The sequence below is a fragment of the Somniosus microcephalus genome, chromosome 14 (assembly GCF_052327205.1).
Source record: "Somniosus microcephalus isolate GS21.2 chromosome 14, FLI_Smic_1.0, whole genome shotgun sequence".
NCBI lineage: Eukaryota > Metazoa > Chordata > Chondrichthyes > Squaliformes > Somniosidae > Somniosus > Somniosus microcephalus.
This window is the reverse complement of record NC_141000.1, coordinates 72,919,023-73,063,201: the sequence shown is the minus strand read 5'-3', so window position 1 is coordinate 73,063,201 and position 144,179 is coordinate 72,919,023.

The window sequence follows — 144,179 nt, the reverse complement described above, 5'->3', positions numbered from 1 at the left end:
GTGTGGAGGCGGGAGACGTCAGTAGGGTTCTTAATGAATACTTTGCATCTGTTTTCACAAAGGAGGGGCGAAGCAGACATTGCTATCGGGGAGGAGGAGTGTGAAATATTAGATGAAATAAACATAGTGAGAGGAAGTATTAAGGGGTTTAGCAGCTTTAAAAGTGGAAAAATCCCCAGGCCCGAATGAAATGTATCCCAGGCTGTTAAGCGAAGCAAAAGAAGAAATAGCAGAGGCCCTGACCATAATTTTTCAATCCTCTCTGGCTTCAGGTGTGGTACTGGAGGACTGCTAATGTGGTACCCTTGTTTAAAAAGGGAGAAAAGGATAGACCGAGTAATTACAGGCCAGTCAGCCAAATCTCAGTGGTGGGAAAATTATTGGAAAGAATTCTGAAGGACAGGATAAATCTTCATTTAGAAAGACATGGATTAATCAAGGATAGCACGGATTTGTTAAGGGAAGGTCGTGTCTGACAAACTTGATTGAATTTTTTGAGGAGGTAACAAGGAGGGTAGATGAGGGTAGTGCGTTTGATGTAATGTATATGGACTTTAGCAAGGCTTTTGATAAGGTTCCACATGGCAGACTGGTCACGAAGTTAAAAGCCCATGGGACCCAGGGCAAAGTGTCAAGTTGGATTTAAAACTGGCTTGGAGACAGGAAGCAGAGGGTAATGGTTGATGGATGTTTTTGTGACTGGAAGGCTGTTTCCAGTGGGGTTCCGCAGGGCTCAGTACTAGGTCCCTTGCTTTTTGTGGTATATATCAACGATCTTGACTTGAATATAGGGGGTATGATTAAGAAGTTTGCAGATGGTACTAAAATTGGCTGTGTGGTTGATACTGAAGAAGGAAGCTGTAGACTGCAGGAAGATATCAATAAATTGGTCAGGTGGGCAGAACAGTGGCAAATGGAATTTGTTAAGTATGTGTATTGTATTGAACAATTAACACAAAGACTTAAACGTATAACTCAAACAGGTCTTTACTGGTTGGAGGTAGGGACTATACATAGGTCTTTACTTCATGCCCACAGGCGGGAACTGAGGGGAGATCAGTACCCACAGTACTATTTATACCCCTATGGCCAGGAGTGGTACTGCGTATCACTACGCCCAACAAGTAGTGCAGTCCTGTCCATAGGTTCAAAGTAGCACACATATTACATACACAACATTCCTCCCTTCCTAGCTTTACAGTCATCTCCCCATTTAACATAACGTAATAACATATATACATATATAACTTCAGGTTTACATAACAGAATAACATAGATACATAGATAACTTCATGTCAAAACAGATCACAGATTCAGTCTCTGCGGAAAACAGTTCACAGATTCAATCTCTGTGGTGGAGTTGGTTCACGTTGCTGGAGTGACTCATTCAATAGTCCTTCCATGGATTTAACAGTTTGAACTTCCGAACTGAATTGGCTCCGTTCGGAGGGACCACGTGTGTGATCTGGTAGAGGTAATAATGGTTCAGATGGGTCATCTTCTGTTTTGACTTTTCCTTTTCTGCTTCTTGGAGACTCTCTGGGCTCCACTGTCAGCTGCCAGCTGCATGCGCAGTTCCTCCTTCTCTCCCTCCTTTTTCCGTAGTAGAGCCACCTTCTCCCGATGTTCCGTAGACTTTCGGTGCTCCTCCATGATTTCTGTATGGTGGGAGTCGAAGTTACAAGTTGGGCAGGACAGGACATAGTAATATTCGGTGTCGTCCTGATCTAGGCCAGCGAGAGGGTCTTCTATTTCCTCCATACCCAGCTGGGCGTTAGCCAGCTTTTGTTCCAAGTCCAGACATCTTTCCTGAAGAGACTTCTTCATGCGTACCTCTTCATCCAGCTTTTTCTGGGCTTTCAGCAAGTCGTTTACTAATGACCTCATTTGAGATTTTACTACTTCAACTTCTTTTGGAGATTGATTGATCGGACTATTCAATCCCTCTACCGGAGCAGCTGTTTCAGCGGTCTGTTGTTCTACGTTGACGTGAGTCAGCGTACTTTTGGCATCCAAGGGCTGCTCTGTTGCAGTCATCTCAGTCTGTGTTGCCACCTCAGCTCTTCCAATAACCTTTGAGAGCTCCGAACCCCTTTCGTTTGAATATTGAAGTTCGTGTTCAAGTTTTTCCCATTTCAGAGTCCTGTCCTTCAGCATATGCAGGAGTTGGCTGACCGTTAACTCCTCTGACATCAGACGTTTTGTGTGCTCCTGCTCCATTTTCTCCATCAGCTGCTTCTGTTGTCTTTCCAGATTCTCCAACTCTATATCAAAGAACTCTTTCGTTGCATTCAACTCTTGCTCAAAACGGCGAAGCATTTGTTCTAATTGCTGTTGTAGTTTGAAATGGAGTTGAGTTCGAGCCCGGTGTCCCTCAGAAATGGGCACATCAGTAGACTTGCCAGACTCAGAATCCACAGTTAAACTATGTTGTTGTTGCTCAGTGGAATTCTGTGCTGAAACTTTGTCTTTTGCACCCGAGTTGGGCTTACCATCATCCGTTCCAGAGTCTGGGCCGACTATCTTCACCGAGTTCTCACTCGTTATTGTTTGTAGGAAATGCCAGTCCATATTCATTTTCCTAATCCACTCCCGTCCTAGTAGTGGAGAACCTCCTTCAGATATCACATATAAGTCCATTATTTGACTGTCTTCGCCCTTGTGGACCACTGCAACCTCTATTTTCCCGATGGGGTACACTCTTTGCCCCGTGTATGTTTTCAATATAATCCCCGTATCCTGTAGGGGAATATGTTGGAATAACTTTCCGTAATCTTTCTTATTTATGACCGTCAATGCCGATCCAGTGTCCAATTCCAGTTTTACTTGGACTCCTTCTATCTGAAGAGTGACCCAAATTGTCTGGAGGTCTGCACCCTTACCAGCGTTGAGTACTCTTAAGCTAGCCAGTTCATTACTGCTAGCGTCTGAATCGGACTCCTGTTCGGTCACCTTGTGTACCTTTGTGTATTTTCCTTGCGGTGACTTCTTGTTGCTGGTCTTCTTCCCTGACCTGCATACTCTAGCTATATGTCCAAGCCTACCACAAGTTCTACATTCTTGGTTTTTAAACCAACACTGGTTCTGATCATGCGTTGTCTTTCCACAACGATAACATTTGCCAGAACTCACACCCAATTTGTGTGCACTGAGCTCCGGTGACCGTAGCTGCATTACTGCCGTGCCTCTCGCTGCGGCTTCGTGTGCTGCTGCCATAGTGACCGCCTTCTCAAGCGTCAGCTCATTCTCCTCGAGCAGTCGCTTTTGTGTATCCTGTTTAAATAAACCACACACAAATTTGTCTCGAAGTGCCTCTGTCAGTCCCGTTCCAAACTGGCAATATTTCGCTAATTTACGCAATTCCAGCAAATAATCAGCATTGCTTTCATGCTGTAGCTGCCTTCTGTCGTAAAATTTAAATCGTTCCGCTAGCATCAGCGGCGTGGGGTTTAGATGATCTTTCAGGACAGTAACAATCTCATCGAACGTCTTATCCGCCGGTTCATCTGGTGATAACAGGTGTTTCAATTGCCCGTATGTCTTCGCACCCATTAAATTTAATAATGTTAGAGCTTTATCTTGGTCATGAATTTTATTGGCCTTACAATAATTTTTTACTCTTTCAACATAGTGACCTCGAAGATTGGGCCATATATCAAAGGTGCTAATATTCCCGTGTTTAGGCATTGTAGATTTGCAATTTCTCAGATTTTATTTTGTTTACTTGTTATCAAAGATGGCGGCTTCCCGCTCTTGCCGTCGTCCTCCGCCCACAAAATGGCGGTTTTCCCGCGCTTGGCGGTCTTCACCCGTTCCCCGACGCCGTCTCCCTTCAGCCCCCGAGTGCGGCCCTTATCTTTGGTCCCGATCGCTGGCCCGCGCTGCGCCTCGCACTTGAAGCGGCTCCCGGCCTCTGGCTCACCCGCTCGCGCGGCTCTTATCAGGGATTGCGATCGCCCTTATCTTCTCCAACTTCCCCAGCCCTGTCTTTGCAGCCAACACTGCACGGCTTACCCCACCACCTAGGTTGAACAAGGAAACTGCAGAAAGACTTCTGTCAGTCGCTGGAAGCTGTCAGGATGTTTGCTGCACTCCAGTGCTCAGTCGCTGATGGAGGCTTCAGAGTCCTAAAGCCTGTCGCTTCTAGTGGGGTGGTGATGTTTGAAACCTCTCTTCAACTGCCGCAGGGTAAGAACCTGACTCGTCGCCAGTGTTAAGTATGTGTATTGTATTGAACAATTAACACAAAGACTTAAACGTATAACTCAAACAGGTCTTTACTGGTTGGAGGTAGGGACTATACATAGGTCTTTACTTCATGCCCACAGGCGGGAACTGAGGGGAGATCAGTACCCACAGTACTATTTATACCCCTATGGCCAGGAGTGGTACTGCGTATCACTACGCCCAACAAGTAGTGCAGTCCTGTCCATAGGTTCAAAGTAGCACACATATTACATACACAACAGAATTCAATCCGGAGAAGTGTGAGGTAATGCACTTGGGGAGGGCTAACAAGGAAAGGGAATACACATTAAATGGTAGGACACTGAATAGCGTAGAGGAAGAAAGGGACCTTGGAGTGCATGTCCACAGATCCCTGAAGGTAGCAGGCCAAGTAGATAAGGTGGTTAAGAAGGCATACGGAATGCTTGCCTTTATTAGCCGTGGCATAGAGTATAAGAGCAGGGGAGTTATGCTTCAACTGTATAAAACACTAGTTAGGCCTCAGCTAGAGTACTGCGTGCAGTTCTGGTCACCACATTACAGGAAAGATGTGATTGCACTAGAGAGGGTACAGAGGAGATTTACAAGGATGTTGCCGGGAGTAGAGAATCTTAGCTATGAGAAAAGACTGGTCAGTCTGGGTCTGTTTTCCTTGGAACAGAGGAAGCTGAGGGGAGACCTTATTGAGGTGTATAAAATTATGAGGGGGCAGAGATAAAGTGGATAGAAAGGACCTATTTCCCTTAGCAGAAGGGTCAAAAACCAGGGGGCACAGATTTAAAGTAATTAGTGGAAGGTTTAGAGGGGTTTTGAGGGGAAATTTCTTCACCCAGAGGGTTGTGGGGGTCTGGAACTCACTGCCTGAAAGGATGGTAGAGGCAGGAACCCTAACCACATTTAAAAAGTACTTGGATGTGCACGTGGGATGCTCTAACCTGCAGGGCTATGGACCAAGAGCTGGGAAGTGGGATTAGGCTGGATAGCTCTTTGTTGGCCGGCGCGGACATGATGGGCCGAAATGGCCTCCTTCCGTGCTGTAACTTTCTATGATTCTATACATGTGCATGCTTCAAAGCTGGTTATCATTTTTTAATCTTTCCTGTTGATCAGATTTACAGTTACTGAACAGTACGATTGATTCTATGTTTCCTGTAGCGTGTGAAAGGAAAAATCAACAGTTATTAGAAAAAGGTATCCTTCCCTCTTGAACTCACCTGGATCTCTCCGCAGAGCAAAACTCCATTCAGGTTTCAACTTGCATTCAGAAACCCGCGGAAGGAGGTGCAAGAAAGATGTTTTAAGTTTTTGCAACCTTGTCTCCAGTACATGCCGCTTAAGGTTTGGTCCTTGACCACTCTTTACTGTTGGCAGTCACACAGTTTCTATCTTTCTTTCTCTCGCTGTACACAAGAGGTTAAAAACCAGTTTCACACAAAACATGCCCTAATTTATTTCGATTCAAATGTTACTAATTCCCATCCATAGAGGAAAATATGCCCAGTTACGTGCATATTTTCCTCAGTTCATGAGAATTCGTGAAAAAAATGATGAGTGAGTATAAAGCTTTATACAGGTTTCACCGCTTTCTACTTGCACCAGATTTTTCCACTAACATTAGAGAACTGAGAAAAATATTGTTATTTTATGCCCATTTAAGGCTCATCCTACCTTTGCTTAGTGTTTACAATGACTGCTAGCGTGCTAGAGTTCTGGCAGATCTCGTAACAAATGTTCTAATTATTTCTCTGGAACAAGCTATGCTTGGCACAATCAAAGCAACTGTCCTGGTTACAGGGAAGCTCAGAAAAATGAAAATCTGGGCTTCTGCAATCATTAACAAACGCAGCCAATTCAAGCAAAACTAGTACACCAAAAGGTTCAAATACAAAAACCCTCATTTGCATGACAATGAATATTCCATTTCTACACCACTGTGGATTTACAGAAAGTCGGTGAAAGCTTTATGAATGTTAAAGACCGTTTCAACAACATGAGGTTATGTAAAGAGAGACTATGGGGTACATATTTCATGGGAATTCCCTGATCGGCCACTATAACTTTGGCAGAAATCCCAGAAAATTTGTATAAATGGCATTTATACTGATCCTCTGGGGTTCCCTCCAAGCTCTGCCGAAGTTAAGGTTGCAGATCGGGAGAATCCCCACAGAAAGTACTGGCGTATATATGGACAGGTAAATTCTAGGGGCAGTTTTTCAATTTTGTGCTTCCAAAAGAGGGCCTCTGCTAGGAGCACATATTGGAAATTTGGCACACACTGTACAATTTTAAAACCATTAATTTAATCATGGGAAAATCATGCACAGCACATGCCTGACTTTCCAATATATGGTCCTAGTGGGCAAGGCTCACTGCTGTGAGCACAGTCAGAAAATTATCCCTGATATTTACTCCCTTGGCATTGTCCATGGTGAGTTGGAGACTACATGATTTTATAACGAGAGCAATGTTATGTCATATAACGCACAATGTATTATCTTGACAGCTGATTTACAGTGACTGAATAAGTGAAATTCTGTTTTTAGCAATTGGCATTCTGGGATTTTTCCTGATGCTTTGGGATCAAAATTCTGCAATACCACCTGTTTTTCATTGTAAACCATGACTGGCCTTGATTATTGTTATCAGTGGATCTCCCATCTCGTTCCTCATGAGAAGCAGTGAATATGCTGTTTAACCCACATTCATGGCCATCCCTTTAATCTTATCACACAAGGTCTTGATATCTTTCAATGAGTAGGCTCTGTCCAACCACAACCACATCTCCATTCTCCTACACATTCCCCTGTATTTCCCTAGCATTTCTACCATCACTTTCCATCCCTGGAAAAAAACTACCCCAAGCTAACTCTCTAGTCTCATCCCTAATTCTAACCTTACTCATTGCTGGCCTGCCATCTGCATTGACATTGACAACTGTTCATTTCCTTCACAACTGTCTTACTTTCACCTTCAAAGTCTTCATAACCCTTAGATCCTGTACAATCTCCCGCTCCCCTGGTATAAATGTCACCTCCACAGCCTCAAATAAGATGGTTGTAAGCTCAAATGTACTTGGCATTTATCTAGCCTGGATGTCTATTGGCTTTGGCTGGACTACCCCAAGTTATACCATCACCGCCTCCATTTAGCTAAAACTGTTCACTATTCCAAGATCATCCTGGAGGGAAGAGACAATTCCAAACAATTTTTCTCTACTACTAACCACTTTCTCAGACCTCCCCACCTTCTATTCTCACCTCTGAGTGGCTTGATTTACCGGTGACTCTTGGGTGTGGTGGGGCTGTAGCAGTACTGAGGGGTGCTATGGTATGACAGCACTGTGAGGAGGAGATACCAGGGTCTGTGGAAATTGGGGTACAGAAGGAGGGGCAGGTTCTATTACAATTGGTGGTGGCTTGCAGTTACAGAGCTGGCAGTACTGAGAACGGTATGGATTGTGGGAGCATTCTTGGGGGGTGTTGCATGCTAGGGTGTGTCAGAACTGGAAGTGGGAGGTTCCTGGGGTGTGCAAGGAACAGGTGGGGCAGTGTCCCAGGGTCTAATAGCACTAGGGAAGGAGTCCCAGGTCCAGGCTAATGGCCCTGGAATTTGTGACTATTGGGAAGGCAACATCAGGTCCTTGAGCACTCAAAGGGGTGTCTTGGCATCTGGGAGCATAGAGAATAATGTCCTAGGGTCTGGAAGCGCTGGGAATGGGTTCCCTTCATGTAGGACATTGGAAAGATGGTCCCAGGGTATAGCAGCATTCATGGGGACCAGATTCTGGCAACAGTGATGGAAACAGGAGTCTGGGAGCACTGGAAAGTGATAGGTGGCAAGATCTAGCACCGTCAAAGGTGCATGATATGACAGTATTGGGGGGTGGGGTGGTGTGGGAGCACCTAGAGATTCTGACCGATCCAGCCCCCGCACCCGCCCCCGCCCATTACCAATTTTTAAAATTTGTTCCTGGGACGTAGACGTCGCTGGTAAGGAACGGAGATATACTTCTAAGTCAGGATGGTGTGTGACTTGGAGGGGAACTTGCAGATGGTGGTGTTCCCATGCGCCTGCTGTCCTTGTCCTTCTAGGTGGTAGAGGTCGCGGGTTTGGGAGGTGCTGTCGAAGAAGTCTTGGCGAGTTGCTGCAGTGCATCTTGTAGATGGTACACACTGCAGCCACGGTACGCCGGTGGTGGAGGGAGTGAATGTTTAAGGTGGTGGATGGGGTGCCAATCAAGTGGGCTGCTTTATCCTGGATGGTGTCGAACTTCTGGAGTGTTGTTGGAGCTGTTGTGTCCTCGCATTGCATTCCCAGGTAGTCAGCCTGATTCCCAACCCAAAGCTGATTTTAAGCATGAATTGCAGTTTACAGTAGACTGTACACTTACAGTAGCATGGGTATAATTAATCAGAATGTTTACAATTGGATAACACAGGCAATGTAATTAACTTCTCAAAAGAAAGGTTAAAGCACTGATGATGTAATTACCTTAATCTGTTTAAGTGAAACAAATTACAAAATTCAATTTATTTGTCTTTTAAGGAAAAAAATCTCAGAAGTAGAATTTCTTGAAAAAATGCATATTTTGCAATTACATGATTAAATCTATGCCTCGTCTGCTACACCTGTCTCCTAGCTTGGACAACAGTTCGTCGATGCTCCATGCCGACTCCATCCTACCTATGTCAACATTTTCCTTCCACGGGACCTCTGACTTTAAATCTGGACTCCCTACTATTGTCACCAACCTATTCCCTGCTACTACCAGGAAATATGCATCCCAATAATTGCTACATAACCAGGCCTATGTAACTTGAGTTTTTCCCCTGTGTCCTTTCCCTCTGTGCCTCTCTTGGCATCCTCCGAAGGGCCCACCGTGGCACTCGTCACTGCCTCCTCACGAGTAGCAACCCCAACTGTCCCATCCTACTCTCTCACCGACCTTCCGGTCCAGCACGCCTGCGGGAAGCTAATCTTGCCAATCTCCTCCCCATCCAACTCACCCCTCCAAGCACTGACCCTGTGAATGCTGGCAGAGGGTCAGCCATCACCGACCCGCTCCGCATCTCCCTGCAGAATGTCCGTTCACTTGCGAACAAGGCTCTTGCCATCCATGAGCTTATTGTGTATGACTGCATCGACATCATGGCTCTGACAGAAACTTGGCTGAGGGGTGATGACCCCTTACCCTTAAATGAAGCCTCCCCGCCTGGCTATACCTTCCACCGCTTGCCCCGCTCAGACCGCCATGGTGGCGGTGTGGCTCCCATCACCAAATCATACCTGGGTCTGTTCCCCTACTCCTCCGGCACTTTCTCCTCTGAGCAGCTCAACTTGTTCCACCCCCTCACCTCTCATTTAAAATTGTCGTTTTCTACCGCCCACCCAAGTACAATAAAAATGTTATCACCAAGATATCCTCACTGATTTCCTCCTTCAGCCTCTGCACCAAGCGACTTCTCATCCTCGGAGATTTCAACCTCCATCTCAATTCATTATGCTCTCTCCCCTCTGAGTTCACTACCCTCCTATCCTTCCTTAATCTCTCCATACATGTAAACTCCCCAACCCATATTCACGGCCACCCCTTTGACCTTGCCATCTCTCGTGGCCTCGCTACTCCTACCGTGTCAATGGAAGATAAAGCCATCTCTCACCAGCTCCTTGTATCGCTTTCCACCCACATCCCCCTTCCCCCACCCAACCCTACTTCCTTCTGTGTCCACCCCTGGAAAAAACTCTCTCCGAACTCCCTTTTTTTTAATTCATTGATGGGATGTGGGCGTCGCTGGCTAGGCCTGCATTTAGTGCCCATCCCTAATTGCCCTTGAGAAGATGGTGGTGAGCCGCCGCCTTGAACCGCTGCAGTCCATATGGTGTAGGTATACCCACAATGCTGTTAGGAAGGGAGTTCCAGGATTTTGGCCCAGCGACAGTGAAGGAACGGCGATACAGGTCCAAGTCAGGATGGTTTGTGGCTTGGAGGGGAACTTGTAGGTGGTGTTATTCCCATGCGTCTGCTGCCCTTGTCCTTCTAAGTGGTAGAGGTCGCGGGTTTGGAAGGTGCTGTTGAAGGAGCTTTGGTGAGTTGCTGCAGTGCATCTTGTAGATGGTACACACTGCAGCCACAGTGCGCCGGTGGTGGAGGGAGTGAATGTTGAAGGTGGTGGATGGAGTGCCAATCAAGCGGGCTGCTTTATCCTGAATGGTGTCGAGCTTCTTGAGTGTTGTTGGAGCTGCACTCATCCAGGCAAGTGGAGAGTATTCCATCACACTCCTGACTTGTGCCTTGTAGATGGTGGAAAGGCTTTGGGGAGTCAGGAGGTGAGACACTCGCCGCAGAATTCCCAGCCTCTGGCCTGCTCTTGTAGCCACAGTATTTATATGGCTGGTCCAGTTCAGTTTCTGATCAATGGTAACCCCCAGGACAGCGATGGTAATGCCATTGAATGTCATGGGGAGATGGTTAGAGTCTCGCTTGTTGGAGATGGTCATTACCTGGCACTTGTGTGGTGCGAATGTTACTTGTCAGCCCAAGTCTGAATGTTGTCCAGGTCTTGCTGCATATGGACACGGACTGCGTCAGTATCTGACGAGTCTTGAATGGTGCTGAACAGTGTGCAATCATCAGCGAACATCCCCACTTATGACCTTATGATGGAGGGAAGGTCATTGATGAAACAGCTGAAGATGGTTGGGCCTAGGACACTGCTCTGAGGAGCTCCTGCAGTGATGTCATGTGATTGAGATGAATGACCTCCAACAACCACAGCCAACTTCCTTTTGTGCTAGGTATGATTCCAACCAATGGAGAGTTTTCCCCTTGATTCCCATTGACTTCAGTTTTGCTAGGGCTCCTTGATGCCACACTCGATCAAATGCTGCCTTGATGTCAAGGGCAGTCACTCTCGCCTCACCTCTTGAGTTCAGCTCTTTTGTCCATGTTTGGACCAAGGCTGTAATGAGGTCAGGAGCTGAGTGGCCCTGGCGGAACCCAAACTGGGCGTCAGTTAGCAGGTTATTGCTGAGTAAGTGCCGCTTGATAGCACTGTTGATGACACCTTCCATCACTTTGCTGATGATTGAGAGTAGACTGATGGGACGGTAATTGGCCGGGTTGGATTTGTCCTGCTTTTTGTAAACGGGACATACTTGGGCAATTTTCCACATTGCCGGGTAGATGCCAGTGTTGTAGCTGTACTGGAACAGCTTGGCTAGGGGTGCAGCTAGTTCTGGAGCACAAGTCTTCAGTACTATTGCCGGAATGTTGTCAGGGCCCATAGCCTTTGCAGTATCCAGTGTCTTCAGCCGTTTCTTGACATCACGTGGAGTGAATTGAATGGGCTGAAGACTGGCATCTGTGATGCTGGGGACCTCAGGAGGAGGCCGAGATGGATCATCCACTCGGCACTTCTGGCTGAAGATAGTTGCAAATGCTTCAGCCTTGTCTTTTGCACTCACGTGCTGGGCTCCACCATCATTAAGGATGGGGATATTTTTGGAGCCTCCTCTTCCTGTTAACTGTTTAATTGTCCACCACCACTCACGACTGGATGTGGCAGGACTGCAGAGCTTTGATTTGATCCGATGGTTGTGAGATCGCTTAGCTCTGTCTATCGCATGTTGCTTCCGTTGTTTGGCATGCAAGTAGTCCTGTGTTGTAGCCTCACCAGGTTGACACCTCATTTTTCGGTATGCCTGGTGCTGTTCCCGGCATGCTCTCCTGCACTCTTTGTTAAACCAGGGTTGATCTCCCGGCTTGATGGTAATGGTAGAGTGAGGGATATGCCGGGCCATGAGGTTACAGATTGTGGTTGAATACAATTCTGCTGCTGCTGTTGGCTCACAGCGCCTCATGGATGCCCAGTTTTGAGTTGCCAGATCCCTTACAACTGCACTTACGAAATCCCAACTTTCCAGCCTTTGGCCCTCCATTCACCATGACATTTCTGCAGCTACCAATCTGCTCAACCACACCCTCACCACCACCTTTGATGCCCTAGTAAAACCATTACTCTCTCCCATCCTGGCCGTTCCCCCTGGTACAGCCCACATCTTCGCTCCCTCAAGTCCAAGGGTCGCAGACTTGAACGGATATAGCGGACAACTGATTTAGCCATTCACCGCCAGATCTGGCTGGACCACATAAAGCATTATCGGGTCCTACTCTTGTCTGCCAAAACTGCTCACTATTCCAGGATCATTCTGGAATGCAAAGATAATCCCCGGCTACTATTTTCTACTGCTAACCGTCTTCTTAAACCTCTCTCCCCTGTCTCCTCCACACTCACTTCCAACAACAAGTGCGAGGAGCTCATGGACTTCTTTGTCTCTAAGATTGAGACCATCCGATCAGCTGCCTCTGCCACTTCCCTTCCTTCCCCTAGCCCACCGGGCCAAACTTCCTCTAAGGTTCACCCCTACCCTAGCCCTGAACTCACATCTTTCTCCAGTTTCTCTCCGATCTCCCACTTCTTGCTCCCTCGACCCTATTCACACCAAACTTCCTTTTCTGGCTCCCATGTAAGCTGACATTGTTAACAGTTCTCGCTCCTCAGGTACTGTCCCCCTCTTCTTCAAATCTGCCATCATCACCCCTCTCCTGTAAAAACCAACCCTTGACATCTCTGTCCTTGTAAACTACCGCCCCATCTCCAACCTCCCTTTCCTCTGCAAAGTGCTTGAACGTGTTGTCACCTCCCAAATCCGTGCCCATCTTTCCCCGAACTCCATGTTTGAATCCCTCCAATCCGGTTTCCACCCCGCCATAGTATCGAAACAGCTCTCCTCAAAGTCACAAATTACATTCTTTGTGACTGTGACAGAGGTAAACTATCCCTCCTCGTCCTTCTCGACTTTGCAGGTTTTGACATGGTTGCCCACTCCATCCTCCTCCAATGCCTCTCCACTGTCGTCCAGCTGGGTGGGACTGCACTCGCCTGGTTCCAATCTTATCTATCTAATTGTAGCCAGAAAATCACCTGCAATGGCTTCTCTTCCCATTCCCACATCATTACCTCTGGGGTCCCCCAAGGATCTATCCTTGGCCCCCTCCTATTTCTCATCTACATGTTGCCCCTTGGTGACATCACCCAAAAACACGGCATCAGTTTCCACATGACGTCATGACGCTGCTCACGTGACCACCAGTGGCGCAAAGAACGTGATGACGTCATGACGTCAGCTTCCAGAATCTTCCAGTAGTCATCGAGTGCCCAGCAAGCTGTATAGACCTGTATACCGTTTCTCCTGTAGTTTCCCTGCTAACTTCGTTGTTCATTTAAAACCTGTTGATTTGATTCATCGAGTCGAATACTTTATTCAGCTAGGAACCTCCGTTCCTACACTATATAAATACAAGTTGTTGTTGTTGTTTTTCTTCTCATAGCTACCATGGCTGTTCCCCTTTCTTTATGACCAATCTCAAGTAAAGGTTAAGCATTTGGTAATTGTTTAATGGGAAAGATTATCTGAATTTGCTGTTTAGAAATTTTCCCAGGTAGGTTTTCAAGTGACTTTCAAACACAAAGAAATGTAGAAATAGTATCTAAGAATGGAGTGATCACTTGGAAAAAGCCCCAGAGAAACCTAGATATGCATGCTGGAAAGTTCTGCAAGCAACACATGCTCAGATTCAACAGGTATGGTTGGTAACTTCTTTCAGTTGTTCTGAGGAAACAGAAGTCCAGTTTTTGAGACAGACTGAGGGGTGAAATTCCCCTAGAGGTCCCGGTTGGGGCGCAAAGTAAAAAAATGGTTGGAAAGTTAGGCGCTAACCTTTTCAAACATTAGTTAACTTCCCATTATCCCATTCCCATTTTCATGCAGAGTTTCGGTCTGACCGATCGCAGCACGGACGCCGCGACCGGTGGCCGAAAATAAATACTTAAAAAAATCGGCAGAGTTTTTGGGCCGGCTGCCCACCGCGCCTTTAAGTTGCGCCCCATGAGCAACTGGCCTCCGTGTTCGCGACCCCCGCAGCAGTCGGTAATATCGCCCAGCGCTGCTGCGGGGCGCGATCGAGTTTTTCTTTCGTGGCGCTACCGGGGCGCTGCGCCCGGAGATGATGTCATGATCTCCGGGCACAGATGATTGGGGCGCTACCTGGCAGCGCAGCCGCTAACCTCCCGTGGAATTTCGCGGGAGGCGCAGTGATCGACTCGGGAGGGGTGGGGGGTGCGCAAAGCCATTCGCGCCCCATTAGCGCCTCCCTCCGGAGGCGCTAACGAGGGGAATTTTGCCCCCTAAGACTTTAAAGCAAAAGATATTGAAAGACACTAAAAAACAATTCCATGAGTAAAACCTTAAATCCTTATTTTGGACATTACAAATTTCAGTTACTGAGGAAAAATGTCAATTGAAAGGACCTGGAATTTTATTTTGAGCAATTTGATTGGCTCACCTTCTCTTTCCTTTTGATTCTAGGTTTTCCTGCCTGACTGCTCAATCTGATTCGTTGTTTTTATTAGTCCGCAGTATTTTCTCATTGTTTTCTAGCTGGTTTCCTCATTTTCATTCGTATGTTCTTCTGTTCTGATTTGCTGGTGTTTTACTTTGAAATAATCAACGTGACAGAAAGGTATAATGGAAAAAAACATGATTGACAAAGAGCTACAGGAAAGTATTGCAAGAGGTAAGTCTAATCCTTACAGAAAGTGTGTGCTATACATACACAAGAATTTAAATAGATTCGTTTTGTGGAATTCTTACCCCAACTTTTTTTTGACATTTATCTTCCAGCTTTTTATCAAACCATTTGGTAAAGTGAACAGATACGTACTAAAAGAAGCCAAGGATCAAGAACTCTATTAATGCTTCATGAGAAATTCTGCTCACTGCATATGCTCCAACTGCAGAATCCTTTGAACTGCAGCACAGGCATAGTTGATAACTCCCCTCAGATATCTCAGCAAAAATATGAGATCAAGTACAATTCCAGCAAATCTATTGGGAGCTAAATTTGGGTCTTAGAGAGAATATGCTGGTTTTATGGCCCTTTTAAATTCTGCCTTAAAATGCATAGGATATGGGGGAGGGTGTAAGATGTACCCAACCTAGCTAACACATAGCTGTGGCGGAACCACCAGAGGATTACGGACAATTGTATATAATTCCTTTTACAGCAATGTAGTACAGCTAGGGGCTGCACCTTTAATGTATCTGTTAACTGTACTAGGGCTTCTTTCCTGTACTCCGCGTGATGACGTCATGACGTCCGTCACGTGATCTCAACGGCTGGAAGAACATGATGACATCATGACGTCAGAGCTCGGAACCTTCTAGCAGTTGAGCTCTGAACCTGCTAGCAGTTGAGCTCGGAACCTGCTAGCAGTTTCCAGAGAGGCTTTCAAGCAGACCAGACCTATTTGCATTGTATCCTACAGTTTCCTGTACAGCTTCGTTTGTTCATTAAATTTTATTGTTTTTTGATTTTCTGAGTCCATCTCAATTCTTCGGCTAGGAACCCTAGTTCCTACATTGGTGACCCCGATTTCTTCGAACAATTTTCGTTGAAGTTACATCATGGACACGAACGCCGTCACCCTCAAACTGCCGCAATTTTGGGAGCAACAACCGGCCGCGTGGTTTTTCAAGGCGGAAGCCCAATTTGCAATCCGGGGAGTAGCAGTGGATTAGACACGTTATTATTACATGGTCTCCGCCCTCGACAGCGCCATGGCCTCGCGGGTCATCAGCCTCCTCGAGAGTCCACCGAACGATGGCAAGTACGAAGCTTTAAAAGCACGTTTACTGCAGATTTTCGGTCTGTCCAAGTCTGAGCGCGCTCGCAGACTTATCTCCATGCCCGGCCTAGGGGACTCAAAACCCTCAGAGCTCATGAGCCAATTGCTCACGCTTTTGGGCTCAGAATCGCAATGTTTTCTGTTCCGTGAGCTGTTTCTTTGTCAACTACCAGAGCCAGTACAGATGGCCTTGGACAATTCCGCGATCATGGATTGTGCTGAACTCGCCGCAGAAGCGGATAAAATATTCACCATCTCACAACAAACTTGTGCAGTCACGAGGCGCCCATCCCCCACAAGAGCAAATCCGACGACGACTCCTGCAGGCTGGTGTGCATACCACGCTCGTTTCGGCGCGAAGGCCAGAAATTGCTGTCCGCCCTGCAGTTTCTCACCAAAAAAAAAGCCTACCTCAAACCAGCAGTTTCTGAGAAGATCAATAAGGCCTAAGGGATGCGCCGGAGTTGCGATGGCCGTCGGGTCCGCAGGGAAACTCCTATACATTACAGACTCCCTGTCAGAGCGACGTTTTCTCTGTGATACTGGCTCCCAGTGCAGTATCCTACCAGCGTCGAAGCTAGATCTTCAATCCGGCAGTCAAGGTCCCCCCCCCCCCCCCCTTGAGGCAGCCAATGGTGCGGCCATTCGCACGTTCGGAAAGCGTAGGGTCCAGTTGAGTTTTGGCGGCCAACGTTTTGTTTGGGAGTTCATCATGGCAAAAGTCTCACAGGCCATCCTGGGGCCAGATTTCTTCTGCGCAAACGGGTTTCTCATTGACGTCCGACACTGCCGGCTAATCAGTGCCTCCACTTTTCACTCAGTCCCCTGCCACCGAAGCACCGCGATGTCTTGGTCAGTTGCCTGTGCTGTCCCATCTCCAAATGAGTTCTCTCGTCTTCTCAGTGAGTTCCCTGAGCTCACCAGGCCCACATTTTCTTCTTCAGTCGCGAGGCACAGTGTGGCGCACCACATTACGACAACAGGATCCCCCGTTTATGCGAGAGCTTGAAGGCTGGAACCCGGTAAACTCGCGGCCGCCAAGGTGTTATTTGACGTTCGAATAGTCCTTGGTCCTCGCCATTACACATTTGTTCCTAAGCCGGGCGGCGGATGGCGACCATGCGGCGATTACAGATGCCTGAATGAGGCTACCACACCGGATCGGTACCCAATTCCTCACATTCAGGATTATTCAGCCCATCTGGCAGGAAATTCCATCTTTTCCAAAGTAGACCTCGTCCGAGGCTATCATCAAGTGCCCGTGCATCCTCAGGACGTCCCCAAAACTGCCGTCATCACACCTTTCGGGCTCTTTGAGTTCCTTCATATGCCGTTTGGGCTGGAGAATGCAGCACAAGCCTTCCAACATCTCATGGATTCCGTGTTGCACGATCTGCCGTTCATCTTCGTCTACCTAGACGACATCCTTATTGCCAGTAACAGCACGAAAGAACACATTACGCACTTGCGTACCCTTTTTTCTCGTCTCAGCCAACATGGCCTTATTACCAACCCGGCCAAGTGCCAGTTTGGGTTGCACAGCATTGATTTCCTGGGACACAGAATCACCTCAGAAGGCGCCGACCCACTGGCCACGAAGGTGGAAGCAGTCACCTCGTTCCCTCTTCCTCAGACCGTCCGGGCCCTCCAGGAATTTCTGGGAATGGTCAATTTTTATCATCGGTTCGTCCTCAAGGCAGCATTGTTGATGCAACCTTTGTACGAGGCCCTCAGAGGTAAAGCGGGCAAAGACCCGATCGATTGGACACCCCAGATGGACCAGGCTTTCCTCGACACTAAGAACGCTTTGGCTGCTGCGACCATGTTGGCACATCCCCTTCCGGCGCAACCATTGCCCTTACCACTGACGCATCTGATTATGCCATCAGAGCAGTACAGGAGCAGTGGGTCGACGGCACATGGCAACCACTGGCTTTCTTCAGCCGCCAACTGCAGAAGAACGAACGCAAGTATAGTACTTTTGATAGGGAGTTGTTGGCATTGTTTCTGGCCATCCGCCATTTTCGCTTCCAACTGGAAGGACGCCCATTCACAACTTTTGTAGACCACAAGCCACTTACTTTTGCGATGGCCAAGACAGCGGAACCATGGTCGGCACGGCAACAACGTCATCTTACGTACATATCTGAATTTACAACCGACATACAACATGTCTCGGGCAAAGACAACCTGGTGGCGGATTGTCTCTCCCGCGCCCAGCTCCACGCAGTACACCTGGGAGTCGACTATATTGGTTTGGCAAAAGAACAGAAGGCAGACCCTGAAGTGCAGGCATACCGGACCGCACCTTCCAGCTTACAAGTGGCTGCTTTCAGTTTCCAGGCCACAGGGACCACACTCCTGTGTGACATCTCGATGGGCGTCCCACGTCCAATCGTTCCAGTCGAATGGCGCAGGAGAATTTTCGACACTATCCACGGGTTGTCACACCCTGGCATGAGAGCGTCACAACGACTCATGGCAAAGAAATTCATCTGGAAGGGCATGCATCTCGACGTCCGTGACTGGACCAATACCTGCGTGAGTTGCCAGAAGTCCAAGTTACAACGCCATGTTAAGGCCCCAGTCGCCAATTTTCCGGTTCCGGAGCGTCGATTCGACCATGTGCACGTGGACCTGGTTGGTCCTCTCGCGGGTATACTCACCTCCTCACCGTGGTAGACCGCACCACCAGGTGGCCAGAGGCAATTCCTTTGGTTGCCACCACCGCGGCAGACGTCTCCAGAGCCTTCATCTCGTCGTGGGTAGCTCGGTTCGGGGTACCGGCTGACATCTCCTCCGACCGGGGGCCTCAATTTACCTCTGAGCTTTGGAACGCCGTAGCTCAAGGTTTGGGCACCAAGCTTCATCGTACCACCGCCTACCATCCACAGGCGAACGGTCTGTGTGAAAGATTCCACAGGTCCCTTAAAGCCGCACTGCGTGCTAGTCTCCGTGGGCCTAGTTGGGTGGACAGGCTCCCTTTGGTGCTGCTAGGTCTTCGCACGGCGCCTAAGGACGACCTGCATTTTTCTTCTTCAGAGCTGGTTTACGGCCAACCACTCAGCGTGCCTGGCGATTTTTCTTCCTCCTCACACGGAACCCTGGTCCCCAGCTCAGCAGCTCGTCAGCCACCAGGAAGCGGCTAGGAATTTCATCCCAGTGCCTACATCGCATCATGACCTGCAGCGCTCCCATGTCCCGGTGGATCTTAAGAGCGCAGAATATGTGTTCATTTGGCAGGATGCTCTCAAAAACCCGCTCAAACCGCCTTACACAAGTCCGTTCCGCGTCATCTCGTCAGGTGACAAGTCCTTCACAGTCGACGTCGGCGGTAAGCCTGACCACATCTCCATCGACCGGTTGAAACCGGCGCATCTGGATCTGAGCGAACCAGTCGTCACCGCTCAGCCGCCTCGTCGTGGTCGTCCACCGTCGACTGCCAGTCCAGTACAGCCACAGTCATCTGCCGAGTCGCCAGTGCCCACCTCACCGGGTTGACCACAGCCGGCCTCTTCTCCTCCTCCGCCTGCGGCGTCATCCCAACCACAGCTAACGGCCAGTTCGTCTTCTAGCGCTCCGTTCCAGCTGCCGGGGTATCGCAGTCGGTCGGACAGACTCATCAGACCCCCTTCTCGCCTTACCTTCTCTGTTAAAAGCAATTCTGGGGGGGCGCATGTGGCGGAACCACCAGAGGATTACGGACAATTGTATATAATTCCTTTTACAGCAATGTAGTACAGCTGGGGGCTGCACCTTTTTAATGTATCTGTTAACTGTACTAGGGCTTCTTTCCTGTACTCCGCGTGATGACGTCATGCCGTCCGTCACGTGATCTCTCAACGGCGGGAAGAACGTGATGACGTCAGAGCTCGGAACCTTCTAGCAGTAGAGCTCGGAACCTTCTAGTTGTTGAGCTCGGAACCTTCTAGCAGTTTCCAGAGAGGCTTTCAAGCAGACCAGACCTATTTGCATTGTATCCTACAGTTTCCTGTACAGCTTCGTTTGTTCATTAAATTTTATTGTTTTTTGATTTTCTGAGTCGATCTCAATTCTTCGGCTAGGAACCCCATGAAAATGATGAGGTTAGACCAAGATGACGACATGGCCTAGAATTTCGTTGATGCCAGCAGGCCTTATTAACATCAGACTACGAGTTGCAGACACCAGCTAAGCGTCCTCCGGAATTTCGGGTCACAACAGTGGTCCGCAGGTAAGCCGTAAAAGGGCTTTAAGGGGGGGGGGGGGGGAAGAAAACAATCAGGCGGGAGGGGGGAGATCGGGACATCAGGATGAGGGAGCAAACAGAATATCTGGACGGCGAGGTTGATGAGAAGGGTGAGCAGCGGTCCGTGGTTTTAATGTGGAACCACGAGGAGCTCTCTTGCACCTCCCAACTTCACATTCAGGTAAGTATTTTTAACAAACTTGGTGGCGGCCTGCAGCGGTCCCTTTAACGTCTGCTGTTTAGGCCGCATGTGGTCCTGATTTTCCTGAATGCATTTGCCTCATTTCAGGGCAACCCAATTTTGCACAGGAGGCCTAAAATGGGTATTAGGCCCTTTTATTTGCATATGCAAAGAATCTAATGCCTGTTTCAGGCATAGGCCCTGCACTGGATGCCTTTTTTTTGCCTATACCAATACGGTGGGTGGCGCACTTTCAGCTTTTAACGAGCGTGTGCTTCCTGCCTGCCATATTGGAATATTTGGTGCTCGTTTAATACCTGAAATATAGACATGGCGCCATAGAATTTCTAAGCCCTTCAATCCAAAATCTTGTTCTTTTTGCTCTAACCAACCTATTTAATTATATAATAATAACAGAGAAATAACTTAGCCCAGCTTCTAAGGAAGGCTGATACTGGAATCTAAGGTGAGTTACTGTGTTTCATTGTACTGTTACATAGAGACCTATGACTTTTATTTAGATTGATCTTTTGTGAAAAATATTGGTACTCTTTATTTTAGAGACTCCGATCTTCATTTGGAGACATTTTTTTTCTCATAAATTTCCCTAAACTATATTGTTAGGTTGCAGTATGGGCTTCCCAATGGGGAATCCCCCCTTTATGATGTATATGTTGAAGGAGGAAGAGGAGGAGGAACAGCAGAGAACCCAGAAGGCCAGGCTTATAAAGTAGCACCGCAGGAGATCCAAATCCACCCGCAGATACCTAGCCACCAGGGTGTATGGGCCCAGAAGATCTTATTTGAATATCCTCCTGGAATAAGGAGTCAGTGGCTAACCCCAGAAGCCCTGGAAGGGTTTTGCACCATCCTAGAGAGATCTGAAAATCTTCTTTTTAAAAAAAAAAAAAAAGTATAGTGTTTGGTGCGGCTGAGAAAGTCACTACTGCACTTAATTTATTGGCCACTGCCTCATTTCAAGGGACTACAGATGACTTCAGCCAGGTCAGTTAGTTCATCCTTGCATAAGGCAATTCATTAATGATCTGTTTGATAGGGCAGCCCAGTTCATTATATAATGCAGGCGGAAGACAATTGAGTGAGCGGGCCATTAATTTTCACTAATTTGTTCAGTTTTTATGATGCTTGAAGCAATACACTGCAATTATTTATAGCCATATGAGTATCTAGTGACAACTTATGCCATTAGGTCAACTGAAAGAAATTTCACTCCCTTAATGAGCAATGAGTGTGCAACTACAGGTAAAGGTTACTGCATGTTACTGCCAATAGTAAATGTAAGAGATTTAGAACAGAGGACAGGAGAAACTTCTTTACCCAGAGAATTGTGAGGCTGTGGAATTCATCTCCATCACCCAACACTTGAATGCCCTCAGTCAAAGCTTGCACTTTGGAGGTGATGACTTGCTTCCAGGACTCTGTGTTCTGTGGCACATAAACAGAAGTTTCTGCAACTGTAAGCCACTCTTGGCTAGCCTACTCTACGCCGTAAATGAGAGATAGAGGCTGCCAGCCTTGCCATTTGCTACACATTTTCAGGGAGGCTTGGGTGACATTTCCTTAGCCTCCACTCGGAAACATCCTACACCACTTCCAGCACCTCCTTCCTCAAGCTTCCTTGAGTTGCATACAGCACCCAGTGTTCCCCCCTCAGCTGCACTATCTATTTACCTGTCAAGTGACTCTCTATCTGGGCTGGTGAGTACAAGTGAGATGATGAATGAGTGTGGTCACATTTTTGCTGGTTGTCCATACTGAAGGTCCTATCATTTGGTCAGTTTTTCACTCTGCTTTTTCGCTGCTTCCATCTCGTATGGACAAAGAAATGCAACAAGTTTCCTGCTAACTGCCATTCCCTTACTGTTCTACTCGTGGAAGCGTTTCCTCAGAGAATGAGTGTCAGACAGCTAAAATCTACACAAACCAAGTGTGGGGGCAGGACCTTCCACATCTCCTTCCCTGTTGTCTCAGCTGAGTGGAATCCTAGTATCTCAGTTGGTCCTCTTCCTGCTGGGTTAATGGACAAAAATGTGCTGTTCCTCCTTCTGTAGCTTGTTCCTCCTTCAAATTATGAGAAAATTGTTCTAGTATAAGAACAGAATTTTTACTCATCAAAATGGGGATATTGATGTTATGGAGCAGAACACTTTTTCCACCATGTTTTCTGAATCAAGCACTATTAGGTCAAGTATAGCATAAGCAGATACGGAGTAAAGCTCCCTTCGTTTTACCCCAAAAATGTATCTTAAGCGAAAGTCAGAAGACCATTCCTACTGCACCAGTGTGACATTTCCATTTCCTACATTATCTTTCCTTATGCTTTTTCTGATTGTAACTGGCAATTCGATGGCAATTTGTGCTGATTTATGGGAAATTTTGTATTCTGGATTTGCAGCAACTGGGAACTGAGTTGGGATTAGCCAAATTAATTTCATTTAGGTCTTTACATCAGGCAGAGAGAGAAGACTTTCATCCCATCAGACTGCACTGGAATCAACCCAGGTCCCAGAGGGGAAGGACATTGGGCCAGAAATTCCAGGCCAGAAGCGTGAGTGCGCTCGGGGTACTCATGCTTCTGGCCGTTGGAAATGCCGGCGTTCAGCAGGAACAGCGCATGCGGGGAACGCCGGCATTTCCAGACCTCGAGCGCGTGCGACTGCACAGGCAGCGCTTGCGCAGTGAACTTCGTGGATTTCATTCATGAAATCCGTGAGGGTAAGTCCTCAGAACTTACACTGAAAAAAAGCAAGTGTAAAGTGGTTCATTGGCTGCGGAGGAAGATATATTTTATCGTGGAGCTTTTGAAATGCAATATTTTTGTTTGGGAAAGGGAGGGAAGTTATTTTAAGAAATTTTAAGTAAGTTTTAAAGTTTAAAATTTTTTTTTTTTTTTTTTTTATAAAAAGGGTTTTCAGAACGGTAGGTAGAAGGAGCAATTGTGGCTGTGTGAATGGAATGTGAGAATGAGTTATGTATGTATGTCCACATATATTCCTTTACGTATATGTATGTATGTTTTATATTCCTTTACTATGAATGTATGTTTTTAATTATGATTTTCCAATAAGTTACTTTCTCTGAAAGTCATAATTAAATAATACATTCATACACATAAGTAAAGGAATATATACATAACACGCAAAGGAATATATACAGACATACATACTTTCAGAAGCTCCACGATAAGAAATATCTTCCTCCGCAGCCTCTGGAGCAACTGTACCCATGCTTTTTTCATGTGTAAGTTGTAATGACTGGACCTCACTGAAAGCGGCGAATTATACTGCGCACGCGCTGCATGTGCAGTCGCACGCGTTCTGCCTCTGAACCCCTTCGTTCAGAGGACAGGAAATGCCGGTTTTCCCCACATGCACTGTGCATGCTGAAAACTGGCATTTCATCCGGCCAGATGCGTAAGTACCCCGACCGTACTAGCGCATTTGGAAGGGAATTATTGGGCCAACATTTTACATGTCAATAAAATAAAAAATTTAACACTTGCCCCCTCGCATCTGCGACTGAGGGTCCAAGGAGGTGCATTGCGCAAGAGGTCATCATCGGACGTATCCTCACACTGTTCCCTTTGGGGAACTGTATGAAGTGGTGGAAGGATTTATGGCCGTGATTAACGCTCATTCCGTGACCGTAACCATCTTTGAACCAGCCATTAGGGTGGTTAGTCCTATGGCGGGAGGGTTTTATGGGCTCCCACAACCCATCTGAGGGGGGGGGGCCACCAACACCCACGGACGCAAGTATCCCGCTGGATGTCCACCCAGAATTTAAAGTTGGAGCTCCGACTCCACTTGCCGGGACTGTCTGGAGTGGGGTTCAAAACCCTACTCCTTCTGGCCCAGCGGAGGGGATGCTTACTGCTACGCAAAAGGCCCACTCCGCACAAAAGGTGACACCCATACGTTTCCTGTGCCTTTTCCCTCCCCGTGACTGGAGCCCTATGCTGCCATTTCACGTTGCTAATCGGATTGGGCGTTTGTCATAGCGGTAGGATCCCCGCCGCTGGGCCAGATCAGGGTAGGGTTTCGAACCCCGCTCCAGACAGTCCCGGCAAGTGGAGTCGGAGCTCCGGCTCTAAATTCTGGGTTGACATCCAGTGGGATATTTGCGTCCGTGGGTGTGGGTGGCCCCCCCCCTCCTTGTATAGCTTGTGGGAGCCCGTAAAACCCTCCCGCCATAGGACTAACCGCCCTAATGGCTGGTTCAAAGATGGTTACGGTCACGGAATGAGCGTTAATCACGGCCATAAATCCTTCCACCACTTCATACAGTTCCCCAAAGGGAACAGTGTGAAGACACGTATGACGACGACATTGCTAAATAAATAAATGGAATAAAAAAAATTCTTTTAGGGCTTTTAAAAGTCTTTAAATTGCTTTAATTCTCTTTAAAACTACTTCAGATTACTCAAAATAATGTAAACATTTTAAAAATTTTATAAAAGTTACCAAAATCTTGAAAAAACTTCCAAAAACCTATTTAAACTGCTGCTTTGCATGTAAAAAAGCAAAGCAGCTTGACAGAAACATTGGGGGCGTGTCCAGTGAAACTGAGACCTCAAGGGGCGTGTCTCACTTACACTGCACGCTCCTGGGTCCGCGCTGGCTGCACTCCTGGGCGGCGTGACGTCATACGCTGCCCGGGATTCTTGTTTCAGTTTCTGGAAGTGCAGGCGTCCCTGGAGCTGATTGGCAGGAGCGCGGGGTAAGTGCAAATACGGGGCTTGCCCGTTCTGGAATTTCTGGCCCATTGTGGTAACCTATTGTAACATCCAGTCCCCAAGGGTGTTTTAATTTTGAACAGAAAACAAGTAACAGAGATTAAGCTGTTGGGTTATTATTGCTGACTTATTTATTTATCACTTTCACCACTTGTTTTTGATTGGCAACAGGATTGCATCATTATGCCAGTAATAACACTGGCACCCATTTTTCCATTTATAGCAGCATGGCTATGTTGGCATTAATCCTACTTTTGATATAATGACTGTAAACTCACATAGTGGGGAGTTAATTAATCATGGATTTAATGGATCAGTGCAAAGTCATAAATCACCACTTTAAGTAATTATTAATGGATGGACCCAACTATTGCCAACAGTGATTGTTGCACCACTTTTCTGTGTTAAACAGGCACATTATGAAGCACATTTAAAATAGGGTTTAATATTTCACCATTCTAAAAGATATACCAAGTCACAAATCTGTAATATATGGAGAATTGCAACTCCCGGGCAGGAAGCTGGCTGGGCAAATGGGCGACTCGGCCGATTTCAACAGCCAGGCTTAATTTGCATCCCGCTGGCCAACCTGAAGGTCAGGTAGCCCTGAGGCCACCTGGAGGCTCTGAGGTAAATTGCAGGAGTGGGGTGGAGGGCGTTTGGCAGGGTCTTGCGGACGTGAAGGGTAAGCTTGGGGTAGCAGAAGCCTAAACCTTTCTTGTGGACGTGGAGAAGCACTCAAACTCTCCTTTATGGGGCCAGGAGGAGCAGAACGCTTACCCCACATGACCTCTCATTTCTCCCGCCTAGTTTCTAAAATTTCCAAATCATTTGCCTCTTTAAGCAGCTACAACATTTAATACACTGCGGCTGTATGCATTTCCCTCTCCCAGCAGCGGTAAACCAATCCGGAGCAGGGATACTACTCCAAACATGACCTGCATTACAAATTAGATCAGCCTCAGGAAAATTAGGTGGGTTTTTGGCAGTGTCATGTGGACTGGCAGAAGTTCTGCCCCACTGAGTTTCCAGCAGGCAGTGGAAGAGCCAGGTCTGTGAGTATAATAAACCTACAGCAACAACTTGCATTTAAACAGCAGCCCTGAAAACCTGTTGTTGGTCTGGGGGAACCCCACAGGAATCTGCTGTAACCACCAGAATCTAGGTTAGGACCCAATTATGCCAAATCCAAGCCTGAATTTCGAGATTCTGTGATGGCCTCTTGGGGCTGTAGGTGGATCCGAGCTGGGGATGGGGACTCGCGCCCGTGTCTTCACAGGGTCCCAATGGGAAGTGCGCATGGTCATGCCTGGCGCACCTCCCCAACCACTGCCAGTTGTGGGCCCCGTTTGGGGATCCAGGCTGGGTTTGTGGCCTGGACCCCTAAAGATTCTGGACACCAACATTTATTTTTCAATTCTTAAAGGGGCCCTAGTCGAGCTCCTAGTGGTACAGGCGCCTCCATTGGCAGGCTAACTAGTGAATCTCCCACTGACCCTGGAAACTTCACTGGGGTCAGCAGCAGACGTTCCCAGTGGGCATGATCCCGGATCGCTGGCCTGTAATACCATGCCACTACCTACATGAATAGGAATGTATTCCACTCTTTGAATATACTCATTTGCAACCATCAGTACTATATTATTCAAGCCAATGCTTGCTTCCCAGGTAATTATTTTAATAATTCAGTATTGGATGAGCAGAAATTTTCTCCAACTAAATATCGGAAAGACTGAAGCCATTGTCTTCGGTCCCCCCTCACAACTTCCGCTCCCTAGTCTCTGACTCCATCCCTCTCCCTGGCAACTGTCTGAGGGTGAACCAGACTGTTCGCAATCTTGGCGTCATGGTTGACCCTGAGATGAGCTTCCGTCCACATATCCACGTCCTCACTAAGACCGCCTATTTCCATCTCCATAACATCGCCCAATTCCGCCCTTGCCTCAGCTCATCTGCTGCTGAAAGTTTAGAAGATTGAGAGGGGATCTCATCGAAACCTATAAAATTCTGTCAGGTCTGGACAAACTAGATGCAGAAAGGATGTTTCTGATGGCCGGGGAGTCCAGAACCAGGGGTCATAGTCTAAGGATAAGGGGTAAGCCATTTAGGACTCAAATGAGGAGGAATTTCTTCACCCAGAGAGTGGTGAACCTGTGGAATTCTCTGCCACAGAGGGCGGTGGAGGCCAGTTCATTAAATATATTCAAGAAAGAGTTGGATATATTTCTTGAGGCTAAAGGGATATGGGGAGAAGGCAGGGACAGGGTACTGAATTTGGATGATCAGCCATGATCTTATTGAATGGTTTAGCAGGCTCGAAGGGCCAAATGGCCTACTCCTGCTCCTATCTTCTATGTTTCTATGAAACCCTCATCCATGCCTTTGTTACCTTTAGACTTGACTATTCCAACGCACTCCTGGCTGGTCTCCCATGTTCTACCCTCCGTAAACTTGAGGTTATCCAAAGCTCTGCTGCCCGTGTCCCAACTCGCACCAAGTCCCATTCAACCATTACCCCTGTGCTCCCTGACCTACATTGGCTCCCAGTTAAGCAACGCCTCGATTTTAAAATTCTCATCCTTGTTTTCAAATCCCTCCATGGCCTTGCCCCTCCCTATCTCTGTAATCTCCTTCAGCCCGACAACCATAGAGTCATAGAGTTTTACAGCACAGAAGGAGGCCCTTCGGCCCATCGTGTCTGCGCCGCCCATCCACCCCTGTCCTGTCTAATCCCATTTTCCAGCATTTGGTCCATAGCCTTGTATGCAATGGCATTTCAAGTGCTCATCCAAATGCTTCTTGAATGTTGTGAGGGTTCCTGCCTCTACCACCCTTTTAGGCATTGAGTTCCAGATTCCAACCACCCTCTGGGTGAAAAAGTTCCTCCTCAAATCCCCTTGTTATTGACCCCCCTACTAAGGGGAAAAGCTCCTCTTTATCTACCCTATCTATGCCCCTCATCATTTTGTACACCTCAATCAGGTCCCCCCTCAGCCTTCTTTGCTCCAAGGAAAACAACCCCAGCCTGTTTAGTCTTTCTTCATAGCTGAGGCGCTCCATCCCAGGTAACATCCTGGTGAATCTTCTCTGCACCCTCTCCAAAGCAATCACATCCTTCCTATAGTGAGGTGACCAGAACTGCACGCAGTACTCCAGCTGTGGCCTCACCAGCGTTTTGTACAGCTCCATCATAACCTCCCTGCTCTTATATTCTATGCCTCGGCTAATGAAGGCAAGTATCCCATATGCCTTTTTAACCACCTTATCTACCTGTTCTGCTGCCTTCAGGGATCTATGTACATGTACACCAAGGTCCCTCTGACCCTCTGTACTTCCTAGGGTCCTACCACTCATTGTGTATTCCCTTGCCTTATTTGTCCGTCCAAAATGCATCACCTCGCACTTTTCAGGGTTAAATTCCATTTGCCACTTTTCCGCCCATCTGACCAACCCGTTTATATCGTCCTGTAGCCTGAGGCTTTCCTCCTCGCAATTTACCACCCCACCAATTTTCGTGTCATCTGCGAACTTACTGATCATACCTTTTACATTCTCATCCAAATCATTTATGTAGATCACAAACAACAAGGGACCCAGCACCGATCCCTGAGGTACCCCACTGGACACAGGCTTCCAGTCACAAAAGCATCCTTCGACCATCACCCTCTGCCTCCTGCCACTCAGCTAGTTTAGGATCCAACGCACCCTGGATCCCATGGGCTCTTACCTTCTTGACCAGTCTCCTATGCAGGACTTTGTCAAAAGCTTTACTGAAGTCCATGTAAACCACATCCACAGCATTTCCCTCATCCACCCCCCTGAAAAATTCAATCAGATTTGTCAGACATGATTTACCCTTGACAAAGCCATGCTGACTATCCCCGATTAATCCTTGCCTCTCCAAGTGGAGACTAATTTTGTCCCTCAGAATTTTTTCCAATAATTTCCCTACCACAGATGTTAGGCTCACTGGCCTGTAATTCCCTGGTTTATCCCTGCTACCCTTCTTGTATAATGGTACTACATCAGCTGTTCTCCAGTCCTCTGGTACATCCCCTGTGGCCAGAGAGGTTCTGAAAATTTGTGTCAGAGCCCCTGCAATCTCCTCCTTTGCCTCCCACAGCAGCCTGGGATACATCTCGTCCGGGCCTGGGGATTTATCCACTTTTTGGCCTGCTAAAACCGCTAGCACCTCCTCCCTCTCGATGCTAATATGTTCAAGTATGTCACAGTCCCCTTGCCCGATTTCTATGTCTGCATCGTCTCTCTCCATAGTGAACACAGATGCAAAAAATTCATTTAAAACCCCGCCTACATCATCTGGCTCTACACACAGATTGCCACTTTGGTCCCTAATGGGCCCTACCCTTTCCCTGGTTATCCTCTTGCCCTTAATATACTTATAAAACATCTTAGGATTTTCCTTTATTTTGCTCGCCAGTGTTATTTCATGGCCCCTCCTCGCCCTCCTAATTTCTTTTTTAAGTATGCCCCTGCACTTTTTATACCCCTCTAGGGCTTCTTCTGTCTTTAGTCTTTTGTAACTGCCAAAAGCCCCCCTTTTATTTCTAATGCATTTTTGTATATCCCTTGTCATCCAAGGTTCCCTTTGCTTGTTGGTCCCACCCTTGACCTTTACAGGAACATGTTGGCGTTGTACTCTCTCTATTTCCCTTCTGAAAGTCTCCCACTGTCTTGATGTGGATTTTCCTATAAGTAGCTGCTCCCAGTCCACTTTGGCCAGATCCTGCCTTATCATATTAAAATCGGCCTTCCCCCAATTTAGAACCCTTATTTCCGGGCCGTCTTTGTCTTTTTCCATGACCACCTTAAATCTCACCGAATTATGGTCACTATCGCCAAAATGCTCTCCTACTGACACTTCCACCACTTGCCCGGCTACATTCCCCAGAATTAGGTCCAGTATCGCCCCCTCTCTTGTAGGACTTTCTACATGTTGGCTCAAAAAGCTCTCCTGGATGCACTTTAAGAATTCTGCACCCTCTAAGCCTTTCACACTCTGACTATCCCAATTTATATTGGGGAAGTTGAAATCTCCCACTATTATTACCCTATTATTTTTGCACCTCTGAGATTTGCCTACATATCTGTTCCTCTATCTCCCCCTGACTGTTTGGGGGCCTATAGTACACTCCCAGCAAAGTGCTTGCCCCCTTTTTGTTTTTAAGTTCTACCCATATGGCCTCATTAGAGGAACCCGCTAATATATCATCCCTCCTTACAGCAGTAATTGACTCCTTTAATTAATATTGCAACACCCCCTCCCCTTTTACACCCCCCTCTGTCTCGCCTGAAGATTCTATACCCCGGAATATTGAGCTGCCAGTCCTGACCCTCCCTCAACCATGTCTCCGTGATAGCAACAATATCGTACTCCCATGTGTTCAACAACAACTTCAGTTCGTCCACCTTATTTGCAAGACTCCTTGCATTAAAATAAATGCCTTCCAGCCCTGCCATATTCCCTTTTGCCTTCGCATATTTGCTCTGCCTTGTTTTTTTCTCTGTATTTGGCTGTAAATCACCCCCTGCTATAGCTCCACTCTGTACCCCATCCCCCTGCCAAGTTAGTTTAAACCCCCACCCCCCCAGCAGTGCTAGCAAACCTCCCCGCAAGGATATTGGTTCCCCTCTGGTTCAGGTGTAAACCGTCCGACTTGTACAAGTCCCACCTTTCCCAGAAGCAGACCCAGCGATCCAGGAAACTAAAGCCCTCCCTCCTGCACCATCCCTTTAGCCACGCATTCATCTGTTCTATCTTCCCATTCCTATAATCACTAGCACGTGGCACCGGGAGTAATCCAGAGATTACAACCTTTTGAGGTCCTGCTCTTTAATCCTTCACCTAGCTCCCTAAATTCTTGCTGCAGGACCTCATCCCTCTTTTTACCTATGTCGTTGGTACCAATGTGGACCACGACCTCTGGCTGTTCACCCTCCCCCTCCAGAATGCCCTGCAGCCACTCAGTGATATCCTTGACCCTGGCACCTCCGAGATATCTGTGCTTCTCCAATTCTGGCCTCTTGAGCAACCCCGATTTTAATCGCTCCACCATTGGTGGCTGTGCCTTCAGCTGCCAAGGCCCTGAGCTCTGGAATTCTCTCCCTAAACCTCTCTACATCTCTTTCCTCCTTTAAGATGCTCCTTAAAACCTACCTCTTTGACCAAGCTTTTGGTCACCTCCTTAAATCTCCTTATGTGGCTCGGTGTCAAATTTTGTTTCATAACGCTCCTGTGAAGCTCCTTGGGACGTTTTACTGCGTTAAAGGCACTATATAAATACAAGTTGTTGTTGCTGTGTGTGCATAAGAATATCTTGGGATTAAAGTTGTCCTCTTCTCCCAGCTGATGACCTGCTGCAGGCTGTGGCACTTTCATTACTGTGTGGGCAGCCTGGCCCTGCGTGTGGAGAAATTAGAGGGTGCTGATGGGAGGATCTGCATGAGAGACAACACTATAATCTGTGCCCATTCCAGCCATTCACCTGTTTCTGGGCCCAACCTCCCCATGGCCACTAAATGCCATGACTACAGACCAAAGGGCAACATTGAGATGAGGGAAGCCCTGCCTCATGTTTCTCTCCAACTCACCTGCAAGCTTGTCAAAGCCAGAAGAGGTGGTGCATTCCACAGACATCTATGACAGGCGTCTGAGCATTTGTGGGAGAAGCAAGGATTTCTCTTCTGTCCTCTGATATAGGGACAAATATGCAGATATCCCTGAAGTTGCCACACACACTAAGTGGACTGCAGCATCACACAAAGATGTATTGGGAGATTTACAGAGCAGAGCTTGCGTAGGGTTTTTAAATTTCAGCTGTATAATCCCATATCTCTTCAAACATGTACTTGCTGAAACATGGCTCAGCTGGGGTTCCTTAGCCACTTTGCTTTGAAGTAAGTCAACGTTACTAGCAAAATTCAAATCGATCCGTTTCTGTTAAGCTATTTAATTTCCATGATTCCATCTAACATGCCATTGCATGGTTTGAAGAGCCAGTACTGAAAAAAAAAAAAAATTGAAAAGACACTAAATCATACAGGAAACTTTGGATTATCCGGAGGTTAACTATCCGGAATGCTCGAGCCACCAGCAAAAAACAGGAGCCGTTTCATTAGGTTTTTTTTCTTTTTGTTGCTTTTTTCTCAACAGTCAAGCTCTGCAAGGTCTCGCTGAAGCTGTTGCTAAGCTACAGAGACGCTACAGAGATGCTTGCAAGGTACAGCCGACTGTTTAGAAGCTAAGCAACAGGGTTTGTTGCCAGATACGGAGCTCAAAATTTCCGTATGTTTCAACATTAGCGCTGGTGTGTCCGGCAATTTTGAGGGAACGGCAACAGCTCAGTCCCGTCGGTGCCGGATAGCACAAAGTTTCCTGTATATTAATGCTTTAGAGGTAAATACACACAATTACCCTGCGTTGACTATTTAAATAGCCTTAATGGCCTTGGACAAGATGGTTCCCTAAGAACACTGTGCAAGTTTCATTGGCACCACTTAGGAGCTTTGCTTGTGAGGTGCATGAAGCCATTGATTGCTTTTTCAGTCACACACGTGACGGTTTTATCTTTTTCCGGCAACTAAGATATTCTGGTTATAATTGAAGCACCCATTTATTGGCAGCATTTATACTTTTTCAGTTTTTGTTCTGTATTGCAACTTTTCTTGTGCTCCTAGCTTACTGTGAGATTACACAATTCTGTGTTTACACTAGTTTTCAATACAAAACCCATGCAAATATGCAGATATCCCTGAAGTTGCCACACACACCATGTGGACTGCAGCATCAAGAACAATAAACAAGCTGCTCTACTAATCTTATCGTTAAACATCTTAATTAAAGCTATTTATCTTTTTGTTTCAGCATGGGTTGGATTAATTGTTTGAAGGCACTTTATCACTAATGTAATTAAAAATGTAGGGAAGGTAGCTCCACTAAGCAGGGCTGGAATTTTTGGTACCTGAGCGGATCGGGTGCGGGCAGTCGCCTTGGCGGGTCGTGACCCCGCTGCTCATTCCATTCTGCTCCTGAGATTGTCTTTCCGTTAATGGGTCCTATTAAATGGTGTGGGTCTGATGACATCATCGATGACGTGTTTTCAGCTGGGATATTTAAAGAAACCATGGCCACATTGCATTTGAAGGCTCATCTAGGATTGTGCAGGCACTGTATTGGAGCTTTTGAGTGTTCCAAACACTTAGAAACACGACTGCACAGAGGCAGACGGCTGCACCCAGGTTCTCAGATGACTCCCTCCAAATGCTGGTGGAGAGAGTGAGAGCACGCAGGGAGGTCCTCTTCCCTTCGGATGGGCGCAAGGGACCTCCCCAGCAGACCAAAGGAGCCTGGCTCCAAATACCAGAGGAGGTCAACAGCAGGGATGTTGTGAGGAGGATCTGGGTGCAGTGCTGGAAACGCTTCAATAATCTCACGAGTTCAGGAAAGGTGAGTGCAAAGCCACACTCAACTTCATCCTGCTGTGCCTCTCATCATATCCCCACCATTCTCAAGCCTGCTCCCTCTCTATCTACATTATCATATCCCCATCTGACTAACCACCCCCTCACACTCACCCTCATCCTAATGCAATCATACCAACTAACAACACACAGGGAGGCCACTTGGCATTGTCACCCCACTCCATCATAGTCAGCCTCTAAAGATGTTACCCATCCATTCCTTACACTCATGCTATCACTCTCACTCCAAACTTTTCTTTACCTCTGCCTCTGCTTGTGGGCTCTCTTCTCCTGCAAGGAGGGAGAGAACCAGAGGTGGCCCACCTTCATTGGTCACCTTAACTGCGGTGTGGAGATGCCGGAGTTGGACTGGGGTGGACAAATGTAAGAAGTCACACAACACCAGGTTATAGTCCCAACAGCTTTATTTGAAATCACAAGCTTTCGGAGCGCTGCTCCTTCTTCAGGTGAAGTGGAGAAATGCATAAAGACACAGCTTATATAGTCAGAGAATCATGTCAGATGTTTACAGGTAACCTTTCCAACTGCCATTTATCACACCTCGGCAGAGAGATAATCACAGCAGTCAAAGGTGTGAATGGTGTCCAAACAGGTCAGTCAGGGAAACATTACATCAAAGAACAATGAGGTGGGGTCACAAGGGGTCAAATATTGCAGATGCTGGGGTCTGTATGAAAAACAAAAAAACAGACAAAAAACATTTTTTTTTGGCTGGAAATCACAGCAGGTCTGGCCGCATCTGTGTAGAGAGAACAAGCCAATGTCGACTCGAGTCTGGATGACCCAAGTTCCGCACTCATGAGGACGGCCTCAACCGAGATCTTGGGTTCATGTCACGCTACATGTAACCCCACCTGATGCAGGGTCATCCAGACTCGAGTCGACATTGGCTTGTTCTCTCTACACAGATGCGGCCGGACCTGCTGTGGTTTCCAGCCCAAAAAAATGTTTTTTGTCTTTTTTTGTTTTTCATACAGACCCCAGCATCTGCAATATTTGACCCCTTGTGACCCCACCTCATTGTTCTTTGATGTAATGTTTCCCTGACTGACCTGTTTGGACACCATTCACACCTTTGACTGCTGTGATTATCTCTCTGCCGAGGTGTGATAAATGGCAGTTGGAAAGGTTACCTGTAAACATCTGACATGATTCTCTGACTATATAAGCTGTGTCTTTATGCATTTCTCCACTTCACCTGAAGAAGGAGCAGCGCTCCGAAAGCTTGTGATTTCAAATAAAGCTGTTGGACTATAACCTGGTGTTGTGTGACTTCTTACCTTAACTGCAGCAGAGGAGGTCACCCTGGAAGTCTCAAGTGTCACAGAACAGCTGGAGGTGGGAGACGGAGAGAGGGGGACATCTCAGCAACCTGGTAACAGAATTACATTTCATACAACCACATGGCATAAAGCAGTCACTCATATTGGGACTGATGTCAGCAGCCAGTGAATGTTCATGTGCATAATGGTAACGTTACCCATTTTTTATATGACATTTCTAAATCATCTCTTTACTCTCCCACAGGTCCATCAAGAGCCCCCCCCCCCCCCCACACCTCAGTGTCCAGAAAGAAGAGGAAGACGACTCCTAAGAGGAGCCTCCAGTATCTGAGGGTGCACCGTCACCAGACATAAGTGCACCCAGCACCAGCACAGATATGCACACCTCGGTGGGTCCTACGCGAGATAGAGTAGTGTTGTCACCTGGTGCGTCACAAGTGAGCAAAAGGAGATTGTAATATATGTGGGTCGAACAAATGAAGGAAAGAGACATGATGATTTGCTAGTCCATGTGCTTGCTTTATTAGGCCAGAGTGAACTGAGCATGCTCATACCAAACCATGTGATAATACATTGCACTGCTTTCCCTCTTAAAAATGTATGTGTTCCCCTCTCAAATACAACAAAACTATGGTCCCTCCTTTCCCAGCATTACATGTACCACATATCCCTGGATGTTCAGTATGAAGTTCGGCCAGAATTCTATCTCTCAAAGAAGTAGGTACCACCACTCTGTTTCCCCACTTGATACAACCTTGCTCACAAGACAATTCAGTACGACGGTTATGGAATGGTTTCAATTCTGTGTCCATACACTGACCAGTCCATCGATTCAAGGTGTTTTCATACACTCTTTTCAGTACTGAGTCCTTTTGAATCTCATCTGCAATCTCAGTTGCATTCACGGGAAAGTCTTTGTCAATTGCATCTAGTGTGAAAATCTCACCTTCACTCCCAACACGAGTCATCCTGTGGCAACCTGGACAAGGCATCTGCGATTGCGTTTTGCTTTGAAGTGCGATATTCAATCGTGTAGTCATATTGTAACAACAGCACTGCGCAACGTTGCATTCTTGATGCACCCATTGCAGAGATGGCAGATTTGGGCCCCAATATTGCCAGGAGCGGTTTGTTATCAGTTATCAGGGTAAAGTTTCTGCCGATCAGAAACTTGGAATTTCTTGATTCCAAACACAATGGCGAGTGCTTCCTTTTCAATTTGCGCGTAGTTTCTTTCGTTCTTTGTGAGGGTTCACGATGCGAGCGCGATTGATTTCTCTTGGCTGTCTTCCATTACGTGGCTTATGACAGCTCCTACACCATAGCTGGAAGCATCACATGTTAACTTAAACTAACGCTCTGTGTCGTAATGCACAAGTAGAGCATCGCTATTGAGACTTCTCTTACAAGTGTCGTGAGCTTCCTGTTGCGCTTTTGTCCACTTCCACTGGACATCCTTCTTGAGGAGCTCATGCAATGGAGCTAATATGGTCGCTAACTCAAGTAAGAAACGTGCGTAGTACTGGACCATTCCAAGGAAAGATCTTAACTCGGACACGTTCTGTGGCTTTGGAACCACATGCCTCCTGGGATTGCGATGGCTGAGTCTGCCCCAGCACGGGAGAAGCAGACTTTGGCGGGGCCATCACAGGCTCCAAAACCCAGAGGACATCCACCAAAAGTGTCTGTGCAGTCGCAGCAGGGATGTGAGCAGGCTGCCTCTACCTCTACTGAAGCCACAGGGGTAGCACATCAGAGAAGCACACGTAAGAGAACGATGACAAACAAGTAGCTGCACAAGGGTAAGCACTTGGGTGTTTTAATAAATGTGTGAAGTTTACGTTAATCTGATGTCACAGATAAAAATTATTATTTTCACCACTTTCCGGTCATGGCAATTGTGTCTGCAACTTTGGAAGTGGCTTAGTGAGTTGGAGTGAATGGTGAGACATAACGGTACCTCCAGCAATGGTGGTCAATGTGAAAGGGATGGGCGATGCTTTATGGTGTTGCTGTGGGGTGGTGCCAACTTGGCGCAGCATGTGGCAGCCATATGGGTGTAATGCCTGAAGTTAAGTAAATCTGGCCACAATGAGGCCATCCCTGGCCTCCCGCGCAGCAATGTGCTCGGGTGCTGGTGGGATCTGGACCGTAGGTTCCTCCTGCTCCTCCTCGTCTTCCAGCTGATGCTCCACCTGATCCTCCTCCTCTTCCTCTGAAGAGGCTGTGCACTCAGTGCCTTGCTCCTCAAGAAGCGCTAATCCTCGCTGCTGCGCTATGTTGTGTAGGATGCAGCAGACCACGACGATTCTGGAGACCCTGGCTTGTGCATACTGAAGGGCTCCTCCAGATCTGTCAAGGCATCTGAAGCACATTTTCAGCATGCCTATTGTCTGCTCTATGACACATCTGGTGGAAATGTGGCTTTCATTATATCTCTCCTCAGCCTCAGTACTTGGCCTCCTCAAGGGTGTCATGAGCCACGTCTTCAGTGGATAGCCCTTGTCTGCAAGCAGCCAGCCAGAAAGTCCGTTTAGAGGAGTGAAGAGCTGAGAGAGGGTGGACTGGCACAGGACTAAAGAGTCATGGCAGCTGCCAGGGAATTTGGTGCACACATGCATGATGTACTTCCTATGGTTGGAGACGAGCTGTACATTGAGGGAGTGGAAGCCCCTGCGGTTCACAAAGACTTCTGGGTGATAATGGGGTGTCCTAATGGCCACATGTGTGCAGTTGATGACGCCCTGCACCCGTGGGAAGCCAGCCAGAGTCACAAAGCCGAGCGCCTGCTCAGTAACACTGGTTTCATCAGTGGCAAAGTTGATATAATTGGCTGACTTGTCAAACAGGGTATCGGTGACCTGTGTTGTGCATCTGTGGGCGGCCGACTGCGAGATGCCGCAAATGTCTGCTGCAGATCCCTGGAAGGAACCTGAAGTGAAGAAGTTGAGGGTGCTGGTGACTGACAACCACAGTATAATCGGCACCAATGCTGATGGATTAGATGGCAGTTAAAGTAGAGATGACAGAAGCAATCTGTCAATAGTGTGATAGGTGGTACCAATGAGGTGACACTGGATCCTGACTTTGCTGAAAAGACTTGCCACCTCCAGAAAGCTAAATCTGTGCTGACAATGCACTCCGCAACAGCATCTGCCTTAGGAAAGTAACCAGGTGTCAGGTGGGAGTATGAATTGTGCTTTTCATGCTGTGCACGAATGAACTGGATCAATGGCCACTGAACTTCCGCCTCAGGTTCACAGACGTGGATCCCGAGCTGCGTGATTCTCGTGCTCATCCAGGGAAATTTGAAAGGCAGGGTTAAAAAGACACTTAAGGGTCTGACAAGTACATAATAATCATCTAAATTAGCTCTGCCGTTCGGGTCGCTGCCGTGCTGTCAAACGTGCCCGAGGGAAAGGCGGATGGGGCGGGATGACGGCGGGTTCGCGACCCACTCCAAGTTATTTCAAATTTCCCTCCTGACCCACCTCCAAACCCGCCAGCACGGACGCCAGAAAATTCCGGCCAAGGTTTTTGCTGCTTTTTTCTGCTTCAGTGCTAATCGGAATCTGAACCTATTTCAAGCTTTAGTTGATTTTGAGATACAATGGGCTAGAAATTCAGCTACTTGCGGGGGGCGCTAACGGGCCGCAAAGGGCTTATCGCCCTGGGGAGGAGGAGAAAAGCGCCTCCCAAGAAATTCGGCAGGGCGTTGCTGAGGCACTACCCGATTGCGGCGCGCCCCCACCGGTAGTGCCCCAGGCGGCTGTGCCGCTGGCGATTACGCCATCGCCATGCGCTGTGACCCCTTAGTGCCCCTCGGCGTTGCCACGGGCTGCGTCAAACGGGGCATAACCGAACTTCGTGCCCATATTGTAGAGTTTATATTCTCATTAGGTATGAGGGCCAAAGCTAGTTCAGATTTAAAATAATTCAGACCACACCAAAATTGGGACATTCCTTTAGAAAAAAGACTCAATTTGGATTGCAAATAGCAAGTCCATTTTTTTCTAAAACCAGGTAATGCATCTACAGTGGAATTGTTCTTTGCCTGACCATGTTGATGCATTCAAAATTCTATTATTTTTTTCAGCGTGGCTCAACTTTTTGGGGGTTTCATGTCTCTGGCAGCCAAGAGATGGGGGGCTTGCTTTCAGTTTCCCTGCAGTCTGATGAGCTACATCCAAGTCTGTAGCCAGCTAAGATACAAATGACCAATCAGGGACTGAATCTGAACTATGAAATATTCCAAATGCTTAATTTCTATTTCCAGTTTACCAGTCAAACATAAAATATTAAGGGGGAAAAATTCGGTATCGACAATTTTGGGACATTAATTAGCGGCGGCGACCACGAAATTGACCACTAAATCAAGTGCTCCACGAGAACAGGAAAGGTAAGTTTTTTTTCACTTACCTCGGCCACCTCGCCTTTAATCATCGCCCCCGAAGTGGCCGGCCGGCCACCCGTGCACGTCTCCTGCAGCTGTCGGTGTTTTCGACCGGCGCTGCTGCAGGGGTCGGAAGTCAATTTCGGGTCCGGGGCACTACCCAATGACGTCATGATCTCCGGGCGAAGGAGATCGGGGGGCAACGCTGTAGCGCTGCCGCAAAACTCCCGCCGAATATGGTGGGAGTCGATGTCAGCGCCGCGCCCGGTCGCAAAGCCATTTGCCCCCCCCCGGGGGCTCTAACGGGGGACGCAAAGGCACCCAATTTCACCCCTAAGCGTGTAATGGCATTAGGTAGTCTTAAGTATTCAGAGTTCATCTTTCCATAATCAAAAAATTCAGCTTCAGTTTACTTCCCAAACCACCTAGTTGTTAGAATAAATCAGTATTTGCTTTTTCTGCTGTATTCTGCAGAAATTCAAGCCCAGTGGTATCAAACAATCAATATCTTTACATTTTCAGAAATATAAACAAATATGGACTCCCTTAAAGAGATGTTTGTCTGACATAAACCCTTTCTTGTTTCATTTTTATAGTAATAACATCAAAATATTCTTTTAAGGAAATAACCATCACCTAGAATATCTCTGTCTTTGGCCACTGCATACTTTCCAAAAAGACAGGTTTGGTGTCTGCTAGTATTAAAAGTCACATCATACAGAGCAAGCCAATTACCAGGTGTTTTGTTAATGGAAACATCTAGTTAAATGAGTACTGTCTTCGGGGAAATAGCTTTTTTTTGTTTGGGGGAGAGAAGAATTATGAAATGCTAATTTATTTTCAGCATTATTACATCATACACAAGTGATAATGTATTTTGACAAAACTTACATCATCATTTGTGGGGTTATTAAAAATATAAAATTTTCCAAACGCAATTGAAGATAATGGTGCCTAAGGGGGCGATTCTGTGAGTGGGGGTGCATTGGAGGCCGGACTGCTGCTTGTCGGGTCGATGTCCCGCCTCCATCGATTTGTGGCCAACCCACGCTATTTTTCCTTGATTGACCTTGTTAAGCCTGCCCAGTGGGCTTAGCAGGCCAATTAAGGGAAAGCCGGTTGCAGAGAACATCCTTACACTCATGCCATCAGAGAACATCAACGTATGACAGAAGAATTGTCATTTTTGACAGATGAATTGTCATAGTTTGACAGCTCTGTGAAGCTGCCAAACAGTGATAATCTCTGCAGTTTGATGAGGTCTTGCATACAAGACCTTATCAACCTTCATTCTTTTACAGAATTGAGATGTTTGTTGCACCTGAGAATGCAACGGCTGTAAGATTCGTAAAATTCAGCAGATCCCCCAAAACCAAGAAGATTACCCTAAAGAAGGGATTTTTGGACTGTTAATAAACCATGTCAGAATGGTATAAGAATATTGGGCCTAAGGGAGATTTAAAATCAAAGACCCCAGGATTTTGGTTTTATTTTTAAAAGCATGTTCGAGCCTGTGGAAGGAAAAAGGCTGCAACAAAGGAATTGGGATTGGCCTCTGTAAATGGACAGTTTTGGGTATTGGCATTAACCGAGCTGTCTGGGGACTATCTAGGCTGTCTCAGTCATTTTACATACTGACTAGACCAACGGAAAAGCAGTTCCCGCCAAAATTACAGAACCATCCAAAATCTTGCATAATGCAAAACCTGCCACCACAGGAAACTCAAAGACTAAGGACAAAACTGACAATTAAACAAGAGTTTAAACAATCGATGGGACCATCCCAAAACCACTTCACACGTTCTTAAACAACTTAAGCAAGTGATGGAACCATCCCAAAACCAATTAAACAATTGAACAGATCAATATTAATGAGCCCGCCCAAAATCTAACAATTAGCAGGCCTCGTTTAGTATAATTGGAGGCCTGTTTTTACAAGATAGCAGTTAGTTCATCGAGGGGAGTTCATCAAGGAAATCATCAAGAAGCAGTTCAAGCAGTTCTCTCTACAGAGTTCAGCAGTCAGTTCAGAAAAGCAGTTCTCTCTCTCTGGAAGCAACAGGAGTGCTCTCTTTCTGGAAGCACCAGTTCTCTACAGAAGTTCTCAACAGTGTCAGCGATCCAGAACATCACCAGACATGCAGTCGAAGTCCTCTACTGTGTCCAGGGTACGGCAGGCACCAACCAACACATCCAGCGAACCCCGAAACCGCGAACCAGCTCAACTGTCAAGGATTCATTTGGTGAGCATTATCCCTGGTCCTTTGGAGCCCAGCTTAGCTAGTAAAGTGGGATTGGGAGGGGTGAAGTATTTGTCTACTGTAATTTTCCCTCATATGTACCGAAATGTTCCCCATTTTTAGAGTGTTAAGATTATTGTGTTGTATTTTCTTTCTCAAATAAAGATTAAAATTCACCAAAATTCAGTTGTCTGCTGCAATTTCATTACAGCCCCCAAATAAGCCTAAGGTCTAGAACCAAGGGAGTGGGAGCGATTCGAACTACTCATAAGTCCGAGGCGAAGCTGACCCCAAACACTACCCCCTACAGAAATGGCGACCACGGCAGGACCTTGGCAAAAGGGATGTGATGCAGTCGACACTGTTTTTGATGAGAGAAATAAGATGGAAGAGAGGATTTCCTCTTGTGTTTGAGAAGGTGAATATCACCAAGAAATGGGTGATCAGTCTGTTGCGCGCTCAGCGTCCCATGGACGCTGCAGCCAAATGGACTGAGAGCAAAGACCACAAAAGGTCTGTGGAGAAAGCCATCTGGTTGGTCTGCTCCCTGCGACAGATCCAGCTTTTAGATCGGAGAATCAAGGCACTAACAGCGGAGCTGCAGGAATCAGCTCAGCTGTCTCAAGCAAGGGCTCTCGCAGGGGAAGGACTATTACAGGAATTAAAGGCCCAAAGTCAGGAGAAATTACAGATTGCGGAAAAACACAGGAACAGACATGAATATTTTCGGTGTCAAGTCACCGAGGCAAAGGGTAACGAGTTAGTGTTACGTGAAGAGAACGCCCGCCTTACCGGGCAATTAAAAGAACAGGAAGAGAGGTTAAGAGACGTGCAGGCAGCTTATAAGGTAGCAAGCACTAGGGGTTTTGATGTGGGAGATCACGGCCCCTGCCAAAAGCAGATCAACAGTTTAAACATTGCTCTGTCCAGGGCAAAGGGCATGGTATGCCTAGTGAGCCCGGGTGCGGCCCGGGTGGGCCTGGTAGTAGAAGGAGAAACTGTTCAGACGTCACCTGCGGTGCCGGGGAACGACTCGGTTGGGCAGCAGGAAGGACAGGCAATCTGTAAGGAAGGCAGGGAAGAGAGCACACCACCACCACCTGTGGCGCCGGGTTTTAACTCGGTTTGGCAGCAGGGAGAAGGGGTCAAGCCAATGCAGGAAAGGTCGGAGCTGGGGCCGATGTGCCCGGCTCAGCAGCAAAGGTTTGGCCCGCCCGGCAGTGGTTAGGGTCAGGGACCCCTTGAAAGCCAATTCGTGATTCCCCATGGTACCCAACAGCTTAGGGCTATGGTAAGCCACCTGAACAAACTCACCCAAAAGGGAGACCCCTCAGTCCACTTCATGGAGGTGGAACAAGCAGCAGGCATCAACGAGTGTGACGACTCCGAGATGGCCAAAATGCTCCTGTTCTCCCTGGATGGCAAGCTGTACCAGTCCCTATCTGCAGAGAGCAAGAAAGGGTAAGAGGGGTACGCTGCCATCCGGGAGGAAGTTCTGGAGGCCATGGGGATGAACGATGGTAATCCTTTCTCCCGGGTGGAGAAGACTACACAGTTAGCAGGGGAGACCCCACAGGCTTTCGCAGACAGGCTGTGGCCTGTGTATAAGAGTGCCTGTAATGGGGATCTCGACCGGACCAACATGAACCAGGATGAGCTGGCCCACTGACTCCGAAGTCTGTTGGCAAACAGCTTGCCACGGATCAGGGCCAAGGCTGAGCTCTGGTTTGACCCGAAAGGCCCCCTGGTCATCGAGGAGACAGTGGTCAGACAACTGACCCTGGCTTACTGCAATGGTAGAGAGGTAGAAGAACACCAAACAAAAGGAAAGGTTCATGAAATAAAACCATCTAGTAAGAAAGAATGGCACCAGGAAGGGGGTAACCCTTCCGATACGAGGCGTAACTGCTTCGGGTGCAGGAAAAGTGGGCATTGGAGAAGGGACTGTAGAAATCCTTGGAAGGATAATGTGGGGAAAAACTCCCCAGCTCCTGTCCCAAAACCAGAAACACCGACCTCTCCCCCCACCCTTGATTCGATAGTAGTTGCGCTCCAGCTTTTGTTAGCTGGCCCAGGGAAGGTAGCCACAGCCATGGGTGCTTTAACTCCATCTGTCCCACCCAACACAGACCTATGACTAGAGCCAGCGCAGCCTGTCTACCTGTGTCCCCTTGAGTATGATGCGTGGGAAACGGCCATGACCTCTCTGGTCAAACAGGGGGTATTGAGACCGATAGCCACCCACGTAAACTCTCCACTGTGGCTGATTAGAAAACCGGGCAACTCCTGGAGAGCCACAGTGGACTATCGGGTACTCAGTTGAAACATCCCCGCCTGTGCTCCCACGGTCGCAGCCGTCGCCAACCTCATTGGAAATATCCCAGCCTCCGCAAACACCTTCACGGTGCTGGATATTTTCAACGGGTTTTGGTCCATCCCTCTACGGAGAGAGGACCAGTACAAGTTCGCCTTCACTTTTAAAGGCCAACAATACACCTGGAACTGCCTACCTCAGGGTTTCCACAATAGCCCCAGCATTTTTCACCAATGTATGGCAGATTGTTTAAAGGGCTTCAGCCGGCCTCGGCAGTTAGTTCAGTATGTGGATGACCTGCTCCTATTCACTGATGAAGGAGAGGAACACGGTCCACTACTGGCTGAACTGCTGGAGTTGCTCAGGCAAGAAGGCTTTAAAGTAAACCCTAAGAAAGTACAGATTGGCCAACAGGAAGTAAAATTCCTAGGGCTGGCTGTGCGCGCAGGGGAAAGGGCCATCGATAAAGCCAGAAGGGAAGCAGTGCAAGAGTTACCAGCCCCCAATACAGTAACAGGAGTGAGATCTTATTTAGGGCTAACCGGGTACTGCAGAGATTTTATTGAGGATTACGCAGCCACAGCAGCCCCTCTGCTCCGACTCCTACATAAGGGAGTGGAGTGGGTTTGGGATGGGAGTTGCGAGGCAGCATTTGTAAAACTCAAACAAGATCTGCAGACCGCGCCGGCTCTAGGGGCTATTGATGGGGGAAAAGAGTTTTTCCTGGAGGTAGCAGCCAGCGGGAACAGTCTGAGTGCAGTGCTGCTCCAGGAGCGGCACGGCCAGCTGAGACCGGTGGTTTACTCTTCCAGGATACTCACAGGTGTGGAGAAGGGCTACTCCAACTGTGAGAGGTACCTCCTCGCCACTCACTGGGCTGTGAAAAGATCATTGATCTTCACAGGCACCTCGCCCATCACCCTCCTCACCCATTACACGCCCACCCAAATGCTCCTAGATGGGAGAATTAAAGATGGGACAGTGAGCAGTGTCCGCATTGCTCGCTGGACCCTGCTTCTCTCCCAGATGGACCTAAGGGTGAAAGGTCTCTGCGAGCTGAAGCTCACAGCCAACATGATTTATCCAGGGACGGTCCACCGGTGTTCCATTGAAGGAATATGGGAAGTCAACATAAGTTTTTGGGCCAGGATACACCCCACAGGCCGCGAAATCTATGTAGACGGTTCAAGCACAGTATCTGCTGGGGAACGGCTTACAGGGTGTGGAGTTTATGACCCAGGGGCGGATATTGCCCTGGCAATTAAACTCCCCGGCACCATGAGCGCCCAGCAGGCTGAACTGTCCGCGGTAGTGTACGTGGTTACACACCCAGAGAAATTCCCTACCCCGTACACGATTTGCTCGGACAGCATGTTCACATACAAAATAACAACAGAAAATGCTGGAAAAACTCAGCAGGCCAGGCAACATCCATGGAGAGAAATTTGAGCTGATGTTTCGGGTCGAACCCTTCTTCAAAACTGGAAAGAAAAGAAACTAGATCGAAGGCAGGGCTGCGATCGGACAAAAGAATAAAAGAAACAAAAGAAGTAAAAGAGATTAGAAGCTAGACGAGATGGTAATAGGCTGAGATTAGGTGTAAAGTGTACTGGCAGGGCAAGAGATAGCTGCCAGGTGTGAGAGAGAAACAAAAGGAAAGGGGGGGGAAAGGAGTGGAAAAATTACAAGAAAAAATGAAATAGGGGCCGAGCTTATGATCTGAAATTGTTGAACTTGATATTGAGTCCGGAAGGCTGCAGAGTGCCTAATCGGAAGATGAGGTGCTGTTCCTCACATGCAATTCGTGTACAGAATACTTGGCCATCTGGTCCCGTCGCGGATACACCTCCGCTGACGGGAAACCCCTGGCAATCAAGCCTCTGCTGGAGAAAATCATGACAGCCATAGGAGAGGAAGGGAAGGCCTATATCCATAAGGTTAAAGCCCATTCAAAGACAGAACCCATGCGGGAGGGCAACCAAAAGGCAGATGAATTGGCCAAGCAGGGAGCCAGGGAAGGAGAGTTTTGGGACCCCTACCGAACAGGTTCGGTAGCTGCTATCCGGGACAAGGGAGTAGCTTTGGCCCCGGACTTAAAGCAGGTCCAAGCCCAGGATTCCGTCCTTAAGGCCGTCCTGGTAAAGAGAGAGAATGGGGAGTCCATAGAAGGCCCTTTCGGGGCTGCGGACGAGACTTTAAAACAAATTCACTGGCAGGCTGCTAGTTACATTAACTAGTGCAAACTGTTTAAACCTGAGAAAGGGGAATGGCGAGAAAGGGTGAACCATTTTAAAAATAGAGATCATCAGCCTGCGGCTGTGGCAGACTTACAGACCGCACCGGAGGGGGCAGTGGCTTGTGTTACTGGAGGAGCCCTCCCACCAATTATTTGGGACACGCCCCCAGTAACTGGAGCCCTAAGGCGGTCTCCTCGCATACCACGGCCTAAACTACCATGGTCACCTGTGGATCAGTTCAAATGGTCCAGCCCCGGGAGGGCCACAACCCAAAAGGGAATGCCCAAGGTAAGGGATCAGCCTAAAAATAGGGATCCCCAGCCTGCCGCCTCCAACGGTGAGGGACTCACAGGAGAGGTAGCGTTGGGCAGAGAGAGAGAGAAGGGTCCCCAGCCTGCGGCATCAGGCTGCGCAGAACCCACAGGACAGGACAGGGAGCCAGCAGCCACACCTAAGGGGGTAGTGTGCTGCAGCACAGGAGGACACACTCCCCCGGTTAACTGGGATTCAGAGAAACTCCCAGGTCTTTTAAGGAGGACTCTCTGGGTCCAGTGGCACAAGCCACCTTACGCCTAGGCGTACAAGCTGCCCAGAGGCCACAGAAGGCAGAGGCCAAACAGGAATTAGCCTGGCCATCCGGAGACGGGTGGCGGATGTACATAGCTTTCTGGTAAATTTTTAAGTGTGTTTTACAGTTGGTAGCTTTAGGAATTATTATTGTTTAATTTCAGTTTATGAAAGGTTTAAGTTTTCGAGACTCGATAACTGTGTCAAGCCAGAGAACCTACTTGGGACATGGCTATTTGTTTTGTGTGTCACTACAGAAAGGAAATCGGCATGGGAAAGTTTCTGCTCCTGCTCGCCCTGGTAGGGGTGAGCATCGGTGACCAAGGAGTCGTGGAGGACTCCCACATCTATGGGTGCTCGGGAGAGAGAGCACCGATCGTTACTGCCGGGGGTGACGAACGGGGTGTGGAGGAGCTCGCTATCTACTTCCATGAGGGAAGGTGGCCAGGGTGGCTGGGGTCTAACTCCACACAATACTCCGGCCAGACGGGGTTCACCTACGGGGAGGCCTCAATCCCGTGCCCCAGGGCACAGGTCGTTGCTACAAGGGTCAGCGTCACTGAGGGGAAACGTGTGTGTTTGACATGCAAGGGACAGATTCCCCTAGATAGGTGGTGGTGGCTCAGAAAGCTGAGCAGGGACATAGGGGACCGGACAGTCGACTGGGAATGATTGGGGAACGACACCCACCGTATGATCACAGAGACCCGAGGGGGAGTGAGTGTGTGTTGGGCTAAGTGGTGGGAGTCGGAACAGGGAATCTATGTCTGTATGTGGGGGTCAGAGAGAGTCTGCCCCACAGGCATATCCATCATCTTCTCCAGACAATGGCAAGATGCCGGGGAGGGGATGGGGTGGGATTCTAGCCTGCATGCGTGCGCGATCCCACACTCCCCAATCCCAGTCAATGCCACCGAACTCGTAGCACGCCCCCGAAAGCCCCTGCCCACGACCACGACATCACGGACCATAGTAGAAAGGTGTCCTACCACCACCAAGGGACCAGGAAATGGGTTAGTATTAGTACCGACTGAAAAGGTATTATACCAGGGGGTACACTCTGCAGTGGCCTCGGTGATCCTAAACCTTACCGAGGTACACTTACCTGAATGGTGCCCTAAGGAGACAGAACAGCTATACCAGGCCCTGCTGAAGGAAATGTTTAGGAAGTTTTATGAATTCGACTTTGCCAATGTAGACAAAGCGAAACTGTACAGTCTACACCCTGAGTATACTATGGGCGCGGGGGGACAAAAGAGGGGCACCTGGAGTGATACCAAGTATAAAACAAACCTTAACCGTTATTAAAAATAAAGTTTTGTGACCACGTGTTGTTATTTTTTCCATGTGTGTGCTATATTTTCCAAGTGGTGCAGGGGTGTTGGACCCCCTCCGTGCTTGGATATGAATGTAACCGTGCCTTGTATATATTTTGAACACTACACCTAAAGGGGAATGTATGTATTTTTGGGGGGTTTTACATAGATAATAAAGGGGAAGGTTGGCTCTCGGAGATCAGAAATTTTGCTCACCCAGTATGATACTCTAGCGAATAGAGTATCACAGGAGGGAATGTAAGATTCGCAAAATTCAGCAGATCCCCAAAACCAAGAAGATTACCCTATAGAAGGGATTTTTGGACTGTTAATAAACCATGTCAGAATGGTATAAGAATATTGGGCCTAAGGGAGATTTAAAATCAAAGACCCCAGGATTTTGGTTTTATTTTTAAAAGCATGTTCGAGCCTGTAGAAGGAAAAAGGCTGCAACAAAGGAATTGGGATTGGCCTCTGTAAATGGACAGTTTTGGGTATTGGCATTAACCGAGCTGTCTGGGGACTATCTAGACTGTCTCAGTCATTTTACATACTGACTAGACCAACGGAAAAGCAGTTCCCGCCAAAATTACAGAACCATCCAAAATCTTGCATAATGCAAAACCTGCCACCAACCAACAAAGAATCTCACGGCCCCACAGGAAACTCAAAGACTAAGGACAAAACTGACAATTAAACAAGAGTTTAAACAATCGATGGGATCATCCCGAAACCACTTCACACATTCTTAAACAACTTAAGCAAGTGATGGAACCATCCCGAAACCAATTAAACAATTGAACAGATCAATATTAATGAGCCCGCCCAAAATCTAACAATTAGCAGGCCTCGTTTAGTATAATTGGAGGCCTGTTTTTACAAGAAAGCAGTTAGTTCATCGAGGGCAGTTCATCAAGGAAATCATCAAGAAGCAGTTCAAGCAGTTCTCTCTACAGAGTTCAGCAGTCAGTTCAGAAAGACAGCTCTCTCTCTCTGGAAGCAACAGGAGTGCTCTCTTTCTGGAAGCACCAGTTCTCTACAGAAGTTCTCAACAGTGTCAGCGATCCAGAACATTCACCAGACATGCAGTCGAAGTCCTCTACTGTGTCCGGGGTACGGCAGGCACCAACCAACACATCCAGCAAACCCCGAAACCGCGAACCAGCTCAACTGTCAAGGATTCATTTGGTGAGCATTATCCCTGGTCCTTTGGAGCCCAACTTAGCTAGTAAAGTGGGATTGGGAGGGGTGAAGTATTTGTCTACTGTAATTTTCCCTCGTATGTACCGACGTGTTCCCCATTTTTAGAGTGTTAAGATTATTGTGTTGTATTTTCTTTCTCAAATAAAGATTAAAATTCTTTCACCAAAATTCAGTTGTCTGCTGCAATTTCATTACAGCCCCCAAATAAGTCCAAGGGAGTGGGAGCGATTCGAACCGCTCATAAGTCAGAGGCGAAGCTGACCCCAAACACCACCCCCTACACGACCATCTCTCATCTGTAACACGGAGGTGCGAGACTCTCCGCATAGACATCGACTGATGCCTGCAGGAAGAAACAAAGGTAAGTACACTTTTAAAAACACTTAGCACTTACCTCAGATACTCACCTCTACACTCTTGCACCCATCACTTACCTTCACACCCCCGCAGACCCACTACTCGCCTCGGTGACCCTTGCGGGCTATGGAGCCTTCGGGAAGCCCGCACTTATGAGGGCAAAAAGGGGATAATCCTATTTTCTGCCTGTTAACTACCTGTTCTGCCATTTTCCCGGCAGTCCCGCCTCCATACCTGCCTCCCCAGGGCTCACAAAATTGCCCCCAAGTGTCCAAAATGGTGGGAAGCATTTTCAATTTCCTGTGCCAGAAGTGTGCCGCCCACCATCTTGGATCGGGCTCTTCCGTAGGTGTCCAGGGCACACAATGAACTATTCAGGAAACTCATTATAATATTTAAATATGGGCCCAGCGCTGGTTATAAGACCTTTTTGTGAAATTGGTCTGCCCCAGCGGCTGACTCGCAATGTGATAAACTCGTTCAGCAACTCATGTTACTAACAGGTAACTGCGCTGTTTAAAGGGTTCATCCTCTCCATACAAGTTATTTGCTGGTTTGTCCTTTTAGGCTGCTGGTTAACTTTCTGACTTCTATTAATTCATTCTGACTTGAGCTCAGAGATTTGGAATTCAGTATAATGCCTGCTCCCAGGCTCCGGCCAGAATCGAGACACCATTCACTCTTTCACCTCCATCCATGCTGCTCTAGTGTTGCTGTTTTGGCAGCATGCTCATCTTCTTTAAATAGAGCCAGCTTTTGCTAAATGATCACCTGCTGTAGTTCTTCCAAGGCCTTGTTGCTCAATGGTGTTGTTTTGCCTCCAGCCAATTTTTTGTTCCCCTGCAGGAGGACAGCTTTAAAGAACTGGATAACCTGTCCTTGTCCTCGCAGTGCTCCCAGTGTATGGTGCACTAAGTGATTGGAACATATTCAGATTAGCTGAACTTGTTTTGTAGCATGAGGTCAGCACCTCGTCCCCCAGGAGCAGCACCTTTCTGGAGCCACTGTGCCAGGGATGTTATTCGGCCTCCATGTTTGTTTTTAGCAAAATTGGACACCTCAGGTGTGCAGATTGCGACTAAAAATCTTACATCTAGGATTTGTCCAACGTTAACAGCGCAATTACTCAAAGCAAGTGGTTAGAAATTCACTTAATGCCTTTTGCTTTTGGGCACTTACAGGACAAGTTATAATCAGTACTTCCACTTCTAATGGTGTTTTCCGAACAGGAACAATCTGGTAAGGTCAATACTTAGTTGCCATGGATACATTCCCACAGAGATGCTTCCATTATAAAGCAATTTATATATAATTATGCCACAGTTTTGTTGGGGGAGAAATTCAGTTGGTTAGCGCCACCCGTTAGCGCCTGGCAGGGGTGCTAACGAGGTGCTAATGAAGTAGCGGCAGGGCGAGGCGAATCCAACACCGCACACCAAATCCAGTCGCCCCTTAGCACCGCCGCTAACAGTTAGCACCTGGGGCTTTAGCGCCAGGCAGATCCTGACGTCAGTGAGTACCTGATCTGCCAAATTGATTATCGCCCCCGCCTTAGCGCCTCGCCCCGACAACGACAGGGAGAGGAGGCGTGAAGCAGGCGGATAGCGGCTCCAGGGGTGCTATTTAAAGGGATCAGTCGCAGCTGTCAGGTTAGTGTTGTTTCACTGCTTCCTTGTCAGTTTGCAATTGTGCAAGAGTTTAATTCAGTCATTTAAAGGTTCATTAGTATCAGGAGTGTTACGGCTACACTAAATTTGCTACATTTAATTCCATCAAAATTTCAAAGTGCTACACATTGTTACATTAATGGGGGCTGTACCTGCAGTCTGTAGGGGGTTGACCCCGCCCTCCAGGATCTACTGCGGAGGGAGTGGAGGCAGCGAGAAAGATTGCAAAATTTGGCCATAGGGAGGAGGAGGGCCATCAGGGCTCTCAACAGGAGGCCATACCCTCCGAGGGTATTTCGAGAGCACTTCTACCCCCAATTAAGCGAGGAGCAGTGTATTAGAAGGCTCAGCTTCAGCAAGGATGTTGTCACCGAACTCTGCCACCCCCTGGAACCAGACCTCCAGCCTCAGATCAGGTTGACCACGGCTCTCTCAGTGGCAGTCGAGGTCACCGTCGCCCTCAATTTCTTCACCAGCGGTTCCTTCCAGTCTGCAACAGGAGACATAGCTAACATCTCGCAGTTCACCGTCCATCGCTGCACCCGGGAGGCCACAGAGGCTCTCTACAGTAGGAGAAAGGACTACATTTCCTTCCCCATTACCAGAAAGAAGCAGGACAAATGTGCATGTGGCTTTGCCAGGATAGCGGCATTCCCCATGGTGCAGGGCACCATTGACTGCACCCACGTGGCTTTGAAGGCACGCATAACAATCCTGAGATCTTCCGTAACCACAAAGGCTACCACTCACTTAATGTGCAGTTGGTGTGTGACCACACACAGTGAATCCTCACCGTCAATGCCCGCTATCCTGGCAGCCGCCACAATGCTGTCATCCTGTGCCAGCACTCTTCCAGCCGTCACATCACGCTCGCAGCTGGCTGGCCAGAGACAAGGGCTATCCGCTCTCCACCCGGCTCATGAATCCCCACCACAACCCCAAGACTGCTGCTCAGCACTCATATAATGAGAGCCAAACTGCCAACAGGAACATCATCGAGCAGACTATCGGGGTGTTCAAGCAATGGTTCTACTGCCTTGACCGCTCGGGAGGAGCCCTCCAGTAATCGCCAGAGTGGGTGTCCCATTTTGCCATGGTCTACTGTATGCTCCACAACTTGGCAATCAGGAGGACCCAGCCCTCGCCACCAGGGATTGCAGGACCACCTCAGGAGGAGGAAGAGGGAGAGGAGGACGAGGACGAGGATGAAGAGGAAGAGGAAGAGGAGGAGGAACAGGAGCGAGGAAGGAGGCAGCCACTCAATCTGCCTTCTGGAATAGCGGTCCGTGATCGCCTCATCAGACTGCGGTTCCAATAAATTAAACCACAGATCCCCTTTGCTCACCACATCCCATCATTCCATCCCTGTCGCAGGCCATATCACAGCGCAAAGCTGAAATGAGAGACACCACAAAATCATCCAAAGCCTCTAAAGAACGCGTAGTGCCAGTATCTGAGCTGGAGTCTGTGGGTGAGACATGCAGCGACCAGGTTTGTTCTTCCTCCTTCTCTTCTTCTGCCTCGCTCTCTATGGTACCCTCAGGGACAGGCTGCTCAGCTGCTTGCTCATTATCTGAAAAGCATAAAGGCACAAGAGTGGGATTAAGGTGAGGGGAGGGGGGACAGGTAGGGAGAAAGACATGCATGATTAGCTGGAATGTGGGAAAGGCTTGTGGTGTGAGGGGTAAGTGGAACGTGAGAAGAAGGAGTAGGGATGAACATACCGTTGTCCCCAAGAAAGAAAAACTTGCATTTATATAGTGCCTTTCACGACCACCGGACGTCTCAAAGTGCTTTACAGCCAATGAAGTACTTTTGGAATGTAGGAAACGCAGCAGCCAATTTGCGCACAGCAAGATCCCACATACTGCAATGTGATGATGACCAGATAATCTGTTTTTGTTATGTTGATTGAGGGATAAATATTGGCCAGGACACTGGGAATAACTCCCCTGCTCTTCTTCGAAATAGTGCCATGGGATCTTTTATGTCCACCTGAGAGAGCAGACGGGGCCTCGGTTTAATATCACATCTGAAAGACGGCACCTCCAACAGTGCAGCACTCCCTCAGCACTGGAGTGTCAGCCTAGACTTTTATGCTCAAGTCCCTGGAGTGGGACTTGAATCCACAAGGGGGTCAATGTCGCCGGTGGTCACGGCGCCCACCACTTGGTGCCCAATAATCTGCAGCACTCTTTCCTGCAGCTCAGAAAGTGGTTGGGTGTCAGCTTGTCCCCCGCCTGTGCGCTCCTGCTCCCTCCTGTTGTGAGTGACCTTGGCCTACAAGAGAGAGGAAAGTGTGTGAGTGAGTGTGGAGCAATGTGTTTGGGAGATGTGCCTGCCATAGTTGAATAGCTGTCATTGTGTGCAAGTTGTGGGATGTGGGTGTGAGTGTTGGTAGGTGGAGATTGTTGGTGGGTGAGTGCTGGGGTGTGGTGCTTTGGGTAGTGTGTGTGAAGACTATTGTTCAGATTGTGGTATGTAGCATTTGTTGAAGCATTCAATCACCCTGACCACCTGAGTGAGGTCGTTAAATTTCTTTCTGCACTGTGTGTGGGTCCTGGGGACCACAGTGCTGCCCGAGATGTGCTGTGCTACCTCCCTCCACATGGTGCAGAAGACTTGCGGCGAGGGCCTCCTGCCACTGGCCGGGTAGAGCACCGTCCTCCCTCTCTGCACAGCGAAGATCAACGCCTCCAATGCTTGGTCGCAGAATCTGCGGGCTCGCTCCCTGGGCCGTTGATCTGCCATAATGACACCTCCTTCAGTGATTTGGTTCCTTCTCCTTGGCCTTCTGCTGCTTGCTGAGACAGCTGCAGAACCAGCAATGCTGAGAATGAGGTTCTGCAGCATGATTGAACCTCCCCTTTAAGAACTGGAAAGAGCTTGTGGCAATGATGACTTGCGATTAGAGTGCACCTGAAATTGCTTAGCGCTTTGAGTCTAACGCCACTGAGCTAGGTCATTAGTGCTTGATTTAGTGCTCCCATCCTTTCTTTGAGCAATGACACTGAATTTTGGGTGTAGCGAGATTCATTAGCGCCTGGCGCTAAATCTCAAACTTTTCCGAAGTTAGTGCCCATTCCTGGACGATAATGAATTTCGCCCCCATAGTGTTTATTCTTCCACCTACTGAAGTTAGGAAGTCACATAAGGACACGTCATATATCCAATAAGCCAGAATACAATGACGAGGATTCTACAGGCTTGCTACATTTACATAGATTTTTGGTAAGTAAAGACGCATTCTGGACCATAGGGAGCATAAGCTAACTTACAGGAGTGGACTGTAATGCTGAATCCAAGGAAAATATCTAGTGTAAAAATACAGAAACATAATGCCCTCTGACACTTTTGATCTGTACTGGCACATTTAGAAACAGACTCTGTTCCTCTTCAGTGAAGTGCCATTTTACAGTAATGTGACTTTCCTTTCATTCTCCTCAGCTGGATTTACATTTAGGTCTAATGGTAAAACTGCTGTTTGAGAGCAGTTTATTCACAACAGTACTTCCTTGTATAATATCATTCCGCCCGCAGCATTTGAAATGTCTTTACAATTCAATTATTTTAATCCTTGGGAGAGAGCAAAACGTTAATTAATAAAACTCTGAAAACGAACATTTTTTAAATGAGTACGTTTCTGAATTAGACTTTTTAATTAGACCAATATAATAGGAATGATGTGTTCATTGCACATTAAGAATTATTTTGTGTCATTCCTCAATAATGCATTGTAAATTCTATTGTTTTTGAATTAGGCATAAATCCCAGATCTATGCCTGTATATAATATTAAATTAAGATAAGTCAAAGATAACCTTTCATAGATTACATACTGTGCTTTCTGGGCAAAGATTTGGGAACACTGAAAAGACAGAATCAGAATAAATACTCAGAAGCAGCATTCAAAACTAGTCACGGATTTTTGGCATTGTTCACATAATGTAGTTATATTACTCAGCTATTAACAATGTTTTTAAAAAACTCAAGAATCTTGAATCTTCATCCTGAAGATATATTTGATTGCTTTTACTTAATTGTTTTTCAAGCAAGCTGACTGTTCAAAACATGGTTACCTTCAGTTACACATCATGTTAGACCAGCATGCCCTACTTCCATACTGGTGGGTGGAAGGCACTTTAGACAGTTGTGCAGGGGTGTCTGTGAACAGTGGTGGTTAAGCCAATTTCACCCCATTTTCATCTCTACTTGGCTTTAACATACTGCTAGACATAAGGAGGTAGAAACTGGTATGCCTTGCACCTGATTTTTGCGCACAAAATGGGCGCAAAGTATACCAATTTAGCAGTGGGGCTGCCCGGATGGATTAGATCCCTTAAATATGTAAATTAGAGGCTTAATGGCTGTTAAAGGACCCTTTGAGAAATTAGTTGCCAATGAGCGAGGCAGACGTCTGCCTGCGTCAGCATTCTGCAGCCAAATGTAAGTAGTTACATTTTGTTTTAAGTAACACCTTCCTGTAAAGCTTGGAGGAGCAAGAGATGGGCACCAGGATGTAGCATTAGGAAGGAGAAACAATGGGCACAAAAGATTGGGAGAGACGGATAGCACTAAAGTAAGAAATAGTAAGGTATTAAGTGGGGTCAGACTAAGAGAGAACACAGGATGGTCTAAGATAGGGTATTAAATATTCCTGGATATAAGGTGTTCAGGAAAGATAGGGAAGGAAAGATAGGAAGTGGTGTGGCAGTATTGGTTGAGGAGAATGTTACAGTGCTGGAGAGAGAGGATGTCCAGGAGGGGTCAAGGACGGAATCTATATGACTGGAGTTAAGAAACAATAGAGGTGCCATTACACGACTAGGTGTATTCTATAGGTCATCAACTAGTGGGAACAACATGGAGGAGAAAAATTGTAGCGAAATTACAGAGAGATGCAAGAACTATAGAATAGTGTAAGAAGTCACACAACACCAGGTTATAGTCCAACAGTTTTACTTGAAATCACAAGCTTTCGGAGCGCTGCTCCTTCGTCAGGTGAAGGAACAGCGCTCTGAAAGCTTGTGATTTCAAGTAAAACTGTTGGACTATAACCTGGTGTTGTGTGACTTCTTACATTTGTCCACCCCAGTCCAACACCGGCATCTCCACACTATAGAATAGTGATAATGGGGGACTTCAACTATCCTAATATAGACTGGGATAGTAATAGTGTAAAGGGTAGGGAGGGGGAAGAATTTCTGAAGTGTGTTCAGAAGAACTTTCTTGATCAGTACATTTCCAGCCCAATGAGGAAAGAGGCATTGCTGGATCTGATTCTGGGGAATGAGGTGGGTCAAGTACAGCATGTGTCAGAAGGTGAACATTAAGGGAACAGTGATCACAGTATCATAAGGTTTAGATTAGCTATGGAAAAGGACAGGAAGCAATCTAGAATAAAAATACTTAATTGGAGGAAGGCCCATTTCAGTGGGATGAGAACGGATCTGACCCGGGCAAATTGGAATCAAAGATCAGCAGGCAAAACTGTCGTGGAACAATGGGCTGCCTTTAAAGAGGAAATAGTTCGGGTACAGTCAAGGTACATTCCCACGAGGGGGAAAGGTAGGGCAACCAAAGTCAGAGATTCCTGGATGATAAAAGAGAGAGAGTAAGATGAAGCAGAAAAAGAGCGTGTATGACAGATGTCAGGTCAAGAATACATCTGAGAATCAGGCTAAATATAGAAAGTTCAGAGGAGAAGTGAAAAAGAAAATAAGAGGGGCAAAGATAGGGTATGAGAATAGAATGGCAGTTAACATAAAAGGGAATCCAAAAGTCTTCTATAGGTATATAAATAGTAAATGGGTAGTAAGAGGAGGGGTGGGGCCAATTAGAGACCAAAAAGGAGACCTACGCATGGAGCCAGAGGGCATGGCTGAGGTACTAAATGAGTACTTTGCCTCTGTCTTCACCAAGGAAAACGATGCTGCCATAGACATAGTGAAGGAGGAGATAGAGGAGATACTGGATGGGATAAAAATTGATAAAGACAAGGTACTAGAAAGGCTGGCTGTACTTAAAGTAGATACATCACCAGGACTGGATGGGATGCATTCTAGGACGCTGAGGGAAGTGAAGGAAGAAATCGCAGAGGTACTGACCATAAACTTCCAATCCTCCTTCGAAACGGGGGTGGTGCCAGAGGACTGGAGAATTGCAAAATTAACAGTCACTTGGACAAGTGTGGATTAATTAAGGAAAGCCAGCATGGATTTGTTAAAGGCAAATCGTATTTAACCAACTTGATTGAGTTTTTTGATGAGGTAACAGAGAGGGTTGATGAGGGCAATGTGGTTGACGTGGTGTACATGGATTTCCAAAAGGCATTCGACGAAGTGCCACATAATAGGCTTGCCAGCAAAGTTGAAGGCCATGGAATAAAAGGGACTGTGACAGCATGGTTACGAAATTGGCTAAGTGACAGGAAACAGAACAGTGGTGAACAGTTGTTTTTCGGACTGGAGGAAGGTATACAGTGGTGTTCCCCAGGGGTCGGTTCTAGGACCACTGCTTTTCTTGATATATATTAATGACTTGGATGTGGGTGGACAGGGCATAATTTCAAAATTTGCAGATGACACAAAACTTGGAAGTATAGTGAACAGTGAGGAGGAGAGTGATAGACTTCAAGAAGACATAGACAGGCTGGTGGAATGGGCGAACACGAGGCAGATGAAATTTAACGCAGATAATGCGAAGTGATTGATTTTGGTAAAAGGAATGACAGAGAGGAAATATAAACTAAAGGGTACAATCCTAAAGGGGGTGTATGTGCACAAATCGTTGAAGGTGGCAGGGCAGGTTGAGAAAGCAGTTAAAAAAGCTTACGGGATCCTGGGCTTCATGAAAAGGGGTATAGCGTACAAAAGCATGGAAATTATGATGAACCTGTATAAAACACTGGTTGGGCCTCAACTGGAGTATTGTGTCTAGCTCTGGGCACCGCACTTTAGGAAGGATGTGAAGGCCTTAGAGAGGGTGCAGAAAAGATTTACGAGCATGATTCCAGAGATGAGGGACTTCAGTTACATGGATAGACTGGAGATGTTGGGTTTGTTCTCCTTAGAGCAGAGAAGATTGAGAGGAGATTTGATAGAGGTGTCCAAAATCACTCTAAACAGAGTACTGTAGATAGAGAGAAACTGTTCCCATTGCCAGAGGGGTCGAGAACCAGAGGACACAGATTTAAGGTGATTGGCAAAAGAACCAAAGGCGACATAAGAAAAAACTTTTTTACGCAGCGAGTGGTTAGGATCTGGAATGCACTGCCTGAAAGGGCGGTGGAGGCAGACTCAATCACGGCTTTCAAAAGGGAATTAGATAAGTACCTGAAAGAAAAAAAATTGCAGGGCTACGGGGAAAGGGCGGGGGAGTGGGACTAGCTGAAGTGCTCTTGCAGAGAGCTGGCACAGGCTCGACGGGCCAAATGGCCTTATTCCGTGCTGTTACCATTCTGATTCTATGAAGAGTGCTCCCCCAACTCCACAGGAATCGCGATCGCCCCATCCCCCCGTAGCTCGCATTAACATCCACCCCCCCGGGACTTACTTGTAGGTCGCTGCTGGCGAGGCAGGTGGCCTGAAATTGACCTCTCCCATCGGGTGAGCTGCCTGTGTAGCTCGCCCCAATTATTCAGATGTCGCCCGAGGACCAATTTCTAGTGATGCTCGGGCCTCTTGCTTAGGGCGTGTGCTGCCTCTGCAGCTCTGTGCTCATTTCTACCCCAGGTTGTCCCAACTTACCAAAGGCAAATTAGAATGGGTCAAATTTATCACCTGAATGAGTGGAAATAGACCACTTAGCCTGCGAATATCATGCGACCTATTGCACTGGTAGTAAATGGTATCTCAGACATAACAGAACAATGTTTCACTGAAATGGAGTGTTACGTATTGATTGTATGGCACAAAATATTAAGTGTGCAATCTTTGACATAGAAATTCGATTAGCTAGAAGAAGTGAGGACGTGGATTACATATTAAAAGCAATGTGCTAGAGGTAACAGCGCAGGAGAGAGAGATGAGAGTTTTGGTGGATAGGTGTAAAATACATTGGTTCATTGTTCGTAGACAGTGAAGAAAACAAATAAAATATTGAAATGCCTAGCTAAGGTTGTGATAAACCCATGGAGGTAATCCTTGAAGTTGTATTTGGTTCTGGTGGGACTGCATCTGGAATACTATGCTCAGTTTTCCAGAATTATTTTCCAGAGGAGGGCTATAAGGCTGATTGTTTAACTTAGAGATTGAGTTATGTGAAAAGATGGTCTACTTTGGGTCTTTACATAGTTACATAGTATTTACAGCACAGAAACAGGCCATTCAGCCCAACAGATCCATGCCAGTGTTTATGCTCCACACGAGCCTCCTCCCACCCTTCTACATCTAACCCCATCAACATATCCTTCTATTCCTTTCTCCCTCATGGGTTTATCTAGCTTCCCCTTAAATTCGTCTATGCTAGTTGCCTCAACTACTCCTTGTGGTTGCGAGTTCCACATTCTAACCACTCTCTGGGTAATGAAGTTTCTCCTGAATTTCCTATTGGATTTATTAGTGACTATCTTATATTTATGGCCCTAACTTCTGGCCTTCCCCCACAAGTTGGAAACATCTTCTCTACGTCTATCCTATCAAACCCTTTCATAATCTTAAAGACTTCTATCAGGTCACCCCTCAGTCTTCTCTTTTCTAGAGAAAAGAGCCCCAGCCTGTTCAATCTTTCCTGATAGGTATAACCTCTCGGTTCTGGTATCATTCTAGTAAATCTTTTTTGCACCTTCTCCAGTGCCTCTATATCCTTTTTATAATATGGAGACCTGAACTGTTCGCAGTACTCCATGTGTGATCTAACCAAGGTTCGAAACAAGTTTAACATAACATCTCTGCTCTTCAATTCTATCCCTCTAGAAATGAACCCCAGTGCTTTTTCTTTTATGGCCTTACTAAACTGCATCATTACTTTTAGTGATTTGTGTATCTGTACCCCAGATCCCTCTGCTCCTCTACTCCATTGAGATACTTATTTTCCAAGGAGTATGTGACCTCCTTAATCTTCCTGCCAAAATGTACCACATCACATTTATCTATATTGAAGTTCATTTGCCAATTATATGCTCATTCTGCAAGTTTATTAATGTCTGCCAGTATTTTGTCACAGTCCTCCTCTGTATTAACTACACCCCCAATTTGGTGCCATCTGTAGATATTGAAATTGTACTTCCGATTCCTGAGTCCAAATCGTTTATGTAAATGATTTAGATATGAATGTAGGAGGTATGATCAGTAAGTTCGCAAATGACACAAAAATTGGTGGAGTGGTAAATAGCGAGGAGGGAAGCCTCAGGCTACAGGACGATATAGATGGATTGGTCAGATGGACAGAACAGTGGCAAATGGAATTTAACCCTGAAAATTGTGATGTGATGCATTTTGGGAGGACTAACAAGGCAAGGGAATACACAATGAATGGTAGGACCCTAGAAAGGACAGAGGATCAGAGGGACCTTGGTGTGCATGTCGCCACATTATAGGAAGGATGTGATTGCATTGGAGAGGGTGCAGAGGAGATTCACCAGGATGTTACCTGGGCTGGAGCGTTTCAGCTATGAAGAGAGACTGGACAGGCTGGGGTTGTTTTCCTTAGAGCAGAGAAGGCTGAGGGGGGACCTGATTGAGGTGTACAAAATTATGAGGGGCATAGATAGGGTAGATAGAAAGGAACTTTTCCCCTTAGTAGAGGGGTCAATAACCAGGGGGCATAGTTTCAAGGTAAGGGGCAGGAGGTTTAGTGGGGATTTGAGGAAAAACCTTTTCACCCAGAGGGAGGTTGGAATCTGGAACTCACTGCGTGAAAGGATGGTAGAGGCAAGAACCCTCACAATATTCAAGAAGCATTTAGATGAACACTTGAAACGCCATAGCATACAAGGCTATGGACCAAGTGCTGGAAAATGGGATTAGAATAGATAGGGCTTGAAGGCCGGCGCAGACACGATGGGCCGAAGGGCCTCTTTCTGTGCTGTATAACTCTATGGGCTCGATTTTGCCAGGCCCGAGGAGGTGGAATTGGAGGCGTGTGAGTTGTTAAAAACACCAAAAATGGTGGGCGGGCCCGATCCCGCCTCCATCCCGCCTCCGAGCAATTTTCCCAAATGTGTGTTTTCTGACCCGCTTTCTATCCCGCCTCTGGCTCTTAAGGCCCTTAACAACCACTTAAATGCCTCTATAATCCTATTTTGAGAGGCCTTTCCGAGTTTAACACATTTCCCCCATTCTACATGTCTCCTCTGGAACACGCCAGGTAATGCTGGCAGCCTCACAAGTGGACTGCTTACGAACAGTTGTAGCGCCACCATTACAAAGGAGTTTTCACCAATGATTGTTTGCAGGTGGCAGAACTTTGTTGTTTCAGGTCTGGGGGAACTTTTAGCAGGCATACTCAGTGTTGTGGAAGTTTGGAACCTGACACCCATCTCCAGTGTGGCCTCCTGGGAAACCCCTCTCCCCACCTTGACTAAGCGCTTCCTCAACTGAGGCATATCCCAGAAGCATGGCGACCATTTAATTCCTTTCCTCCTGGACATCAGATTCAGATGAAGACCAGCCGCAGCAGCAGCAGAACCCTGAACAACAGCAGCACCAACAGCAGGAGCATCAACAGGAGCGCCAAGCTGCTAGTCACCCACCTGAAGATGCACAGGCCAGAAGGCGCCAGAGCGCGACCATATTGCTGCCCGGGATGCAAGGGACGCACTCATGTTGGTCACATTTGCTTAGCCTGTACAATCAAACACTTTTGCCTCGCACCTTCTTACCAGAGCATCGACAATAGACAAGAACCTGCGGATTCCTATAACTCTGATCACCATAATGATAATTGCAAATCGCCCTAAGCCCTCAATGTGGAAGTACCATTTGCGAAATGACACAGGCCACAACTTCAACAATTTAGCATCAGAATTTTTTATCACAACAAGCAACTGGTGGCATTTCAAAAATAAACACAACATAACACCCAAGTGACTACCCTTGTGACTATTTGTGCATTATCTTCCTCTTATGCATGCTCCTACGTGGTGCTTCCCCTGTGGCTTCAGCAGATGTGGAGACACCTTGCTCACTTTCTTACTGCTCCTGTCTCGACACCTTTGGCGGGTGTCCTCTGGGGTTGCGAACCTGTGAGGGCTCAGCAACAGTCTGTTGCCCCTACGGCTGTGCAGGGGATGAGACGCCCATCTCAGTTGGGTGAGGACTCTAGTGGGGCTCTGACCGAGGGCTTTGCAGTGGCATGGTCGTGTGAGCGCTTGGAGAGGAGCCCCCACTTCCTTGTTGTCTGCCACCAACGTCCCTCTCATGGGTCAGCCCCACTTCAGAGCTAGCAAGTGGCTTGACAGCACCTTGCTACACTTCAGGGGGGCAGGAGAACCCGTTTCTGCACTGGAAGTCCTACTCCAGAGGACTTCCATGAAGGCCTGGTTTCTATGCTCAATAGCTGACCATCGCTCCTCAAGAAATGTCAGTCTATTCTGAACAATGACCATGTTTTCTACACTCTGGCGACAGCTCCTCCATGGCCGTAGCTATGCTCTCCTCTACTGTAGCCACCCTTTCCACGGAGGTTGCCATCCTTTCCGTGGTGATGCGTTCATGCGCCAATGCCTCCACAAAGGCTCTGCTCATGTTCGCGATGGACTCCTCCATTTGCTCGACACTCGCAGCGACCCTGGAGACAAAACCTGACAGAGACGCCTGCACCTGTTCCTGGAGTTTCAGCGCCGCTCTCCTTCTGGATGGACCCGGAGGCACAGGGTCTGTAATGTTATCTTAATAACGTAATTACGAGTCTCCCAAGCAGTTGTAGTGGAGTGCCATTTATTCAGTCCTGACTCTGTGTCTCGTAGTACAGTACTTCAAGCATGGCCAAGATGGCATCAGATCCCGCCCCCGGATATGACGTCAGCCATCAACCAGCTGTCAATCAAACCCCGCTGTCTTTACGACAGCTACGGGCTACAGTTATCCGTACATCTTCCCCCTTCAATGAAGACATAACACAGTAACAACATAACACATAGAACACTTGTTAACATCATATAGAAACAGTCAGTGTAACTACATCGTTGAACTAATTGCAGGTAGGTATAAACCTTACCCACAACCAGGAGTCCATTAACTGTTTACAGTCTTATCAATCCCTGTCTACAGGTCAAGCTTAACTACAGGCTTTCTGGTGCGCTGTCACCTGCGTGGCTGAATGGGTGTTTGTTGAACCACCCCAGTTGTATCCCTTAAGTTCATGTCTGTACCACACAGGTCCCTTGTCACATTATCACTACTGTGTCCTTCGTCACTTTGTGGCATTTCCCTCATCTCATCTCTTTGTGGCATTTCCCTCATCTCGTCATCCTCTCCGTCCTCCTGAGGCTGAAAGGTCTCTGTGGTTTTCAGTAGGTGCCTCCTGTTTCTGCGAAACACATTGCCGTTCTCTGTCATGACACTGTATGACCTGGGGGCGACCTGTTGTGTAACGGTGGCTCTTTTAGGCCATGACTCAGGCCCTTCAATGCGAACTATATCTTTCTCCTGTAGAGGCACTAGTGTAGTGGCTGTGTGGTCATGAAGTGTTTTTTGTTTCTGTTGTAGTTTCCGAGCCTTGTCTGCCCACACCTCATCTTTGTGGTCAGGTGTGACATAACTGGGAAGTCATGTACGGATTTTCCAACCCAGTAAGAGCTCAGCTGGAGATTTGCCACTTGCTAGCGGGCCCACCCTGTACGACATCAGGGCCAGATATGGGTCAGTGTTGCTGTGTGCTGCTTTCTTTAATAGTCTTTTCACAATCTGTACCCCCTTCTCCACTTTTCCATTAGCCGGAGGATAGAGCGGACTGGAGGTTACATGATTAAACTCATACTCTGAAGCAAATGACTGAAACTCATGACTGGCATAGGGAGGGCCATTATCAGAGACCAGGGTTAGAGGGATGCCCTGCCTGGCAAAGATTGACTTCAGGTGAGTTATCACAGCTCTTGATGTGGTACTGGACAAGAGAGCCATCTCCGGATAATTGGAATAATAATCAATAACTAACAAATAGTCTTTTCCTTCATAGTGAAATATATCAGTTCCGACCTTTTCCCAAGGTTGTGATGGGAGCTCTGTGGTAATGAGGGGCTCTTTTGTTTGCTTGTAGTGATACTCCTGACATGTAGCACACTCGCTGATCAACTGGTCAATATCAGAGTTCATGTTTGGCCAGTAGAGTGCCTCACGTGCTCTCCTTTTTGACTTTTCTGCACCCAGGTGCCCTTCATGTATCCTGTTGAGTATTTCTCGTCGCATAGAGGTGGGCACAACTATCCTGTCACACTTAAGCAGTAGTCCATTGACCACAGAGAGCTCAGGTTGAATGTGATAATATTGTTTACATGACCCTTTCTTCCAGCCCTCTTGAAGATTTCTCATTACTTTACTCAGGACTGGGTCCTTTGATGTCTCTGTGACTATCACTGATAGTTGTTCCTGTGTGGCGGGCAATGCTGCGTAGACCATATCCACATGAAGAGCCACATCCTCTTCTGATTCATTGTTTTGTGTGGCGTAAGGCGCAGCCCTGGATAGTGTGCCTGCAATGAACATTTGTGTCCCTGGCACGTATGTTAGCTCAAAATCGTAACGTTGAAGTCTCATCATTAGGCGTTGTATCCGTGGTGACATGTCACACAGATTCTTCTTTGCGATCCCTAGCAGTGGCTTATGGTCCGTTTCTAGGATAACCTTGGGAAGACCATAGATGTAGGTATGAAATTTTTCACACCCAAATGCCAAGCCAAGGCACTCCTTCTCGATTTGCGCGTACCGGCACTCTGTAGCCGTCATGGAGCATGATGCATACGCCACTGGTCGCCATTCTCCTTCATCTTCCTGTAGAAGGACAGCCCCTAATCCATTCTTAGAGGCATCTGTGGACACTTTTGTCCTCTTTTTAGGGCAGAAGAACTTCAGTAGGGGTTCACTTGCTAGAATGTGTAGCAGCCCCTTCCATTCTCTCTCATGTTCATGTCCCCATTGGAACTCTGTCTCTTGGTGCAGCAGTTTTCTCAGATGAACAGTTTTCAGTGCTAGATTTGGAATGAATTTTCCTAGGTAGTTAACCATGCCAAGGGCCCGCTGAACCCCTTTCTTGTCCTTTGGTTTCTCCATGTCATGTATAGCCTTTACCTTTGACTTGTCTGGCTGAATCCCCTCTGTAGAGATCTTGTCTCCGAGGAATGTGATTTCATTGACACTGAACTGACATTTGTCTTTATTTAGTTTGAGTCCATACTGCTGTATTCTCTGAAGTGTTTTCTCCAGTCTGGTGTCGTGCTCCCCTGAGTGGAGCCCCATACTACCAGATCATCCACGTATACCCGCACTCCCTCCAGGCCCTCGATGATTTGCTCCATTGCTCTGTGAAGGATTTCTGGGGCGGAGCTAATACCAAAGGGCAGATGCTGGTAGGAGTATCGACCAAACAGGGTGTTAAAAGTGCACAGCTTAGCACTTTCTTCATCAAGTTTCAACTGCCAGAAACCATGCGAGGCGTCCATCTTGGAGAAGACTTTCGCTTCTGTCATTTCGCTGACTATTTCCTCTCTCTTTGGATATTGGTGTTAAGGTCCTTGGGATCCATGCAGACACGCAATTTATCGGTTTTCTTTGAATTGACGCAGACCATGGAATTTACCCAGTCAGTCGGTTCCTCAATCTTCTTTATGACAGCTAGTCCCTCCATGCGGTCTAGCTCTTTCCTCAGTTTTTCACGGAGAGCCACTGGAACTCTCCTGGGTGCGTGAATCACAGGTTGTGCATCCTCTCTCAGTTTGATGGAGTATGTAAAGGGCAGTGCTCCAAAACTCTGAAATACATCTGCATATTTGTGTGATATAGTCTCATGAGTCAGATTTGTACTATCTTGGGGGGCACTCTGCACACAGTTCAGTTCATTGATAGTATAGACTCGTTTTACCAAGCCCAAATCCACACAGGCCTTATCCCCCAACAGTGACTCATGTCCTTCAGGCACTATAACAAAGGTCAAAGGGTGAATGTGATTTTCTACCTTAACATTCAGCCTACACGTTCCTTTTGTTTCAATGCTTTGTCCATTGTATGCCTTCAAAGACACTGTCTTGTTCAGTATTTTAGGTCGCACTTTGAGATTCCGTGCATCACTCCAACTTATGAGGTTTGCCTTAGCACCTGTATTTAGCTTAAAGGGAACAATGGTGCCATTTACCAGCAAGGGAGCTATCCAAACTTCAGTCTTTGGTCCTACAGAGTGCACTTTATTAGCATTTTTGCCCTGTTTTTACTCATTTTGCACCATTCCAGCAAACAAAGTCTCTGCTCCTGTCTCTTCAGTCTCAATAGCATGCACTGTCTTTTTACATTCAGTTTTCTCTTCCCAAAAACACATCTTGGCAAAGTGATTCCTGCCTTTACATTTTGCACAGTTCTTCCCATAAGCAGGACACTGTCTGGCTACGTGTTTATTACCGCACCGTCTGCATTCATAAGGCGTCATCGTCTTGAACTCTGTGGGCCCTCTTGTGTCCCTTTTGTGTACCACATCCACCGGCAGGTTTTTCAGCCACAGGGCGTTCCCGCCCGCTGCTGTGCTGCTCCCTTCGAAAGTTTTCGTGTGCATGGCTGAGAGTTCACTAGCATGACATATTTTCATGCTGCATCCAAATTTAGGTCATTGTCTCTAAGCATTCTCTCCCTCACCTTCTTGTCGAGTATTCCAAAAACGACTTGATCGCGTATCATCGATTCCTTCAGGTCCCTAAAGTTGCATGTTTGTGCTTTTATTTTCAAGTCTGTCAAAAAAATATCAAAGGATTCTCCTTGCTTTTGCACGCAGGAGCGAAACACGAATCTCTCATACGTTTCATTCTTTTTTGGAGTGCAGTATTCGTCGAACCGTTCTACCACCTTGTCCAGATCATTTTTATCATCTTCGGCTGCAAATGTAAATGTATTAAACAGCTCGATTGCCTGCGAGCCAGCCACTGTTAGCAACAAAGCTACTTTACGTGTTCCAGAGCTAGTCGAAGTGTCAATCGCTGTGAGGTAGAGAAGAAAGCGTTGCTTGAAGACACGCCAATTTTCATCCACATTTCCTTCTAGTTGCAGGCTAGCCGGAGGTTTTATTCCTTCCATTGTTGTAGTATGTCCTTATCGTGAGTTCTATAAATCCTGGTACCATGTAATGTTATCTTAATAACGTAATTACGAGTCTCCCAAGCAGTTGTAGTGGAGTGCCATTTATTCAGTCCTGACTCTGTGTCTCATAGTACAGTACTTCAAGCATGGCCAAGATGGCGTCAGAACCCGCCCCCGGATATGACATCAGCCGTCAACCAGCTGTCAATCAAACCCTGCTGTCTTTACGACAGCTACGGTTATCCGTACAGGGTCGACATGCAGCTGAGCCGAGCTGGCAGAGCCCTGCGCCCTCCGACGAGGACTCTCCACTGCTGTCCCTGTCTCCACCATCTGCTGATGCTCACTTGTGAGCTGTGATACACCAGGTGCCAACAATACTCTATCTCGCGAAGGTCCCACCAAGGTGTGAGTGTCTGCGCTGGTGCTGGGTGCGCTGAATTTTGCTGATGCTGCACTCTCAGAGGTTGCAGCTTCCTCTGAGGAGTCTGGAAGCTCAGGCTCTTCCTCCTGGTCAGTGGGGACGGGGGCTTTCGATGGTCCTGTGGGGAAGTAAAGGAAAGAGTTAGAGATGTGAGGCCAAGGTTACATGAACATTGAATAGTGCAGATGATCATAAGTCAATCTGTTAGAGCATCAGCTTCATTAGCGAGATGCCAAACTATTCTGTCACCAGCTTGCTGCGATGCGCCCATCTGTCGGTCTCCCACTTGGGAATCCTCCTCGATTCCGGTGATTTGCAGGGCCGCCTCCTCCCAGGCGGTGAGCTGGGCTACTGAGGGTGGCCCTCCTCCTGTCCTCGCTCTTTCCCTCTTATTGTGGGCTCTCTTTTCCTGCAATGAGGGACACAAGTGGAGTTTAAGCGATAATGAAGGAGTGAGTGTAGAGAATCCATAGCATAGATGCTTAGAAGGATACAAGGACCCTTCCTGTGTTTTGAAAGTTGTTGTTGTCATGGCATCACAGTGATAGGGTGTGTGAGAGCTGCATGGTCGAATAGTTAAGTGAATGTGACCTTAGAGAGAGAGAGGGAATGGGTAAGGGTGCAGGCATGTAAGTGTCAAGTGGGATGTGGAGGAAGAGGTTGGCAAAGCAGAGTGCTGGTGAGGAGAGGCGATGAGGATCAGATTGAGGGTGATGGGAAAGTCATACTCACTTTTCCTGTGCGGAGAAGGTCATGAAACCTCTTCCTGCATTGCAGCCAGATTCTGCGGCTCAGCGAAATGGAGCTGACCTCCTGGGCTACTTGTAGCCACAGAGCTTTTGTCTGCTGGGTGGCTTTTTTCTTCCTGAGGAAGGGAACAGCACCTCCTTATTGCATCTGGCTCCGTACACCAGAGCTTGGAGGGAGGGCTCATCAAATCGAGGAGCACACTTTTGCTTGATCGTGGACATTGTCGGGAAATCAACTCCCCCTTCATACAATTTGCAGAGCCTTTGCAGTCTCCAGAAGAAGCAAGGCTACTTGCAGGTCTTAAATCCAGCAGCATTGATGACGTCATCGGAGGCGACTTTCTGTATGAAAAGACTGACTGAGCCAGGGGTTCCCACACACAGGAAATCAATTGCCCAATTGGGGGAAAATCCCACTTTTTCAACACTTCACTTAGGAGTCGGGGTCCTGACACGATTTCCACCTGACACATCCCAGCCCGCCCACACTGACAAAATCCAGCCCTATAACTCTATATAAATGGTGAACAACAGTGGTCCCAGCACCGATCCTTGTGGAACACCACTTCCCACCTTTTGCCAATCTGAGTAACTACCTTTAACCCCTTACTCTCTGTTTTCTGTTTTGTAGCTATCTTGCTATCCATTCTGCTACTTGTCCCTTTATTCCAAGTGTTCTGACCATAGTCATGAGTTTACTATGCGATACCTTATCGAAGGCCTTTTGGAAATCCAAATATATTGGGCTGGATTGATTCAGGGCGGGCTGGGGTCATGTAATCCACATTTCGTGTTATCCACCCGAATCTAAATTGATGTGGGAGATTGATGCGATTTTAACTTAATTGGCCAATTGGGTTCCAACGTGTGGGAACCCAAGGCAAATGAGTTTTTCCAGTCTGAAAGTCGCCTCCGATGACGTCATCATTGCTGCTGCATTTAAGGTCTGCAACAAGCCTTGCTTCTTCGGCATGCTGCCAACCTTTTGGTCTTTCATGCTAGAGGGACCTGGAGGCAGAATGACCAGCGGGAGACCTAAGTCTGCTCCCAGGCTTGATGACGTTGCCCTGCAGGCTTTAGTTGAGGGAGCAAGAGCTCATAAAGAGGTGCTCTTCCCTTCTTCAGGGAGGAAGAAGCCTCCCCAGTAGACCAAGGCTGTGTGGATCCAGGTGGCAGAGGAGGTCAACTCATTATCAGTAACCCGCAGAACCTGGATTCAGCGCAGGAAGAGATTTCATGACCTTCTGTGCACTGGAAAAGTGAGTATGAATTTCCCATCACCCTCAATCTGATCCCCATTGCCTTTCCTCACCAGCACTCAGCTTTAGCAATCTCTTCCTCCACATCCCACTTGACACCGACATCCATGCACCCTTACCCATTCCCTTTCTCTCTATGGTCACATTCACCTAACTATTCGACTATGCAGCCCTCACACTCCCTATCACTGTGATGCTATGAAAACAACTGATAACACACAGGGAAGGCCCTTGGTCTTGCCACCTCACTCCATATTTGTCTCCTTCTAAATATCTATGCTATGGAGTCTCTACACTCACTCCTCCATTCTCACTCAACCTCCACTTGTCTCCCTCATTGCAGGAAAAGAGAGCTCACAATAAGCGAGAAAAAGCGAGGACAGGAGGAGGGCCACCCTCAGTAGCCCACCTCACCCCCTGGGAGGAGGCGGTCCTGGAGATCATAGGAGTGGAGGAAGATGCGCAAGTGGGGGACAGACAGACGGGTGCATCACAGCAAGCTGGTGACAGAATAGTTTTCCATCTCTCTCGTTGACATTGCATGAGTCGCTGATAATGATTCTGAAGCTCTAACAGATGGACTTATGATCATCTGCAATATGCAATGTGCATGTAACCTTGGCATCATATCTCTGACTCTTTCCTTTACTCCCCCACAGGACCATCGCAAGCACCCGTCCCCACTAGCCAGGAGGAAGAGCCTGAGCATCCAGACTCCTCAGAAGAAGCTGCAGCCTCTGAGGGTGCAGCATCAGCAGAATTCAGCGCACCCAGCATCAGCACAGACACTCACACCTCAGTGGGACCTTCAGGACATTGAGTAGTGTTGTCACCTGGTGTATCACAGCTCACAAGTGAGCATCAGCAAATTGTGGAGACAGGGACAGCAGTGGAGAGTCTTAGTCGGAGGGCGCAGGACTCTGCCAGCTCGGCTCAGCTGCATGTCGACCCTCAGCCTCTGGGTCCATCCAGAAGATCAGTGGTGCTGGAACTCCAGGAACAGATGCAGGAGTCGCTGGCAGGTTTTGTCTCCAGGGTCGCTGCGAGTGTGGCGCGAATGGAGGAGTCCATAGCGAACATGAGCAGAGCCTTTGTGGAGTTATTGACGCATGAATGCATCACCATGGAAAGGATGGCAACCTCCATGGAGGTGATAAGTCGCCAGAGTGCAGAAAACATGGTGAGTGTTTAGAATAGAATGACATCTTTGGAGGAGCGATGGTCATCTATTGAACCGAGAAACCAGACCTTCATGGAAGTCCTTCTGAGTAGGACTGCCAGTGGAGATACAGGTCCCAATGGCCCCCCTGATGTGCAGCAAGGTGCTCTCAAGCCACTTGCAAGCGCTGTTGGGGACCTGACCCATGAGAGGGAAGTTGGTGGCAGACATCAAGGAAGTGGGGGCTCCTCTCCAAGCGCTCACACTTCCATGCCACTGCAGAGCCCTCGGTCAGAGCCCCACCAGAGTCCACGCCCAACTGAGATTGGCTTCTCAACCCCTGCACAGCCGCAGGAGCAGCAGACTGTTGACGAACCCTCACAGGTTCACAACCCCAGAGGACACCCGCCAAAGGTGTTGAGACAGGAGCAGCAGGAAAGTGAGCAAGGGGCCTCCACATCTGATGAAGCCACAGGGGAAGCACCACGTAGGAGCATGCGTAAGAGAAAGATACTGCACAAATAGTCACAATGGTAGTCACTTGGGTGAAATTTGATGTTTTATGTGAAAAAGCCATCAGATGAATAATGTAAATAAAAAATCTGATGGCTACTGCTGTAGTTGTGGCGTGAGTCATTTCGCGAATGGGACTTTCACACTGAGGGCTTAGGATTACTTGCAATTGTCAGTATGGTGGTCAAATTGCTAGGAATCTGCTGGTTCTTGGCCATTGTCGATTCTCAGGTAAGAAGCTGCGAGGCAAAAGTGCTTGATTGGCTAGGCTAAGCAAATCTGGCCAAGATGAGTGTGTTCCTTCCATCCCGGGCAGCAATGTTCTCGCGTACTGCTGCCGCTGGTTGATGGGCCTCTGCAAGATGTTTGTTTTCGCTCTCCTCCTCCTCCTCTTCCCCCTCCTCCTCCTCCTCCTCATCTGAGGAGCATATGTGAGGAGCCACATGGTCCTCAGGAATCTGCAAGCCACGACGCTGTGCCATGTTGTGAAGTGCACAGCAAACCACGACGATTCTGGAGACCCTGGCTGCTGAGTACTGCAGGGCTCCACCTGATCTATCCAGGCATCTGAAGTGCATCTTCAGCAAACCGATGGTTTGCTCGATTATGGCTTTGGTGGACATGTGGCTGGAGTTGTAGCTCTCCTCAGCTTCGTTGGATGGGCTCCTCAATGGCGTCATTAGCCACGTCTTCAGGGGATAGCCCTTGTCTCCAAGTAGCCAGCCGTTAAGTTGGTCTGGCAGACTGAATAGCGGAGGCACACTAGAATGGCGCAGTATAAAGGAGTCATGGCAACTGCCAGGGTACTTGGCACAAACATGCAAAATTTCCTTCTTGTGGTCACACACCAGCTGAACGTTAAGGGCGTGGAAGACCTTGCGGTTGACAAAAATACCTGGATTGCGATGGGGTGCCTTAAGGGCCACATGTGCACAGTCAACGACGCCCTGCACCCTCGGAAAGCCTGCCAGATTAGCTAATCCAACCGCACATGCCGTGACACTTGCTTGATCCTTGGTGAAATGGATGTGATTGTGCGCGATGGCAAAGAGGGCATCGGTTACCTGCATGATGCAAGTGTGCGCAGCCGCCTGGGAGATGCTGCTGATGTCTGCTGCTGATCCCTGGAATGAGCCGGAGGCAAAAAAGTTGAGTGCGGTGGTGACTTTGACGGCCACTGGTAAGGGTTGTCCACCTGGTCCTCGGGGCTGCAGGTCTTGTTGCAGCATTGCGCAGATGTCACCCACTACCTCTCGCGAAAGTCGGGGCTGCCTTTGGCACTGCTGCTCAGACATGTTGAGGTAGCTGACCCTGTGGCTGTAGACCCTGTTTGGGGGGTATCTCCTGCGCCGACGGGCTTTCATGCGCTGGCCCCTTCTGGCCTGTGCAGCTTCAGGTGGGTGAGCAGCAGCTTGGCGCTCCTGCTGGTGCTGCTGCTGTTGGTGCTGTTGTTGTTCCTGGTTCTGCTGGTGCTGCGGCTGGTCTTTGTCCTCATCTAATGTCCAGAAGGGAAGGAAATAAATGGCTCCCATGCTTCTGGTATATGCCTCAGTGAAGGTGGCGAGAGGGGTTTCCCAGGAGGTCACACTGGAGATGGGTGTCAGGCTCCAAACTTCCACAGCTGTGGTTATGCCTTCTAAAAGTTTCCCCAGACCTGAGACAACAAAGTCCTACCACCTGCAAATGATGGCTGATCAAATCTCCTATTTAATGGTTGACCTGCAGCTGATAGTCAGCAATCCAATTGTGCTCCCACCAGGTTTCACTGTCGTGTTTCAGAACAGGCGTGTTTCACGTGGGAAAAGGGTTAAAATCGCAAAAGCCTTTCAAAATGGCATTATAGAGGCAATTTAGTGCTTTTTAAGGGCCTTAACGGCCTATTCTGCCTCTTGGAGGCAGGACGGAGATGGGACCATTAGACACGAATTAATGAAAATTGCTTGTAGGCAGGATGGAGGCGGGGTTGGGCCCGCCCGCCTGTTTTTGCAATTTTAACCCCCCACACACCTCCATTCCCGCCTCCGCGGCCCAATGAAAATCCTGCCCATTATATCTACTGCATTGCTCTTATATACCCTTTCTGTAACTTCTTCAAAGAATTCAATAAAGTTGATCAAACATGACTTCCCTTTTGGAATCCGTGCTGACTACTTTTTTTTATTATTTTTCAGTTTCTAGATGGTTTTCTATTAAATCTTTGATTAAGGATTCCATTATCTTTCCTACCACCGACATTAAGCTAATTGGTCTATAGTTCCCTGGACTTGTTCTATCTCCCTTTTTAAATATAGGAATCACATTAGCTGTCCTCCTGCACTATTCCCTTTTCTAATGAATTTTTATACATGTGTAATAGTGCCTCGACTATCTCTTCCCCAATTTCTTTTAATATGTGCAGATGCAATCCCTCCGGATCGGGGTTTTTAAAGTTTGATTAGTTTATCAATTATATCCCCCTTTCTATCTTAAATGTCTTTTTATCTTTTTTGATCTCTTTTTCTAATGTCATGTCCACCATGTTAGTCTCCCTGGTAAATACCAAGGCAAAGTAACTATTTAATATATCTGCCATTGCGCTTTCATTAACTGTCCTGATTTTTCTGTTATTTATGTGTCTGTAGAATTCTTTGCAATGTAATTTTGTAGTTTCTCCTTGCCTTCCTAGTTGTTTTTTTGACTTCTTTCCTAACCTTTTTGTATTCCCTTTTGTCATCCTCCCCTTTACTCTGTGGAAGAGAGGAATTCTTATTAGGAAAGGGAATGCAGCACCTTTCCTAGTTCCAGAATCACAGTAAAGAAACTGTAAAGGTGGTTAGGAAGGGTAGGCTAGATTTACCAATTGTCTTCTGTCCAAAATATTATTGTATTAAATGTAACAACAACTTGCATTTATATAGCACTTTTAACATACAAAAATGTCCCACGGTGATTTATAGAGCAAAAAAGTTAAAAAGAAACAGCTGCTGAGTCATGGTGGGAGAGTTAAAGGAGGTGACTGAATGCTTCTTTGAAAATATAGCTTTTTAGAAAGATTTCAAAGGTGTAGAAAGAAGTAGAGAGTCGAGTGGTTTAGGGAGAGAACTGCAGAGAGTAAGCTGAGTGAGTGAAGGTTCAGCTCCCAATGATGGAATTAAGGAAGGGGCTGAAGGCCAGAGTCGACGGACTGAAGGGTGCAGGAAGGGAGGTTGCTGAGATGGGGTATATGAGGCCATCGAGGGATCTGAAGTGTGGAGGTGAAGATTTTAAATTCAATGTGTTGGGGGATAAGTGGCCTACGTAGGCCGGCAAGAGGGTAATTGGTAATCAGAATTTGGTGTTGGACAGGATATGAGCTGATGCATTTTGAACAAGTTTGAGTTTATGGAATATGGGAGACTGGCAAAGACGATGTTGGAGAAATCAAGTTTGGAAGTGACAAAAGAGTAGTTAAGGATTTCAGTAATTGTGACGGTAAAGTGGGACGGAGGCAGACGATATTGTAGAGGTGGAAGTAAGCAGCCTTGGTAATGAATAAGATGTAGGATTTGAAGCTCAGCTCTGGGTCCAACAGGATGACATAGTTTTGCACAGCCTGAGCAGCGAGGGGACGTGAAATGAAGTGTATGAAAGGGCCCATAAACTATGGCTCCAACTTGACTCATTTATGACAATGTCCAACAGGCAGTCCGGCAACACGTAAGGTGGTCACAGGGTTAGGGAAGTGATGGAGAAGTGGCGCTGGATGTCATCAACATACATATGGAAGCTGACCGCATGCCTGTGAATGATGTCACTGAAATGGCAGCATGCAAATGAGGAAGAGAAGAGGGCCAAGGGTAAATCCTTGGGGGATTATAGAGTGACCATCTTCATCTCCATGTAACTGCTCTTTCTCCAACTTGGATGTAGCAAGGAGCACATCACCAGCAAAACAGGGTTAGACAACAGCCAATGGGTGAGCTTCAAGTCACTACCACACTAGCTGGTCCTTAACAACGCTGGGCACATGCAAAAATGAGGATTTATATCAGTGCACTTGTATATTGCTCACATGTGTAGACTATGAATGCCTGTGAGCCCTGCCAGTGTTTGCTGAGTATTAAGAAGGCATGATTGATGGCCTCTTCGCTTGCCAATGGTCGACTTTCCTCGGATAAAGTATAGGTCAGCTCCGATCTAATCTGTGCACATAGACTGGAATAAGGTTTTCTCTTGATATAAAGTCTGACTATAACCTATTGTCACCATCACAATATGCATCCAGCAAGAGAGTAGGGCCTTAATAAAATAAAAGTATATACACTGCAAGTGGGAGTGGTGAAAGAATGCCAACATACCAGATGCATTTGTTCCCAGTTACCAAGCATGCTGTTCAGCCTAGTTCATTAATATTAGCTTCTAGCCCCTATCACATCACAGCAAAATCATCTTTTTCATCATGGAGGCAAGCCAACTTTAGTTGTCCATGCATTTGTGTCCAAGTTAATCTAATTTCCTAGGCACCACCGGAAATCAAAACGAGGCTCTGGGAAGAGATTAAAAGAATTCCAACAGGAAATTCAGCAGAATGAAATCGGTCCATAACGTCAAGCTTTGAACAATGGGCACCGAAAACCAACAGGCCATCATCCTGGAGGTTAAACTGGGATTCCACCTGTCTGTGCCTTCCAGTGTAGACCCTGCCAGAAATTGCAGGATCAGCGAAAGTGCATGGAGCTGGTAGACGTCCACGTCACTATGGGGACATCTGCGGCTTCACATGGTCAGCAAATCTGCCATCTGCCCACCTGGGAGTGTTGTACCCACCAAACCCCTCCCCACAAGAGACAATGGAGTACCTATGTAAGGGGGCTGCTCCAAGTTTTTCTTTGGAATACCATATTTCTTATTTTGGGGTTCGAGGCCGCAGCCTCGACCCGTCCCCTCTCCCCACCCTTCTGGAGGTTGATATGCCTCATCTGGTGTTACACCAGGGCTGGGATTTTCTGCAAAAAAAACGGGTGGGTTGGGGGCATGGGGCTAGTTAAATTGTTAAAAATGGGATTCCCGCCTCCAACCCACCGACATCCAGTTTTAATGGAGGCGGGATGGGAGCGGTACAGGGGGCGGGCGGCCAATCCACTCCCAGAGGGCAGAATGTCAATTTAATTTAATTATTATAATGCGGCTGGAAGCCTCTTTTTTAACCTCCATTTTCAATTTAACTGCACGTGGAAAGGTTTCACACAATTCGTGAAACCCAGGCGTTAAACCGAGGCAGGGACTGCTGGATCCAGGAGGTAAAGAGATTTATACCTACCACCCTGGATCCAGGGTCCCTGCCTAACAGAGACCCCACCACGAGGCCTCTGGTCACCACCCCCCCCACCCCCCCACACCACCGATGACCGGCCCCGATTCTTTCTCCCCCTACCAATCCCTGGCTGACCCCAACCCCGTCGATCCTCGAGCCCTGGCTGGCCCCACCGCCGACCCCCTCCGCCAATCCTCCAGCCGACCCACCTGCCAATCCCCGATCGCTGGCCGACACCACCCCCCCCCCATCCCTGCCGATTCCCCCAATCCCTGGCCGACCCTCCAGCGTCCCCTGACCGACCCCACCACTCTCGCACTCTTCACTGGCATGGAATTTGGTGGCCACCATTTTGGTGAGGGCCTTAGCACTGCCGATAGCAGTGCTGATCCTGGAAATGGAAATGTACGCCAACTTAATGTCACCTCAGTGAACTTGAACCTTAGCGCTGAGTTCAGCGCTAGGTCCTATGCTTGCCATGAAAACCCAGCGTTCGGCAGACTGACAGAGATACTGTCAGTACCTCTTAAAGGTATTCTTTCAGGTAAGTTTGCATTTAAGCTTTTGCACAGAATTTTTTTCATTTTCTTGAAGTAGTGGCTTTGTGCAATACATGTTAAAAGTTTTTTAACTGGGCAGGGAGTGCTGATGGATGCTTGCAAGGCCTCGGATGGTAAAGGAAGGTCTCTGAGAAGACAGTAAATTCTGCAAATACTCACCCTACTTTTATTTCAGATTTACGGCATCCAGTCGCAGAGGGAAGAGGAAGACGCAGAAGAGGAAGACGCAGAAGAGGAAGAAGCAGCAGGAAGGAGGCAACCCAGACAACCCCTTTCTGGCCGGGATATCCTGGATTGGATCATCCGCCTGTGGTACCAATGACCTCAACCCCAATTCCCCTTTCAACATTTGTCCCACACCTTACCTTCCCTCTATTACTGACCATCACAATGTCCTCTTAGCCACAATGCTGAAATAAAAGCCACCACAAAGCAAACTTTCCAATCCAACTTTATACATCTATCCATCCAATATGACATCAAGAAATCAACTCATCACCCTTATGCATTCCCTTAGTGACTGTCTTGTGTGTGTCTTTGCCTAGCCTACTGATGTCACGCAGTGCTACCCCAGTGGCTGCAGCCAGGCTGGTGGAAGGCTGCTGACTTTCAGTGGGGGACACTGCAAATGACCTTGCTGGTCGACCTTGAGGAACTGGTGGCTGGGAGTGTTGAATTGAGTGACAGTGTTTCTGTTTCTGTTACTTCTTCATTTTCCTCTCCCTCTTCTTGGTCAACCACTGGCTGGGCAGGCTGCATTTCTTGGGTGTGTGAAATGAAGAAGGCACAAGGGTGGAGTTGTGGTGAGGGGAGGGCAGGAAAGCAAGAGGTGCATGCCAGAAGGAGGATAACATATGAGGCTACCAGCATTGTGTATCCTTTCAGCCCCGCCACTGGCCAAGGGCTCAGCCATGCCCCTGCCAAGAATGGCCAGCACCATCTCCTCCAAGGGGGTGAGGTGAAGCTAGGAATGGGAGGTGTGCCTCATGTTTGGTACACATTGTTGGTAGGTGAGTGATTGAGGGGGGGAGGTCATGCATTGAGCAGTGTGTGAGGCTAGTGGTGCAGTAGGTAGGAGATTTTTGAAGATGCATTCACTGACCTTGACCACTGGTCTGAGGTCATGAAGCTTCTTTGGGCACTGGAGCCAGGTCGTGGGGGTGACACTGCTGGCAGTGATGACCTCGGTAATGTGGTCCCACATATTTCTTTCTGGAGGACCTCCTGGCCCCTGTGGGTAGAGGACCTCTCTTGCAGTGTTGACACCCTGTACAAAGTTGGAGTGCTGCGTGCGAGACCCTGGGTGCCTCTTCCCCAGCTTGCTGAGTCATTTGTGTTAGTGCTGAAGCACTTTTCCCATTTTTTTTAGGTGCCAAAGGGAATTCAGCTTTAAGAGTTGAAGACTCCCATTTGGGAATTCATTTTAACGTTAATGTTTTTTCCAGAAGGCAGTTGAGCTGTACGGGCTAAAAACTGCCTTTTTTTAAATGATTGTTATTCTTTTCATTTCAGAAGGCAGTTTCCCTTTAAGGGACTGCACTGCTTTCTAAAATGACAGCCTTGCTTTAAGAGAAGGCTGTTCTTGCTGCAATGACGCTACACAGTCACACTACATTGGGCCCCCTGCTGGGACTACCACCACGAAAACAGCCTTGCACGGTAAGTTTAGCACTGGGCTAATGTTAATTAGCAACCAGCAGCGATATCGCGGTCCTGCCAGCGCCTTAATTTCGGCGGCCGTTAACTCCGGCCCACGGTGGCACCTGCAGGTTTTTAGCGGCCTCAAATTTTTAGCTCTAAGAAATCAAAAGGCAGCTTATCCTATTCAGCGCTGGGGCATAAGCAGGGCCAATGCTTTTACCATAAAATTGTGATAAAACTGGTTCTGATTTTCAATCATTAATTGTAATGGGCAGAAAATTGTGAGTAGCTTGTGGTAAATTTTCCAATAACGGCTTCTGCTCCAAGCCCTTATATTCTGGTATCAAAGTGGAAAATCTACTCCTAAAGCTTTAATTTGAATTCCACTGACCTTGAAAATTGGAACATTGAAAACTAATCTTTAAAATGTTTGCTGTATACCTACAAATGTTCTGATCTGATGATAACCACAAGTACAACTGGTTAAATATAGTTTAAGGTGGACATGTATAACTTTTCTTATTTATCAACACAGAATAACTGCCTCTAACATCTTCACTAGTACCATGAATGGCATTATGAAGGATTCTCATTCCTTCTTAATACACACCAGTGCTGATCGGTTTGAAAAGTTATTTGCTCTTGTTTTGGAAAGTTGCCACTTTAATGTGTTAGTTCAGCAAGGTTAGTTCTGACATCTGTAGTGTATGTACCTTTAAGAGGAACTATGTTTTTGAAGCCCCTGTATACTGTAGTACCAGTAGTGACCACTCGGGTATATAAGCCTGTGTAGCGTCTTGTGTTGTTAGTTCACCTCCAGACTTTGTTCAGTAAACACTTGTTAAATCAACTCCTGCATTCGGTGTCTCCATTAACACATGGATCTAACAGTGGCGATGAGTTAGAAACGAACTTACCTGCAATTCGGCAGCACCTCAAGGGGATCGATTCCTCAGACGAAGGTCGAAGCCAGAAGCAAGAAAAAAAATAACTCGAAGAAACTCGAAAACGAGGGCCAGGCTTGGTCTCCAGTCTGTGGTTTCCCCAGCTAAACGGGCTGGTGGCAGGTAGTGCACTGATCCTTCCTGGGCTGTGGCGGGCTAGAGCTCGATCGGGTGGCTCTGCAACGGGGCCGGGCAGCGAATCGGGAAGCAGAAGCAGAGAGAGAGGGTGGAGCACTCAGGGCGCGGCCGGTGCTGCAAAGCAGGTCGGCGTTCGGACCGAGCAGAGGGAGGGGAAAGTCCCAGAGGGTCCGCTCCACGACGGGAACGGTTCTCCAAGTAACGGAGAAACTATTGAAGCGATATATTAAAAAAATAGAAATACCGCGAAAAGCTGCAGGTCGCAACGGGAACCGCGGAGAACAGCGTTGGCAGCAGCGATTGGGGAGGCGCAAAGACCATAGTGCGCCGTCATTAAAAAAATAAAATAAAAAAAATAAAATTAATCGCCAGCAACAGCGTTGGCAGCAGCGGCGGGAAAGCGCGGGAGGCGCCATCTTAACTCGACGGGGAAGAAAGAAAAGCGCGGGAAGCGCCATTTTAGATTTTCAAGATGCCGAAGACTGGCAATATTACTGCTTTCGATAGTGATATAAAAGATTGGACCACATATGTGGAAAGAGTGGAGGTATATTGCAAGGCGAATGAAGTAGCGGATGATAAAAAGGCATCGGTACTTCTAAATCTGATGGGCGCAAGGACATACGGGCTGTTACGAAACTTGATCACTCCAGCCAAACCGATGGACAAGAATTTTAAGGAGATTGTTGATACCCTACAGGAGCACTTAAACCCAACACCGCTGCTGATAGCGGAACGATTCAAATTCTTCAGGAGGAATCAGCACAAGAATGAAAGTAACGCTGATTACCTCACCGAATTACGAAAGCTGTCAAAGCACTGCCAATTCGGGGTAGGACTGGCAGATTCTCTACGAGACAAATTTGTCTGCGGTCTCCTAAGCGAAGGAACACAGAAAAGACTACTTTCTGAGAAAGATTTGACACTGGACAAGGCTTTCAGTGTGGCTGTATCATACGAAGCAGCAGCAAGAGGAGCTGCAGAGATACAGCAAAAGCCACAGGACTTCGGCACCCATGAAATGACACAGGGTTTCGAGAGATGTTATCGCTGCGGCAGATCCACCCATGGCCAGAAGGACTGCTGGTTCAAGGACAAAGCATGCAGGCAATGCGGAAAGATGGGACACATTGCACGTGTATGCAGATCTGGAAAGAAATCTGCTGACAGTAAAAAGGTCAATAAGGAAAAGTACAGAAAGGTACAAATGATGACGGACAGTAGCTCCGAAGACCAGAAGAGCGATAGCGACTCCGGAAACAAGAGACTAAGCTGTCTCAAATTACATAATGTAATTGCCAAAGAAGATTACCAGACCATTTGGGTTACCCTCATGATAGCGGGGTCCCCAGTCAAAATGGAGCTAGATACAGGATCAGCTCTGACCGTCATGAGTCGACGGGATTACGAGTGGCTATTTCCGCATATACCTTTGAAAGACACATCCATTGTCTTGAAGACATATACGGGGCAGAAAGTATACCCCAGAGGGAAAATAAGGGTGCCTGTTGTATACAACGGCAAGGAAATACAGAAGTTGTATTTATACGTTCTGCAAGATGGTGGTCCACCGTTGTTGGGACGTGAATGGATCAGAAAGATACGTTTAGACTGGCACTCCATTCAGGCACTGACGGTGACCAGTAAGAAAAAAACGATGATGACGTCATACCTGGACGATTAAAAGAAATCTTGGCTAACGCCAAAGAAGTGTTTCAACAGGAACTAGGAACCCTGAAGGGCGCCACCGCCTCAATAAAAGTGGAAGATGCGGCAATTCCCAAGTTTTTTAAGGCAAGGCCGGTGCCATACGCAATTCGTCCAGCCGTCGAGGCAGAGCTAGAGAATTTGGAAAAAGCAGGCGTGTTAGCCAAGGTAGATTGGAGCGAGTGGACAACACCCATCGTCCCGGTCATGAAGAAAACGTTGAATAATGATAAATCTGAAGAACAGAGAAAAGTTTGCATCTGTGGGGACTTCAAGGTGACTGTAAACCCGGTTCTTCACACGGTACAGTATCCTCTTCCGAGGATAGAAGATATTTTCGCCTCACTATCCGGAGGGAAACGTTTCATCAAAATTGACTTAGCACAGGCATATCTACAGATGGAGGTTGAGGAGGCCTCTAAAAAGTATCTCACGATAAACACACACAAAGGCCTGTACCAGTACAATCGACTGGTTTTCGGAGTGGCATCAGCTCCGGCTATCTGGCAAAGAGCTATGGAGCAAGTCCTGCAAGGGATTCCGGGGACTCAATGCTACCTAGACGACATCCTTGTAACAGGAGAAAGCGACAACGAGCACCTTGCCAACTTGGAGCAGGTGCTCACGAGGCTGAGAGAACGGGGCCTACGAGCAAATCGCCCCAAATGTGAATTTTTCCAGAAACAAATATCATATTCTGGCCATGTCATTAACGAAGAAGGGTTGCATAAGTCACCTGAAAAAATTGAAGCGGTCGTAAAGGCCCCAGCACCTGAAAATGTCTCACAATTAAGGTCGTTCCTGGGATTAGTAAATTACTATCATAAATTTTTACCAAACTTGTCGACGGTTCTGCACCCGCTTAACGCACTGCTACAAACGGGAGTAGTTTGGAAATGGAGCGAAGACTGTAAACGTGCCTTCCATAAATGCAAAGGCTTGATCACGTCCAGGGAAGTGTTGGTTCATTACAACCCATCACTGCCAATCAGACTGGCGTGCGATGCATCCCTTTACGGCGTGGGAGCGGTATTATCGCATAGATTCCCTGATGGCTCGGAGCGGCCGATAGCTTTTGATTCACGCTCATTGAACTCAGCTGAGCGTAACTATGCCCAGATCGACAGGGAGGCACTCAGCCTGGTGTGGGGGGTGAAGAAATTCAACCATTACCTACACGGACAAAAGTTTACCTTGTTGACTGACCATCAACCCCTCGTCTCCATCACAGTATTAAGGACCATATTCACCAGGAATGGGCTGCCTGAACAGATCTGTTCTGATAATGGACCGCAATTTGTATCCGAAGAATTCAGGAAGTTCTTAAAAAAACAATGGGGTTAAGCACTACACGTCCGCCCCATACCATCCCGCCACCAATGGATTGGCTGAAAGGTTTGTCCAGACCTTCAAGAAGGCCATAAAGGCCATGGGTAATGAAGACATAAATCTACAACATAAGGTAGATAACTTCTTGTTTGCGTACAGGAATGCAACACATGTGGTTACAAACCAAACCCCCGCCATGATGTTTTTCAATAGAAGACTAAGATGCCGGCTGGATTTAGTCAAGCCAAACGTCAGAAGGGATGTAGAGAACCAGCAATTTCAAAGCATGAATGAAAGGCCAACTAGAACCTTCCAGATAGGTCAACCAGTTTTGGCCCGGGACTACCGTACCGAGAAATGGCAGCCTGGAACTATTTGCACACGACTAGGACCGCTGATGTATACCGTGGACATTGGAGAAAGCATAATAAGGCGCCATGCTGACCAGATCATAGAGTCATCCGAAAAAGGACAACCTACACCACAACTCTATACACCTAGTGATGAAGCAGAGATACCCATAGTATCTACCTCCGATCCGGTGATACTGGAACCAGATAAACCCGACACTAGCATTGAAGCCGAATTGACCTTGCCAAAAGAACCTACTACACCACCGAGGCGTTATCTGGACCGAATCAGGAAGCCTCCAGAGAGACGGGATTTGTAATTGATTAACTTCAGCAAATGTGTATATTATTGTTCTTGTAAAAATGTTATTTAATGATTACTTAAAATGTTATATACTATTTATCTAAAAGGGAAGGAATTGTAGTGTATGTACCTTTAAGAGGAACTATGTTTTTGAAGCCCCTGTATACTGTAGTACCAGTAGTGACCACTCGGGTATATAAGCCTGTGTAGCGTCTTGTGTTGTTAGTTCACCTCCAGACTTTGTTCAGTAAACACTTGTTAAATCAACTCCTGCATTCCGTGTCTCCATTAACACACAGATCTAACAACATCCATTAGAAGAACAAAGGAAAGGAGCACAACCACTCCCCATAATAACAATACAAAAAGTACACCAATGTTTTAATTTCCTCTGCCATAGAAATATGATTACCAGTTTTTGCCTGAACAACATGTCTATGTTTTAACCTGGTTTATTAGAGTCCGCAATCTCCTTAAATTTCACCAGTTGGGCTAAATTGTTAGTAACACACCTGACTGGTGCATTAATGAAGTGCAGAATAGCTATATGGAGTGAATTTGACTGCGGATAAATACAAGATGCTCGATTTTTACACCCGCGCGGGAGAGGGCCAAGTAAATGGCTGGCCCATTTGGGAGCAACCATTCAGTATTAACTACAACCTAGCTTCTTGTCTTGTTCTGGCCCAGGTGCTCTGACAACATTTATCTTATTTAAGTATTTTTTGAAGATATAAATTATGCAAAAGGGTAAAGCCTAATGATGTTAGGTGGCAGCTTCATTAAATCCTTGAGAATGCTGCCAGCAATTTTTGAAGATTTACAGGTTTTCTATCAGAAAGTCATTTCATTGTTAGTGCCTACCTGCACATGTCCAGCCAAAGTGAGCTGGAAGCAGACCATCTGCTAACAACACAACAGGGAAAGAAATTAGGGTGTGCGTTATTAATTGGGATGTAATACCTTAAAAAAATTATGTTCACTTCACATAGCAAATGAGGCATTGCTATAAAATAACATTAAGTCAAACAATATCCCTTTAAGAATTCACAATTATGTCAGATTTTTTCAAAAAAATCTCTTTGCTGTTAGCATTTTAAATGAACTTAAAATGAATCGGTTCAGGAGGCCGTTACCTGGTATTCTTCATCTGAAGGTTTTGGGAAAACTGGATTTTGTCATAAGGGAATTATTGATATCGAGCTGGAGGACATGGAGGATATCAGCCCCACTGTTGTTGTCTTCGTCTCTCCTGCTCTCCCCAAATGGTAAAGCTTTCTTCACTATTACTAAGTTTAATACAGTTTATAATCTCCCCCATACACTCCCTTAAGGCTTCTTTGATCTCCCTTGAATCCTTTTTGTAACCTTTCTGTATCTTCCTTCAGTTATTCCCTCATTAAGCCATTTCTAACCTCCATGGTACCCTCTATTAACTACTTTGAGCCACCCCTTATAACCTCGCATAATCTTTCTCTAACCTTCCTTTATATACTCCCTCAAGACATCTCTGACATCACATGTGCCCCTTTACCTTTTGAATTTCTTCATCCATTCTCCTCCATGTTTATCATGGCCTTGGTTATTTCTTTCCCTAACTATTTGCTCTTATTTAATTTTTCCTTCTTGCCTTGCATGATCTCTAACAAGATACTACCCAACTTTTTTGTAGCAATGCTAAGATACCAATGCCTGCTCCTGCATGGAGAAAGCTGTACTTCTGAAATGATTGATTACAAAGTGAAATTACATTGATTGTTAAATTTTATAAAAAAGAGTTAAAATCATTGGTATGAAAACCATTAAGCAGGTTCTACAAAGGGCAGGTGATCTGTTCTGCCAGTTTACTGCCCAGGCGGCAAAGTTGAAAATTACCTTAGAAGAGTATCAATAAAAAAGTCATTATAAAGTCCTGAAATAAAAACAGAAAATGCTGGAAATACTCAGCAGGTCAGGCAGCATCTGTGGGGAATGAAACAGAGTTAACGTTTCAGGCAATGACCTTTCATCAGAAGTTAATGACCTGTATGCGCTATCTGCTGTGCTGTTGTATTGCAGGGAAGCTTTTTGCAGATGGCTGGAATAATTCTGCTCTTCTGTGCATTCCACAGTGCTGAGCCATAAGGCAATAGTGATACTTTTGAACTAGTGTAATTTTATATATACTTTATAGTTTTATTGATAGATTTTTGTATGAAAGCCGTATTTGGTTTGTGTCACAGAAACTTATTTGTCTTTATGATTCCATGGGGCTATCACTGGTCTCCCGTTGTATCTCTGATAGGAGACCGGCAGAAATCCCAGAGAAAACTGACATTGTTTTTGCCGTTTCTCTAGGGTTTGCATTGGTCTCCTGCCAGCAGTACAACAGCAGACCAGTGATAGCTCTGCAGGATTTAAGGGCCTGTTATATTGGGGGTGAATTTTGTATCCCCTCTTACCTTGTTTATCAGATGAACGGGATGGTAGCAGGACAAAAATCGCACTTAAAAAAACATGGCTTATCGCCTGGCATGATTCCATCAGGCCCACCTCCTGCCCAATGGAATCAGAGACCGGAAAATTTACCCCACTGCTTGAGGCAGATCGCCAAGGTGGTTCGTGTAGCTCATCAGTAAAAAGAAGAATTCCAGACCAATTAGAGAAAGGAGGGAAGGATCTCTATATATAGAAAGTTCATGACAAAAAATGAAGATGGAAACCTTTCATTAAATTATATGGTTGGAATCTAACTCCCAGGAAATATCAGCGCTGACCCTGCTTGCATGTGTGCTCATTATTCTTTTAATAAAGGGAGCCTAATAACAAAAGAAGCTGAAACCACTGAACTTCCAGTAGATGTAATTGCCTGTGGTTCAACCTAGGTCAACATCAATCAATGTGTTGTATGCTCATGGTGCGTTTCAACTATCAGGATTCCCTAGCGAAGAACCTTGGTTACTCCATCTGTGTGCTGGTTACTGCAAGGTCAAGTCATTGAATAATATTATTTTCTGCCTGTGCAGTGGCTCTAATGGAGGATTAAAGCTGGGCTTATAGCCCAATTCCCTTTGCCTCCCATTTTTGCCAATAAACTCATAAATTCACTAAGTGATGGAAAAATGATTAGCTTGGATATGAGAAAAGATCAGGTTTTCCAATGTGTCTTGCCAGCAGTGGCAGTAAGCACAGATTGCAAGAGAATGGAAATCAACTGAATCTAAAATGGAAAACTTTAGGCCTACTACATGCTCAATGTGCAAAGCCCAGTATTTTGTGGTCAGCCTGCACTACCATTGTAAGCGGCTCATGCATTTACTGCATATTCTGACCACAATCCCTTAGTGTGAATACAGCCAACTTGTGATAAAAATGCGCACCTGTTGCAATGGAGCATTGCTCCGCAAGCATGCCATATTATCATATAACATCATTGTGGTTTCCAAAATAGGAATGGTTACACTCTGTCACATCAAAAATAAATAGTATTGATTCTCAGGAGTATCGTGCTGCTGGGACTCAGGCAAATCGGGTTCAAAAGGGGAGAGAAAAGTGACACAATTGAGTTTTTCAGTCCAGTTCCTATAAATCCAGTCGCAGTATATAAGCAGTTTAACAAATAAATGCAGCTCAGCTCCCTACACCTTTTGATACACTATTGCAAATTGTGTTGGTTACAGGCTTTAAGAAGAATAATTAAAACTTAAACACTAGTGTGTGATTGTTTCAGTTTGTGTATGATTGACGGTTCCTTTTTAAATGTCAGCCATGGCTCTGTTGGTGGCACCCTCGCCTGAGTCAGAAGGTTGTGGGTTCAAGTCCCACTCCAGAGACTTGAGCACAAACACAATCTAGGCTGACACTCCAGTGCAGTGCTGAGGGAGACGTTCTTTCAGATGAGATGCTAAACCGAGACCCTGTCTCAGGTGGACATAAAAGATCCGATGGCACTATTTCGAAGAAGAGCAGGGGAGTTATCCCCGGTGTCCTGGCCAATATTTATCCTTCAATCAACATATCAAAAACAGATTATCTGGTCATTATCACATTGCTGTTTGTGGGAGCTTGCTGAGCGCAAATTGGCTGCCACGTTTCCTACATTACAACAGTGACTACACTTCAAAAAGTACATCATTGGTTGTAAAGTACTTTGGGACGTCCGGTGGTTGTAAAAGGAGTTATATAAATGCAAGACTTTCATTTTTTCTTTTAAATCTGTGTAGCTCTCTTAAATCCTTTCTTTTTAAAATTTTAAATCCAGGAATAAAAGGCTGTCTGAATTGAGGGGATCATTTTGAAATTCCCAGGGAAGAAACGAGTCTGTTGAAACTGCTGAAAGGGAACAAAATCATTTTGAATCTTCAAAAAATAGTTTAGATTAGGACAGACTTCTGTAGGGGTAAGAAATTTATTAAAAAGCAATAATACGTAATATCAAAGGTACTTACATAGGATTAAGTTGGTAGTTAGTGTTATTTTACTTTTTATTATTTTGTCCACTTGAGGAGTTAGATCATTGATTTTTGACTGTAAATAAATAACTATTATAGGACCATTATTTATTTACTTGTTCGTCTTCTGATAAATAAGTTTGCTTAATGGTTTTAAACTTAAAATGAGGTCTGATTTGATCTCAATTTGCTCATCAAAGATGAAAGAGATCCTATAAGATGTCTAGGAGCTAAAAGCAGTTAACAGACATGGGCCTAGAAATTGGTTAGCACTAACCACCATATTGGATTCTTTGACACCCATTTTACTCCTGTAAAACGGGCACAGTGTCAACAAATTTCTAGGCCATAATTTTCTGGTTTGTTATCCCATGCTGTTAGAAATCAGGGGTGTTAAATTTTTTTATATGGTTTTGCGGCTAAAACTGTGACGCAAGTAATGCTGTATTTACATGATTGTATTAGAACTACAGACAGAAAGGGGGAAAAATTCAGTATCGCCCCGTTTGGGGCGCCATTATCGGCCGTGCGCAAAGTTTAGCGTCTGGTGCTAATTATCGCCTCCGACAGCAAACTTGGCTTTTATCGCCCCTGGAGGTGATTGGAGCGCTAAATCAGGCGCTTCATACCTGTCTTAAGGCGCAAAGGCCGAGGAACGAGGCGCTACCTCAGAGCGCTGGCGAAGCAAGGAAGGGCAAATCAAAATAAACCTGCAAAGTGCTGCTCAGTACTCAAAACTCCTTCACACAGTGTTGAATCTCTCCAGAAGTCTCTCTCTCTCTCTCTCAGAATGTGTGGTGCAAAAATGTCACCGACAAAAAAAGGCAGGAAGCGGTCGCCTTTAAATAGCGCTCCCCAGTCCCTTTCTGACAACATAACGCTCCTCTCAACCTGTCGTTGCTAGCAGCAGGCGGTAAGGCAGGGGGCGACACTCAATATCCGGTCCGGGGAGCTAACGGGGCATTACGCACTCGACTAACGTCACAATCTGCCGGCGCAGGAGATCGTGGCGGTAGTGTTTAGTGCCGCCGCAAAATGTCTAGTTAATTTCGCGAGCGGCGCAAACATCGCTGCACCCGGGCGCTAGTTGCTTTGCGCCCCATTAACGCCCTCTTAAGGCGCTAACGGGAGGTGCAAACAACTGAATTTTTCCCCAAAAGTCTCTCAGACTAGTCTTAGAATAATTAGATAGATGCGTAGAATCTGCCTGTGTTTTGGTTCCCTGCGGATGTTATAGCATTCTGCAGTGCGACGGTCACAGATAATCTTATTTTCAAGTTAGGATTTCAACCTTGTTTATGTTTCTCTAATTTGACCAACCAAGGCCCAACGTTATATTTCTTCCATTACTGCTAATAACTATATTATAATGCTAAGTTAGGATTGTGACTTTGTTCAACAAAACTGCTTTAAAATGCATACGTTAACCAGTGTATGAGAATAGAATACAAGATATCTTTGGTAATTTAATGATTCATTCCATAGTACAATAGTCTGATAATAAAATAGTTCGTTTTGCATAGCTAAAGCTGCATGAACAGCGTGAACATAAATAACTGATAGCAAGCAGTTACGAACATCTGATGGCCGAGAATGGCATGTCCCACTCCAAACTAGGGACGAGAGAGATAAGACACGAATTCCAAAGGAAGAACCTTCAGAAAGATTAATCAATAAGACAAATTGGATGAGGTAATGAGACCACCTTTAGGGGAGGGCTTTCATCCAAGAACCAAGACAAAGAACTTGAGCTGTCATTGGTTGATGAGGTTTTAGAGGAACCTGTATATGTTAAATGGTCTTGTCAATAATTTGGACTCAGGCCCACCTCTAAAAAGAGAATAAAAGTGACACCCTGAGTGCTTGTCCACACGGATGGTGGAGGAGACAGCCAGACAGAAGTTGGGTTGGTCGAACGCTCTTTTGAGAGTGATCCCACGCTCAGCAACTCGAAGGCCCTACAGAGAGACAGAGAGAGAGAGAGGCCGGAAGCCAGAGAACTGTTCACGCATGCCAGCCGTTTGTCCGATCGGGACCTGTACCAGCTACTTGTCACAGTCGTATGTTTTTGCTGTATAACTAGTGTGTTATATTCCGCCTTAAACTCTGAGTAAACACAATATACCCACCATATTGGTTTGCAGTCGATCCTGAATATTTGAAAGACTAGAGATAAGCTACTAATTGGCCAAATCTCTACAATGCATGTTGCTGAAAACTTGCCTTAAGGAGAGGATAGATACTCTTCAAGATGTGGGGACTTGGGACTTAGTAATCTAAGATGTGATAACTGAAATCATTTGCAATAAAAAGGTAGAAAAGACCCAAATGTTTAATGGAGACAAACATTAAAATGCAGAATGCAAGACACGTATTCAAAATATCTGCTTTGCAAGATAATAAGTGCTGTTTGTGTAGTTGTCAAATTTTGTTTGGTAACACTCCTGTGAAGTGTCTTGGGATGTTTTACTATGTTAATGATGCTATATAAATGCAAGTTGTTGTATGTATACTTCTGTGGGAGCGAGTGAGAATGGGGACAAGACAGAAGAGCAGGACAGTACTTGGCCGGAACTTGACTCCTGCTTTACCTTCCTTACTCATTGCTTGTTGCGCTATGACAAGGGGGTAAATCATCTGGGACAGATGTGGACCGGGGAGAAGAGGACAGCTTTGTGCCCACCTATTTGGTTAGAGCCGGGCCAGGTTTGGACTTCTGTGGCTCGCCTCATTAACATTTAGCAAGTGAGCTCCTGGCATGTCGAATGCCTGTATTGGAATCTTATGGCCTTGTGGGTGGGAGGATTGGCGTGATGCAGATTTTAAAAACATGCAACTGGGTTTTAAAGGGGGGAAAGTTTGTGCAACCTCAGCATCATGTTTGGCCTGAGTTGAGCTTTATGCTCCTCCCCCTTTCCAAGACTACTTACCTGCACCTCCACAACATCACCAACCTCCACCCCTACCTCAGCCTTTCCACCACTGAAAATCTTATTCATGCTTTTGTCACTTCCATATTTGACTGCCTCAATGCACTCCTCATTGGCCTTCCATCGTCCACCCGTCACAAACTCCAACTCGTGCACTGCATTCTGTCCTGCATTGAATCCTGCTCACCCGTTATTCTCATCCTTGTTGACTTACAGTGTATCTAACATAATATCCTTGACCTCACCTTTAAATCCATCCATGGTCTCCTGCCTTTGCAGCCTCCACTAGCTTTACAATAATTCATGCATCCATTGGTATTCTGACTCCAGCCTCGTATGCGCCATTTCCGGCTTCATTCCACCATTGGTGATAATATCCTGTTAGCTTGCCCTACTCTCTAGATGGGCTCTATAATCCCTCTGTTCACAAGGAACTGGCCCCTGTAATTACAGACTCTGACCACTAGATGGCGCTGTATAATCTTTCTTCTCCTCCCCCACCCACAAATCACTCAAAGTGCTTTCTGAAAAAGCATTCATTTGCCATTTTTTCTGAAATTTCTGAACTGGAAAGTAAGGGTTTAAAAAAATAAAAAAAAACAAATTACATATTTCACAATAACACATTAAAATGTATCCATTAGATTATCTTTTGTGTCTTTTGATGCATTCCTTAAAGTTCTCATTTGAAGGCCTTAGCCTCTCGCAAAAGCCTGGGCTTGGACCTGATATTTTTGCCCAGAGCTGTGGTGCTGTTAGTGGAGTTTAGATTTTACAGGCTGTGCATGTGCAGTGTACCCAATCTCCCAGGATGCATCAGTACCATTCAGTAGCTGAACTGCTAGAATAATTTCCTTTAGTTTCATGTAGTTTATGCTCAGTTTTACAAAATTATTTGAAAAAAGCTAGAGGACAAATGCCAGAAGTTTAGATTGCATGTTTCGTTAAGTAGAAAGGCTGGTTGTGTTTTTTTGTAAATAGAGAGGGTGTGTGTATGTGAGAAAAAAGACATTTTAATTATGTCCCTGTTATAGCTTTTTTTCATCTTCTACAAACTTCATTAAGCTGAAAGAAAGATAACCCCTATTTTAAGTGTGGGCCAGTTTTCAGCACACTTCCAGCAACTTTGTGGGCAAAATATTTAAAAACCTAAACGTGCACGAACAAGTCTAATTAACAGGGTACGCCGTGAGATGTCCCACTCTAGCAAAATCTGGGCCAATATTTTCTAATTGTCAACATAACATAGGTGATAATCAGGTGATCATGAGAGTCTGTTTGCTTCAAAATTCAACTAATGTTTATGGTAGATTTTCAAAAATTAACTCAAATTAAGATGAGGATACTCTGCCACTTCCCACTCAAGCTGCCCAGTAACCATTGCAGTCAGGTCTCGATGATGTCATTGGGACCCAACATTGCATATGTTAAAAAGGGTCCTGCTGGCTTTATGCAGGTATGTGTGCTGACATACACAAAGCGTCAGCTCCCGGCAACTCCAGGGTGGGGAAGTGACCTGGGCAATTTAAACTATCCACCTGCTTGGCTTCCCCTAGACTGGGAGAGTAAAAATTGCTCCCAGTGCCTTTCCTCATCTTAACAACTCTCATTACCATCTGATTATCACCTATGTTATGTTACATAGAAACAGAAACATAGGAGCAGGAGTAGGCCATTCGGCCCTTCAAGCCTGCTCCACCATTCAATATGATCATGGCTGATCCTCTATCTCAATACCATTTTCCCACTCTCCCCCCATACCCCTTGATGCCTTTTACCAGTTAGAAAATATAACCATTCTAATTAGTACCACCTGTGAGACGCAGAGAGAGGGGGATTAGGAAATAGAGGTCCGAACTTACTCAGCTGTTTCAGTGAATGCCTGTTGTAACTCCAGTGGGCGCCCAGTGGAATGGCCGGAAACTCCACCAGGACCCAGATATACCGAGTCTTGCACAAACGCTCCCAGTGACTTTGTTCAAAGTGAAGCATCCAAAACAAAGACTACTGATGTGGCGAGCACGGAACCAAGGGCGAGGACTCCCTCTGCTGTGAGTTCATTCCCTTGGCCTCAAAGAGACCCTGCATATTTTTGGAGGATGGTATGTCAAGTGAGATGAGGTGCAAGCAACCTACACATTGGGTGAGTCCAGGTCCTAGTCGGGCGGAATTTGTTCTTTATAAAATTTGCTCAGGGCACCAATTATCTCTTTGTGGGTGGGAGGGGAGGTAATCCCACCTGGATCCTCAAACCGCCCAAGGCCAGCTCCTGCAAGCTCCTCCCCCTGTCCCCATGAACGTCAGCAGCATCAGTGATGGAGTTCCACTGCGGGTGTGATCGCAGTGCAGTGATGGAATCCCACTCCTTCGAGGCCAACAGGATTCAGTATCATGGCGAGTGATTTTTTTTTATTCGTTCCTGGGATGAATCCATCTCATACAGGAATTTTGTTTAAAGAAACAGCTTTAATTTAATAACAACAGAAAACACTGCAAACACTCAGCAGGCCAGGCAGCATCCGTGGAGAGAGAAACAGAGTCACCGTTTCAGGTCTGGGACCCTTCATCAGAACTGGAAAAAGCTGGAGATGTAACAGATATTAAACAGGTGCAGAGACAGGTGGGGGGGGGGGGCGGTGGGAGGGGAGGAGGGAATTGAAGAAATATACTGTGCTTATGTAAGAGGCGATTTCTGCTGTTATTTCAGATTTCCGGCATCTGCAGTATTTTGCTACAGCTTTAATTTAATTTAATTTATTGCTTGGGAGAATTGAGTGCAGTTTCAAGCTTGTAACCTTCCCTTTACAAACCGCTAGAATTATGGTAATTGATGTAATTTGAAAAATGTCATTTTCCCCGGAACTCCACTTGCACCTTTCTGAAGATCAGCGGTCACCAGTCATACAAGACAGACTCATACATCCTTCACAGATTCAACTTGCCTCTATTGATCTGAAGTGAATTTGATTCTCTTGCTACGTGGTTCATTTGGCCCTGAACCAGTTTGGCACATTTGTGGAACGGCATCTAGTTGCAGCTTGACGATGTGCTGCATTGTAGAGATGAGGATCTGGAATACCAGCAGGCTTTCAAATTGCTTTAATTCACAGTCGGTTTAAAACTGGTGGATTGAGCTGTGCAATAATGGTACAATAAACAAACCGTTTATATATTGCATTTTAATTAATAACAGCTGGAAAGTCAGCAATTAACTAGCAGCTGCCATGTAAACTAGGTATCAGAAGAGGCTGTTTGTCAGTCTAGGTTTTGTGATTAACTATTCCCTGACAGGCAGGGGGAATTTTAACCTAAAAGAAAATGGGTGGGTTGGGGGCTTGTGGGAAGTTAAAGTGTTAAAAATCTAAATCCCGACCACAACCCGCCTCCCACTTCCGGTTTTAATGGAGGCGGGACGGTGGGCGGGCAGCCAATCTGCTCCCAGGAGGTGGGTGGTCTATTTAAATATTATAATGAGGCTGGAAGCCTCTGCTTTAACCTCCATTTTGAATTTAACTTTAGCTGGTCAGATTTTGCAGGCCTTGTGAAACCCACCAGTTAATGCAAGGTGAAGACTGTTGGATCCAGGAGGTAAGTGCCTTTACACTTACCTTCTGATTCCAGTGTCCCTACCTAACCCAACCCCTTGATCAGAGACTATTGTGTTTGCAAAGATAATCCAGAGACCGTCAGTGAGTTCAGTTCATGCTGCTTTAATCATGGCTGCCACACACACACACTTCCAGGCACAAGCAATCGAATACCTATACACAATACAATGATAACAGCACTATCAAACTGCATGTGCTCAGGCCAAGGCAATGGAGTACCTATCACCAAATGTCAGACATAACATTTCCTCCCCCCTCACAGAATTTCAAACATGAAATGTAGTGACAAAGTCCTGTAGGTGGCCAGGGCGAGAACGTGTACGAACAGGCCGAGGTGTGGACTGGTGAAGAGCAGGCCAAAGTGGGGACTGGTGAGGAGCAGGCTGAGGCGCAACATCTGCTTGAGGGTTGGCTGGCTGAGCCACATGTGCATCCCGCCACTCTGGGGGTAAGGCTTGGGGGTTAGGTCCGTATAATCCCGCATCAGGGGGTGCTGGCACCTTCCGAAGGCGGCTGGCATGCCACCGAGAGCCGTCAGTGAGGCAGAAAGTGGCTGGTCCAAGTTGGCGGCTGATTTGGAGAGGGGAGGACCAGAATGACGCCATCTTATTATTGCGGTGAGGCCTGCGGACTCTGACCCAATCGGAGACTGAGATGTTGGGCGCCTTGGCCCTCTTCGACTGGTCGAAGCGGAGTTTCATCTGCTCCTGCTGCCTAGCGACTGTGGCTTGAGCCGGTGGAGCAGGGCTCTGAGCTAGCGAGGGGCGGAGCCTGCCAAGGGGCAGCATGAGCTCACGGCCTAGCATGAGGGATGCGGGTGAGGCCCCTGTAGTGGAATGCTGGGAGGCTCTGTAGTGCAGCAGTGTCTGGAGGAGGGCCTTGTCAAACGCACACCCCTGGGACAGGTGTGCTCTGAGGCCATTTTTCAGTGTCTGGTTAAAACGCTCTACCCCCCCATTTGACTCGGGGTGGTAGTACGCTGTGCGAATGTGACGGATGCCCTTGCTCTCAAGGTAAGAGGAGAGTTCCGAAGAGACCATTTGGGGGCCATTGTCTGTGGTGATGGCCTTTGGATGCCCCCAGCGGGAGAAGAGGGACTCAAGGATATCAATGATGACCCGAGAGGTGACGGAGCCCACGGCAGTGACCTCTGGCCATTTTGAGTGTAGGTCATAGGTCACCACTAGGAACCGTTGATGGTGGGGGACACCATGGATCTCCCCGCAGACGTCCAGCTGCAGGTGCTCCCAGGGCTGAGAGGGCCAGGCAAGGGGTTGCCGGGGTGGGGGAGCTTGGTGGCCAGTCTTGCCACTTACAAGGCAGGCTGCACAGTCCTTGACCAGGGCCTCGATTTCCCTGTCGACACCCGGCTACCACACTAGGTCTCGGCATCGTTGTTTGAGCTTCACTATGCCCAAGTGGCCCTCATGCGCCATGGATAAAACACGCGCATGAAGGGCACTTGGGACCACAGTGCAGAGCCCACGTGCAACACAGGAGTCATTCCAGCAGGAGAGCTCCTCTTTAACTCTGGAGTAGGCAGACAGTTCCTCAGGCACCTAGCGAGGCCAGCCATCTCTGATGAAGGTGCACAGCTGGGAGAGGGCCGGATCCTGTTCAGAGGCCTCTTTGAGCTCCTGGAGAGAGACTGTGGTTTGGAGAGGTGTGTGCAGCATCTGGACGACATCCTGTTCCACTTGTTCAGACCCGACGAGTGGGGCTGGGGCAGAGACAGTGCGGGAAAGCAGATCTGCAACAACATTGTCACGTCCTGGTGTGAACTGGAGACTGAAATTGTATTGGCGGAGGCGGTCAGACCAGCGGTGTAGACGCAGTGGTCTGTGGCCCGTGCCGGATGTCGACAGCAGGGCAGTGAGAGCCTGGTGATCGGTTCGCAGGGTGAAGGCACGGCCATACGTGTATAGGTGCCACCGCTCACATGCCCAGATGCACGCCAGCGCCTCATGCTCGCCTACTGAGTACTTCTGTTCGGTGGGGCTAAGGGCTCGGGAGGCAAAGGCGATTGGTTTCTCCACTCCATTCTGTATCTGCGATAACATTGCCCCCACAGCTGCAGCGGACGCGTCGCAGGTGACGAGGGTGGGGCTGGCGACGTCAAAGTGAGCCAACACTGGAGGCGACGTGAGCTGCGATTTGAGGAGGCGAACAGCTTCTGTACAGGCTTGTGTCCACACCCAGGGCTCATCCTTTCGCAGGAGCTGGCACAGTGGGGCTGTGGTGGCTGAGTACTGGGGCAAAAACTTCAGGTATTACCCAGTCATGCCAAGGAAGGAGGCAACCTGTGCTGCAGAGCTGGGTTCTGGGATGCTGTGAATGGCATCCACGTTTGACTGGAGTGGGGATATACCGTCAGCCGACAACCGAAACCCCACAAATTCGATCTCTGAAACAGCAAAGACACACTTTTCGCCATTCAGTGTGAGCTTGTGTTTTGCTAGAGCTGTGAAAACTCTGTGAAGGCGTTCATCGTGAGTAGAGGTCGAGGGCCCATGCACGACGATGTCATCCAGGTAGATGGCCACCCCAGGAATGCCCGCGAGCACAGAGGCCATCACCTTTTGGAAGCAGCTGGGTGCAGAGCTAAGTCCAAATGGCATCCTGGTGTACCGAAAGACGCCAACATGTGTCACAAAAGCAGTGAGGACCCTGCTGCTGGGGTGGAGGGGAACCTGTAGATAGCCCTGTCGAAGGTCCAGTTTTGAGAACAGGATGGAACCATATAACTGCGCTGTGAGTTCCTTTGACGTGGGCAGTAGATACTTGTCAGGGATTATGGCCTTATTCACTGCTCGAAGATCGACACAGACGCGTAAGACCACCTGACTTTTTCGTTGCGACCACCAGGTTGGAGACCCATGGGGAGGCATCAACTGGTTCGATGATGCCGGCTTCCAGTAGCTGCTTTAGTTCAGCTGTGACCCCGTCACGGAGAGCAAGTGGGATGCGGCGCAGTGGCTGAATGACAGGGGCAACGGTGGAGTCAACCATGGGCTGGTGGGTGAAGGCCGTCAGGCAGCCCAGACCCTCGAAGAGTGCTGGCCATGTTTGGCGCCACGGTGAGGCGACGTGCAGAATCGCAGACCCGCCGGTGTCCAAGAGAGAAAAACCCAGGTCAGTGAAAAGATCCAGTCCCATCAGGTTAGCTCCTTGGCGTGCCACATGAAAACAAAAATCTGGCAAAACTTTTGTTCCATAGCGTACAGTGAGGTTGACTGAGCCCAATAGTCCAATTTTCGAATTACCATACCCGCAAAGGGTAGTGGAGGGCGCAGAGAGTGGCAGGGAGCTGAAAAAGCGTTTGAATGTGTCCACATTCAGCAGTGAGATGCTGGCACCGGTATCCAACAACAGAGGGATGCACACATCATTCAGGTTAATTGTGCATGATTTGAAAGCCACTACTGGCCCAGAGCTCACGTTGTGAATTGTAGGCCAACTGCTTGAGGACTGAGAATGTTCATTTGTAGCAACCGGGGCAGAGCGGCAGACATTGGCAAAGTGATTTTGTTTTCCACAATTGCGACAGGCTTGGCTGCGCGCGGGGCAATTCTGCGCTCTGGTAGCATGTGAACGAGATCCGCAGTTTCCATACTGTTGCCGCGGTAGCGCGTGTTGCTGCCGTCGCGCGAGCATTACCGTGTCAGAGCTGTCGGGGCCGAGGGCGCTGTCACTGGGTGTGTGTGCTAGTTTCGCTGCACATTCAGCTGCAGACTCCACTTGAAAGGCAATGTTGACTGCCTGTGACAACGACAGATCGTCGGACTCGAGTAACAGTCTTTCACGCACTCTCACGTTGTTTGTGTGCTCTATTAGTTGATCACGCACCATCTCATCTTGTAATGCACCGAACTTGCACGAGCTAGCTAACCCCCTCAAATTAGCCATGTATTGATGCACTGACTCGCCGAGGAGTTGGTGACGTTGTCTAAAAATGAATCGCCGCAGGAGGGCACTTTGTTGGGCAGAGAAGTGTGTGCTTAACAGAGCCACAGCCTCATCATATGTTTGGATTGAGTCTGCTGTGCATAATGTCCCAAGAACACGCTGGCCCTCCGCTCCCAAGCAATGGGATAACAGTGCCTTTTTCCGAGCCGTACTCACAGTTTCTAGTCCAAGAGCAATGAGATAGGTTTCAAAGGACTGTAACCAGCGAACCCATGGGATCGGGGGCTCACCTGGTAGTGCAAGGAAGGGAGGAGGTGGTGGAAGAGAGATTTCAGCCATCCTTGTCGCCAAATATTGTGTTTGCAAAGATAATCCAGAGACCGTCAGTGAGTTCAGTTCATGCTGCTTTAATCATGGCTGCCACACACACACACTTCCAGGCACAAGCAATCGAATACCTATACACAATACAATGATCACAGCACTATCAAACTGCATGTGCTCAGGCCAAGGCAATCGAGTACCTATCACCAAATGTCAGACATAACAGAGACCCCCCCCAACGAGGCCTCCGATCCCCACCATGAGGCCTTCCCACCCCCCCAGACCTTCGATCCTCACCTGACCAACATCTCCACCTTCCCCACTCCTCTGGCCCCCGATCTTCACCCGACCAACACCCACCTCTCCCCCCCCCCACCCCCACCTCCCATGCTGGTCCTGGTCCCTGATCTTCACCCGACCAACACCCCGCCAGCCAAAGTTAAATTTCTCCTCCATGGTGTTTTTCACTTGCTGGTTGCTGCTCTCTTAACTTGGTTGGCAACAGCCAGACCTGATTGAGGTGAATCTTATAAGAAACTCACTGATAAACGGGTATACCCAATAGACAACGGGGCCGATTTTACATCTGGTAAAATCGGGGTTAACCGGGTGGTAAGGGCTGGTAGCCTTACTGCCCCAATAACCCCGACGATCGGCCAGCTGCCATTTTGAAAGGGGCCTACAACTGGGTGGGCCAAGCGCCTGCTTGTTTCAGGTGGTGTGCCTTTTAATATGCAAATTGGGGTCCTATGCGCCATTCACGCTCCAATCAGTTCCACAGGCGATAGAGGCCCAGTACAAGAAAGTTTGAAATTATTTGTGTGGGGCCAGGAGGAGCAGGAGTGCTTTGGGAATAGTCTGGGCTGCTGCCCTCTCGGAACCCTCCCCATCGCAATTGTGCACTCTTTCCCCCGCCCCCCCCCCCCGGGCCCCATACTTACCTTGCCGCTGGCCAGGTCAGTCTGATATTGGCCAGCGTTAATCTAGTGAGCTGCCTCGGGATGCCCGTTCGGTGCTCACAGCTCTGATGTAAATGAGGCCTCAAAACATGGCTGCCTCTTTGCCGCCGGGGCAGGCGGCCGATCGGCGCTCTCCATCAGTCGGCCGCCCAAAATTCAAAACTGACCCCAGTATGTTAGAAGATCAAAGAAGCGTGTGACACTCCTCACAACCAAAGGCAAAACAAATGAATTTTACCTCAAGTTAAATAAAAACTATTCTTTTAAAAATATTCCTGTCCCCCCCTTCTCCTCTCTTGCAAGTCTGTGGATTTATTTGTATTTGGCAAACTATAAAGGGTAGAAAGCGTAAGATGCAACATCTTTTTGGACACTGCATTCAAAATAAAGATGTTTCCGTTCTACAGTGAGCAACAGAATAATGACTAACTAACATTTCTAGTTATAAATATGTAGCACTTCCGTCTGCTGCCAACTTCTCACGTTTCTGCTGAATAGCACACAGCAGCAGAAAGGTGAAGAGCCAACAGCAGAGATTGATGCTGCATATTTGTAACAGGAACTTTTACTTGATGCTCAGCATAAAATTCGAGGTGTTCTCTATTGAATATCATGGCTGACAAACATTACATAGGATATACGGCACAGAAACAGGCCATTCGGCCCAACCAGTCCATGCCGGTGTTTATGCTCCACTCGAGCCTCCTCCCGTCTTTCCTCATCTAAATCTATCAGCGTAACCCTCTATTCCCTTCTCCCTCATATGCTTGTCTGGCCTCCCCTTAAATGCATCTATACCATTTGCCTCAACCACTCCCTGTGGTAGCGAGTTCCACATTCTCACCACCCTCTGGGTAAAGAAGTTTCTTCTGAATTCCTTATTTGATTTCTTGTTGACTATCTTATATTGATGGCCTCTAGTTATGCTCTTCCCCACAAGTGGAAACACTCTCTCTGGATCTACTCTATTGTCCCTTATATTTTTCCTGCCTTTTTGCCATTTTCCAAATTCCCTACATTGGTTGAAATATTTGCAGCGCAACAGTCTCACAAAGCAGAATCATTAGTCACTGACCTGCTTCTCCAGCTGGGTATTCAAATTCTCTACTTCTTCATTGTTTTCTACTAGACTTAAAGCTCAAGAGAAATAGCAACACAAGATTCTTGCTGACTATAGTGCAGAATTGAGTTATTCATGCTGCTGAAGGAGTTTGTATGATGGTCTTATCATTCAGTCCAATTTCCTGCACAGCTTCCCTCGGTACAATCCACTGCAGTGATTTTTACTTGTTTAAATCGACAGTTTCAAAAATGACGGAACAATACTCATTTTTGATTGTCACCGATTCTGTCAGATTGCACAAATTAACTCACTTATTATATTGCAATTGTTGCTAAATGTTAAGTAACTCCATCATTTCCTGAAGGGCATTCTATAATGATTGTGGACAGTTGGGAGGCTGTAATCCTGTCCAAGCATATGTTCACCCCGCCCATCCCACCATTCCCGGCAGTTGGCATTTACTGAAAGTGACTAAATTTAAAAAAATAAGCAAAAGATACAAATATATCACACGAATATTTGAAAGATTATTATTTAACAGTTAGTTACCTCTTGAGATATAGAACATTCACTGTTTGTGCATATTTATGACCTGACTTCTCACTTTCACCTCAATATTGATTCTTTGCCACAGCATGGAGATATGCAATACTTCCCCGGAGCCTTGCTTTCTTTGTTAGATCCTTTACCCTAGAATGGAGGTCAAAATGCATTTGTTCGACATTATATTTTTCCTGCCTTGGGATTGGGAGCAGTTTAGGATTCAGCAAAGGAGGACAAAGGGATTAATTAAGAGGGGGAACATTTTGAGAGTAAGCTTTCAGGGAACATAAAACTGACTGTAAAAGCTTTTATAGGTATGTGAAGAGAAAAAGATTGGTGAAGTCAAGCGTAGGTCCACAGCAGTCAGAATCAGGGGAATTTATAATGGGGAACAAAGAAATGGCAGACCAATTAAATACATACTTTGGTTCTGTCTTCACAAAGGAGGACACAAATAACCTCAGAGATGTCGGGGAACATAGGGTCTAATGAGAGGGAGGAATTGAATGAAATCAGTATTTGTAGGGAAATGGTGTTAGGAAAATTGACGGGATTGAAGGCCGATAAATCCCCAGGGCCTGATAATCTACATCCTAGGGTACTTAAGGAAGTGGCCCTAGAAATAGTAGATGCATTGCTGGTCATCTTCCAAAATTCTATAGACTCTGGAACAGTTCCCATGGATTGGAGGATAGCTAATATAACCCCACTATTCAAAAAAGGTGGTAGAGAGAAAACGGGGAATTATAGACCGGTAAGTCTGACATCGGTAGTGGGGAAAATGCTAGAGTCCATTATAAAAGATGTAATAGCAGAGCACTTGGAAAACAGTGACAGGATCGGACAAAGTCAACATGGATTTACAAAAGGTAAATCATGCTTGACTAATCTACTGGAATTTTTTGAGGATGTAACTGGTAGAATAGATAAGGGAGAACCAGTGGATGTGATGTATTTGGACTTTCAGAAGGCTTTCGATAAGGTCCCGCATAAGAGATTCGCATGTAAAGTTAAAGCACACAGGATTGGGGGTAAGGTACTGTCTTGGATAGAGAACTGGTTGGCAGACAGGAAGCAAAGAGTTGGAATAAACGGGTCTTTTTCCGAGTGGCAGGCAGTGACTAGTGGGGTACCGCAGGGACCAGTGCTAGGACCTTGGCTATTCACAATATATATTAATGATCTAGACGAGGGAACTGGATGTAATATCTCCAAGTTTGCAGACAACACAAAGCTGGGTGGGCGTGTGTGCTGTGAGGAGGATGCAGAGAAACTCCAGTATGATTTGGATTGGTTGGGTGATTGGGCAGATGCATGGCAAATGCAGTATAATGTGGATAAATGCGAGGTTATCCACTTTGGTGGCATAAACAGGAAGCCAGATTATCTGAACAGCAATAGATTGGGAAAAGGGGAAGTGCAATGAGACCTGGGTGTCCTTGTGCACCAGTCGCTGAAGGCAAGCATGCAGGTGCAGCAGGCGGTTAAGAAGACAAATGGTATGTTGGCCTTCATAGCGAGAGGATTCGAGTGCAGGAGCAAGGATGTCTTGCTGCAGTTGTACAGGGTCTTGGTGAGGCCACACCTTGAGTATGGTGTGCAGTTTTGATCATCTTATCTGAGGAAGGGTGTTCTTGCCATGGAGAGAGTGCAGCGAAGATTCACCAGACTGATACCTGGGATGGCAGGAATGACATATGAGGAGACATTGGGTCGATTAGGCTTATATTCACTAGAGTTTAGAAGAATGAGAGGGGATCTCATTGAAACTTATAAAATTCTAACAGGACTAGACAGACTAGATGCAGGAAGGATGTTCCTGATGGCAGGGGAGTCCAGAACCAGGGGGTCACTGTCTAAGGATAAGGGGTAAGCCATTTAGGACAGAGATGAGGAGGAATTTCTTCACCCAGAGAGTGGTGAACCTGTGGAATTCTCTACCACACAAGGCAGTTGAGGCCAATTCATTAAATATATTCAAGAAGGAGTTAGATATGTTTCTTAAGGCTAAAGGGATCAAGGGATATGGGGAGAAAGCAGGGACAGGGTACTGAATTTGGATGATCAGCCATGATCTCATTAAATGGCAGAACAGGCTCGAGGGGCCGAATGGCCTACTCCTGCTCCTATCTTCTATGTTTCTATGACATCCGTTCAACAGGCTTTACAGCATCATAGTAATGTATGGCCTTCACAGAGAAATCTTAGCAGTCAATCCTGCCAGGCAGCAAGATGAAATCTAAGCTGTTCCACAGAATGCTGCAAGTACAAGAGTAAGAAAGAAGAGGGAAGAATGAACTTTCATTTATATAGTGCCTTTCATTTCCTCAGGACATCCCAAAGCGCTTCACAGCTAAGAATTATCTTTGAATTGTAATCACTGCTCGTATGTAGGCAAAACAAGGCAGTGAAATTGCATACAGCAAGATCCCACAAACAGCAACAAGATAAATTTGTTTTGGTGGAATTGGTTGAGTGATAAGGGAGAACTCACTAACTCTTTTTCAAATAGTGCCATCTTTGGATTTTTATGTTCACCCGAAGAAGCAGACGGGTCTAAGTTTAGCATTCATCCAACAGATGTCACCTCCAACAATGCAGCACTCTCTCAGTACTGCACTGAAAGAGTAACATATTAATTCCATGAGGGATTGATATGGAAGGGATTCTTGTGAAAAAAGGACAAAGACTTTATGGCCTGGATTTTCCTGGGCCTGCTGGAAACATGGCTGCCTGCTCACATAACCATGGCCGGAATATTGCCGTTGCCGCGCGTGCAGGTTTGGAGGTGGGTCGGCAGTAAAAATCCTGGAAATAACGAGCACATCAGGAACCCGCCGTCATCCCGCCGCCTCGCACATTTAACTCGGGTGGCTTTCAAGGCGCGACACAGTCCCGATCGGCAGAGGTGGGCGACCTTATTCAAGTCATTAAGTGCTTGTTTAGAGACCCTTAAGAGTGGTTTTATCGCCAGCTTCTGAGTTTAACTGCAAGAGGACGGGATTCATGGAGGTCGGGTACCTCACCTGTGAAGGGGAGGTGGAAGCTCCTTGGCCATTCGTGAGTTATTTCATTGACAGCTGGGAAAAGCACATAAAAACTGCATCATTACACCTCATTACTTGCTTCATGGAAAGGCTCTTGCTCACTATTTTGTCCACAGATTTGTCCACAGCTTGCAGGTCATTTTTGAAATCTCAGAAGCCACTCTCCCCACATTGCTACTCACTATCACAATATTGAGGGATTGGCCCGCTGATCTCCAATTTACCTGCCATCTACTATATCAGCATGGGTGCCGCTTATGCTGTCTCAGCTTGGTCCTCAGAATCGGACCAAGATGAGCCCCAGCACCAACAACACCAGCCACACCAGCAGCAGCAACAGCAACAGCAGCCTTCTTCTCAATGACCAGATGCACCACAGGAGAGAGGGGGGGCACGACAGGGCTGCAGCGCACTGGAGGCCATACCCCCAACACAGCATATACAGGCAGAGGATGAATTTCCGCAACATGACTAAACAGCAGTGCTTCAGGAGGCTCAGGCTATCGTGGCAGGTCATGGCAGACATTTGTAGCTTGCTGGAACAAGACCTGCTGCCCATAGGACCCGGTGGACACACCTTACCAGTGGCTGTTAAAGTCACCACTGCCCTCAACTTCTTTGCTCAGGCTCCTTCCAGGGACCTGCAGCAGCCATTTGCAGGATCTTGCAGTCGGCCGCCCACAGACGCATCGCACAAGTCACCGATGCCCTGTTTCACAAGTCAGCCAATTATATCAACTTTGCCACTGATGAGGCCAGTGTTACTGACTTTGGAAAGTCCACCCTCCCTCAGCTCTTCACACCTCCAAACAGACTTACTGGCTGGCTGCTTGGAGATAAGGGCTATCCACTGAAGACAAGGCTCATGACACCCCCGAGGAGGCCAAGTACTGAGGCCGAGAAGTGTTATAATGAGAGCCACATGTCCACCAGATGTGTCATAGAGCAAGCAATAGGCATGCTGAAGATGCGCTTCAGATGTCTTGACAGATCTGGAGGAGCCCTTCAGTACACACCAACCAGGGTCTCCAGAATCAGCATCGTCTGCTGCGCGTCTCACAACATAGCACAGCAGCGAGGGTTGGAGCTGCAGGAGGAGCATGGCGCACAGCACACAGCCTCTTCAGAGAAGGAGGAGGAGGAGGACGAGCAGGTGGAAGCCGAGGAGGAGGAGGAGAAACCCGAGGTGCAGATGGCACCACCAGAAGTGCACATTGTTGCCCAGGATGGCCTCATCATGGCCAGATTTACTTAACTTGCTCCAATGCAGCCACATACTGTACTAAGTTCACCCCTCCCAACAACACCATAAAGCATCCCTACAATGACCAATCCATTCCTCTCACCCAAAGCCCCAATGCTCGAGGTTAAATAATGTTTCACCATTCACTCCAAGTGGTAAAGCCACTTCCAAGTTTTGAGTCAAAAATGGACGAGACCTGAAAATGGTGCAATGAAAACCATTTATGTGTGTCATCAAAATAACTTTTTTTGATACATCCTTGAGCATCTACTTTTGTGTCCAGGTCCTCTTGATCACATCCCTGCTGCTGACCTCCTCAGCTATATCTAGCCAGGCTCTTTTTGTGGAGAACTTCTTTGCCTATCAGCAGGGAAGAGGACCTCCCTGCGTGCTCTCACAGCCTTCACCAGAGTATGCAATGATGAGTCTGAGAAACATGGTGCAGCCCTCTGCCTTTAGCAATCCATCCTTCCAGCTTCCAGGTTCCACCTTCCTCTAGCAGCCTTCAAATGAGTTGCGTGCAAGGCTGCTTTAAATATGGGCACTGGAAACGAGTCATCAATGACGTCATCAGACCCGCACCATTTAATAGGGCCGGGAAACGCACATGAGTCTTTCAATTGGGGCTGTAAAAGGGGGCTCTGAGGAACGCGCTACTCAGAACATCGCGTTCCAACCCGCTACGTGGCCCGCGCGCACCCGACCCGACGCAAAGGTAAAATTGCTGGCCCATGTCAACATAACAGAATTTTCATGGAGCAGCTCTAACATTTTGTGTAAGGCAGATTTAGAGTGAGATCCTTGCTCCTGACTAGTGCTGCTTAGCTGGAGGGACATGTGGTTTAACTGCACCTGTTAACATTCAATTTTGACTCAATCATTAGCCTTTCTAAATTTTTCTTCTCCTTGCAAAAGATCACCCATAATCAGTGGCAAACAAGTACCACAACATCAACCGGAATTATAAATGCAGAGCTTCCTGGTACTGAAAGAAAGACTTGCATTTATGTAGCGCCTTTTGCGACCACCAGATGTCCCAAAGCAGTTTACAGCCAATGAAATACCTTTGAAGCGTAGTCACTGTTGTAATGTAGGAAACGCAGCACCCAATTTGCACATAGCAAAGTCCCACAGACAGCAATGTGGTAATGACCAGATGATCTATTTTTTTAGCAATGTTGATTGAGGGATAAATACAGGACACCAGGGATAACTCCCCTGCTCTTCTTCAAAATAGTACCATGGGATCTTTCATATCCACCTGAGAGAGCAGACAGGACCATGGTTTACCGTCTCATCCAAAAGATAGCACCTTCGACAGCGTAGCACTCCCTCAGTATGGCACTGGAGTGTCAGCTTAGATCTTTTTTTGTGCTCAAGTCTCTGGAGTGGGACTTAGAACCCACAACCTTCTAGACTCAGAGGCGAGGGTGCCACCCACTGAGCCATGGCTGACTCAGTGGAAATTACTTGGTGGAAACAAAAGGAAATACCAGAGAGAAGGCCACACCCCCACCTTTATTTTCATGCAGGACAGGTGCCTGCAGTCACTGTTGGCGATCGAAGTAAGATTCTGTCAATCATTTTTTGAGGTAGGGTTTGAGCTGAATGTCTCCCCTTCCCATTTTCCTTTTTATACTGCCCTGTACCATCTGAAGTTGGGCAGATTGTGTCAGAAAAATCCAGGCCTATGTCTTCAAACCTTCTCTAGCAAACTTGTGAAGTGTTTCATTTCAGTCTTTTCTCTTTCATCGTTAGCTTTTGTTGTTTAATGAGCTTCAGCGACAGATTTGAAGGCTCCCAGGAAGCTGACAGCCAAGTTTGGGCTTAGATGAAAAGGCCTGTCTTACATAATCTTGAGTTATTAAGATATTTCATTAGCTGTTTCTTTTACTTTATTTTTCTGATGGTTTTATTAGGCAAGTTCCCTCCTCTTTTTATTGTTATAATCTTTTTTCACCTGGCCCGTTCTAGCACTTGCATTTGAGAGTGTAGGGTCATGGCCTGCTGCCAAAAGGCTGTAGCCAGTTACCAGGAGACACAAGAGATAGCCCAGGTGTGACTCCCCTCTCTTCATTTCTACATCGTGTTGGGAGACACCTCAGCCTCTGCTCAGCACCTCTCCATTTGGCAAGTCTCAGAAACTCTCAAACCTGTGACAGCGCCCATTTTCTGCCCCTGCCCCTAAGCACCTACTTATGCCGCTCCATTTGCTACTGTTTTAAACAACAAAAGACAGCAGCACATGTTGGAACCTGCCACAATCCACAATTGGAACTACTTTGAAAGAGCAAAGTGCGAGTAATTATGTGGGAAGATTGCATTTAAATTCTGAGAAAAATATTGAATGCAAAGATCACACGTATATAAACATATTGGAAACGATTGACTGAGTTTCCTGAATGAAATTTCTTGGCGATAAGAAGGTGACAAGCTGAGATCCTGGTTCCTGTGAGAGCGCCAGTTAAAAATATTTTTTGATTGATTTATTTATTCATTTATTGCTTCTGATTTATTAGTTTCTCTTTTCGCTTTTACATTCCTTCTTTGTAATGCATTTTCCTCAGAGACAGCACATGCTGGGTACGTAGCCAATGTAATGAAATGAAAAATGATTGAGATGAGATATTTGATCGGTTTGCTAGAGAAGATTTGAAGCCTTAATATTAGACTGCATCAAAGTTCAGGAACTCCTTTACCCCTGATCAGTTTTCTATGTTTTCAGAAAGAATGTCAAATAATTGACTACTAAAGGCTACAAATCTCAATTTTGTTTTATATTTGTTTAACCCTAAAAAATCACAGCTTCGTTTCTTGCCTGCAAACCTCCTAATTTCTCATTAACTATTCATGACATCATCTAGTGAGACTGTCCCGCATTATTATGGTCAGTTTCTTGGTGACTATGGGCCAAAGGCATCTGTTTTATATCAGTTTAATTTTGTCTGGGTCAAAAAGTGGGAGGTTCTACCTCCCATTGTCTCTCTATTACTGTGGATAGTTATCAGAGCTGCTCACTTCTCCATCTCTCTGGTTTAAGTTAACTCCCTCTTAAAGACATATGTAACGTTAATTTCAAGTACTATACTTGAAGAAAATAGCTGTTTGATGGTTGTTCTAGGGCTGAAAATAGTCCAGTCTGTTTAAAGAAACCACTTGTGGCTCAGTGATAGCACTCTCACCTCTGTGCCGATACTTTGGAGGTGCCATCTTTCAGATGAGATGTAAAACTGAGGCCCTATCTGCCCTCAACCAACACCACTAAAATAGATGATCTGGTCATTATCACATTGCTATTTGTGGTAACTTGTTGTGTGCAAAATGGCAGTCATATTTTCTACATTATAACAGTGACTACACTTCACAAGTACTTCATTGGCTGTAAAGAGCATTGGGGCGTCCTGAGGTCGTAATAGGAGCTATATAAATGCATGTCTTTCTTTCTTTCACTTTGGGTCAAGATATTTTGATTCCATTCAGCAGATTGTCTTGTTAAGCAAACTTCACATATCACACAGAAGAATCCAAGGTCACAAGATTTTTCTTGGCTAATAAAAAATATTTCTCTGTGACTCGACTTTACAGGGAGTTTTTGAACATGAATGGAGTGAATTCCAAGGCCTTAGATGTGTTGATTGACTAGCTGTACATATCCATGGTAGGAGTGAATAAGGATAACATAGTGTATGCAATTATTGCTCTAAATTCATGCAGATTCCTTGTGCCATGATGTTGGCAGTGGATGCTGTGGAAGGATAACTTGAGGCGCCCAATTGCTATGAGCATCAACAAGTTTAAAGAGCTGAAAGAGGACACCCACAAATTCCTGCTGGCAAACTATAAGCACATGACTGGAGTGGATTAGTGTGGATGGTAAGAAATGCACGGTTCTGGCTGAGATCAGGGACATTTATGAGCTGGTAGTTGGCAGAAGACTGACCAGCAGAAAGAGCAACCACCTTCCAAGCAAGTTTTTGGAGAAAACTTTGTTGGTGGAGGAGCAAAAAACACTCTACAACGCTGCCCTTAACCTGCAGTGTGTGGTTGCCTGGCTCCCTATCTGTAGCCACCAGTGTGAGACCACCTAGTTCCCTATCACCCAATGTTGATATCAGCCCTGGTATCATGTCCCTGCATTCCTTGGAATCTACATTGAATAAGTCAGAAAAGTCACTAAATCCTCTGAGAAATATAACATTTTATTTTAAATTGCATCCCAGTACATAATGCTGATTAGTTTGACTGATATTCTGCAACAGAATCTCATGATTCCCTAAAACTGAAAAAGAAAATTTACAACCTGTTGGATTGGTTTTCCATTCTGATTTTATTAACCAGGATTATTCTTTAAACTGGTGATTCTCTTTGATGGTCCTCACTATTCTACTAAATCCCTTTGTGAAATAAACATGACTAAATCAAATGGATGCAAACTGATTGATTTGAATATATTTTCCACACCAATAAATCCAGGTGTTACAAAAAATATTTGAGGTATATATACCCCTTTGAAGTAAAGATTCAATATAAATATCCAATTAAATTCTAATTCCCATGCTCTGCATTGAATTCCAGAATCATTGGGCTATATGCTAATTTGTGCAAAGTTTCATCAGGTTCTCTCCTAGTCATGTTGGGAGGGAGTCCAGGCATGGAGGAAAATCCAGACACTCCATCTGCTTAAACTATGGAAACTTGCACTTGCTGACAAGGTTATGGCATCAGAAGCAGTGTAGCAGACTGTGACCTGCTTATCTCATCTCCCACTCAGAGTAAAATGAAATCAAGATGTGAAGCGATGAAAGGAGTACCGAAGTACATGAAAAGGTGGGCGGGGGGAAGGGGTAGTGTGTAGGAGCGGGGGTTGGATTCATTCTTATTTGATTAATATTTTCTATTGTGATTTTGGCATGATGACCCATAATAATTCTGATATTATGAATTAGATTTATGAAGCAAATCTGTATCAGTTACTTTTTATCACATTAATAGCAGCTGCTGCAACCTTTTCCATTTATTCATTTCTTATAGTGTATCTGTCATGGTATTAACAACTTCACTCAATACTAGAGGTCACAAAAGATTATGGAAAATTCCTCTTTAATAACAGTAAATTAGGAGTGACACTGTAGATTTTATTAAATTAAGGTTATTGCCTTTGAATGTCTGATCTGACAGTCATAAATGGTACTTCAGTGCTTTCAGAAAATGCATAATCAGGCACTCAGCAATACCATCCTTTGTATTAATAATTCATGCCCCGTACATAGCACATAACAGTAGGCAAGACTCAGTGCTTTTGTTATTGCTGTTGTGTATGAGTGAAGAAGCAGTCAGCACACCAGATAAAATTGTGCAGGGTTAGAATAATATCAGCTGTGGCAGACCACAGCACCGAGTTCTAATATAACATCATCTTGTCAAAAAGCCTTAGCAATGGAGAGGAACAAAAGACAGAGGTAGAGATAGGAAGAACAGCCCACATTCCTTTTATTTATATTCGGGATATATACGGTAATCAGTATGCTTCTAATCTTCCTCACCGTCTCTGATGTTTAAAGGAAAGTGAAATTAATCTGCATTTGAGCTTGGACAAACAAATTACCATCAAACAGGTGTAAAGATGATGGGCCCAGAACTCCGGTGGTTTGGAAGAGCAGAAGCTTGGTGAATATAATTAGGGGGAGGTTGGAATTTGGGAGGATACTTCAGTTTTAAGTTCTACCCTAAATTCTGCAGGAAGTGAGGTGTAAGATAAGTTTGCCGTAGCTAAGGTGTAACCATGCAAATGATAGGTTTAGACCAGGATGACATCATCAGTCCTAGATTACAACATTACCACCCTAGTATTTGCCAATTTAACGTATGCCACTATAAAACAAGGGTAACTCAGACCAGTGGCTGAGGAAGGCAGATGTTGGGATTTTAAAGGTGAATTGCTGTGTTTCATGTGGTATTAGACAGAGGCTCATAACTTTACTATGTTGTGTCTGTGTATAATAAGACACAGACTGCAGGAGAAACGGTACAACAGGTGTTTACTGAATGAGGGTTACTCTAGAACTAATTGTACAGATCACTACTCAGGGTTTATATACAGGTGTGGTCACTGCCGGTACTACAGTATACAGGAGCTGTAAAAAGTAGTTCTCCCCCTTAAAGGTACATACATTACAATTCCTCCCCTTTTAGATTAACAGTACCACAACACTCATTTAACAATTAAATATCAAACTAATTAAAATTAACACTTTTAACATGCAATATTAGCTGAAAATAGTCTATTTATAAATTCAGTCTTTGGGGAGGCTTCCTGATTCTTTCTGGATAACGCCTTTCCCGAGTGTCTCGCTCTTGGTGCGGAGGTGATTCTAGCACCCTGTTGTCAGTTGATTCATCAGCTTCCAATGCTATTGTTTCTGAGGTAGATGCGACCTGTACGTCGGGTTCCTCACCAGGTACGTATGGCCGAGACATGGGGTTGACTCGTTCCTGTGACTCTAGGATCTGGTCAACATGGCGTCTCACAATGTTCTCCCCAACATCCACTGTGTACATTAGTGGCCCCTGCCGTGTGCATATCGTTCCTGGTTGCCATTTCTCTGTTCGGTAGCCATGGGCCAAGACTGGTTGCCCTACATTGAAGCTCCTTCTCGGCTTCTCATTGATGTGCTGGAATTGCTTACTCTCAACATCTCTTCGTACATTTGGTCTGAGCAAATCCAGACGAGATCTCAACCTTCGGTTAAAGAACATCATGGCCGGGGCCTGGTTGGTGACTGCATGTGTCGCATTTCTGTAGGCTAACAGGAAATTGTCCACCTTATGCTGCAGTAGAATGTCGTCATCGCACATGGCCTTTACTGCTTTTTTAAAGGTTTGTACGAACCTCTCAGCCAATCCATTTGTGGCTGGATGATACGGGGCGGATGTGTAATGCCTTACCCCATTCCTTTTCATAAATCTTCGAAACTCTTCGGACACAAACTGTGGTCCGTTATCAGAGCAAATCTGCTCTGGCAAGCCGTTCCTGGCAAAAATGGTCCGTAGGACTGCAATAGTTTTCTCCGTGGTGGTGGAGGACATTTTGATCACCTCAGGCCATTTCGAGTGCGCATCCACGTCTATTAAAAACATTGAGTCCATGAATGGACCAGCAAAATCAATATGCACCCGTTGCCATGGAGATGAGGGCCACTCCCATGGGTGTAGAGGGGCATGTGGTGGTACATTTTGGACCTTCTGGCATCCTGAGCAGCTCTTTGTCAGGTTCTCGATTTGCTGATCGATCCCCGGCCACCACACATAAGCCCTAGCAAGGCTTTTCATTTTCACCCCTCCCAGATGACCTTCGTGAAGCTCATTGAGCACTCTCTCCCTTAACTTGGGTGGAATTACCACTCGGGATCCACACATCAAGGTCCCCTGGCATGCTGACAGCTGTTCTCTTCTGGATGAGAATGCTGGCAACAGTGAGTCGCCATGTGCTGGCCATCCCTTCACCGTCAAATCATATACCCGAGACAGTGTCGGGTCATTTCGGGTCTCCTTCTCTATACCAGCGTTAGTTACTGGCAAGCATTCAATTATAGTCGAATGAAATATTTCGACAGGATCCACTGCTGGTGCTTCCTTTGCAGTAGGCAGTGGCAGGCGTGATAGCCCATCAGCATTTCCATGCTGTTTCGTGCCCTTATAGTCGATTTCCTATTGCTGTGCCCCTAGAAAAAGGGACCATCTTTGTAGCCGTTGCGCAGTCATCACCGGAACGCCCTTCTTTGGATTAAAGATGGAGACAAGTGGTTGGTGGTCAGTCAGCAAGGTGAACTTCTGCCCGTGCAGATAGTGATTGAACTTTTTCACTCCCCACACTAGGCTGAGGGCCTCCCTGTCAATCTGGGCGTAGTTACGCTCGGCTGAGGTTAGTGACCGAGACGCAAAGGCTACTGGCCTCTCCAAGCCGTCCGGGAATTTGTGCGACAGCACCGCTCCAATGCCATAGGGTGATGCATCACACGCCAACCGAATTGGTAGTGCTGGGTTGAAATGAGCCAACACCTCTTTTGATGTGATCAATGCTTTGCTCTTCTGGAAAGCTTGTTTACATTCGTCACTCCACTTCCATGGTACCCCCGTTTGCAGTAGGGTGTTCAGTGGGTGTAGTACTGTAGACAAATTCGGCAAGAACTTATGGTAGTAGTTCATCAGCCCGTGGAACGACCTCAGTTGTGACACATTTTCCGGTACTGGAGCCTTGACTACTGCCTCAATCTTTTCAGGGGACTTATGTAACCCCTCTTCATCGATGACTACTGCCTCAATCTTTTCAGGGGACTCTTTATCAATAACGTGGCCACAATACGAGATCTGCTTCTGGAAAAACTCGCATTTGTGGCGATTGCTTGGAGCCCATATTCCTTCAATCTAGTGAGCACCTGCTCCAGGTTGACGAGGTGATCACTGTCATTTTCGCCCGTGACCAGGATGTCGTCCAAATAATACTGGGTCCCTGGAATCCCTTGCAGGACTTGTTCCATTGCCCTTTGCCAAATAGCCGGAGCTGAGGCTACCCCGAACACCAGCCGGTTGTATTGGTAGAGACCTTTGAACGTTGATCGTGAGGTACTGTTTCGAGGCTTCTTCTACCTCCATTTGCAGGTACGCCTGGGCCAGATCAATCTTAGTGAAGCGTTTCCCTCCAGATAGCGAGGCGAAAATATCTTCAATCCGCGGAAGCGGATATTGTACAGTGTGAAGGACTGGGTTCGTCACCTTAAAGTCCCCACAGATGCGAACCTTCTTTGGTTCCCCAGGCGTATTACTCAACGACCTCTTCGTTACAGGAACGATGGGTGTAGCCCACTCGCTCCAGTCCACTTTGGACAGTACTCCTGAACGTTCCAAACCTTCCAGCTCTGCTTCGACGGCTGGGCGGATCGCATAAGGCACCGGTCTGGCCTTAAAAAACTTTGGGCTTGCATTTTCCTCTATTTTGATGGTCGCTGTTATGCTTTTTAGTGTTCCGAATCCCTGCTGGAACACTTCTTGTGCGTCAGTTAGCATTTTTGACAGTCGTCCAGGTGTGACATTGTCATCCTTTTTGGCATCTACAGTCAGTGCTTGTATGGAATACCAATCTAGCTGTATCTTCCGGATCCATTCACGTCCTAGTAGGGGTGGTCCTCCATCTGGCAATACATATAGGTCCATTTTTGGTGTTTCCTTGCCGTTATATATAACGTTCACCCTTATTTTTCCTTTGGGGTAGACTTTTTTGCCCCGTGTACGTCTTCAAGACAATCTTTGTATCTCTCAAGGGTATATGTGAGAATAGCCACTTGTAGTCCCTTCGGTTTATGACTGTTAGGGCTGATCCTGTGTCCAATTCCATTTTCACTTGGACTCCTGCTATCTTGAGCGTGACCCAGATAGTTTGGTGATCCTCCGTTTTGATCACATTATGTAGTTTCAGACAACCCAGCTCCTTGCTTCCGGAGTCTGTATCACTCTTCTGTTCGTCTGAACTACTCTCCGTCACCTTATGTACCTTCTTGTACTTCTCCTGTGGAGATTTCTTGCTGCTGGTTTTCTTTCCCGACCTGCAGACTCTTGCTATGTGTCCTACTTTTCCACACTGTCTGCACACTTTGTCCTTGAACCAGCAATCATTATGGTCGTGTGTTGTTCTGCCGCAGCGATAGCACTTCACTGTTCCGTATGACATTTCATTTGTGCCATATTCTTGCGGTCTCCGTTGTATCTCTGCAGTGCCCCATGCTGCTGCTTCGTGTGATACTGCAATGCTGAAAGCCTTGTCCAGCGTAAGATCCTTTTCTGATAGAAGCTGTTTCTGGGTTCCTTCACTTTGAAGCCCACACACAAACTTGTCCCTTAAAGTATCTGCTAGTCCCATTCCAAACTGGCAGTGTTTTGATAGCTTGTGCAGTTCCGTTAAATACTCAGCATTACTTTCATCTTTATGCTGGTTCCTTTTGTGAAACTTAAATCTTTCTGCTATCAGCAGCGGTGTGGGGTTTAAGTGGTCCTGTAGGATTGACACTATGTTTTCAAAATCCTTTGTATCTCGGACAATCACAACATTCACAAATATCTGCAGATCTTCTTTTAGTGCCTTCAGTCACGTGTGCCATCTATGGCAAACTGCACCCTGAAAAATCCAGCAATGTGGTAGAAATCCTTGGCTCTCCCTCTGCTGCCTGGGTACGATGCCAAAGTGAGTGAACTCTGCAGTTCTGCTGAAGAGCAGGCCTGTGGCCTGTCAAATGGCTGTCCTGGCTGCTCTCTGGCTAATGTTGCACAGATCACCTGTGGCGCATTGAAATGATCCAATGGCAAAAAATTCAGTGTAGTGGTCACTTTTATTGTGACAGACAGCATTGTTCTGGCAGTGGAGTGAAGCTGAAGATCTTTGCAAAGGAGGTCGTAAAGATGTGCAATGGCAACCTTGGGTAATCACAACCTTCGAACACACAGCCCCTACAAAAAGTTCTCGAAGGACCAGTGCTGCCTATAGACAGACAGTCGAGTGTAATGCCTGGTCAATGGTGTCTTCTGCCATGTTGCTTTATTTTCCTCAGCTCCATGCGCTGCTGTTGCTTCTCCTCCCCCATAATGATGACATAGAGAGGTTTGCCCAAGGGGAATCCCATACCTGCTACAAAGTCGTTCCAAGTATCTGGGAGGTCGGCGGGATGTGGAGTTCGCGGGGTGGGGCATTGAAAAATGTAGGGGTGGTGTGAGACTGTAGGATGATGGGGGATGGGAAGAAGTGCAAGTCTCGGTGAGCAAGCTGTGAAAAAGCCAGAAATTGGCAAAGGAATTTTAGGGACTCTTCAAAGCTCTCAAGTTCCTCACTAATGCTTGTATCAGGTGGCTCGGGGAGCAACTGTGGCTGCTTTATGTGTCTAATTTCTCAGAGTGCAGTAGTGCTGTTAAAGCAGGAAATACTCATGCACAACGCCACCAGGTGATTGGCGCGTCTATGCAAATAAGATCTGTGGGGCTTGGGCGGGCGAATTCTGAAAGCTGCCAAAAAGATTGACGAAATTTGTATGTAGCGCAATAAGGGCGCATTAGCAGTGGAATATGCTGAAACGCAGGTTTGCTTGTCTTTTTGGTGCTATTACCGTGTAATGTTACTGTAGTGGTTATGTTACTGGACTAATAATCCAGAAAACATGAGCAAACATTATTGAAAATGGGACAAGAGAAGCAGTTTGTCAGCAAGTCTTTTAGAAATATTTAGGTCCTTTAGTGCTTTACAGTACTGCAGCCAAGGAAATTATTGCGATATTTAGTGCCCATTGGCTGAGGGGGTGGTGAGTTTGCAAATGTGCTCTCATCCTGACAGAGGGCAACATGTCCCATTGCACAACTGTCCCTGCTATCAAGCTGTGGCTCAACACTCCCACTGATTTGCCGGAGAGCAAACTGTAGGAGACCAGTGATCTGGTTGAAACCCCTATCACAGCCTGTCCAACGTGGAGGAGATTGTGGCGCCCAGAGCCTGCATGGCACCAGTATGAGCATCCCTTAGTGATGCTACTACTGGTGCCACAGACTCCTACGGGGAGGGCTCAGCAGCATCGTCCATTGAGGTGACCACACGCTCCATGGTTGGCTGCTGATTTTCAATGCCATGTGCCAGAACCCCATTTCAATGCATGAATGAAGTTCCCATTTCTTTCAGACGAGAGCTTTGGGCATCCGCCGAATACTAACTGGGAAATCCAATTTGACCAAAAATAGGTGGACAGCAGGCAGAACTGATCGCCGCTGAATTTTGTGCTCTGTTATGCCTTGTTTGTGCCTATTATCAGGGCATAAGAGATGAAAATTAGTTACTTAATCTCTATTCAGTCACTCTTCGAGTGAATGTGAGTGGACAAAGATTGAGGGCAGGAACAGCTAGGATGGCCATTCTCACTGTTTAGGCTGACATAAAGGATGAGCACTTGACTGAGGTATTGGAGGATGGCCATCAATAATGGAACCGTCCACTGTACGAGTCAGTGTCTTTAGCAGAAGAAAAGAGAAAATTGTAATGGGGCAGGGAGGAGAAGACATTCTACAATGCCACAGCTAAATACAACTTAGTGACAGCTAAATGTTATAAGCTCTTCTAAGGTTTTTCAGATGATCTCTCTCGGGGTTTGTGGAGGTAATTGCAGACTTTTGTGACTATTGGCAGAAAGCATTGACTATGATGTGCAAATCAAGATTATGGTTTTCAGTTCACAGAAAAAGGCTAGAAATGGAAGTTTTACCCACTTTCAGATATCCCCACTTTATCAGAGAACACTATGGGCTGGATTTTGCCAGGCCCGAGGAGGCAGGAATGGAGGCATGTAGGGTGTTAAAATTGCAAAATGTGGCAGGCGGGCCCAAACCCCACCTCCATCCTGCCTCCAAGCAATTTTCCCAAATGCGTGGTTTCTGATCCCATCTCCGTCCCGCCTCCAAGAGGTGGGATAGGCCCTTAAGGCCCTTAACAACCACTAAATTGTCTATATAATCCCATTTTGAGAGGCCTTTCTGATTTTAACACGTTTCCCACGTGATTCACGTCTCCTCTGAAACACGACGGTGAAACCTGGCGGGAGCACAATTGGATTGCTGACTATCAGGTGCAGCTCCACCATTAAAAAGGAAGTTTGATCAGTCATCATTTGCAGGTGGCAGGACTTTGTTGTCTCAGGTCTGGGGGAACTTTTAGAAGGCATAACCATAGCTGTGGAAGTTTGGAGCCTGACACCCATCTCCAGTGTGACCTCCTGGGAAACCCCTCTCCCCACCTTGACTGAGCGCTTCCTCAACTGAGACATATACCAGAAGCATGGGAACCATTTATTTCCTTTCCTCCTGGACATCAGATTCGGATGAAGACCAGCTGTGGCAGCAGCAGAACCATGAACAACAGCAGCACCAACAGCAGCAGCAACAACAGGAGCACCAAGCTGATGCTCACCCACCTGAAGCTGCACAGGCCAGAAGGCGCCAGTGCGCGACCACATTGCTGCCCGGGATGCAAGGAATGCACTCATCTTGGCCAGATTTGCTTAGCCTAGCCAATCAAGCACTTTTGCCTCGCAGCTTCTTACCTGAGCATCGACAATGGCCAAGAACCAGAGGATTCCTAGCACTCTGACCACCATACTGACAATTGCAAGTAATCCTAAGCCCTCAATGTGGAAGTCCCATTTGCGAAATGACACATGCCACAACTGCAACAGTTGCCATCAGAATTTTAATTTACAATAACCAACTGATGGCATTTTAAAAATAAACACATTTCACCCAAGTGACTACCCTTGTGACTATTTGTGCCATATCTTTCTCTTACGCATGCTCCTACGTGGTGCTTCCCCTGTGGCTTCAGCAGATGTGGAGGCCCCTTGCTCACTTTCTTGCTGCTCCTGTCTTGACATCTTTGGCGGGCGTCCTCTGGGGTTGCGAACCTGTGAGGGCTCGTCAACAGTCTGCTGCTCCTGCGGCTGTGCAGGGGTTGAGACGCCGACACTTGGAGAGGAGCCCCCACTTCCTTGATGTCTGCCACCAACTTCCCTCTCATGGGTCAGGTCCCCCTCAGCGCTTGCAAGTGGCTTGAGAGCACCTTGCGGCACATCAGGGGGGCCATGGGGACCCGTATCTGCACTGGCTGTCCTATTCAGAAGGACTTCCACGAAGCTCTGGTTTCTCTGTTCAATAGCTGACCATCGCTCCTCCAGAGATGTCAGTCTATCCTGAACACTCACCATGTTTTCCTCACTCCGGTGACTTACTGCCTCCATGGCCGTAGCCAGCCTTTCCACGGAGGTTGCCATCCTTTCCGTGGTGCTGCGTTCATGCACCAATGACTCCACAAAGGCTCTGCTCATGTTCGCGATGGACTCCTCCATTCGCTCCACACTCGCAGCGACCCTGGAGACAAAACCTGCCAGAGACTCCTGCACCTGTTCCTGGACTTCCAGCGCCGCTGATCTTCTGGATGGACCCAGAGGCACAGGGTCGACATGCAGCTGAGCTGAGCTTGGAGAGTCCTGCATCCTCCGACTAGGACTCTCCACTGCTGTCCCTGTCTCCACCATCTGCTGATGCTCACTTGTGAGCTGTGATACACCAGGTGACAACACTACTCTATCTCGCGGTGGACCCACCGAGGTGTGAGTGTCTGCGCTGGTGCTGGGTTGGCTGATTCTGCTGACGCTGCGCCCTCAGAGGTTGCAGCTTCCTCTGAGGAGTCTGGAGACTCAGGCTGTTCCTCCTGGATAGTGGGGACGGGTGCTTGCAATGGTCCTGTGGTGGAGTAAAGGAAAGAGTCAGAGATGTGAGGTTACATGCACATTGCATCCTGCAGATGATCATAAATCCATCTGTTAGAGCATCAGAATCATTATCAGTGACTCATGCAATGTCAATGAGAGAGATGAAAAACGATTCTGTCACCAGCTTTCTCTGATGCACCCGTCTGTCCGTCCCCCACTTGCGCATCGTCCTCCAGTCCCACAATCTCCAGGACCGCCTCCTCCCAAGGGGTGAGGTGGGCTACTGAGGGTGGCCCTCCTCCTGTCCTCGCTCTTTCCCTCTTATTGTGAGCTCTCATTTCCTGCAATGAGGGAGACAAATGGAGTTTGAGTGAGAATGAAGGAGTGAGTGTAGAGAATCCATAGCATAGATGCTTAGAGGAGACTAAGATGGAGTGAGTTGGCAAGACCAAGGGCCCTCCCTGTGTTTTGTAAGTTGTTTTCATAGCATCACAGTGATAGGGAGTGTGAGGGCTGCATAGTCGAATAGTTAGGTGAATGTGTCCATAGAGAGAAAGGGAATGGGTAAGGGTGCAGGGATGTCAGTGTCAAGTGGGATGTGGAGGAAGAGGTTGCTAAAGCTGAGTGCTGGTGAGGAGAGGCAATGGGGATCAGATTGCGGGTGATGGCAAAGTCATACTCACTTTTCCAGTGCACAGAAGGTCATGAAATCTCTGCCTGTACTGAAACCGGGTTCTGCGGATGAGGGACAATGAGTTCACCTCCTGGGCCACGTGGATCCACACAGCCTTCGTCTGCTGGGGAGGCTTCTTCCTCCCTGAAGAAGGGAAGAGCACCTCCTTACTAGCTCTTGCTCCCTCCACCAAAGCATGCACGGCGACGTCATCAAACCTGGGTGCAGACTTAGGTCTCCCGCTGCTCATTCTGCCTCCAGGTCCCTCTCACTGCAAAGGCCAAAAGGTTGGCAGTCTGCAGAAGAAGCAAGGCTTCTTGCGGACCTTAAATGCAGCAGCAATGATGACGTCATTGGAGGCGAGTCTCAGACTGAAAAAACTAATTGGGCCATGGGTTCCCACACGCTGGAACTCAATTGCCCAATTATGTGAAAATCGCATCAATTTCCCACATCGATTTAGAATCGGGTGGATAACACGAAAAGCGGATGACACGACCCCAGCCCGCCCAATGACAAAATCCAGCCCAATAACTCTGACACAACAGATATGAACATGGAGTAAAATGAAAAATATTTTGATATCAATGTCTGATAAAAGGTTTGTGGAAGCCCAGTGAATGAAATCAAATTGCTGGGCCTCTTTTCAGTGTTAACTTATGCATGTGATTTTTTAAAAAACATGATGAGCATTGAGTTTTGACTGATCGGATGCGTGATGCACACTTTAGAGTGCCCCAGATGCGAGCTTGTTTATTGTATCCTTTGCTGCCATAATAAGGAACTTAGTGACACTACATTTAGATGCTTGTTTCTCTGACCTGACTCATATGTACAGTACATAGATGTGGAAGCTGTGGAACATCGTCACCAACAACTGCAGATTATCAGCTGCCTCCAGTTTATCGCTGAACTGTATCACTTCACACATCTCTTCCAGGACAGCATCAAAATGGTGTACTTCACTGGTATTCAGAAAATGTTACACTTCATGCCCAGCTCTCAAATTTTTAAGACCACCTAGTAGGAGTGTAGCAGTAAAAGCTACTCCGTTCATAGTGGAAATGCTGCATGATCAAGTGCCAGAGCCAAGTGGTATTCAAATCAAGCCTCAATAGTCAGGAATTTTTCCGACTATTCAGAAGGGCCACTGGCTGGAGTGACTTGCAAAAGTATTTATTGATCTATATATATTTAACAAAAGCATTTAACCTGATTCTGTTTACAGTGTGATCCACATGAGGATGAGCACAAGCAGCAGAAGATACAATTCTAATTGCATTACGAGAAGGATTCACAAGTCAGTAGGGATCCCTATTTTGGACAGGAAGCCTCAATAAGAGGTCAACTCTGGATGGGGCAGAAAGCTTCAATAAAAACAACAGGGTTGCAAAATGGCATACAAAATGCAATTTTTGGTTATTATTTTGTTCAACAAGATGAAGAATATCAGTGCTTAGGAATTAAACAGTTTTCCCATTTTAGGCACTGTACATCAGTATCAAGTACTCCCAAGTACAATATACTGTACCACATCCAGTTGCAAAGAAAGGGCTCTCTACTTTATCTCAACCTCAGAAGATCACCCTCTACTGTACGAGTTTAACATTTCAGTTTCACACAGTGGACAACTACCATTCCATCCGTCTGGTGTGGATTAGGACATGTTAATCATTTCCCTCTTCATCCCTTTACCAAGGCTGTCCAGCCTCTTCTTTGCACTTCTATTTCTAAATTTCATCAAACCCTACATTAAAGGTTCTTTGTATTAGTGCTCACTAAATGTATTAGATTAGCACCCAATATTCTTTTTTTAAATATTGTGATTACAAAACAAATGTTATATCTGTGAAGAGTGAGAATGATTCCCTCTACTGGGCTTACTTTCGTTGTATTAAGAGGAAATTCTGGAAAGACACCCCATATCCACAGAGTTTGTTCTCCTTTTATCGCTACTTTTGTTTTTCTGATGCCTTTTCAGTGCCTGGGGTTGATTTTGCGTTTTGGACGACTGATCGATGGAGCACGCTGTTATACCTCAAATGTTATAAAATTAGAACAAAATAACCTCCAGCACAGTTACTTTTTCAAGCCATGGCAGCAGTATCATATCGTTCTTGCTTGAAGATTACAGCCTCGATTTGCAAAGCTCCACTAGTGGTGTAGAGTCTCACTGGAGGCGAGTGATGGATCAGGTCAAAGTTCTGCAGTCCTGCCATATCCACTTGTGAATGGTGGTGGGAAATTAAACAACTAATGGGAGGAGAAGGCTCCATGAACATCCCCATGCTCAACAATGGCAACTATCTTCAGCCGGAATTGCCGAGTGACAAGTGGATGATCCATATCAGGCTAACTCCTGAGGTCACCGCCATCACAGATGCCAGTCTTCAGCCAATTTGATTCTCTCCACGTGATATCAAAAAATGGCTAAGCACACTGGATACAGCAAAGGCTTTGGGCCCCGACAGACACCCAGCTGTAGTGCTGAAGATTTGTTCTCCAGAACTAGCCGTGCCTCTAGCCAAGCTGTTCCAGTACAGCTACAAAATTACAGCCTTGGTCCAAACGTGGACAAAAGAGCTGGATTCCAGAGGTGAGGTGAGAGTGGCTGCCCTTGACATCAAGGCAGCATGTTTACCGAGCGGCACCAAGGAGCCCTAGTAAAATTGAAGTCATTGGGGATCAGCTGGAAAACTCTCCACTAGCTGGAGTCATACCTAGCACAAAGGAAGATGGTTGTTGGAGGCCAATCATCTCAGCCGTAGGACATTGCTGCAGGAGTTCCTCAAGGCAGTGTCCTAGGCCCAACCATCTTCAGCTGCTTCATCAAAGACCTTCCCTCCAACATAAGGTCAGAAGTGGGGATGTTCGCTGATGATTGCATAGTGTTCAGTGCCATTCGCAACTCCTCAGATAATGAATCAGTCCATGCCCGCATGCAGCAAGACCTGGACAACGTCCAAGCTTGAGCCGATAAGTGGCAGGTAACATTCGCGCCAAACAAGTACCAGGCAATGACCATCTCCAACAAGAGAGAGTCTAACCACCTCCCCTTAACATTCAATGGTATTTCCATTGTCGAATTCCCCAACATCAACATCCTGGGGGTCACCATTGACCAGAAACTTAACTTGGACCAGCCACATAAATACTGTGGCTACAAGAGCAGGTCAGAGGCCGGGTATTCTGTGGTGAATGACTCACCTCCTGATCCCCAAAGCCTTTCTACCACCTACAAGGAGCAAGTCAGGAATGTGATGGAATACTCTCCACTTGCCCAGATGAGAACATAAGAACATAAGAAATAGGAGCAGGAGTAGGCCATTTGGCCCCTCGAGCCTGTTCCGCCATTCAATAAGATCATGGCTGATCTGATCTCGGCCTCAACTCCACTTTCCCGCCTGTTTCCCAAAACCCTTGACTCCCCTGTAGCTCAAATATCTGTTTATCTCCACCTTGAATATATTCACTGACTCCGCCTCCACAGCTCTCTGGGGTAGAGAATTCCAAAGATTCACGATCCTCTGAGAGAAGAAATTCCTCCTCATCTCCGTTTTAAATGGGCGACCCCTTATCTTAAAAGTATGCCCCCTAGTTCTAGATTCCCCCACGAGGGGAAACATTCTCCCTGCGTCTACCCTGTCAAGCCCCCCTCAGAATCTTATATGTTTCAATAAGATCATCTCTCATTCATCTAAACTCTGATGAGTATAGGCCCAACCTGCTCAACCTTTCCTCCTAGGACAACCCTTTCATCTCAGGAATCAGCCTAGTGAACCTTCTCTGAACAGCCTCCAATGCAAGTATATCCCTCCTTAAATAAGGTGACCAAAACTGTACGCAGTACTCCAGGTGTGGCCTCAGCAACGCCCTGTACAGTTGTAGCAAGACTTCCCTACTTTTATACTCCAACCCCCTAGCAATAAGGGCCAACATTCCATTTGCCTTCCTAATTACTTGTTGTATCTGCATGCTAATCTTTTGTGTTTCATATACGAAAACACCCAGATGATTCTGTAACGCAGCATTCTGTAGTCTCTCTCCATTTAAATATTGGCCCAGAAATTGGTGTCGGGGGCTTCCCGCGGGTGCAAGCCCCCGACCTACACTTACATAGCGTGCCGACAGTTGAAGCCTGGCCCTGCGTGGATTTCCTGTCAGTGGCCCGGTTCAGCTCCCGGCGCGCTGTGCTTGCGTGATCCAGCGGCGTAGTTAGTTCGATGAGCCGGCTGGGATCACGTGAGCACTGGGCAACCAATCGGAGGTTGCAAAAGTTCATTCATGAGTTTGATAGTAAGAACTGTCAAACTCATGAAAACTCCGGGCACCCAAAAGTACTTAAACTTCAAATAAAAGTTTAAAAAACATCCCACTAATTAAATGAACTATTAATAACTGTAAAAAAACTAATTTAAACAATTATTCAAATTTTTGAAAAAAATAATTTTTTAACAAATCGGGTCTAAAAATACACTTACCTTACTGTAAAGTCTTTAAAAATAATAAACCTGTGGAAAAAAAATTCTAACTTTAATTAATAGACCACTTACCTTTTAAAACTAAGTACTTATGTCTGCTTTTTTCTCGCGTAAAAACTGGAGGCCTTATCGCACGGGCAACCCTGTAAAAAAAAAAAGGAATTTCAGCGCGCACGCGCAGACTCCTGCGCACACGCGTTTGACCTCTGAACCCCTTGGTTCAGAGGATCGGAAATGCCAGTTTCCCGCGCATGCACTGTGCATGCAGAAAACCGGCAATTCCATCGGTCCCACGCGTGAGTACACGGTGCTTACTCACGCGTTGGGACCCGAATTACTGGGCCAATATTTTGCTTTTCTATTCTTCCTACCAAAGTGGATAACCTCACATTTTCCCACATTATAACCCATCTGTAAAATTTTTGCCCACTCACTTAACCTATCTTTATCCCTTTGTAAACTCTTTGGCCATGATTTTTTCAATGGAGGCGGGTTGGGTGCGGGTCATGTGGTTTCTGGCTTCCAGTCCCGCCCACAGACGTGATTTTACATTGATTGACCTTGTTAAGCCCACCCTGCAGGCTTGCCGGCCAATTAAGAAGAAGCCGGTCAGATGATGTCATTTGATGACGTGTCATCTGCCAGTTTTCTTAAAGGGACCATGCACAATTTTTTTCTGCCGGTTGATCTCTCAGTGTTTGATAGCATTGAGATGCTGCAAACACTGACAATCACTGTACAAAGGTGAGCTCTCGCACCCAGGCTCTCCAATGACTCCCTCCATAGGCTGAGATGGTAGCTGCAGGTGAGGTGACAGAAGCGATCTGTCACTAGCGAGAGAGGTTCTCCCAATGAGGTGGCACTGGACATTGATTTCAAAACTTGTTATCTAAAGAAATGTGTAAATGCATTAAAAATGAATTTCACAACATTTTCTTACCTCTGAGACTCACCAGTGCAGCATTCACAGAATCACAGAAACCCCACAGTGCAGATAGAGGCCATTTCGGCCCATCGAGCCTACACCGACACATATCCCACCCTATCCCCGTAACCCCACGTATTTAATCCCCCTAACACTAAGGGTCAATTTATCATAGCCAATCAACCTAACCCGCACATCTTTGGACTGTGGGAGGAAACCGGAGCACCCGGAGGAAACCCACGCAAACACGGGGAGAATGTGCAAACTCCACACAGACAGTCACCCGAGGCCGGATTCGAACCCGGGTCCCTGGCGCTGTGAGGCAACAGTGCTAACCACTATGCCACCGTGCTGCCCAAGCATTGGATCCTTCACACCACTTCTGCAGCTGTCATCAATCCAGAAACATTACAGCAGACTTACAACACACCACACTTATCTGGCGTGGTGTCCGGATGTCAGGAAACCCGAGGCAGAAGCGGCAAAATTCAAAAGTAGCCTATCAACTACCTGTTAATAGGCAGGTAATTGGCTTTAATCCTCTTCCCGCTGCTAGGTGTCGGGTCCATGCGCATATCGGGGACCCGACACTTGGGAAAATTGTTTTGAGGCGGGTTGACGGCGGGATCGCAACCTGCCGTCAATCAAAATGATTTTACCCTTTGACCCGCCTCCAAACCCACCCTCTGAGCACTGGCAAAATCCAGCCCAGAGTGTCCTCCTCACAACTTGCTTTCCCACCTATCTTTGTATCATCAGCAAATTTGGCTACATTACACTCGGTCCCTTCATCCAAGTCATTAATATAGATTGTAAATAGTTGAGGCCCCAGTACTGATTCCTGTGGCACCCCACTAGTTACAGTTTGCCATCCTGAAAATGACCCATTTTTCCCAACTCTCTGTTTTCTGTTAGTTAGCCAATCCTCTATCTATGCTAATATATTACCCCCAACACCGTGAGCTCTTATCTTGTGCAGTAACCTTTTATGTGGCACCTTATCGAATGCCTTTTGGAAATCCAAATACACTACATCTACTGTGCAGCTCCAACAACACTCAAGAAGCTTGATGCCATCCAGGACAAAGCAGCCAGCTTGATCAGCACCCCATCCACCACCTTAAACATTCACCCCATCCACCACCAGTGCACCGTGGCTGCAGTGTGTACCATCTACAAGATGCACTACAGCAACTCACCAAGGCTTCTTCGACAGCACCTCCTAAACCCACAACCTCTACGATCTAGAAGGATACGGGCAGCAGGTGCATGGGAACACCACCACCTCCAAGTTCTCCTCAAGTCATACACCATCCTGACTTGGAAATATATCAATGTTCCTTCATTGTTGCTGGGGCAAAATCCTGGAATTCACTCCTTAACAGCGCTGTGGGAATACCAGCGGTTCCACAAGGCGACTCACTTCTCAAGGAAAAATAGGGATGGGCAATAAATGCTGGCCATGCAAGTGACGCCCACATCCCGTAAATGAATAAATTTAAAAAAGATTGTGAAATTGAGCAAGCAGGCCCATATGCTTGACTCACTGTTTGACACATTTTGCGGTGAAGAAAAATGTCAAGCAAATGAGCGCATGACTAATCCTGTGGCCTAGACTGCTGAAGTTAGATTCTTAAAGTAAAGTTTCTGTTGAAAATATTGGTACAAATCTTGCATATTTTTCTGGAGAAGCAATTATTTTTAGTTGCCTTTTCCTCCTTCCATTGGTTTGTGTTGCTGTGGAGGGAACCATTTTCTGCATTAAAGCATTTTTTGTACAAGATTTTCCCCGAATATTGTTGCTTACTGCTGTAATTGTAGTTGCAGCAAACAAAATGCTGATGATGGGAATTTCTTTGGAGTTCTGATAATGGCCCACTTTTCAGATACAGAGGACAAGCTCATGAAGGAACATGAAATGCAGGTGCGACAACACCTGAGACATTCGGGGTCATTTTAACTTAACTGGCTGGCCGGGATTGGGTGAAGCGGCGGTTTTACACCCCACCCAATATTGCACGCTATTGACTTAAATGAAGATTAATATCGGGCAAGGTGTAAAACCAGCATTGCATCCAATCTCGTCAGTTTCCCAATGGCCGGGTTATGGTTAAAGTTTTCACCATTATGTCTGCAATTGATAGAACACTTGTTACCAGGCCATATGACAACACCCTCAGCTTTATGAACAGGAAAGACTTTCATTCTATTAATGTCCATCTAGTGTTTGATGCCAATATCCTTAGGAAGCTGCCACGAGGCTTTCATTCACATGACAATTCACCATACCAGCCCTGAAGACTCAAGGCCATGTATCAGGATGGCTGATTGGTGATCAAAGCTGTGCAGTCATGATTTACGACTCAGGCAAGGATTCCACAAATAGAGGAGGACCACAGATATAATGCAGCCCATGCCAACACATGAAGTTTGATCGAGCAGACTAGCAGAAGTGGTGGAGTCATACAGTATAGCCCAGCAAGAGTCTTTGCGGCATGTTGCATATTACATAATATTGCAATGAACAAATGCTGACAGCTTTCAGAAGCTGAAGATGATGATGATGATGAAGAATGGGAGATGGACTTCCATTGTTACAGCATGAGGGGGTTGCTCAGCAAAAAAGGATGTGGAACAGGACAGCCATCAGCCAGAGAAAGGAGGATGCAACTGATAGCCCAATAAATTGATAGTTCAATAAATAATGGTTGATTCATCAAATAAAGTCATTTTACATCGACTTGTTTTCTCTTCACATCTTCACAGAAAATCCCTCACTGCCACAGACTTCTGCCAAGGTCTTTCATAAGACAGGTCTACATTTCCCCTGCCATCATCCAGACCTCCAAAGGCTGAAATCATGAACAGAAATGAAGCCAAAACTCTATTGATTCGACTGGAAAAATGCAGCAAAATATTCTTCTTTAGGCGCTAACTGGCCTACTAAGCCCCCAATATGGCAGGCATGAAGCATGCCAACCGCCACATTGGGAAAGGAAAAAGAATAGGCGTCCAGGTCCTACACCTGAAGCAGGCATTAGGCCCTTTACCTATGCAAATGAGGGGGCCTATCAGCTGTTTGAAGCTCCCACTTCAAAATTGGTTTGCCCTGTCGTAACCACCACTGAACAAGATGGGCCTTACCAGAGTTTGCAGGGCACAGGACTTGAGAGCTACTTTCATCACTCATCACTACCTAGGAACACATAGGGGGAAAAATTCGTCCCCATAGTTCCTCCCGTTAGCGCCAGTAGATGGCGCTAATGGGGTGCTAGACCAGTATCTCCGGGACGAGGTGAATTCAGCGCCACACGGCAAACCTGCCCCCGCCTCCGTAGCGCCACTGGTAAGAGGTATCGCTAGGAACGTCAACGCCAGGTGGATCGTGACATCAGTGAGTGTATAACGCTCACTGACCACCCAATTTGCTAAATTGATTCTCACCACTTACCTCAGCACCTGGAGTAAACACTGACAGGGAGAGCTGGCATGAAGCACCAGGAAGCCGGCTCCAGGGACGTTATTTAAAGGGATCATCAGTAATCACTCGCAGCTGTCAGGTCAGTGTAGTTCAGTGGTTTCTTATCAGTTTCACCCACTGCAACAGTTTCATTCAGTAATTTCAAGGTTCTTTTGTATCAGGAGTCTTCTGGCAACTAAAAAGTAGCTACATTCTTCAAAGATTCAAACATCTACACTTGGTAACATTAATGGGGGCTGTACTGGCATGCCACCTCGCCCTCCAGGATCTATGGCAGAGGGAACGGAGTCAGCAAAAAACATGTGCACAGAGAGATGAGGAAGGACATCGGGGCTCTCACCAGGAGGCTTTATTCTCCAAGGACATTGCGAGAGCACTTCTACCTTCAATTAAGTGAGGAGCAGTGTATTAGATGGCTCCGCCTCACCAAGAAGGTGGTCACAGAACTTTGCCACCTCCTCCAAACAGACCTCCAGCCTCACACAAAGCCCAGATACCCTTTGCTCACCACATCCACATCATTCCATCCCTCTTACAGGCCGTATCACACCGCAAAGCTGAAATGACAGATACCACTAAAGAATGGTAAGTGAATTAATAAATTTATCAAGAATCAGTGAACACATATTTACACCAAAAATATGAACTATTCACCCTTGTGCAATCCCATAGTGCCTGTCATTACTGTGCCTTTGCCTACTCTAGCGCTCCTATGAAATATTGGCCCAGTGACTGCAGAAGGGCTGTTGGAAGGCTGCTGAGTGTCCGTGCGGGAGTGCAGGATGCCCTCGACCAACTCTGAAAGGCCCAGCTATAGACTGCACCACCTCAGCATGGGCGGCAGCAGTCTGGGATGGCTGGATGACAGGCAACGACAAGGGCACTCACTCCCCCGGGGCAACACCTCAGCATCCCTAGCAACCTGTTGGAGCACAGATTGGTGGCCTGCTATGACACCATGAAAGCCCCGGTTGACGGTGGTAAACCCAGCCACAATGGCAGCAGTCAGAACTTGCGTGGCATCAAGCTGAGACTGCATGAGAGCAGTCTGAGATTGGATGCCACCAAGCATAGACTGCATTACAGCACTAAGACGTTGCGTCGCATCCACCTGTGCTGCAATAGAAGCTGCCAGATCGCCCATCACACACGGCATCAGTCTGGGTCGTCACGGTCTCTCTGGGAGTCTACCATCCTTTGCAGACTGGAAATGATGGACTCCTTGGTGTGCGCAGAGCCTTGTGCAATGTTGGAGGCGGCCTCCTCCATGCTCCTTATCATTGCCGAGAGGCTCTCGGGCACCCTTGCCATTGCACCTATCATCTCCGTGCGCATGCTCATCACCCTTCTTCTAAATTCCTCCCCATCGAGGTCCTCATCTGAGTCCTGTGCAGCAGATCTCGCCCTCTGGGGATTTGGCCCCCGAGCTACCCTTTTCCCCTGGCCTTGCTGCAGCCCAATCGTCCCTGGTGCATCACCCCGTGCAGATCTGGCTACTATACTAGCCTCTAAAGAACGCATAGTGCCAGTATCTGAGCTGGGGTCTGCAGGTGAGAGATGCAGTGAGGCAGTGTGTTCTCCCTCCTCCTCTTCTCCCACCTCGCTCTCTACGGTGCCCTCAGGGACAGGCTGCTCAGGTGCTTGCTCATTATCTGAAAACATAAAGGCACAAGAGTCTGGTACTGAATTTGGATGATCAGGCATGATCTCATTAATTGGCGGAGCAGGCTCGAGGGGCCGAATGGCCTACTCCTGCTCCTATCTTCTATGTTTCTATGTTAAGATGAGGGAGGGGGGCAGGAAGGGGGAAATATCTGCATACAGCATGATCAGCTGTAAAGTGCGAAATGCTTGTGGGGTGAGGGGGAAGTGGGATGTGAGAAGAAGGAGTAGGGATGAACATACTGTTGTTGTCCCCAAGGGGGTCAATGTCACCAGTGGCCATGGCGCCCACCACCTGGCACCCAATAATCTGCAGCACTCTATCTTCCAGCGCAGACAGTGGTTGGGTGTTGGCTTGTCCCCCGCCTGTGCGCTCCTGCTCCCTCCTGTTGTGAGCCACCTTGGCCTACAAGAGAAAGGAAAGTGTGTGAGTGAGTGTGGAGCAATGTGTTTGAATGATGTGCCTCCCATAGTTTAATAGCTGTCATTGTGTGCAAGGTGTGAGATGTGGGTGTGAGTGTTGGTCGTAGAGATTGTTAGTGGGTGAGTGCTGGGGGTGGGGTGCTTTTGGCAGTGTGTGAAAACTGTGGTTCAGATTGTGGTATGTAGCATTTGTTGAAGCATTCAATCACCCTGACCACCCAAATGAGGTCGTTAAATTTCTTCCTGCACTGTGTGGGGGTCCTGGGGACCACAGTGCTGCCCGAGATGTGCTGCGCTACCTCCCCCACATGGTGCAGAAGACTTGTGGTGAGGGCCTCCTGTCACTTGCCGGGTAGAGCACCGCCCTCCGTCTCTCCATAGCGAAAACCAATAGATCTGGTATGAGCACACCTGGTTCAGTCCTCCGGCTCCTTCTCCTTGTTCTGCTTCTCCTTGCTGAGGCAGCTACACAGCCAACAATGCTGAGAATGAGGTGCTGCAGCATCAATGAACCTTCCCTTTAAGTAGTGAAAAAAGCCAGTGGCAATCATGACTTGCGATTAGCCTGCACCTGATATTTGTCCACCCTTTGAGTGTAACGCCAATGAGCTTAGGTTTTAAGACTTGAATTAGGACTCCAATCATTTTATTGAGCAGTGAGCACAAGTTTTTCGTGCAGTCTAAAGCATTTGCGCCTGGTGCTAATTCTCCAACTTTTCTACTGACACCGCCCATTCCTTGGCTATAACGAATTTCTAGCCCTAGGGTTTTGTACTCAATTACCATACAAGTGATATCTAACCACAGAAACACCATTATGCATGTCAGTGGTCATTGTCCAGAAAACAACCGTGATGCCTTCAGCATGCGCCAGCCCATAGAGCCCACATATTTTGAAGGAGGAGAAACACTGGGTAGGTGACTCTAAGGAGAACAGGACTATTCTCTCCATCCATGGCTACTGATCCCACTCCACTGTAAACCTCCTAACAACAGAGGAGCACCTCAGGTTGGACACCTCAACGCCTGTTTGCTGTTTCTTGGCTGCCACCTCCACCTTCAAGAAAAGTGTACCATGCAACTTTGGCACAATAGGGCCAGTGGTTGTATACAATGCTTAAAATAATACCTCCAAAGGATGCAGCAGATCCCAACTTTGGTTTTGTGCCATGGTGGATGGCCCCCACAAGACTTGTAAGAAACATTGTGCAGTGCAGTTACCATCACCTGATTTTAGCAAACTTCTTCCTCATTTGGAAGCAGGGACAAGGTACCAGGATCGACCTCCCTCCATGTTCCTTGCATCTTTTACTAGAAGGTGATCTTCAGCCTCAAATAGGGCCACTCTCCTTTGGGCCACCTCCTGCACCAGGATCTCCAACCTTTTAGTATCAAAAATAGCAGTGCTGCCCAAACCTTTCCTCTGTACCATTGTGCATAATTAATGAATTGATCTGTCACCACCAAAACTTGCCTTGTAATGGTGAGTTGCAGTCCTGTTCTTCAGCCAAATCTGCTAAAGACCAAGTTCTCTGGACAAGGTTTTAATGTGCCAGTTGCCCATTCAAATTAGGGAAAGGGACTCCCTTCAGAAGTGTTGACGAAACCCACTCCCTGAGCTGCACTTGCACACAAGGCTGCAGAATGGATCAGCTGAAGCCTATTTTTTCCAGACTTGGGAATTTGGGGCTTTAATAACTGTTATTGTGCTTCCCCTTAGTGGTCCTGTGAGATGTGGTTCTCCTACTGCCCAACTTACTCTGTTGGGGCAATTATAACTCTGCCTGAAATGAGGCTGGTGGGCAGTTAAAATTGTCCAGGCTACTTACCTGCTCTGGAGCCAGGGGAGCTGACTGTTTGAGATTTTAACCTGCTCAACACAGTGAGAGCAAGGACACCCCCCCCAAACCACGGGGTCTTTTTATATAAGTATGTTAGGTGCTGATAGCGTCATCGGAAACCAACTGCAATCTTATCTCGGCAGCCTGTGTGGAAGCCGCAGTGGGTTTTCCGGCAGGCTAACCCAGCGGTGAAGAAAATCGGGACCAGAAGAGGCCCACAAAGGTAATTTTTTTTTTTAACTTTTTTTTTTTACTTTCCTTGTGGGGCCAGGAGGAGTAAGGATGTTCCTTCAGGGTCAAAGTGTTTTTAAAAAGATATTTTAGATTGATCGAAAACTTACTCCTTGGGTCACTTGTAAAAATCAATTTAAAAATCATAGAGGGATTGTTAAAAACATAGGAAGTTATTTCAGTGAGTCAGAGGGTAGGGTCTTAGGTCATCTTAGGTCACTTGCCTGGATGAGTGCAGCTGCAACAACACTGGAAAGTAGGGTTAGACTGGATAGCTCTTTTTCGACCGGCACAGACACAATGGCCTCGATTTTCATTGAGCCGTGGAGGTGGGCTTGGAGGCGTGCGGGGGGTTAAAATCGCAAAAACTGGCGGGCAGGATCCCCCCTGTCTGGTTCCTGACTCCGAGCAATTTTAACTCAGTCGTGTCTGATGGTCCCGACTCCGTCCCGCATCCAACAGGCGGAACTGGTCGTTAAGGCCCTTAACAACCACTAAATGGCCTCTATAATCCTATTTTGAAAGGCCCTTGCGAATTTAACCCTTTTCTCATGTGAAACACGCCTGGTGGGAAACACGAATGTGAAACCTGGCGGGAGCACTATTGGATTGCTGACTATCAACTGCAGGTCAACCATTAAAGAGGAGATTTGATCAGCCATGATTTGCAGGTGGCAGGACTTAGTGGTCTCAGGTCTGGGGCAACTTTTAGAAGGCTTAACCACACCTGTGGAAGGTTGGAGCCTCACACCCATCTCCAGTGTGACCTCCTGGGAAACCCCTCTTGCCACCTTCACTCAGCGCTTCCTCAACGGAGGCATATACCAGAAGCATGGGAGCCATTTATTTCCTTCTCATCTGGGCATTAGAGGAGCTCGAGCACCAGCCGCGGCAGCAGCAGAACCAGGAACAACAGCAACACCAGCAACAGCAGCAGCAGCAGGAGCGCCAGGCTGCTGCTCACCCACCTGAAGCTGCACAGGCCAGAAGGGGCCAGCGCCTGGAAGCTTGTCGGCGCTGGAGATACCCCCCAAACAGGGTCTACAGACGCAAGGTCAGCTACCTCAACATGTCTGAGCAGCAGTGCCAAAGGCAGCTCTGACTTTCGTGAGAGGTAGTGACTGACATCTGCGCAATGCTACAGCAAGACCTGCTGCCCAGAGGACCAGGTGGACAAGCATTACCAGTGGCCATCAAAGTCACCACCACACTCAACTTTTTTGCCTCCGGCTCATTCCAGGGATCAGCAGCAGACATCAGCGGCATTTCCCAGGCGTCCGCACACACCTGCATCACGCAGGTAACCGATGCCCTCTTTGCCCTCGCGCATAATCACGTCCATTTCACCAAGGATCGAGCAAGTGTCACGGCGCGAGCGGTTGGATTAGCTAATCTGGCAGGCTTTCCAAGGGTGCAGGGCGTCGTTGACTGCACACATGTGGCCCTTAAGGCATCCCATCGCAATCCAGTTATTTTTGTCAACCGCAAGGGCTTCCACTCCCTCAACGTTCAGCTGGTGTGTGACCACAAGAAGGAAATTTTGCATGTTTGTGCCATGTACCCTGGCAGTTGCCATGATTCCTTCATACTGCGCCAGTCTAGTGTGCCTCCACTATTCAGTCTGCCAGACCAACTTAACGGATGGCTACTTGGAGACAAGGGCTATCCCCTGAGAACGTGGCTAATGACGCCGTTGAGGAGGCCAGCCAACGAAGCTGAGGAGCGCTACAACTCCAGCCACATTTCCACCAGATCCATTATTGAGCAAACCATCAGTTTGCTGAAGATGCGCTTCAGATGCCTGGATAGATCAGGTGGTGCCCTACAGTACTCAGCAGCCAGGGTCTCCAGAATCGTCGTGGTTTGCTGTGCACTTCACAACATGGCACAGCGTCGTGGCTTGCAGATTCCTGAGGACCAAGTGGCTCCTCACATATCCTCCTCAGATGAGGAGGAGGAGGAGGAGGAGGACTGTGAAAACAAACATCCTGCAGAGGCCCATCAACCAACGGCAACATTACGCGAGAACATTGCTGCCCGGGATGCAAGGAACGCACTCATCTTGGCCAGATTTGCTTAGCCTAGTCAATCAAACACTTTTGCCTCGCTACTTCTTACCAGAGCTTTGACAATGGCCAAGAGCCAGAGGATTCCTAGCACTCTGACCACCATACTGACAGTTGCAAGTATTCCTAAGACCTCAATGTGGAAGTCCCAATAGCGAAATGACAGACGCCACAACTGCAACATTTGCCATCAGAATTTTTATGTTCAATAATGACGTGATGGCATTTTTACAGTAAACACAAAATTGCACCCAAGTGACTACCCTTGTGACTATTTGTGCAGACTTTTCCTCTTACGCATGCTCCTACGTGGTGCCTCCCCTGTGGCTTCAGCAGATGTGGAGGCCCCTTGCTCACTTTCCTGCTGCTCCTGTCTCGACACCTTTGGCGGGCATCCTCTGGGGTTGCGAGCCTGTGAGGGCTCGTCAACAGTCTGCTGCTCCTGCAGCTGTGCAGGGGTTGAGACGTCTATCTCACTTGGGTGTGGACTCCGGTGGGGCTCTGACCAAGGGTTCTGCAGTGGCATGGAAGTGTGAGTGCTTGGAGAGGACCCCCCACTTCCCTGAGGTCTGCCACCAACCTCCCTCTCATGGGTCAGGTCCCCCTTAGCGCCTGCAAGTGGCTGGAGAACACCTTGCTGCACATCAGGGGGGCCATGGGGACCCGTATCTGCAATGGCAGTCCTACTCAGAAGGACTTCCATGAAGGTCTGGTTTCTCTGTTCAATAGATGCCCATTGCTCCTCAAGAGATGTCATTCTATTCTGAACAATGACCATGTTTTCCATACCCTGGCGACCAAGCTCTGCCATGGCCGTAGCCATCCTCTCCTCTACCGTAGCCATCCTCTCCTCTACGGTAGCCAGCCTTACCACGGAGGTAGCAATCCTTTCCACGGAGGTAGCCATCCTTTCCATCGTAATGCGTTCATGCGCCAATGACTCCACAAAGGCTCTGGTCATGTTCGCTATGGACTCCTCCATTCACTCCACACTCACAGCGACCCTAGAGACAAAACCTGCCAGAGACTCCTGCATCTGTGCATGGAGTTCCATCGACCTCTGATCTTATGGATGGGCCCAGAGGCAGAGGGTCGATGTGCTGCTGAGCCGAGGTGGCAGAGTCCTGCGCCCTCCGACTAGGACTCTCCACTGCTGTCCCTGTCTCCACAATCTGCTGATGCTCACTTGTGAGCTGTGATACACCAGGTGACAACACTACTCCATGTCCCGAAAGTCCCACCAAGGTGTGAGCGTCTGCGCTGGTGCTGGGTGCGCTGAAATCTGCTGACGCTGTGCCCTCAGAGGTTGCAGCTCCCTCTGAGGAGTCTGGCTGCTCAGCCTCTTCTTCCTGGCTAGGGGGGACGGATGCTTGTGGTGGTCCTGTGGGGGAGTAAGGGAAAGAATCAGAGATGTGATACAAAGGCTACATGCACATAGCTTTTTGCAGATGCTCATAAGTCCATCTGTTAGAGCTTCACAATCATTATCAGCAACTCATGCAATGTCAAAGAGAGAGATGGGAAACTTTTCTGTCACCAGCTTGCTGTGTTACACCTGCCTGTCCGTCCCCCACGCGCGAATCTTCCTCTATTCCCATAATTTCCAGGACGGCCTCCTCCCAGGGGGTCAGGTGGGCTATTGAGGCTGTCCCTCCTCCTGTCCTGGCTCATTCTCTTTTGTTGTGAGCTCTCTTTTCCTGCAATGAGGGAGACAAGTGGAGGTTGAGTGAGAATGAAGGAGTGAGTGTAGAGATGGCATAGCATAGATACTTAAAAGGAGACAAAGATGGAGTGAGGTTGCAAGACCATGGGCCCTCCCTGTGTGTTGTCAGTTGTGTTCAAAGCATCAGAGTGATAGGGAGTGTGAGGGCTGCATGGTAGAATAGTTAGGCGAATGTGAGCATAGAGAGAGAGGGAATGGGTAAGGGTGCATGGATGTCAGTGTCAAGTGGGATGTGGAGGAAGAGATTGCTAAAGCTGAGTGCTGGTGAGGAAAGGCAATGGGGATCAGTTTGAGGGTGATGGGAAATTCATACTCACTTTTCCAGTGCGCTGAAGGTCATGACATTTCTTCCTGCACTGTATCCAGGTTCTGCGGGTGACTCCCAAGGAGTTGACCTCCTCAGCCACCTGCATCCACACTGCCTTGGTCTGAGTGGGAGGCCTCTTCCTCCATGATGAAGGGAAGAGCACCTCCCTGTTGGCCCTAGCCCCATTCACTAATGCCTGCAGTGCCACTTCGTCAAAGCGAGGAGCTGATCTGGGCCTCCCGCTTGTCATATTTGCTGCAGCTCCCTCACACTGCACAGTCAAGAAGCTTGGCAGTCTGCAGAAGAAGCAAGGCTTGCTGTAGACCTTAAATGCAGCAGCAATGATGACGTCATCGGAGGGGACATTCAGTCATGAAAAATCCATTTGCAAAGGCTTCCCACACGTTGGAAATCAATTGGCCAATTAAGTTAAAATTGCATCAATCTCCCACATCCATTTAGATCCGTGTGGGAAACACGAAATTCGGATAACACGACACCATCCCGCACCTGAGTTAAAATCCCCCCCCCCCCCCAAATGGGTCAAATGGCTTCCTTCTGTGCCATAAATTTCTATGATTCTATGATTCTTTATTAACCTCCAAAGCACATTCTTGAAGTTGTCTCCTATAAAGCATAATCAGTGGTTGCCTTAGGGAAATTCCTGTGTAATTCCAACAAGCCTCTAGCAACGCAGATTCTATGAGAAGGACTAAAATCGGCACTTTATTTGAAGACTGTCTTTGAGCATTTCTCTTCAGTCAGTTCAGTTAAAATATATTATAATCTCAGTGGACTGTGTTGATATTACAATCTGAACTGCCTCTGGCTTCCAGTGTTGAAAGTATATATACATATATTAACTAAGTATATATACATATATTAACTAAGTATATATACATATATTAACTAAGTATATATACATATATTAACTAAGTATATACATATATTAACTATACTTCTACAGAATTTGATGGTATTATTTCAAAGCAGCATCAACATACTTGCCATCACTTCTGTAAATGCCTAATGTTCCAGTATTGCAGGGAATATAGAAATATCTAAATATTTAAATACTAACCTCAACACCTGAACAGGAGAAAAGGGGGGACAAATTTCAGAGACTGTGGCCTAGAAATTCAGTATAGCCACTTTTGGGGCGGTAAAGTCGGGCAGCCGCTAAAGTTTGCGCCCGCCGGAAAGTGGAGGGCAGTTCGCCGAAATTCAGTAGCTTTGGCCAAGGAGTTTGCTCGAGCGCTAAAACTGGCGATGCATGGCTATCCTTAGGCGCTAAGCCGGCGGTGCAGACTGATACCGCCGAGGCCGGGCGCAGCGCAGGTGCGGTCATGTTTTGATTGACAGCAGACACCCTGGCGCCGGCCAGCTCTTAAAGGGGGAAGGGTCGACTTGGTCTGCTGCCACGCCCTGGATACTGCAGCCCTCCAGCTAGGCCTAAACACTGCTGCTGGAGAGAAATAGCGCCAGGAAGGATGCAGAGGGCCCGTGAGCGAGCGCAGCGCTTCTCTGGCCATGATTTAAAGGTGCTGGTTAGGGCTTTGGAGAAGAGAAGCCATATCTTGTTCCCGGACAGTGGCAAGAAGCCTCCCAACAGGGTGTACAGGAGAGCCTGGAGGGATATCGCCCAGAGGGTCACAGCCACCTGCGATGTCCCCCGGACTGTTGTCCAATGCCGGAAAAAGTTTAACGACCTCACTCGGATTGTCAGGGTGAGTACCCTTTCCAGTGTCCTCCTCATCCTTGCATGTGCACCTCACATTATGGGCAAAGGGACCTCAAAGGCCTAATGGCCAGCCCTCATCCAGCAGCTATGGCACTGGCATGAACATCAATTGCACTTTCTGCACTTTACACACTGGCCAAGCTATTCGACCATGGGAGGCAGTGCACACAACAACAGGGCACCACACTGGCCAAGCTATTCGACCATGGGAGGCAGTGCACACAACAACAGGGCACCACACTGTACTTAGAGGCCGTCCTTTCTCTTGCAGGCCAAGCTGGCCCAGAATCTGAAGAGCCGGACTGTCACCGGGGGAGGCCGTCCCCAGTTCCAGCAGCTCAGTGACCTGGAGGAGCGCGTGGGTCGACTCATGGGTGCCCGGGTGATTGGCCCCGTTGCAATTGGAGATGCCGACCCTGTGCTGGGCCCCAATGGTAAGGACATGACCTTTTGGACCTCTCTCGTTCCCCTTGCTCTTCAGATCTACATCCTTTGCCACTGTCCGACCAATGCGCAGAATGCCACCACTCATGCCTCCCTCGCTGATGCCCTGTCCTCACTCTAAAGCTACTCTTGTGCCTTCCTGCTTTCAGCTGGTGAGGAGGAGATCCCTGAAGCTGCCAGTGAGAGTCCCTCGGAAGAGGAGGACGAGGAGGAGCAAGAGGAAGGCGGCCCATCGGGGGAACCCTCATCCGCGCCAGGGGATGGCAATGGAGGGGACACATCTTCCCTGGAGGAGAGCCAGGGGGAAGTGTTGCAGGGGGGTGTAGCTCCTGTGCCCAGTGGCGTCCAGCCACGCGGGAAGGGTCGGGCAGCACGGCTGCCTTCTCCCCAGAGGGGGGAAGTGTTGCAGGGGAGTGTAGCTCCTGTGCCCAGTGGCGTCCAGCCACGCGGGAAGGGTCGGGCAGCTCGGCTGCCTTCTCCCCAGAGGGGGGAAGTGTTGCAGGGGAGTGTAGTTGCTGGGCCCAGTGGCGTGCAGCCACGTGGGAAGGGTCGGGCAGCTCGGCTGCCTTCTCCCCAGAGGGGGGAAGTGTTGCAGGGGAGTGTAGTTGCTGGGCCCAGTGGCGTGCAGCCACGCGGGAAGGGTCGGGCAGCTCGGCGGCCTTCTCCCCAGAGGGAGAGTCCGGCCTCCAGTCCGGAGACGGTCCTCACCCAGGAGGTGCGCCTCCTTGATCAAATGTCCGCGGACTCGGATCGTCGGCACACCGAGTTCATGGGGGTTGTGGCACGGTTGCCTGAGGCCATTGAGTCCCTGGCTCATAGTGTGTCCGATTTCGGGGCCTCACAGGCCAGGGGTTTCGAACAACTCGCGGCAGCACAGGCCAGGGGTCTCGAACAATTCGGGGCATCACAGGACGCGAGTCGGGCCGAATTCAGGGCAGCACAGGACGCGAGTCGGGCCGAATTCAGGGCAGCACAGGACGCGAGTCGGGACGAATTCAGGGCAGCACAGGCAGCGAGTGGACAGTTGATCAGTGGTGCCGTGCAGTCACTGGCTGGTCTGATGCGGGCACAGACCAGGGCAGTACGGGCACTCACTGCTGCCACACTCGCTGTGTCAGGCAGGCATCGCCAGGGCACCCGCCGCGCTGCAGCAGCACAGCGGTCTGGCCTTCACCAGATTGCTGCGCTTGCTGCAGTGCCAGCCCGGCCGAGTGCCAGTGTCTCAGGCGAGCAGCGAGCGCCTGGCATCAGCCAGCTTGCCCCCATTGCTGCAGCCGCCACTGCCACTCCCCCAGCGAAGCTGCGACGAGCTGCTGGAGGGACTGATGCTGCCCAGCCACAGCTGCAGCAGTCAGCAGCCGGCCCCTCGAGGGCCAGAGCTCGTCTAGGCCGACCCCCAAGGGCATCTGCTGTCACGCAATGTGCCCCTCAGGAGCCTTCCCCCAGCCTTGCAGCACCCACAGGGCCCAGGTTGAGGCGGAGCAGCAGGTCGGCCAGGTGCCGGAAAAGCCTGGACAAGGACTCGCCCTCTCGGCACACAAAGTAGAGTGTGTTGGCAAATGTTTTTTTATATGGGGGTGGTTGTGTTGTCTATGGGGGGGGTTCTTTTGGTAAGGCCGAGGATGAAGGCCATTTGGATGGACAAGTTTTGTTATTCCTCCCCAGGTTGTGGGAGTGAGATATGTTTTTGACTGTTTTTTGGGGGTGTTGTCTGTTTTTGGGTTTCATGTGGGAAGGGCCCTGAGTTTGTTCAATAAAGCTTTTTCTTTATTCAGCTTGTCCATGTGTGATGTTTCAAGTGGTTGTTGCGTTAACCGGCTGAGGGCTTGCGGAGCGGCTGCATTCATGTGCCTTCATTGCCACAGGCCATTCCCTGACAGGGGGCCTAGAAGTGTCGTTCAATAAGCCGCCGACGGACGGCCCTTGGACCTTGTGGCTCCCTCCTGGGCTGGTACTCCTCCTCCTCCTCCTCCTCCTCATGGTCCTCCTGCTCGTCCTCCTGAGGTGGTGGTCCAACGTGAGGTGGCAGTGCCTGAGTCCTGCAGATAGCCAGGTTGTGCAGCATGCAGCAAACGACGACGAACTGGGAGACTCTATCCGGCGAATACTGCAGAGATCCGCCGGAGCGATCCAGGCAGCGGAACCGTTGCTTGAGGACGCCAATCGTTTGCTCTATGATGTTCCTTGTGGCTTGATGGCTTTCGTTGTATGCCTCCTCAGCAGGGGTCCTGGGCGCGCGGAGCGGGGTCATGAGCCATGTACACAAAGGATAGCCTTTGTCCCTGATAAGCCATCCTCTTGGGGGAGGCTGTGCCTGGAACATGTCAGCCACAGTAGTCTGGCACAGGATAAATGCATCGTGGCTGCTGCCTGGAAAGCGGGCATTGACAGCTAGGATGCGCTGCCTGTGGTCACACACCAGCTGTACATTGAGGGAATGGTAGCCCTTCTGGTTGCGGTAATCCTCGGCATTGTCGATAGGTGCCCGCAAAGCCACATGCGTGCAGTCAATGGCGCCCTGCACCATGGGGAAGTCGGCGATCCTCGCAAATCCGACTGCACGCTGCTCCTGGGTCATGGGGAAGGAGATGAATTGGTGTCTCCTTGTGAAAAGGGCATCGGTGACCTGCCGGATGCAGCGATGCACGGCGAACTGGGAGATGTTAGCTATGTCCCCAGCAGCGGCTTGGAAGGAGCCGCTTGCATAAAAGTTCAGAGCCACCGTGACCTTCACTTCCACCGACAGAGACGTCCTGCACATCAGCTGTGGATGCAGATCTCTGTGAAGCAGCTGGCAGATCTCTGCAACCACCTCCCTTCTGAAGCGTAGCCTCTTAACACACTGCGCGGCAGTCATGGTGAGATAGGACACCTGCTGGCGGTATTCCCTGAGTGGGTAAGGCCTACATTGCCGACGCCTGATGCCCCCTCTGCGTCTAGGCATGGCTGCCCCTCTCACACAGCGTCTGCGAGCCCTTCGCACATAATGCTGGAACTGAGGGTTGGAACCCCATGCAGCCCCCATAATATACTTGCAATCAATGAAATCACAATGAGGCAAATTTCCAAGCTCTGGCCAGAAGCCAAAAATACCTCTCCTATGTTGGGCCAAATCAGTAAGGTCTCTTCCTTGGTCTCTGTCCAGAAATCCGTTGCAGAAAAGTCATTGCAGCAAAATGGCTGGCCTTTATAGTTCAGTGTAAGTGCCCTTTAATTAGCGCTCCCCGAGGCCCACAGGGCCTCTGCTGCGTTCCACTTCACAGTTCTTAACACCACCACACCCACATTGGGCGGGCGTGACTGAAGTTCCGGTTTGGGGCGCACAAAGGGCGTTGCACGACGAAATGACATCATAAGTTGCGCGCGCAGCTGAGCGCGCGCAAACACTTTGCGCCGGCGCTAAATGTCTACTGAAGTTGGGTGTAGGCGCAGATCATCCTGCGCCCGGGCGCTAAGTGCCTAGCGCTCGAGATCTACCCCTCCTAAGGCGCTAACGGCTGGCGAATGCAACTGAATTTCTAGGCCTGTGTTTTAAAATACATGTACATTTATGTTGCTACTAGCAATATCATGCAAATTCATAATTCTCAGTGGACATACATTCCCTTGAGGAATAAAAACTCAAACGGGAAAAGTGGTTCAGCCGTGGTTAACTAGAGAAGTTAAGGATAGTATTAGATTAAAAGAAGAGGCTTACAATGTTGCCAAAAAGTGTAGCAAGCCTGAGGATTGGGAGGGTTTTAGAAATCAGCAAAAGATTACCAAGAAATTGATATAAAAGAAGGAAGTACAATACGAGAGTAAACTAGCAAGAAATATAAAAACAGATTGTAAGAGCTTCTACAATTTTGTAAAAAGGAAGAGATTAGCAAAAGTAAACGTGGGTCCCTTAGAGGAAGAGATAGGAAAAATTATAATGGGGAATAAGGAAATGGCAGAGACGTTAAACAAATATTTTATATCTGTTGTCACAGTAGAAGAAAGAAAAAACATACCAGACACAGTGGGGGACCAAGAGTCTAATGAGAGTGAGGAACTTAAAGCAATTAATATTAGTAAA